At 39.2% G+C, this 144,179-nt stretch overlaps 2 protein-coding genes across 2 annotated transcripts; both read right to left on the bottom strand.

Moving 5' to 3' along the window:
* Positions 1-47,565: 47,565 nt before the first annotated feature.
* On the bottom strand, positions 47,566-109,964 carry LOC122025747 (bifunctional dethiobiotin synthetase/7,8-diamino-pelargonic acid aminotransferase, mitochondrial-like). Its single transcript, XM_042584618.1, has 12 exons — positions 109,823-109,964; positions 109,634-109,717; positions 99,695-99,825; positions 99,435-99,583; positions 88,635-88,729; positions 87,999-88,114; positions 87,770-87,916; positions 71,014-71,147; positions 70,812-70,943; positions 70,589-70,723; positions 48,212-48,324; positions 47,566-47,956 (listed from the first exon to the last, which is right to left on the bottom strand). Exons 2-12 carry the CDS (start codon positions 109,678-109,680, stop codon positions 47,770-47,772), a joined length of 1,386 nt encoding a protein of 461 aa, XP_042440552.1. The 5' UTR covers positions 109,681-109,717; positions 109,823-109,964; the 3' UTR covers positions 47,566-47,769.
* A 12,964-nt stretch (positions 109,965-122,928) lies between these two features.
* On the bottom strand, positions 122,929-137,669 carry LOC122025755 (bifunctional dethiobiotin synthetase/7,8-diamino-pelargonic acid aminotransferase, mitochondrial-like). Its single transcript, XM_042584631.1, has 5 exons — positions 136,773-137,669; positions 134,027-134,197; positions 133,049-133,310; positions 132,860-132,943; positions 122,929-123,065 (listed from the first exon to the last, which is right to left on the bottom strand). Exons 1-5 carry the CDS (start codon positions 137,513-137,515, stop codon positions 123,051-123,053), a joined length of 1,275 nt encoding a protein of 424 aa, XP_042440565.1. The 5' UTR covers positions 137,516-137,669; the 3' UTR covers positions 122,929-123,050.
* Between the last annotated feature and the right edge of the window lie 6,510 nt (positions 137,670-144,179).

Genomic DNA, 144,179 nt, shown 5'->3' with positions numbered 1-144,179 from the left:
TCAAATGACTACATCGCTTATTGAGTTTTATTGACTATACTAGTTATAGTTACATCTATCGAAAGGAGTTTTTTCAAGTTGAAGTTAATTAAAATTTATCTTAAATCAACTATGTCACAAGAAAGACTAAATGGGTTAGCTATATTATCTATTGAAAAAACAATCATTGAGAAAATTGATTATGCAAATTTAATCAATACTTTTAATTTAAAAAATGCGAGACGAATAATATTCAAGTACTAGTTCGGAACATGAATTTTATATCGTGTTTGGATTTTTTGTTTTTTTAGTATTTGCTTACAACATTATTTTTGATGATATATTTTGTCTATATTTTATTCTTAGATTTCATGTTTCAAATATTATTATATTTATATTGATAAAAAATATATGAATATTAAACTTTGAGGGCACTATATTTTGTGCTTGCCTCAGGCCTCAAAATCTCAGATCCAACATTGTGGGTTAGATAAGGTTATTGGTGCGATAGATTCTTGGTACTCGGTGGCCTTCCTCTTCACCATGGATTTTTGTGTTTCCATGAAGCGACTTGGAGAAGGAGGATCGGGATCCTTATCAAAAGCTAACCGAACAACCTCCTTAGAAGGAGAAGGGATAGGCATAGGATCTACTAAGACAAGAGGCACTAGCATGTTGATCCCTTCATCACAAGCTGCCAACTCTAGCAGAGCGGCTAACATGATGAAGGACATTGTATTCAAGAATAAAACACATTCAGAAGAAAGAACCCGTTTGGAAGGTTAAAAATGACAATGGAATGCAAACCTGACTTAGCTACTTGAACAAAACTCAGAAGAAGAGAATGGATAGAGCGGCTTACACAGGCGGAAGAATAAACCTCAAAGTAGGGAAGAACTGAACGTTATAACAATGCTGACCGAAGAATGAGAGGTAGTCTGCCCAACAGATGTGGACCTCTTTTATAATGGGAGTGAGGTGGTTTAGCGACAAGATGTCAATAGTCGAAATCCCTCCCCCTCCCCTTTTTATCCTCAAATTGGGCAACTATGATCACAATCACTGAAAAAAAAAAACACAAGTACATGTGTATGCCCCAAATCTAGCATAGAAACCAAGAATGGAGAGAAGAACAGGAATGCCTCATTGAGCAAGGGAAGATTGCTTTAATCAAATTCTCCTATGTTACCTTCATCGCCTCATATTAAGGGGATGAAGAGTCACGGAGATTTTGATAAGTAAACAGTGTTGGACATACCCGAGCTAGAGTTATCGAGGGAAGATGGAAGGAGAAGGGTTGACTAGAAACCTCAAAAAGATAAAGCAACACTCATATAGCTTCAAGTGATAGCAACATCAAAAATCTAGAAGCATGAGAAGGAAAAAATCTTTACAAAATACATCAATTTCAAGGTCGTGCAACCTTGCAAATATAGGCTTGATAGCCACACAAAAATCATCTTTCTCTCACAATAAAGGTAAGAGTTAAACAAGCTCTCCGCCCTCACACAAAGTACATATAACAACAACAACAACAACAATCAAGTTTTATCCCACTAGGTGGGGTCGGCTGTATGAATCTTTTTACGCCATTGAGCTCTATCTCCTACTATACCATCATCTATATTTAAATAAATTTTATCTTATTTTATTGTTACTAACAAAATCTTTTTTGGTTTTCCTCTTCCTTATTTGATATGTATGTTTATCATAGTTTCACATCACCTAACTAGAGCATTTATTGATCGTCTAAGTACATATTCATATCATCTTAAATGTTTCTCTCGGAATTTTTCCTCAATAGATGCAACTCCGACTTTCTCTTTAATGCTATCATTTCTTATTTTGTCCATCCTAGTATGTCTACACATCCACCTTAACATCCTCATACAAAATACATATGTTCAAATATCATATAGTACTGAGTTGAAATCCATAAAGAGGCTAGGAGGAGGTTTGTAGACAAACAGATCCGCAAGGGTTACGTTTGAGGACGTAGTCAAAACTCAAGAAGGATGAATCTCGCTCGAGTGGAGGATATCCAGCTTCCTCAAACTGAGATATACAATTGATCCTGTCCGAACCAGGAGTCAACGGACGCTGGGGATGTGGCGCTCTCTGCTGGATCCTCGAATGCTCCGGCGAACCTGCACAGAAGTCGGGTCGGGGAGATCCCGGCGACGACCCTCCGACGTTCAAGTCAGGCAAGGGAATAGGCGAAGAAGGTGGCTGCAGGATGAAGACTCGCGTACCTTCGGTTGAAGAAGTGGAGGCCTTATATAGACCTCTCGAAGGAGCCTGGGCACATCAATCGAAGCAATCACCTGCTTTCGACCATGCCCAGGTGTGGGCCTGTCAGAAGGGCATCCATAAGACCATACTGTTGATACAATCACCTGCTCTCGACCATGCCTAGGTGTGGGCCTGTCAGAAGGGCATCCATAAGGCCATACCACTACTGTATCAACCTTTCCGTGACGTGATGGTGGGGCCTTTAATAGTGCCATCTTGCGTACAGTCTAATCATCATGCCTTTGCTGACATACCATATCCCGAGCCGAGCGAATAGGCCGCTCGGCTTACCACTGTTCCCTTGCCACGATTCCGGCCGAGCGGACACCTCCGTTCGGCCATTCTGTCCTCGGCCGAGAGGACCCCTCCGCTCGGCCACTCGGCTCCGGTTCTTTGGCATCGGAAACCCAAACCTTTGGCTGGGTAATCTCGGGTTCCGCTCGGACGGGACCCCATCTGTGGGTCCCCCATTCTTACCGCAGGATCACTTGCCTCCCCTTCAAGTCTAGTCGAAGGAGGCAGTGAGTCCGACTGACTGGACTATGTGTCCGAGCGGGCGGTCGTCGCCTTATCGATGCTGCTGATATCCCGTGAGTCGTTCGGCCCTCATGCCAAATTTAGCCGCTCGGCTCTTCGCTTTATATGCCTTGGCACCCAATGTGGCTGTTTGCTTGTCTAAATCCTCTTGAAAATCGCGCCAATCTTTTTCATTAAGCCGAAGCATGCGCGGTATGGGCGCATTAATTGTGCTCGGTGACAGAGCGGCACGTGGCTCGTCTCTATTGGCGGTGACGTTCCGTACGATGGGACGCCCTTTGTTTTGAAATGAACGGCTAGATGATGAGCTCGTCTCTTGTGCCCTACATCCGACGGTGGAGGCCGATCGACTTCGGCCGTATAAAGCCTCAGTCCTCCTCTGCCGCACCTTTGCTTGTGCTTTGTCCTTCTAACTCTTCTATTGCTACGGCCTCCGGCGATCCAGTTCCTGTTTCTCGGCGGCTACCATCTCACCGGTGATCTCTTCCGCCCGTCTCCTTCTCAGTGAGCCTTCTTTCTTCGCTTACTAGGTCTTCCTTACTCATTTTGCCTCTCTTTCGTTCCCATTCCTCCGATTTCTTGCTGTCCTTTTGTCTCTTCGAGATGGCGAGCTCTTCCGAACCCGCTGCCCAGGCTCACGGTCCGTGGTATATGAGTATGGAGAGTAGGTTCGATTAGGAGCGCGCCCGGCGCGTTGTTAGGACCTACGGGATCCCTGATGACCATGAAATAGTTGTAGCCGGCCCGACCGATCGGCCTCATAACCCTCCGATCGGTACCATTTGTTTTTTTCTAGACCAATTCCAGGGCGGCCTTAGATTTCCTACCCATCCATTTATTTTGGAAGTTTGTAATTATTTCCGCATCCCGCTCGGCCAACTTGTGCCGAATTCCTTTAGGTTGCTGAGCGGGATGGTCGTCCTCTTTAGGCTGCACAGTATCCCACTTGACCCCAAAATATTCCACTACTTCTTCTATCCCAAACAATCCGAGTTGGGTACTTTTATTTTCCAAAGTAGAATAGGCTTTGAATTTTTTGAGAACATGCCGACCTCCAACAAGCACTGGAAGGAATTCTTCTTCTATATACAAATGGCAGACCGCTGTGCCGACCCAGTCGGAGCTCGGCAAATTCAGAAGCAATCCGGCCTACCTTCATGCGGCGAATTGCTTGTCCGGTCAGCGGTACAAGATCGACCAGTTGCTTCTCAAGGGGGTGTTGTATATTTTTGGATTATCTCCCGTTCGGGCCAATCTCCCCTACCGCATGGGTAAGGATTCTTTACTCCCTTCGCCATTTTTGTCTAAGCGATTTTAATTTCTTCCTGCGGTGAAGTCATGTGGCTCAAGGCTACCGATCATCTGAAATTAAAGGTCGTGGAGATTGAGCCGCTACCAAAAAGAACTCGAGCGGGTCTTATCCCCCCGGCGGATGTAGGAGAGGGGCGCGATCATACAAGCAGTTACCAATCCGCAACGGAGGTTGAGGCGGATCCTATTCCTCTGCTCCCCGAGTTGGGAGTCCCCAGGGATTCACCTGGAAGTTCGTGGAAGCGTCGAAGAGACCCGCCGACCCAAGAGGGCGAACCACGGGCGCCGATCGAGGTCGCCCCGACGCCGTCGCAGATCGGGTCCCCAGTGGCCTCGCCCACCGCACAGCCCTCTGGCTCTCCTCCATGGACTCGTCGTCGCTTACGACGGTTGGGCGAAACATCAACCATAGGGGAGTCCTCGGGCCAGGCGACGGCGGCTGAGGAAGTGCCGGCCGGCCACCCGACCATCAAGACTACCCTTCGATTCCCATCGAAGGAATATTTATTGTCTGCCGATCGGCCATTTAGCCCCGTTCATGAAATAACCTTGACGGGTCCGCTTGCCAAACTTTTCGAGGACGCCCAGATTCGGGTGGCCCTCATGACGCCTAAGCAGCTTGGCGATAACCACATGCAGCAGGCCACTCAGGTAAGTTCATTTTTCTTCCTGTGCCATGCTACTGTTCGGTTCCTGATTTTATTATTTCCCTTACAGCATTGGGCCGAGCAAATCGCCACTAGCCATCGGCTAGCCGAGCTGGAGGATCTCATGGAAAAACTCCGAGTCTCGGGGGGTCCATCGGCCGAGCGGGGGAAACAAGCCCTCGAGGCCGAACAGAAGAAGGCTGCCGACCTGGCTACAGAGGTGGCTCGACTTGAAGGCTTGGTGAAGAAGCGCGACGAAGACGTGAAGCGCGCTAGTAACCGGAAGAAGCGGGCGATCGCTGATCTGGACAAGATGAAAGTTGAAGTCCGAGCCCTAGATCAGCGATCCAAGGAGCTGGAAGCCCAACTAGCTACCGAACGGGATGAGCGCTCAGCTGAACGCACTAAAGCGGAGGTGGACCAGAAAGTTCTTCAAGATTCACTGATTGCCTCCCGTGCGACGCTCAGAAAGTACAAGGAGGGAGAACCGAGTCGCCTAGCAGCAGCGCGCCAAGAATACCTCCGCTCAGAGCGGTTCGGCGCAAAATTCGGTGGCAACGTCTCCTCAACTTTCGCCGAGGCGGTCAAGGTCACCATGGCGTACTTGAAGAAGGGTGGCCACCTTCCTGCGGGAATGCACATTCCCGCCCCCGATCTGGCGGCCATGATAGACGACATTCCGGACGGTTTCTTCAACTTCGAAGACCCCGAGTGAAGAGTGTTCCTCGTCTCTATCTTGCTTTTGCGTTTCTAACGCCCAGCGCAACTTTTTGTACTTGTCGTTCGGCATGCTTTCCCTTTAATGCAATTATGTCTTTGCTTGCGTCTTCCTGATCCTTATCCATAACATTCTTCTGTTTGCTTAACGTTAATTCTTAGAGTCAGTCATGCTCTAAGTGTTCTCCATCACGCGGCCGATCAGCTTAACCCATTAATCAAGATCCGATCGGGAGGGCCTACTCGCTCTGCACGTATCTAGCCTGTGTGAAGTCAAACGCCAAGTATCGAAGGACCAACGCCCGAGCGGGCCTAAATGTTTTAATACTTGTGGTTTCCGCGGTTTCTTATTCTCTGATAGAGCGTCGGCGCGGATATTTATAGCCGATCGGCGCGGCTCTCGATCTTTAACGACGGAGCTCGTCGGCGCGGATATTTATAACTGATCGGCGCGGCTCTCGATCTTTAACGACGGAGCTCGTCGGCGCGGATATTTATAGCCGATCGGCGCGGCTCTCGATCTTTAACGACGGAGCTCGTCGGCCTTCTGCTCGGGGATTTATAGACGTCGGCTCGTCTCTACGGTTTAACGTCTGGGCTAGACGGTCTTCCGCTCGGAGGTTTATAGACGCCGGCTCGTCTCTACGGTTTAACGTCTGGGCTAGACGGTCTTCCGCTCGGAGGGTTTATAGACGCCGGCTCGTCTCTACGGTTTAACGTCTGGGCTAGACGGTCTTCCGCTCGGAGGGTTTATAGACGCCGGCTCATCTCTACGGTTTAACGTCTGGGCTAGACGGCACGGATATTTATAGCCGGTCGGCGCGGCTCTCGATCTTTAACGACGGGACTCGTCGGCCTTCCGCTCGGACGTTTATAGACGCCGGCTCGTCTCTCGATATTTAACGTCGGAGCTCGACGGCGCGGATATTTATAGCCGGTCGGCGCGGCTCTCGATCTTTAACGACGGGACTCGTCGGCCTTTCAAGGCTAACTCCTTACCAGGTCGAGCGACCTTGGCCTTCGTATCATATCCCGCGCTAGAACAATATTTATGCCCGGCCGAACAGCACGGATCATTCGCTTACGAGTTTAAATATATAACCCTCCAGGCCGATCGGCTCGGGGGCCTTCGTTCTCGAGCTCCTAGCTCGGATATAAACCTCCCGGCCGATCGGCTCGGGGTCTTCACGCAGTAAGCCGTTTGGCAGGGAATGCTCAATGCGCTTTCATCTTTTTGCTTCCTGTATTACAAGTACATAGGCGACTAGCATATACACCAGAATAAATTACAATCGTGCACCTTTCATCCAGCTCGATAGGGCTGGAGATGATTTGCACTCCACGGTCGATCCAGCTGCCGCCCGTCCTCATCCTTCAAGTAGTAAGCGCCCGAGCGGAGTTTTTCAATAACCTTGAAGGGACCTGCCCAAAGAGCTTCTAGCTTGCCGACGTCGCCGACAGGCTTGACTTTCTTCCAGACGAGATCGCCGACCTGGAATGATCTGGGGATTACTCGGCGGTTGTAGTTCTGCTTCATGCGCTGCCGGTATGCCATCAATCGCACGGACGCCCTAGCTCGCTCCTCTTCGACCAAATCCAGCTCCATGTTCCTCCGCTCGGCGTTCCCCTCATCATAGCTCTGGATCCGGACGGACTCAACGCCGACTTCAACCGGAATGACTGCCTCACCGCCATACACCAAATGGAACGGTGTGGCGCCCGTCCCTTCCTTCGGCGTCGTTCGGATGGCCCATAAGACGCCCGGCACTTCATCCGGCCAACTCCCTCCTAAATGGTAGAGCCGAGCGCGCAGAATACAAAGAATTTCCCGATTGGCTACTTCGGCTTGACCATTGCTCTGGGGATAGGCCACGGACGTGAAATGTTGCTCGATGCCGTAACTTTTGCACCAGTTCTCTAGCACCTTGCCTGTGAATTGCCGCCCATTGTCGGAAACCAATCGGCGAGGGATGCCGAACCGACAGATGATGTGTTGCCAGATGAATTTTTTAACCATTTGCTCGGTGATCTTCGCCAGCGGTTCGGCTTCCACCCACTTGGAAAAATAGTCGACGACCACTAGCAAAAATTTCCTCTGCCCGGTCGCTATCGGAAATGGACCGACAATATCCATTCCCCATTGATCGAACGGGCATGAAATGGTGGATGCCTTCATTTCTTCGGCCGGTCGGTGGGAGACGTTGTGATATTTCTGGCACGAAAGGCATGTAGATACTGTCCGAGCGGCGTCTGCTTGCAAAGTTGGCCAAAAATACCCGGCCAGGAGGATCTTCTTGGCTAACGAGCGTCCGCCCGGATGCCCCCCACATGATCCTTGATGCACTTCCTGGAGGATGTAAACCGAGTCCTCTGAGCTCACGCATTTCAACAACGGGCGCGAGAAAGCTTTCTTGTAAAGCTGATCGCCGATGAGTGTGAACCGACCGACCCTCCTTCTTAGCAACCGGGCTTCATACGCATTGGATGGTGCGGCGCCCGAGCGGAGGAATTCTATGATGGGTGTCCACCAATCGCTTGGAAATGTAAGGCCCTCCATTCGGTCGACGTGCGCTACCAGCAGTACTTTTTCAATTGGTTGCTGAATGGCGACCGGCGTTATAGAACTTGCTAGTTTGGCCAACTCATCGGCGGCCTGGTTCTCCGTTCGGGGGATCTTCTGAATAAGAACCTCTCGGAAAGTAGCTTTGAGTTTTTCAAAGGCCTCAGCGTAGAGTTTAAGCCGAATGCTGTTGATTTCAAAGGTGCCAGAAAGTTGCTGAGCGGCCAACTGTGAATCCGAATAAAGTGTCACCCGACCGGCTCCCACATGTCGTGTTGCCTGCAATCCGGCTATGAGGGCCTCATACTCTGCTTCATTGTTGGTAGCTTTGTAATCCATCCGGACGGATAGGTGCATTTTTTCTTCTTGAGGTGAGAGTAGCAATATTCCAATCCCACTTCCGAGCCGAGTGGAAGACCCATCCACATATATTCTCCACATAGCTTCCGGCTCAGGTCTTTGCACTTCGGTCACAAAATCAGCCAAGGATTGCGCTTTGATCGCCGAGCGGGGCTGGTATTGGATGTCAAATTCACTTAGTTCTGTCGTCCACTTGATGAGTCGTCCGGACGCTTCTGGATTCAACAGTACTCTTCCTAGTGGACTATTCGTCCGGACAATGATGGTGTGAGCCAAAAAATATGGTCGAAGGCACCGAGCGGCTAGGACCAAAGCAAAGGCCAACTTCTCGAGCCCAGTGTAACGAGATTCGACATCTTTTAAAATGTGGCTCAGAAAATACACCGGTTGCTCCTCGCCGCTGGACCTTACAAGTGCCGAGCCTACAGCATGCTCGGTTGAAGACAGATAAATATAAAGTGACTCACCCCCGATCGGCTTGGCTAGTATAGGCAGAGAATTAAGATATGTCTTCAATTCTTCGAATGCTCGGTCGCATTCCTCGTCCCAGTGAAATTTAGTGGCCTTGCGCAAAATTTTGAAGAAAGGGAGGCTCCGGTCGGTAGTTTTGGAGATGAACCGGGACAATGCGGTTATCCGACCGGTCAAACGCTGCACTTCCCTTGTATTTCTTGGAGGCGACATGTCTTGTAGAGCTTTCACCTTGCTAGGATTGGCTTCGATTCCCCGCTCGGTCACTATGTACCCCAAGAAACGCCCTCCTTTTGCTCCGAACAGGCACTTCTGGGGATTTAGCTTGACTCCATATTTGCATAGCGTTCGGAAGGTTTCTTCCATGTCCTTGAAGAGATCGGCCGCTCGGGTAGATTTGATAAGAATGTCGTCCACATAGACTTCCAGATTCCGCCCGATCTGCTCCCTGAACACTTTATTCATCAAGCGTTGATAGGTGGCCCCGGCATTCTTCAATCCGAACGGCATCACATTATAGCAATAAGTGCCGTCGGCTGTCATGAAGCTGACTTTTTCTTGATCTTCACAGGCGAGCGGCACTTGATGATAGCCTTGGTAGGCGTCGAGCATACAAATTAATTCGCAGCCGGCCGTAGAGTCCACCAGCTGATCTATCCGGGGCAGAGGATAAAAGTCCTTGGGGCATGCTTTGTTTAAGTCCCGAAAATCAATGCAGACTCTCCACTTGCCGCCCGGCTTAGAGACTAATACTACGTTAGCCAGCCAGCTCGGGAATTGCACCTCGCGTATATGGTCGGCCTCCAGAAGTTTCTCTACTTCCGCCCGGATGATAGCATTCTGCTCGGCACTGAAATCCCTTTTTCTCTGCTTCACTGGCCGAGCGTCCGGTCGGACATGCAACTCATGCTGCGCTATGCTCGGTGAAATTCCGAGCAACTCATGTGTCGACCAGACGAAGACATCATGATTTCGCCGGAGGCATTGGATCAGCTCCTCCTTCTGCTTCTCCTCCAGATCAGAGGCAATAAAAGTCGTGGCCTCCGATCGGGTCGGATGAATCTGCACTTCCTCTTTTTCTTCATAAATTAAAGAGGATGGCTTTTCAGTGATGGCATTTACCTCGATTCGAGGCGCCTTCCGAGCGGAGTTGGATTCTACTCGGACCATCTCAATGTAGCATCGCCGAGCTGCTAACTGATCTCCCCGTACTTCTCCCACCTTGTCTTCCACGGGGAACTTGATCTTCTGGTGGAAGGTTGAGACGACCGCTCGGAATTCGCTGAGCGCCGGTCGTCCCAAAATGACATTGTAGGACGAGGGAGAGTCGACCACCACGAAGTTTATTGTCCTGGTGCTCCTGAGCGGCTCCTCTCCCAGCGAGGTAGCCAGCCGGATCTGTCCGACTGGCTGAACTTCATTACCCGTAAACCCGTAGAGCGGGGTTGTCATGGGCAGCAGCTCGGCTCGATCAATTTGCAGCTTATCAAACGCCTTCTTGAATATGATGTTGACCGAACTCCCTGTGTCAACAAATATGCGGTAAATAGTGTAATTTGCTATTACCGCTTTAATGAGCAGAGCATCGTCGTGGGGCACTTCAACTCCTTCTAAGTCCCCGGGCCCGAAAGTGATTTCCGGTCCACTTGCCCGCTCTTGGCTGCAACCGACTGCGTGGATCTGGAGCTGCCGGACGCCCGCCTTCCTGGCTCGGTTGGAGTCTCCTCCTGTCGGCCCACCAGCAATAACGTTGATCTCGCCCCAGGAAGTATTGCTCCTATTTTCCTCTTCCCGAGTGGACGGTCGGGATCGTTCTCTGGACACTCGGCGATTCTCCTGTCTTGGAGATCGGTGCCGATCGGGCCTCTGTTGATGTCGCCTCTCGGTGCGGGTCCGGTCGGCTTCATGAGTCCTTTGTCTCCTGTCGATGGAAGGAGACCGTCGTTCGGCATTCCTGGGAACGGGATTAGCCACGAAGGGAAGACTTCGACAATCCTTCGTGTTGTGTGTATCCGTCCGGTGGAAGGAGCAGAACATAGGGGTCCATCTCTTCTTTGGCTTGGGCCGAGCGGCGGATACCTCTTGTACGTGTGATCTGGCGTGGGGGGATCGGATTGCTTCGGCCCTCGGTCCTCTGGGCGGCTGATGAGCGGCGTGCTGTTTCCGTTCGGCATGAGTAGGTGCCCGCTCGATTGGAGTTTCCTTTTTCCGGGCGGCTTGCGCTTCTTCCACGTTGATGTATTCGTTGGCCCGGTGTAGCATGTGATCATAATCTCGGGGCGGCTTTCGGATGAGCGACCGAAAGAAGTCCCCATCCACTAGGCCTTGTGTGAAGGCATTCATCATGGTCTCCGATGTGGCCGTTGGAATATCCATCGCCACTTTGTTGAATCGCTGGATGTAAGCTCGGAGCGATTCACGGGCTTCTTGCTTGATGGCGAACAGACTAACGCTGGTTTTTTGATATCGCCGACTGCTTGCAAAGTGGTGGAGGAAGGCCGTTCGGAAGTCTTTGAAGCTGGTGATAGATCCGTCCGGCAACCTCCGAAACCACCGTTGAGCCGATCCCGAGAGGGTGGTAAGAAAAACTCGGCATTTTACTCCATCTGTGTATTGATGGAGCGTAGCCGTGTTATCAAACTTACCCAGATGATCATCCGGGTCTGTTGTTCCATTGTACTCGCCGATCGTCGGAGGCACGTAGTGCTTGGGCAGAGGGTCTTGTAGAATAGCCTCCGAAAATTGGCGATTGATCCGCTCGGGAGATGAGTCTGTTCGGGGGGCTTTCCCCTTTCTGTCATCTCGCCTAGGCATCTCGTCTGAAGAAGATCCTCTATCTTTTGGAATGCGACGGTGGCTGGAGGTGCTTCCGCTCGACCACCTGACGCAGACGTTGCTTGTTGCTCCGGCCGTTCGGCTGCTGCTTTCTGTTTTTGCTCCACAAGTTTGGAGGCCCTTATCTCGACCAGAGCGTCGAGTTCTTCTGTCGAAAGCGTCACCGTGTGTTGTCGTCCAGCCTCGTCTATTGTTCCCGTTCGGATGCAGGTGCGTTCCCACAGACGGCGCCAATTTGATCCTGTCCGAACCAGGAGTCAACGGATGCTGGGGATGTGGCGCTCTCTGCTGGATCCTCGAATGCTCCGGCGAACCTGCACAGAAGTCGGGCCGGGGAGATCCCGACGACGACCCTCCGACGTTCAAGTCAGGCAAGGGAATAGGCGAAGAAGGTGGCTGCAGGATGAAGACTCGCGTACCTTCGGTTGAAGAAGTGGAGACCTTATATAGACCTCTCGAAGGAGCATGGGCACATCAATCGAAGCAATCACCTGCTTTCGACCATGCCCAGGTGTGGGCCTGTCAGAAGGGCATCCACAAGACCATACTGTTGATACAATCACCTGCTCTCGACCATGCCTAGGTGTGGGCCTATCAGAAGGGCATCCATAAGGCCATACCACTACTGTATCAACCTTTCCGTGACGTGATGGTGGGGCCTTTAATAGTGTCATCTTGCGTACAGTCTAATCATCATGCCTTTGCTGACATACCATATCCCGAGCCGAGCGAATAGGCCGCTCGGCTTACCACTGTTCCCTTGCCACGATTCCGGCCGAGCAGACACCTCCGTTCGGCCATTCTGTCCTCGGTCGAGCGGACCCCTCCGCTCGGCCACTCGGCTCCGGTTCTTTGGCGTCGGAAACTCAAACCTTTGATTGGGTAATCTCGGGTTCCGCTCGGACGGGACCTCATCTGTGGGTCCCCCATTCTTACCGCAGGATCAACAATCATCAAAGCCCTCCTGTAAATAGCTAAGTATGTAGTCCATTAGTGAGTCAGTAAGTTTTGGGTTCGAGCAAAATTCCACCTCTCCCTTGGTCACTTGGGCAGCTAGTATTTCATCCTTGTTAGCTAGTTCGGCCTTTAGATCCCAAACTATATGCTTAAAGAAGTCTATTCAGGATTGGGTTAAATACAACTTCTTGATATCTAGTGGTCTAGCCTCTTTCGCCTTTTGGGTGCAACGGTCAATATCCTTCACCCGCCCTTCCAACTCAGATATTATGTGTCACAGTATATTTACTTCCCTAGCAGAGGCCTGCTCTTGCGTCGAGTGGCAGAAAGTTCATCCATCTTGTGTGTCCTAGTTTCATTCCGACCTTCATCCCAAGCCTTAGTAGATGCTAGGTACAAGAGAAAAGAAGAAGAATGTTAGTCAACCTAGGGAGCAGGGCTACTCGCAATAGTTGGGGAAATTGATCCATCACCTAGACAAGTCACTTTAGCCCATATACATAAAGAAAGAAGGAAAAATCTTAAGAGTTAAGCAAATAGTAGGAATATAGGGGGCCATAGAATTTCAAAGTACCTGTGACATTCCCTGCAACATAATATCACACATTTTCCTCCAACTCAGATAAGATAAAGGACCAGATGTTGAGGGAACAACTATCTCATTTACGGAAGGCATAATTTCGCTGGTAGGAAAAGCTAGAGTAGCAAAGCTAGGTGGATTAGAGGCAGCAGGGTTTAATCTCTCTTCCAAAAGATGCAAGATCTCCTTTTCTGGAGGAACCTCATTAGGTATTCTTGGGAGGCCTGCGTCATAAGAACAAACAAGAAACATGGATCGACTTGCTTAAGCGGTCTCATTGGATATGCCCGAAATACCGATTGAGGAAGAAGGAGACATAGTTTCATGCAAAGGGGATGAGGCGGGAGATTAATCCTCGGATAGAAGAATAGGAGGGGAAGGGATAGCAGAGGAAGCTTCGCTAGGGCATACTTGATCCGAGTCGAGTGACGATGTGTCCCGACAGGAATGATCTTTAAAATAGGTCTAACTCAAGACCAGGATGAAGGGGCTATAGCTAAAGTAGGTTTAAATTGGGACAGAAGCGAATTCCTAACTGGTAGGGTCAAAATTATGGAACCTAGAGGAGTAAATACTAGATGGTGTGGGGGCTTGACTTGGTCCCGCCACAATAAAGGGCATCATCGTAAGTTCGTTGGGAATCAGATCTACCGCTTCAGGTGCATGGCTATGCTTCTCGGCTCGCTTCTTCGAAATAGTCTGCATATTGACAGCAAAGTTGGTATCCGCATGGGTATGGTTGAAGAAAGAAGAAATAATCAACAAGGAACGACTGGGCAACTTAACTATGTAAAAAGGTCAAGTTGGAATACTTACTTGTAAAAGTTAAACAACTCGACAAAAGTAGGGAGGTAAACAAAGAATATCATGCATCCAAATAGGAAGCAGAATGACAAGGATTTTTATGGTGGGATATGCCCCCACCTTTTATAGTGGGGCTCCTTGTAATTAGGGGAACCCTTGGATGATGGGGATCTCTCAGGTCTTTTCATTCGGCAATTTATCAAAAGACATACTAGGTTTAATATATTTATCAAAAAGTACATCATGATTTTGTATTTATCAAAAGGCGAAGTTTACCAAAATCAATTCCCAGATTACCCCTCTAGCTAACCTGGAAATCGCCTTTTTCAAACATATTTTTCCAAGCATCCAAGCCGAAATTAGAATAGAAAAATAATTTGTGGTTCGGATGCACGTCTTCTCACCGTCTCTCTCCCTCCATCCCTCTATGTGGTGTTATAAACTTGAAAGAAAAAAGAAATATGACCCCTGCGCTTGCCTTTATTACTCGTGGTGGTTGGCGGGATTGCAATAGACCATTTAGGTTTATGGCATAATTGCGTAAGAGTTGCTAGAGGAGACCAAGGACAAATTAAGTTAAAAAGGTCAGCCGAGAAAGACGAACTTCTTGCAAGAGGGAAATTAGTAGAAGCACACATTTAAAGATTTAGACATGTATGTATGAATTTTTTTACTGTAAAATAGGGTAGTGAAGGTAAATAAAAATTACACTAATTGTGTGTGAAGGGTGTAACGACCCAATTTTCCCTATTTTAAGTTCTAAAAGTCCATAAAAATATTTGGAAATACTTTTAAAATATTCTAGAAATTTTTAGAAATTTTTAAAGTATTTTTATGTAATTTTTGGAGGTCGTTTAGTAGGGTTACAAAAAGAAAGAAGTTTTGATAAAAAAACATTGAAAGTGAGACTCGAACCCGAGACCTTGACCCAAGCCGAATCTCAGCCAAACCCAGCCCAACCAACCGGTCTGTAGTTGTTTTATTAATTATATATGGAATAAAATGTATATAAGGTAGAAGTTAGTAATAGAGAATACTCGGAAAAAAAGGGATTGCAGCGAGTTTTGAACCTGCGATCTGTGGCCCAAACAAAACCAACCCAACCAGCTGAGCTACACGGTTTTATTAACCTAGTATGGAGAGAAATAGATTTAAGCTATAGTTGGAACGTTTAAAATAAATTGGAATAAAAGTGCGCGACGGAGGAATCGAAGCCCAAACCATTGATTTGGTTAAAAGCTGGCTGACCAACTGGGCTGTGGGTGATTTGTTAACCAAATATGTAGCGAGATGTATTTAAGTTATTGTAAAGGGCAAAGATAAAACCTAGGTTATAAAGGGTTAAGTATTTTCCCGAACCCTAAAATCCTTTCTCCCTCTCGTGTGCTCGCGACGGTGCTGTCCTTCTTCTCGGGCGGAATAGTGGCAGCGAGTGAACTCGTCTCCGGCGGCCAGCGAGGTTGTTCTCCAAGGGGTTTTCTTCACTTCTCGTCAAGGAGAAGCTTTGTGCACGAAGAAGAGCCGTGATTTGAAGCTTTACCCGAACCCTAGATCTCTCCTTCTCCGGTTGTAAATCCAAGAACAGCGAGGTGAGTTGCTTCTCACCTGCAGTAGGAGTAGTTCCGCGAGCTTTGATTCTTCTTTGTTTGCTTTCGGGATTTGTAGTTTGATTTTGGTAGATTCATTCAGACTGGGTGATTTTGTTTCACTGAGTTGTTGTAGGAGTGGTTTCGGATTTATGTTAGTTCTTGTGTTGATTTCGAAGCATGTTTCATGGAGCTTTTGTTGTTTTTGCTTGCTGCCGTGATCCTTAAAGAAAGAAAGGGAAGGGTTAGTTCAGTTCAAGCGGGTGGATTAGAATTCCTTCCAAGCCTTGTAATTAGTATTGTATATTCAGAACTCTGAAGCTAATGCAAAATTTTATATCCATGTGGATAGGCTAGTTGGAACTCTTGACCATGACAGGGATGCCTTTCTAATATACTAACCTTCCATCATCTTGATATCATTGACCTTCTGATCTTATTGTAGAACTGATATTATTGATCATGATGAGGAATTAACTATAATTTCTATAACAAATAAAAGAAGTATTGAAAATATTACATTGTTTGATTGATATATACTAAACTTGGTCACTGATTGTACCAATAACTAGTTTAGTTGATTCTTGATTTGTTCTTCCTAAACTATGAATTAAGCTGACTGATAAGTTAGATGTAATTTCCTTGCTGCCATACCAAGCTTTGCATAGGTTTAAAACTTCAGCAGATTCTAGTTTCGGTCTTTTGTTGTTTTAGGCAGTAAGCATGAAGAACAGGTTTGAATCTAGGTTATTAATGATAATTCTCTTTTGTTGGTTAATTTCCTTTTTGCTGCCTAGCTTGGTTAATCTACCTTTGCTGCCATGAGTTTGTTAAAGAAGAGGAGAAGGAATTTGAATGGGTTTGGCATGTTGTTTAGATTTTTCCTATGCTGTTTAGATTATTCCCTTGCTGTTTAGTTTTCGTTTGTTGTTAGTAAAGCATGAGAAATTTTCCATTTGCTAATAATTAAGCATGATTTATTTCCCTTTGCCATTAGATGTGCACGGTGATACTTTCTAGTCTCTTTTGCTATTAGAATATCTTGAGCATGCAATTATTAGTTTCTTTGCTATTGCATAAGCATGAGTTTCTGTCTTTAAGAACTATAAGCAAGAAAGACTAAGGTCTAGACTTGATTTCAATTCCAGAAGATTGAATATCAAAAGCGCACACAAGGTGTTTGCTTAAATGCCAAGTAAGGGCAAGTATAAAGAAGTATAGTTAAAAAGAAAGTATTTTATTTTTTAATGGCATGTACCGGACACAAGGTCCAGGACACAAGGTCCAAAGGGTGGGCTCCTAGAACGCCCCTAGGCACAAGATCGCCTAGAAGAACCTTAGTAGTTTCGGGATTAGCTACCTCGACTCTTATTAAGGATGCGCGCAAATTGGTACAATGTCGGGCCCAAAATAAGTTTATTATTATTTTGAAGTATTAAAGTATAAGTTTTGAAACAAATGAAACAAGCTTCAAATATGTTTAGAATTAGAAAGTTTAGTTTCTTGTTGTTTGAAGCATTCAGTAGTAGTTTTATTTGTTTCTTGCTATTAGATTATTCAGCATGTTTAGTTTTATTTGCTTTTAGCATGCTGTTATAGTTTTATTCTTATGAGCATGTTAAGCTTTACATGTTTAGTAGTTTTACATGTTTAGTAGCTTTACATGTTTAGTATGCTTCTCTTATTGGTTTATGAGCATATTTAGCTATACAATGATTAGCATTTCAGTTAGCATGATTTTCTTTGCTATATATGAGCATGAGTAGTTTTATATGTTAGCATTCAGTTTTAGCATGTTTTTATTTATATACATGCATATCGAGTTTTTGTGAGTAGATAGCGCTCACTAAGCTTTATGCTTATAGACTGCATTTCCTTCTACTGCAGATAAAGGGAAAGAAAAGATACAGTGAAGGAAGGTGACAAGGAGATGCAAGAGGAATGTGTGATGTGTGGACTATGGAGGTCCTTGGGACTTAGCTAAGGAATTCATTTAGTTTAAGAATGTGATTAGTTTGATTTCTTATTAAGTTGATAAGGAAAGGATGTAGTAAGAAGTATGTTTTAGGTTTTTCATTATCTGCATGATTTGAATTATTAAACTGCATAGTTGTGGTTAGTTTTCATTTCTTATTAAACTGCGTGGTTGATTGAAATATATTTCCAGCCGCCTGTGGCTGAGTATATTATGCTTGTATTATGGAAAATGGTCACCGGTACAGGGGAGACTCTGCTGAAATTTTTCGGTAGGGTTTTCCTAGAGATTTTTAATAAACCGGTTAAGTAGAGTTAGTAGATAAGTAACGGTCGCCCTTAGAGAGTAGTAAGAAGGGTGGGTCGTTACAGTTGGTATCAGAGCAGGTCCCATTCTCCAGCATCACACACACATCAGCATCATCCTTGCCGTCTCCAAGTAAGAAAGTATTTAAAATTTTTTCTTTATTCTACTTTCCTTATTATTAACTGCAGTATAGAGCATTTGTTTTTAAGTGCTTAAGTAAGATAGAAGATTTTGTTTCTCTTTTCTTTATTCATATATATATATATATATGATTAGAAAGGGTTAGAGGAGCTATTTGGTCTTTTTTTTTCCTCTGCATAATTGGATGTCAAGAAGAGGACATCCCCGTACCGTTTATACTGAGAACCAAGATCAGGAGAACGAAGAGCCCAGAACCACTGAGCCTATTCTCTCTGAAGTTGTTACTCAATTTCAGAGACAAGTAGCGAGCAGCAGCAAGTGATTGCCAATCTAATGACCAATCAGAAGCCAGCTCCTCCCACTCCCCCAACCATTAAGGTGGAGACCCCAGTGGTGACTGAAGACCCATCAGTTGCCCTGGAAGTCGCCACAACACCTAGAAGACAAGAAGCATACCTCATCCAGTGGCTGAAGCTGAAACCAGAAAGCTTCTCGGGCACGACTGAGCCCTGGGATGCCCAGGCTTGGTTCAAGACACTTGAGAGCACAATGGAGCTTCTTTACTGACCAGAAGTCGAGAATGGTAAGTGTGCCTCTTTCTGCCTATCTGGAGATGCTTGTATGTGGTGGGAGCGAGTTAAGAGTAAGAGAGCAGTCAACCAGATGAGCTGGGTTGACTTCGAGACAGAGTTTTACGAAGAAGTCTTCCATCAACGGATCACCAATAAACAGTATGAGAAGCTTATGGAATTCAGACAAGGTGACCAACCAGTAGAAGAAGCGGTTAAAAGATTTAACAGGCTAACTCATCTTTGCCTACAATTAGTAAGTACAGTGAAAGAACGAGTCAGACTGATGCTCCTAATGCTGAGACCAGAAATAACACCTAATGTGAGTAGTGAAACTCACCGACCATAGAATGGTGAAGAGCTGGTCAGTAGGGCATTAGTGAGCACTATCTGAACGATATTAAGGCATAACAAACGCAACACAAGCCAGTCAAGATAGAAGACAAGACAGTGGGGGGAACAGAGACCCCAGTCAAGTAATCAAAACTGGAAGGACAAAGATAACAAGAAAGACCCAAGCAGGAAGGTATTCAGGTAGTCTGCGAGTATCCAAAGGTATTTCCAGAAGGGCTACCTGGACTGCCTCCCAATAGAGAAGTGGAGTTGAGATTGAATTGGTCTCTAGTACCAGTCCAATTTCAAAAGCTCCATACCGCATGTCTCCAGCAGAGCTGAAAGAACTACAAGAACAACTTCAGGAGCTGCTTGACAAAGGCTTCATCCGCCCTAGTCATTCACCATGGGGAGCTCCCGTGTTGTTCGTCAAGAAGAAGGACGGATCTATGCGGATGTGCATAGATTATAGAGCTCTAAATCAAGTGACAATCAAGAACAAGTACCCCCTTCCCAAGATCGACGACTTATTTGATCAGTTGAGAGGGGCGACAGTATTCTCAAAGATAGACCTGCACTCTGGGTACCATCAGCTAAAAGTGAAAGAAAGAGACATACCCAGAACAGCTTTCAGGACCAGATACGGACACTATGAGTTCGTAGTCATGCCTTTTGGTGTGACTAATGCACCTGCAGTTTTCATGGACCTGATGAACAGAGTGTTCAGAGAATACCTTGATAAATTTGTCATTGTGTTCATCGACGACATTCTAATCTATTCCAGAACCCCAGAGGAGCATGACACGCACTTGAGAATAGTATTGCAAACCCTTCAGCAAAAGCAGCTGTATGCTAAATTCTCAAAGTGCGAATTCTGGTTAGATCAGGTGGCATTTCTAGGTCACATAATTTCTAAAGAAGGTATTCAAGTGGACCCAGCCAAAATAGAAGCAGTCAACAACTGGAGCAGACCTAAGAACGCCAGGGAGATCAGAAGCTTCCTTGGTTTAGCTGGGTACTACAGGAAATTTGTGGAAGACTTTTCCAGAATAGTCTCTCCACTTATAGCCCTCACCAGAAAGAACAAGAAGTTTGAATGGTCAGATAAATGTGAGCAGAGTTTCCAAGAGTTGAAGAAGAGACTGACCAGTGCTCTCATTCTGACAGTTCCAGAGAGTGACAAGAGTTTTGACATCTACAGTGATGCTTCCAAGATGGGCCTAGGAGCTGTACTCATGCAAGAAGGAAAAGTTATAGCTTATGCTTCCAGGCAACTCAAAGACTATGAGAAGAACTACCCCACTCATGATCTTGAGCTGGCAGCTGTGGTCTTTGCACTGAAACTCTGGCGACACTACCTGTATGGAGTCCAGTGCAGAATCTTCACAGACCATCAGAGTCTTAAGTACTTCTTCACTCAGAAGGACTTAAATATGAGACAGCGAAGGTGGCTAGAGTTGGTCAAAGATTATGACTGTGAAATCCTCTACCATCCAGGCAAAACTAATAAAGTGGCAGATGTACTAAGCAGAAAATCCAATGCATCCCTGATGTCTTTGTCATCATTAGCCCTACCACTGCAGAAGGAGTTGTCAGATTTTGGTATGGAAATTATTTATGGGCAACTCTCTGCATTGACCTTAGAGTCAACCCTGCTTGAGGATATACATAGAAAGCAAAGTAAAGATCCTGATATCCAAAAGATCAAGCAAGGGATACAAGAAGAAGGAAATTCGGAGTTTCGAGTATCAGACAGTGGAATTCTTTATCAGGGGAGCCGCCTTTGTGTCCCTAATGATGAAGAGCTGAGAAAGAAAATTTTAGAGGAACCTCATAGTACACCTTATTCCATGCATCCTGGTTCTACCAAGATGTATCAAGACGTGAAACAGAGATTCTGGTGGTCTGGACTCAAAAGAGATGTAGCTAAATATGTCAGTACCTGCCTGACATGTCAGAGGGTAAAAGCAGAACACCAGAGACCAGGAGGAGTTCTACAGCCTCTTCCTATACCAGAGTGGAAGTGGGAAGACATATCCATGGACTTCATAACAGGTCTCCCAAGAACCACAAATGGATATGATGCGATATGGGTGATAGTGGACAGATTGACCAAGTCTGCTCATTTTCTAGCCATCAAGGTGTCCCACTCTATAGAGCAGTTGGCACAGCTGTATGTTAAAGAGGTGATCAGACTTCACGGAGTTCCTAAATCTATTGTTTCTGATAGAGATGGGCGCTTCACCTCTCACTTTTGGGAGTGTGTTCAGATTGCACTAGGCACCAAACTCAAGTTCAACACAGTCTTCCATCCTCAGACTGATGGACAGACAGAGCGAGTAAATCAGATTCTAGAAGATATGCTCAGAGCTTGTGCACTAGATTTCAAGGGAAGTTGGTGCAAGTATCCGTGCTTAGCTGAGTTTGCCTACAACAATAGCTATCAGGCCACCATCAAAATAACACCATATGAAGCATTGTATGGCAGGAAGTGCAGATCACCCATTTGCTGGCAAGAAGCAGGTGAGACAAAAGAAATGGAAGTGGAACTGGCATTCAGACAGAGCTGATAGATGAGACTACTCAGGCTATTCAGAAGATCAGACAGAGAATTGAGACTGCCCAGAGTAGACAGAAGAGTTATGCTGACACACGCCGTAGGCCACTTGAATTCCAAGTAGGGGATTCAGTCTTTCTCAAGGTCGCTCCTATGAGGGGAGTGATGAGATTTGGCAAGAAGGGCAAATTAAGTCCTCGTTATGTAGGACCTTACCTGATCACAGAAAGGATTGGGAAAGTAGCTTACAAGCTGGATTTACCACAGGACATGTCAGTAATACACAATGTATTTCATGTCTCCATACTAAAGAAGTGTCTCCATGACCCGAGCCAAGTAATTCAGCCTCAGTCAGTGCAGATCCAAGAGGATCTTAGTTATGAGAGTAGACCTACACAGATAGTGGACAGAGCAGTCAAGAGACTAAGAAATAAAGAAGTGCCACTAGTGAAGGTTATCTGGCAGAACCAGAAGCACGAGGAAGTCACTTGGGAGCGGGAGGACAGTATGAGACAGAAGTATCCAGAGCTATTCTAAGTTCGAGGACGAACTTTTTATAAGGTATGGGGAATTGTAACGACTCAATTTTCCCTATTTTAAGTTCTAAAAGTCCATAAAAATATTTGGAAATACTTTTAAAATATTCTAGAGATTTTTAGGAATTTTTAGAGTAATTTTATGTAATTTTTGGAGGTCGTTTAGTAGGGTTACAAAAAGAAAGAAGTTTTGATAAAAAAAACATTGAAGGTGAGACTCGAACCCGAGACCTTGACCCGAGTCGAATCTCAGCCGAACCCAACCCAACCAACCGATCTGTAGTTGTTTTGTTAATTATATATGGAATAAAATGTATATAAGGTAGAAGTTAGTAATAGAGAATACTCGGAAAAAAAGGGGTTGCAGCGAGTTTTGAACCTGCGATCTGTGGCCCAAACAAAACCAGCCCAACCAGCTGAGCTACACGGTTTTATTAACCTAGTATGGAGAGAAATAGATTTAAGCTATAGTTGGAATGTTTAAAATAAATTGGAATAAAAGTGCGCGGCGGAGGAATCGAAGCCCAAACCTTTGATTTGGTTAAAAGCTGGCAGAGCAACTGGGCTGTGTGTGATTTGTTAACCAAATATGTAGCGAGATGTATTTAAGTTATTGTAAAGGGCAGAGATAAAACCTAGGTTATAAAGGGTTAAGTATTTTCCCGAACCCTAAAATCCTTTCTCCCTCTCGTGTGCTCACGACGGCGCTGTTCTTCTTCTCGGGCGAAATTGTGGCAGCAAGTGAACTCGTCTCCGGCGGCCAGCGAGGTTGTTCTCCAAGGGGTTTTCTTCACTTCTCGTCAAGGAGAAGCTTTGAGCACGAAGAAGAGCCGTGATTTGAAGCTTTACCCGAACCCTAGATCTCTCCTTCTCCGGTTGTAAGTCCAAGAACAGCGAGGTGAGTTGCTTCTCGCCTACAGTAGGAGTAGTTCCGCGAGCTTTGATTCTTCTTTGTTTGCTTTCGGGATTTGTAGTTTGATTTTGGTAGATTCATTCAGACTGGGTGATTTTGTTTCACTGAGTTGTTGTAGTAGTGGTTTCGGATTTATGTTAGTTCTTGTGTTAATTTCGGAGCATGTTTCATGGAGCTTTTGTTGTTTTTGCTTGTTGCCGTGATCCTTAAAGAAAGAAAGGGAAGGGTTAGTTCAGTTCAAGCGGGTGGATTAGAATTCCTTCCAAGCCTTGTAATTAGTATTGTATATTCAGAACTCTGAAGCTAATGCAAAATTTTATATCCATGTGGATAGGCTAGTTGGAACTCTTGACCATGACAGGGATGCCTTTCTAATATACTAACCTTCCATCATCTTGATATCATTGACCTTCTAATCTTATTGTAGAACTGATATTATTGATCATGATGAGGAATTAATTACAATTTCTATAACAAATAAAAGAAGTATTGAAAATATTACATTGTTTGATTGATATATACTAAACTTGGTCACTGATTGTACCAATAACTAATTTGGTTGATTCTTGATTTGTTCTTCCTAAACTATGAATTAAGCTGACTAATAAGTTAGATGTAATTTCCTTGCTGCCATACCAAGCTTTGCATAGGTTTAAAACTTCAACAGATTCTAGTTTCGGTCTTTTGTTGTTTTAGGCAGTAAGCATGAAGAACAGGTTTAAATCTAGGTTATTAATGATAATTCTCTTTTGTTGGTTAATTTCCTTTTTGCTGCCTAGCTTGGTTAATCTACCTTTGCTGCCATGAGTTTGTTAAAGAAGAGGAGAAGGAATTTGAATGGGTTTGGCATGTTGTTTAGATTTTTCCTATGCTGTTTGGATTATTCCCTTGCTGTTTAGTTTCGTTTGTTGTTAGTAAAGCATGAGAAATTTTCCATTTGCTAATAATTAAGCATGATTTATTTCCCTTTGCCATTAGATGTGCACGGTGATACTTTCTAGTCTCTTTTGCTATTAGAATATCTTGAGCATGCAATTATTAGTTTCTTTGCTATTACATAAGCATGAGTTTCTGTCTTTAAGAACTATAAGCAAGAAAGACTAAGGTCTAGACTTGATTTCAATTCCAGAAGATTGAATATCAAAAGCGCACACAAGGTGTTTGCTTAAATGCCAAGTAAGGGCAAGTATAAAGAAGTTATAGTTAAAAAGAAAGTATTTTATTTTTTAATGGCATGTACCGGACACAAGATCCAGGACACAAGGTCCAAAGGGTGGGCTCCTAGAACGCCCCTAGGCACAAGATCGCCTAGAAGAACCTTAGTAGTTTCGGGATTAGCTACCTCGACTCTTATTAAGGATGCGCGTAAATTGGTACAATGCCGGGCCCAAAAGAAGTTTATTATTATTTTGAAGTATTAAAGTATAAGTTTTGAAACAAATGAAACAAGCTTCAAATATGTTTAGAATTAGAAAGTTTAGTTTCTTGTTGTTTGAAGCATTTAGTAGTAGTTTTATTTGTTTCTTGCTATTAGATTATTCAGTATGTTTAGTTTTATTTGCTTTTAGCATGCTGTTATAGTTTTATTCTTATGAGCATGTTTAGCTTTACATGTTTAGTAGTTTTACATGTTTAGTAGTTTTATATGTTTAGTAGCTTTACATGTTTAGTAGCTTTACATGTTTAGTATGCTTCTCTTATTGGTTTATGAGCATATTTAGCTATACAATGATTAGCATTTCAGTTAGCATGATTTTCTTTGCTATATATGAGCATGAGTAGTTTTATATGTTAGCATTCAGTTTTAGCATGTTTTTATTTATATACATGCATATCGAGTTTTTGTGAGTAGATAGCGCTCACTAAGCTTTATGCTTATAGACTGCATTTCCTCCTACTGCAGATAAAGGGAAAGAAAAGATACAGTGAAGGAAGGCGACAAGGAGATGCAAGAGGAGTGTGTGATGTGTGGACTATGGAGGTCCTTGGGACTTAGCTAAGGAATTCATTTAGTTTAAGAATGTGATTAGTTTGATTTCTTATTAAGTTGATAAGGAAAGGATGTAGTAAGAAGTATGTTTTCGGTTTTTCATTATCTGCATGATTTGAATTATTAAACTGCGTGGTTGTGGTTAGTTTTCATTTCTTATTAAACTGCATGGTTGATTGAAATATATTTCCAGCCGCCTGTGGCTAAGTATATTATGCTTGTATTATGGAAAATGGTCACCGGTACAGGGGAGACTCTGCCGAAATTTTTCGGTAGGGTTTTCCTAGAGATTTTTAATAAACCGGTTAAGTAGAGTTAGTAGATAAGTAACGGTCACCCTTAGAGAGTAGTAAGAAGGGTGGGTCGTTACAAAGGGTGGCAGCAAAAAGTGGTTTTATGGTTAATTTTGATTGTGTGGGGAATAATATTCAACAACACCTGAATTATGATGTAATAGAAGACACAAATAGAAATACAAGCAGTAATTTCACATTTGATCTAAATGAAGAAGCTAGTATTCAAGAAGATGAGGTTCTGAACCCGTGTGCAACACTTGTTGATTACTATGAGCCTAGTTAGAGTGAGGAGGAAAGGTATTATAACCGAAATGGAGAGGAAATGCAATGCAATACAGATGTACAAGAATTCTTTGCTGATGATATGCAGATTGAACAATATGAAATATCTCAAGAGCAGTACAGTGACTTAGAGGAGGAGTTCCCAATAGCTGATGATCCATATATTCTAAATTCTCGATTGCTCCAAAGGCCAATTGAAGAGGCAACAGATCAGCATGAATTTTTTGTAGGACAGATATTTCAGTCTCGACAAGAGTTCAAGAATGAACTTGTGAAGAATGCCATGGTTAAACATATGAGATATAACCCAGTTGACACTCGGAAAAATAAAGTAAAAGCTGTCTGCTTCAATCAACCGTGTAAGTGGAGAGTAGTTGCCAGGGGGTGTCGAGTTCATTGTTACGAAATATATAAAGGAACACCAATGTGACACCATTAGGGAAAGTGCTGATCATCAAGCATGCTCTTCATCCTTTGTAGCTTCTTTTGTTGAAGAGCAATTTCTTGCTAATGAACAATACAAGCCAAGTATGATTATAGCAGATATAAAAGCCAGGTTCGGAGTGACCATATCCTACAGAAAAGCTTACATAGCTCAAGAGAAAGCGATGAAGAAAGTTGTTGGAGATTATGATCAAGCATATAGAGATCTTCCACTATATCTACGTGAGTTAAGAGTCAGGGATCCTGAAACCTATGTTGCACTACACAGGAATGGGGATAATCAGTTCCAACACTGTTTTTGGGGTTTTGGAGCTTGTAGAAGAGTATTCAGGTCTTATCTGCGTAAATTAATTGGAATTGATGTCACACACCTAAGAGGCAAATATCCGGGTGTGTTGTTGATGGTTACATCAATAGATGCTAATGACAATGTCCTCCCAGTAGCCTTTGGAATCGCTGAAGTTGAATGTGGGTCTGCATGGGAGTGGTTTCTGGATCATACGAAGAGATTCTTTAATGTTGATCCAGAGTCAATGAGTATAGTATCAGATAGACATCGTGGCATTATAGCAGCAGTTAGGAAAGTCTACCCTACTGCCCATCATGTTTTTTGTTGCCACCACATGTCTTGCAATATGGTAACAGATACTGGCAGTAGGTCAGGTTTAGGGTTGTTTTGGGCAGCTGCTCGAGCAAACACAACACTACAATATGATCTCATAATGCAGTTCATGCTTGAAAAACATCCAGATGCTCATAAGTGGCTTCAGAACATTGACCCTAAAAGATGGGCTAATGCACACTTTAGTGGCATAAGGTACACAATGCTAACCACTAATTGTGTAGAGAGTTTAAATGCTTTGTTCAAGGAGACGCGTGAACTTCCGATAAACAGGTTAATTGATAATACCAGAAGAAAGGTAGCTCAATGGTTCTTTAACCGTAAGGAGGAAGCGTCGAAATGGTATATAGCGTTGACACCTCATGCTACCAAAGAAATGCAATCAAGGAGGGAGAAAGCTAGACAATATAAAGTCCACCCCTACTCTCAATCCGAAATGGAAGTAGAGACATGGGGTGCTTCATACATTGTTGATTTGGAGAGGAAATATTGTAACTGTGGGGAGTTTCAAATTTCAGGATTGCCTTGCTCACATGCAAATGTCGTCATAATTCACCGGAACATGGATACACTCCCATATTGTGAGCATTATTTTCATTCACATAATTGGAAAATGACATACATGGATCGTATTTACCCCTGTCGAAGCAAGGAATTTTGGCCTAGGGGAGTCAACAACATTATAGTGCTATGTCCCCGTAGCCTTGTGCAGCCTGGTAGGCGAAAGAAGGCAAGGATCGAGTCGAAACATAATGGGAAGGTAAAAATCAAATGCAGCAGGTGCAAACAACTGGGCTATAATCGAAGGACCTGTAGAATGCCGCTAGTCCCTGGATCTTGACTGAATTGTAAATTGGAGGAGTTGAGGCATATGTTTTGTATGAAGTACATAAATAGGTTTGTAAGAAAAATAGTTGTTAAAATTGATGTTTCTGTAATATACGTTTATGGAGTATTTAGTTTGTGTTACAATTTTATGGTAGGTATGAGAAGTGTAAACCATCACCTGCAAGGCAGAAATAATACTTCACACCATATCTCCATTGCGTCAAATAAAAATGCGATACATTTCAATTCAACAGGAAGGGGTTCGTAATTTCAAAGTCACGTAAATATGTATTGAAATATAGATGTGTTAAAACTCGCACAAAGGGATTGTAGTAATCCTTGCAAAATAAGATAGGACAGCAGTTCTCAATCATTGAAATGGGATATATATATGTTTTGACACCAGATATACCATCTTCCCAGGTAGACCTTCACAGGGGACTTGATTTCATGTAGATCCAAGTAGGGGAGGGCCATCAGTGGGTTTTGGTCAAAACCCACTGATGGACCTTGACACCTCTGATTGGACTCATTTCAGCTATAGTGGTATTCTGGAGTTGCAAGAACTCCAAATCTGCTGGCAAATCATTATTTATATATCTATAGGTGCTGGGAAAAAACAATATAAAATCAGCCTTCGTTGGGCCTGATATGCTTGGATATCAGGCCCAACGTGGGCCTGATATGAGTATCATTTAATAAAGCATTATTCTATCTCCCCCTAATATAATCTCCAAACATTCTAACAGGGGCCTGATCAAAAAAATAAAATAAGATCAATTTTAAAAGTCACCTTCCATAGGGTAGAAAAGAAAAGCTATGCACTGTTCCGTGCCAACTGGCACGGAGCCATACCTTCTAATCCATGGTGTATAAATTATGTTTGACACCATATATACCATCTCCCCACCAAGACCTTCACAGGGGACTTGATTTCATGTAAATCCAAGTAGGGGAGGACCATCAGTGGGTTTTGGTCAAAACCCACTGATGGACCTAGACACCTCTGATTGGACTCATTTCAGTTCTAGTGGTATTCTGGAGTTTCAAGGACTCCAAATATGGTGGCAAATCATTATTTAAATATCTATAGGTGCTGGGAGAAAATTAAAATACAATCAGCCTCTGTTGGGCCTGATATGCTTGGATATCAAGCCCAACGTGGGTCTGATATGAGTGGATATCAGGCCCAACGTGGGCCTGATATGAGTGCATATCAGGCCCAACGTGGGCCTGATATGAGTGCATATCAGGCACAACGTGGGCCTGATATGAGACCATATCAAGCCCTTTGGGCCTTGGTATGGTATCCTTTCTTATAAATTTATACTATCTCCCCCTTTCTATAAACTCAAAATGTGCTACCATTGCTCCTTATGAAAAAATAAAAAAATAAAATAAAATTAGAAGGTGCTATCATAGGGTTTATGTCTGTAGCATGGCCATAAGTGGAATAAGTGGCAACTGGCACGGAGCCATACTTCCTAATCAATGGTGTATAAATTATGTTTGACACCATATATACCATCTCCCCACCAAGACCTTCACAGGGGACTTGATTTCATGTAAATCAAAGTAGGGGAGGGCCATCAGTGGGTTTTGGTCAAAACCCACTGATAGACCTAGACACCTCTGATTGGACCCATTTCAGTTATAGTGGTATTATGGAGTTTCAAGGACTCCAAATCTAGTGGAAAATCATTATTTAAATATCTATAGGTGCTGGGAGAAAATTAAAATACAATCAGCCTCCGTTGGGCCTGATATGCTTGGATATCAGGCCCAACGTGGGCCTGATATGAGTATCATTTAATAAAGCATTATTCTATCTCCCCCTAATATAAACTCCAAGCATTCTAACAGGGGCCTGATCAAAAAAAATAAAATAAGATCAATTTTAAAAGTCACCTTCCATAGGGTAGAAAAGAAAAGCCAAGTAGCACTGTTCCGTGCCAACTGGCACGGAGCCATACCTTCTAATCCATCGTGTATAAATTATGTTTGACACCATATATACTATCTCCCCACCAATACCTTCACAGGGGACTTGATTTCATGTAAATCCAAGTAGGGGAGGGCCATCAATGGATTTTGGTCAAAACCCACTGATGGACCTAGACACCTCTGATTGGACCCATTTCAGTTCTAGTGGTATTCTGGAGTTTCATGGACTCCAAATCTGGTGGCAAATCATTATTTAAATATTTATATGTGCTAGAAAAAAATTAAAATACAATCAGCCTCCGTTGGGCCTGATATGCTTGGATATCAGGCCCAACGTGGGCCTGATTTGAGACCATAGCAGGCCCCAAGTGGCCTTGGTATGGTATCATTTCTTATAAATTTATATTATCTCCCCCTTTATATAAACTCAAAATGTGCTACCATGCTCCTTATGAAAAAATAAATGGCAACTGGTACGGAGCCATACATTATAACAGGGGCCTGATAAAAAAAATTAAAATAAGATCATTTTTAAAATTCACCTTCCATAGGGTTGAAAAGAAAAGCGGTGCACTGTTCCGTGCCAACTGCCACGGAGCAATACCTTATTAGAAAAGGGATTTAAAGAAGGTATTTATTAACCATAAATTTAATTTACAATTAATTGATTCACCATAAATTTAATTTACACAAACAGTAAATCATTACTAGAATACAATATTACAATTGTTCACTATTTCTATAGTTTAAAGTTTTTGTCAGACATGATTTTATGTCCAAGTCTAAATCTATAAGCTCTCATATCAGCTTGTACAAAGTCTGTAGATCTCCGGAACATCAAACTCTCTGCATAGCGCATTATAAAAAAAGCACAATCCAACTGTAAAATACCGGAAATAGGCGAATATTAATAAGGAAATTTTCCGAAATTTTTGGAAATTTTTCGAGAATTTTTCGGAGCTCGTACGGACGAGTTGACGGAGATAAAAACAGGGTCCGGAAAAGCCTGTTTAGGCTACCCTGTTTTAATGAGGAAAAGTTTTATTTCCTTTTCCTTTTTCTTTTATTTTCTTTTTCTTTTTCTCTTATTTTTTTTCCCGTGCTCGACGCCTTCTCCATGCGCGCTCGTTTCCTCGCCGCGACCTTCTTCTCCTCTGTGCCCTAACCGGTGCCGGGCCGGCGGTTCCTTCTTCCCCCTTCTCTTCATCTCATCGCCAAGGACCATGCCCTAAACCTCCCTCGCACCGACTTCCTCTCCTAATTCCTTCCTCTCTTTCTTCTCTTCCTCGAGCCGCACCAGGCGCCGCCACAACCGGAGGCCGAACCGAGCAGCGTCGATCCACTGCCAGCGCGCATGTGTCCTAGCACTCTCTGTCTCTCACGGCGATGAGCCCTTTTGCCCTAGCACCATCGCCGGCTACCCCTCCGAGGAGTGCCCTAGCGCCGGCGTTGAGCTCTTCTCAGACCAGCCGAGAGTTTCAAGGGAACACGCCGATCTTCTCTCTTCTTGCGTGATTCCGCCGAGGTTTTCTTCAACACCACTCTACCCTAGATCACTCGGAACCGAGAGATGCCGTTGTACAGAGTCGCGCCGACCATCAGATCCGACTTGGCTGCCTTCCCTGTGCCCTAGTCCTCCGACCGCTGGAGTGAACGGGATAGTAGGGCTCTGAGGATTTTTGTCTTCCACCTTCCTTGTGGCTAGGTCACGGATTGAAGGTGTTGGAGATCAGTAAGGTTAGTAGATGGATTATGGAAGTAGGTTATATTTGAATGCCTTGTTGAATTAATAATCTCCATTATTGATCTTCGTATGTGATCTGTTCAGTGAAGAATTTTCCCTATTGTGGATTAAAAATCACGGCTGTGAGGTAGAGTTTCTAGCCAAGCATTGTGCGTTGTGGGGAAAACTTTAGCAAGGAGGTCTCGGCTGAAGAATTTGGAATCTATTGAGATGAGTTTGGGAAGATGAATTGGATGATTTCGATGGTCTGAGTTATTGGTATTACATTTGTTATGTAAGCATAGGGTTAAATATATTAAATCCTGTGTAGACCTTATATGGTGACTTCCTTTGCAGATCTTGTTGGAGAGAGAGCACTAACCGCTGTGATCTACCTTTTGTTTGATCCAGAGGTAAGGCTTAATGAATACAATCAAATATGTTGGTTGATTTTGATTGATGGTGTAATTAGGGTTGATGAAACTAACCCTAGATGGTCGATGGATTAGGAATTTATTTAGCTATTTGTTATACTTAGCTAAATTGTAGGATTTATCACAGGACCTTGACGCGAGACGAGTTTCTCGACGTCCGGATTTGGACTGATTGGACCTTTCTTATTGGAGGCGGGTACTTTTGACTTATTGTCTTTGATATGCTTAGTAATGAAATTAACATGTTGCATTAATTGTGTTTCTTATTTGTTCGATTAATCACTGCCCAATACATGTTACCTGTTTGATTGGTTGTTTGTTTGCATCTCGTATTGATCTCGTACCTGATTTTTCATGCTCATGGGTAGTGATATAACCATGTTTTACCATGTCAGGACCTAGGTTTGATACCTTAATTGATCAGTATACCTTGATATGATTTATTTACTTTGGTGCACATTATCATATGTCCAGAGATTGATTTAGCATATTACCATGCTTAGTGACATGCACCATTCGCATGATTGCATGCTGTGTGAGAGATTGCTCCATTATTGTCGAGCACTTTGCCAGTTTTCATCACTGTTCGGTGCTCCGTTGTGACGCTCATGGGTAGCGTGACACGGTGTGGTAGCACGTCAGTTTGACTCTTCCGGTGCTCCGTTGATCCACTCATGGGTAGTGTGACGCAGCGTGTAGCACGTTAGAGATTCCTCCCCGTCATAGCGTACCGGGAGATGAGAGCATTGCGCTCCCCCATTTATGATTTGGGGTAGGAGTACGTGTGTACTCCGACAGCATCCCGTCCAATCGATCACTCATCAGGAGTAGTGTTGCAGAGTGCACGGTTGTCACAGCTCTACCCACTCGGTCCCACTTTTGTTATGAGTTGGCTGACTGGCGTCAGGGGTGACCATGACATTGGCATCATATGCATGATGCATGTATTTCTTGTGTTTGTGTTTGCTGCATTTATATGCTGCATATTGTTTGGATACCTATGTTTGACATGCATACAGGTCTTCTATACCTTTCAGACTGTTTGTCCTTATACCGGGTCCTGGTTAGTACAGATTCTCTCCTGTCTACTTCGGTTTGCATTTATCTTTATTTTTATCAGGAGACTGTACGCATGATTAGTGCTAGGTGTTATTTCTTTACTTTGCATATCAATTGTACCTGCTGAGTGTTGGAGTCACCCCGCCTCCATTGTTGATATTTTCAAGTTGATGCTGTCAGGAGAGAGTTCCAGTTGCTGGTCCCTGCAGACCTCGAGGATATGATTGGTTTTCTTTTGGTTTCTTTTCTGTTCTAGATTGTTTTGAACTTGTTATGTTTTGGATTATTTTACTTATGGACATTGTATGGATTTTATTATGTCGATGGATTTGGATTTGGATTTATTCTACTACATGCCTGCCTGGACGGCAGAAGAGGTGAGTTCATCGGATTTAAGCTTTACGAGTGTAGTTGAGTAGGGTGGATTTCAAGTCAGAGTACTATTGTTCGTGATTACTATTATTAACTGCGTGGTTGTGACAGCCAGAGGCTGAATATCTATATAAACTGCGTGGTGATTGATTTTATTTATTGTTATTATTTCAGCCGCCTGTGGCTGAGGTATATAAGGATGTAGAAAAGTTTCAGATTGTCCACCGTACAGGGGAGATGATGCCGAAATTTTCTCGGACAGGGACTCCTCTGGGGCGTGACACCAACCTACAAAACAAAAGCACAATCCATCATAAAAAAGCCAAATCAAATTATTATGGAACATACACAAATACTTACGATTTGCTTTGTGTGGGGTCAATAACTTGCATCGTTTTATACTCTCTCCCGGAGAATGGTTCTAAACCTTTATGTCATCTGTGATAGTATGACCAGTTTAGCTCCTTAAAAAACAACACCTACAAATATCAAACCATAGTAATTAATACATAAACAATGATTATTGGATATAAGAAGAAATTAAATTTGTTACTTACAGTTTGATTAAAAACAGAAGTGTAATTTTCTGTGGTGCCAAGAGAGTTATAATGAATTATTTGACGTTCCTCCAGGTCCATGACCATTAGATGCCAATGATCATCTTGGTTATGTAGAGGATAAAAAATATATCTAATGTCCTTATCGTCATCAATTTTTGCAGTTTGTTTCAATGCATCCACGTGCATCATTCAGAACAAGTCCTATGCAATTAATAGAGCTATTATGGTGACTACATCCAATATATATTGTAAACAATTTACAATGAGATAAGGGACATACTGGGAATCCAACCCCACAAAATATGGATGGGTGGTATGGTGAGTTAGAGTGTTTGGCTTCATTAGCAAGAATATTCCAATAAACATTTATGCAATCCCCATTGGTATATTGCGTCCAATCAAATATTGTCATAAAAGATTGCATATCTAAAGAGAAATTATCATTTGCCCATATTGGTTGCACCATCACCCAATCACAATATCCTTTTAAACTCCAGTAATAATCCTTCGTTGACATGTGGGTTAAGTATTTAGGTTGGCAACTACGTTACCTTAACTGACTGAGCTTCAATAATGCATCGGCTATCACATCATCTTGACTCTTTTTAAAAAATGTCTTCGCTTGCTGAGATAATTAAAATAATACTATGTCATTAAGGATTATAAAATAACAACTTACCTACTCTCGACCGTACCTTCAATATTTTGGTTTTGACCTTGTTAATTTCATGACATTGTGTTTCTAGCTGTGATGAACTTGTATTTTCTATCTTTGATGGTGCAGGAGCATCTGGTTCGACAGTAAGAACAAGCTGTTTGCCTTTTTTATTGGTGCATTGGGATATCAAACTTCTCTTGGTTCTCTTTCTTTTGGGGCCTACCCAAAAATTAGTTGGAATTATAGGTAGATTAGGGTCTATGCCTTCTGATGCAGGGTCTATGCCTTCTGATGCTCTTGGCTCCCCTGATATGCTTTGTATGACTTGTTGGAGCTCTTTAATCTTATTTTCGGCATCGACTATGATTTTGTCTTTTATAGTTAAAATTCTGTTATCCACGACAGAATTTATAGTGTCAGCCTTGTTGCCACTCGTATCCCGTTCTTTACGCAGTTCACTTATTTGTTGATCCTTTTCTTTAAGCATAGATTCCATATCGCAATCACAATATCCTTTGCTGCTACTAGACTATCCTTTTCTTCTATCACCGTTGCTAGGTTTTTATTAGCTTCCTCCAAACTTTGAGAAGCTTTATGTAATTCTTGCTTTAAACTCTCAATTTTGTTATCCTTTTCCTTGCACAAAATACAATCTACCGTATCATCACACTGCAGTAGACCTTCTTCGGCTTGATGTAAAGATCCTTGGCCAACCAACTCAAGATACTCAGATGGCTGAGGCTAGTTTGGTAGTAAATCCAACTCTGATTCTGTCGAAATTAAATCTACTAAAATTTTATCTGCAGTTACACGGTCTATCATTTTTTTTACTGTGTCAACATGATAGTTAGGCCACCTCCATCGTAGTATTCTTGGCAATTTTTCTGGATGGTCTGGATCAATAATGCTGATGTGCTCACACACCCATACCTACAATATGATTATAAAAATAATTCATAATCTTTACAAATATCTTGATATATATGTAATCGGACTTACAGCTAAAATATTTGGAAATCCCTTTAGCAAGGGGGCCTTGGGCGTTGCATCAGCAACCTGTGGTTTTGGTCTTAATGTAAGCTCCAATCCAATGGAGTCTAATTGTTGAGCCATGAAACTGTATACTGCATTGCACCAGTTAAACCTAGCTAAGTTGTCAAAATCATCTACACAGTCAATTAGGGAGAGCACAGGTATTCTGAGAACACTGCTACTCCCACAAAACAGAACAGTTGTAAAAAAATACAGGATATAAAGCTGACAGTACAGCTTGTCATTTGATCTCGACTTCCTAATCAGTTTCTCTAAATGTCTGGCAGAACAATCCGATTCTTGGAAAAACTCCATGTACAGTGCGCTTGAAGCCTCATTTAAATCGAGACGAACTATATCTCCATTGTCGGGTAGGCCAAGAATCAGTCCCACATCTACCTTTGTAAAATTGAGCTTCTTCCCATGGAAGATAAAGTTTTTTTCCTCATGATCCCAATTATTAAACATATTTTGTACCTGAGCTCTTACAAAAGAACTATCAGGGAGGTCGAGGATCCACGAAAAAGATGTGCCTCGAATCTTCTGTTCTTGTTCTGCAGTCGGGTTAACAGAAGAGATAAACTTTCTGAAGTGGCAAATGGTACTTTTCCAGTTCATTCTTTTAGTTCTTCCTCTGTTGACATAACTTTGATAATTTGGTCGATTAGCACTCACACTTGTGGAGACTTCTTTTGTTGCCATTGCGAACCTAGCTACTGTATAACCACACCCAGAAAAACAACTCTTAGTTCCAGTAATAACGACTACGCTCTTATTCTAACACACCCACACAAACCCTAGGTTAACCGGTTATAGAAAACATAACTAAATAAGCAACCGACCTACGTACGGAAATGATTCTTGAACGCCGGTGAAGGTAGAGTCACGCCTCGACCGGAGCTGCGTAGAATGGCTTCGAGAAGAAGATGACGACCGAAGCAGGAGAGTGTGCGCTTTTGCAGATTGAAACTTGGGCCTGATATCTCATTATTTTATTTTATTTAATCGACTCGATTTATGTGTAAGATTATTTATTAATATTTTGAAATAATACTCTTTAATATAAGGCCCCACGTTGGGCCTGATATGCACTCATATCAGGCCCACGTTGGGCCTAATATCCAAGCATATCAGGCCCAACGGAGGCTGATTGTATTTTAATTTTCTCCCAGTACCTATACATATTTAAATAATGATTTGCCACTAGATTTGAAGTCCTTGCAACTCCAGAATACCACTAGAACTGAAATGAGTCCAATCAGAGGTGTCTAGGTCCATCAGTGGGTTTTGACCAAAATCCACTGATGGCCCTCCCCTACTTGGATTTACATGAAATCAAGTCCCCTGTGAAGGTCTTGGTGGGGAGATGGTATATATGGTGTCAAACATAATTTATACCCCATTGATTAGGAAGTATGACTCTGTGCCAGTTGCCACTTATTCCACTTATGGTCATGCTATAGACTTAAACCCTATGGTAGCACCTTCTAATTTTATTTTATTTTTTTATTTTTTCATAAGGAGCAATGGTAGCACATTTTGAGTTTATAGAAAGGGGGAGATAGTAAAAATTTATAAGAAACAATACCATACCAAGGCCACTTGGGGACTGATATGGTCTCATATCAGGCCCACATTGGGCCTGATATGCACTCATATCAGGCCCACGTTGGGCCTAATATCCAAGCATATCAGGCCCAACGGAGGCTGATTGTATTTTAATTTTCTCCCAGCACCTATAGATATTTAAATAATGATTTACCACCAGATTTGGAGTCCTTGCAACTCCAGAATACCACTAGAACTGAAATGTGTCCAATCAGAGGTGTCTAGGTCCATCAGTGGGTTTTGACCAAAACCCACTGATGGCCCTCCCTTACTTGGATTTACATGAAATCAAGTCCCCTGTGAAGGTCTTGGTGGGGAGATGGTATATATGGTGTCAAACATAATTTATACACCATTGATTAGGAAGTATGGCTCCGTGCCAGTTGCCAATTATTCCACTTATGGCCATGCTATAGACTTAAACCCTATGGTAGCACCTTCTAATTTTATTTTATTTTTTTATTTTTTCATAAAGAGCATGGTAGCACATTTTGAGTTTATAAAAAGGGGGAGATAGTATATATTTACAAGAAATGATACCATACCAAGGCCACTTGGGGCCTGATATGGTCTCATATCAGGCCCACGTTGGGCCTAATATGCACTCATATCAGGCCCACGTTGGGCCTGATATCCAAGCATATCAAGCCCAACGGAGGCTGATTGTATTTTAATTTTCTCCCAGCACCTATAGATATTTAAATAATGATTTGCCACCAGATTTGGAGTCCTTGCAACTCCAGAATACCACTAGAACTGAAATGGGTCCAATCAGAGGTGTCTAGGTCCATCAATGGGTTCTGACCAAAACCCACTGATGGCCCTTCCCTACTTGGATTTACATGAAATCAAGTCCCCTGTGAAGGTCTTGGTGGGGAGATGGTATATATGGTATCAAACATAATTTATACACCATGGATTAGGAAGTATGACTCCGTGCCAGTTGCCATTTATTTTTTCATAAGGAGCATGGTAACACATTTTGAGTTTATAGAAAGGGGGAGATAGTATAAATTTATAAGAAAGGATATCATACCAAGGCCACTTGGGGCCTGATATGGTCTCATATCGGGCCCACGTTGGGCCTGATATGCACTCATATCAGGCCCACGTTGGGCCTGATAAGCATATCAGGCCCAACGGAGGCTGATTGTATTTTATTTTTCTTCCAGCACCTATAGATATATAAATAATGATTTGCCAGCAGATTTGGAGTCCTTGCAACTCCAAAATACCATTAGAACTGAAATGGGTCCAATCAGAGGTGTCTAGGTCCATCAGTGGGTTTTGACCAAAACCCACTGATGGCCCTCCCCTACTTGGATTTACATGAAATCAAGTCCCCTGTGAAGGTCTTGGTGGGGAGATGGTATATATGGTGTCAAACATAATTTATACACCATTGATTATGAAGTATGGCTCCGTGCCAGTTGGCACGGAACAGTGGACAGCTTTTCTTTTCTACCCTATGGAAGGTGACTTTTAAAATTGATCTTATTTTATTTTTTTTTTTATCAGGCCTCTGTTAGAATGCTTGGAGTTTATATTAGGGGGAGATTGAATAATGCTTTATTAAATGTTACTCATATCAGGCCCACGTTGGGCCTGATATACCCTCATATCATGCCCACGTTGGGCCTGATATCCAAGCATATCATGCTCAACGGAGGCTGATTGTATTTTAATTTTCTCCCAGCACCTATAGATATTTAAATAATGATTTGCCACCATATTTGGAGTCCTTGAAACTCCAGAATACCACTATAGCTGAAATGGGTCCAATCAGAGGTGTCAAGGTCCATCAGTGGGTTTTGACCAAAACCCACTGATGGCCCTCCCCTACTTGGATCTACCTAAAATCACGTTCCCTGTGAAGTTCTAACTGGGAAGATGGTATATCTGGTGTCAAAACCTATTTATACCCCATTTCTTATAAGGTATTGCTCCGTGGCAGTTGGCACGGAACCTAGTGACGTTGTGCTCTTGAAACTGACTGTTGGTCCGAGCCTATTTGATTTTTTAAACAATCCCAACCGTTACCATGTTTTCAGTTTTGAGAAGATAGAAATGGTGTGCATTATAACTTATATACATTGTGTCTTTCCACTGATAAGCACCAGCATCGCATTTTGTATATTGTGACTTATATTTGACTAATCACTATGCAATATTATTAATATTCCAGTGACAGTTTATAATCTTCTCATATACTACATACCACCATATTATACAACAAAGACTACATACAAAGATATTAAAAGTCCTACACTACGTAATAAGTGCATTTACATTCTATACAAGTTTTTTCCTTACAAGACTGGATATTTAATCCAATGTTTTAAAATATTTATCCCTCAAAATTGATACTATTACATCAATTCTAATCTTTTTCATGTCTCCTTGTTTGTAGTCCATCTTCATATCATATAAGAGACATCGAATGTATTGCATCACAAAGAAGCCACAGTCAACGTTGTAAAGAACAACAACATTTTTAGGGTCAATATTTTTTTATCAATTATTTATATTCACACGTTGTGCTCGATTTACCTTGCTTGTTGTTGTGGACATTCAATTGTGCGAGGGACCCATCTATCAAACGGATAATGCCTTTCCAAGTTTGGATGAATAGCAGCAACGTGCTCACGACTATATAATTTAAAATCTGATACCTGAAGATTGAAGAGGAAATTTCCATTTTCCATCAACTAGCATTTATATTAAAATACAAACATACACATTATTATTAGATGTTCACCGCTGCTTCAAATTCATATTTGTATTTACTTCCACTTGCTAGAGAATTGTACTGATTGAACGTCATTGATTTGGTGTCCACCAGCAGCAAGTGGAAGTGTGCATTATCACTGCACAAAGGTATAAATATATACCTTACCTCTTCATCTCGTCTATCCGTCTTTATCATGTGTTGGAAAGCAAACTTACTTGACGATTTCATTAATGACTACAAATATGCAAAGTCATACATACATAACCAAATAATAAAAAGAATTCTATTTTTTACTATAATCAAATCAATTCCTTACTGTGAAGAATGTTGAACAATATATTGACTTGTTGTATGTGCTTCCAGACGGTAATGCCCCCCTAAATAAAATTTTACAATACGTGTCAATTACATCCCCTCTTGTCAACATTTCTCCATTCACACCAAATAAAAGGGAATATAAATTTAAACAAAAGGGTGGTTCCTCCCAAACTATATCATTTGTAAACCTACAAAGTAAACAAATCACAGATTATTTTTACAAATTTATTTTTGATAACCTCAGCCCAACTATGTAATCAGATAAGCATATAATATACTTTACTATTCAACTATTTAATTTACATACTTTATTTCCTCCAAGGCTTTTAACAAGTACGCCACCTCTTCGTCTTGTTTTTTTTTTATTGGAAGACTTAAATTGCTTCTTCACATACTATGCATACAAACAAAAAAGGCAATTAGATAATCCATTATATCTAACAAATTACAATAAAATTTGCAGATATCGTCTTACAGCAATTGCTTGTTTCCTCATTTTGTCATATTTGGAAAACATATCTATATCCTTGTCTGCCTCTTCATCAGATTTGTCTTCCATCAATTGTACAATATTAATTTCTTCTTCCATTTCATCCAAACCAATTTTTCCTTTCCCCTTGCCCACAACAACATATTCTTTGACAACTTTTTTTCCTTCTCCTATACTTGTAACTTTCTCCGCAGGCTCACTTATATGTATATTTCTACGCTGCCTCTTAGGTAAAGTTTTGAGCCACAATGGACTATCAATTGGAGTATCCCTGTAATCATAGCGACTTCTGTCACGTCCTCTCCTATTTCTTGTTGTAACACCTACAGGTTCAATTTGAGGATCGTCTACAGGCTCACTATATTGAGATTCCATGCCTTTTTTTTTCAACTATTTTAAGTAACTCTTTCATCCTCTCCTTCAATTGCATATTCTCCATTGTTAGCTCTTTAATTATGTTTGCTTGAATAATGCAATTACAACAATCCTTATTAATCTGCCTTCCTCCTACAGTGACTTCAATTTGTGATGCCTCCATTGCATGTGGACTGTCATCAACGCCAACAAGGTTCTCAACCAATGATCTTTCATCTTGGTTAGGGATTAGGTCAATCACAACCTGTAAGAATATTAAACCACATGTTAAAACAATACTTTTTAACCAAACTATAGTCAAAGTATTCTAAATTTACCTCTTCAGATGAAACTTGGTTAATCAATTCTCTCACCTTACTAATATGTGAAGGAATATTCCTCCACTTATTTATTCTGGCTCCTTTTATTTTGTATGGTTTTTGGATTGGAACATGCTCCAAAAACCATGCCTGATTCACCATGACAAGGGTTAACTATTTTAAAATTGTTCGCAAAATATTAAAAAATTTCACACAAATTATATACTTACTGCCAAAAGACCAGCAAATCCCTTTAGGTAAGGGAGGTTGGTGTTAGCATGTTTTGTCTCAGTTGATGAAAATATGTCCCCAATCTTAGGTAATTGTGGAGCCATAAATTCATGGATTGCTTCAACCCAGTTGAATCTATCAAGATTCTCAAAATCATCTACTATATCTATAAGACTTAATGGGACTTTATATGTACTAGAAGAAAATAAGACACAAACAAATATATACAAAATATAGAATTTGCAAAATAATAAAACATCATCTTTGACTTCAACGCGATTGCCATAAAATTTAAGCAACTCCTCAATTCTTGATTTAGTAACTTCTTTTTTGTTTGAGAAGTAAGTTAGAAAGAGGTCACTAGATGCTTTAGCTGAATTCATCAGAATTGAAGCTCCTCGGTCTGCAATACCAAGCAGCAATGTAACGTCTCCTCTTGTGAAGCAAATCGGAACACCTGACCAAGTTAAATTATTATTAGACTTCTACCAACACATACAAAAGTATTAGGAACACCGTGGACATGATACGATGTCATATCAAGCACTGATACAGCATCGTATCAGGCCCACGTTTAGCAAAAGATTAAATTTTACAATACAACTACTTTGTAATTAAAATACAAAATTATAAATTGTACCTGAGAATCTAAAGGTTTGACTACTTGAATCCCAATTTTGAAATATATTTACCAAAATCCCACGGATGTGCTGCATATCTTCTATATCCAAAAAAATACGAAAGGATGACTGTTTGATCAGCACTATGTGTCGGTCATGTAAAATAACAGAGCCTTCATGCGTTCCTTTCTTCGTGGATGGTTGAAAAAAACTTTTAAAGTGACCGAGGACACTGTTCCAATGCAGTTTCTGTGCAACATCAACTGAACCCTATACTTTATAAAAATAAAAAAATTTAAATCATACTAGTTCAGCTTCTCAATATCACAGAGTTTGTAAAATGATAACCTTTACAGGTAATTGATGTGGAGAGGATGATGATACACTCGATCAACGTCTTTGCGCCATTATGATACTAGCTGATTAATGTAAACCCTAGAATCCTTCATTGATGGCTCACGAATACTCCTGGTTTTTAATTGAACTGAAATGCTAGATGTCGCTTGAGAAAAACTCGAACTGATGGCTCACGAACACTAAACTAGGGTTTCACAAGACGGAGCTGTGTCACGAAGGAGGGAGGTACCCTAATGATCGATTTTATTTTTTTAAAATCAAAGTTATTTAAAAATGTGGTTCGGATGCCTGGGAAATGATGACTGATCAGAGGAGTTGGCGGGAGGGTTATATTCAGTAATACACATCACTTACCTGCGCATTTTGGTAAATACAAAATCGTGATGCACTTTTTGGTAAATACATTAAACCTAGTACGCCTTTTGGTAAATTGCCGCTTTTCATTTCCCTCTATCTAAAGGCAGGGATTATGACCACCTGGAAGTGGTCCTTTCCATTTGGCGAAACCTAAAGCCCCGGAAGGTGAAGCGACAGAGTGAGCGCTCAAGTGGGTATTGTGTAAGCGCATTATGGGATGAAGACCTTGAATTTTGAGCTAGCCAATGTCATCACCATCAATGTTTTAGATGGACAGATTGACAGATGTGGCAGTAGATGAGATCGAGACATAAGTCATAGATAGGAAGAAAACTAGGCCTAAACGGGTAAAGTTGAATGGATACCTCCAATTTACCCTCTATGCTTAGTCTATAGTTGCAGGCTTGATACCATCTTCACAAGGGTTGGACTCATATGATACCCAAATGGGAGGAAAGCATCTCATGCTCAATGTCGTCTTCATCAATTATCAGAACAAGTATGATTCCTGCTCAAGAAGAGATATATCTTATGGTTCTCACGACTTCAGGTCATTCTTAATCCTTAACTAGACTAAGGAGGCAATGTTTCTTATTACTGATCGTGAGATCAAGCACCTCTCTCCCGTCTAGACACAAAAGACATTCTTATTACTGGTTGTAATATAAGATATGGCAATCAAATAATTGATGTTATTGGAGAAATAACCTTAATATATTTTTTAGGAATATTTAGAAATTTTTCAAGATTTAAACGGAGTCTGTATGGGGATGAACCTATTAGGTTTAAGGAAAGTCTATTTAGGACACCCAATTAAAATAGGAGATTCTGTTATATATATATACACACCTCCCGATATCACGCAATCGCCGCCGACTGGCCTTTCGATCGCCGACGTCAGCTACTCCTCTTACGATCCAGTCGTCGGCCATGGGAGAGCAGGGTTGCCCACTCTCTTCCTCCGTCTCATGTGGTCACCACCAACTCGCCTTCTGATCGCCAAGTCTAACTCACTATCACCATCCTCTCTGAGTCGTCTACCTCTGCACAGGCTAGTTTTCAGCTAGGAGCAAGGAGGCACGACCGCCCTCTCTCATCGCTCTGACGCCAACACTCTTGGAGAGAGAAAGCTACTGATCTCCTCATCCCATCTCCATTGCATGCCCTAGCATACTCTCATTTGACATACCTCACGATCGATGTCTTGCTTGATGCCCAGCTTGGCGATCCCACTATCATGCAGTGAAATAGGGCACCCAATCAAATTTAAGACTTGGAAAAGAGGATGACGATCAGGGAAACCATCTTCTCTACGGATTCAAAGAGGAGAGTTCTCCCCAACCCATAGCCTACGACATTGGGTTATTTCTATCTATGTTGAATTGTGATATTCCTTTTCTCTCACTCCTACATCAGGAATTCTTCACCAAGTAGTGATAGTCAGCTAAGGTATCCGATTCACGTAGAAATTTGATTAATCTGAATTATTGTTTGATTTTCGGATTAATTAGGATTTTGGTTGTTGAATTGGGTGGAATAATCTTGATTCAAACAGTGAACTGTTTAAAAAAGAGAGTGCAAAGGAGAGGAATAACAAAAGGTTGGTTAGGTTTCGATGACGATCGGTAAGTTAGAGTTGCCCTTAATTGATTAGGAATGGAGTGAGTTATTTGATTTATGTAGAGCGATATAATAACTCGTGTTGTATGCTACAGGACTTAAGCTTGTGGTAAATACTTGATCGACATTAAGGCGGTACTTCTTGTCTTATTTTTGTAGTACTTTGACCTTAGTGCATGAGTTATGTTTAGATAGGTTGTTGTATTTATCTTGACTCCATTCATATTATTTCATGAGCTTGACACTTGGTTGCTTGATCTTCGAGATGATCGATTCTATATCTATACAGTCTCTCGTTACTATCTATGATATTTAATAAATACTGAATATCTTGTTTATTTGCATTGATTGCTTTATATACATGTACTTAGTTGGATATGTTGGTTATACTATGACATAGTTATTTGTTATATCTGTGGTGATAATTATTTGCATCTTTCTTATCATAATATTACATGTATGTCGGTGACTATATCTCCCTTGTGGTTGAGTCGTTGGTCATTGTTGCTCACTCGGCCGCTCAGGGTAGTGTGCTTGGAGTGAGTGCATCTTGTCCTGATGTGCCCAACTCGCTTTACTCAGGGGTAGTATTAGCTGGAGTTGCGAGCAACAGGGACCCCATTGATATGTAGCTAGATAGTTACTCAACGAACTATCGACTCGCACCACTCAAGAGTTGATTGTTGGTAGTGTGTACAGTTGTCATTATCCCGGCCTCTCAACCATACAAGGGTCATAATAGCTGAGGAGTAGGCAGGAGTAACCATGCCGTGTATATGCATATGTTATGTGATTGCATATGCTTGTTATTGATTATATCTATATATTTGTGATATGTTTGCATATGGTTGAGATATGTCAGTTGCATGTACTTGACTTTGGTCTGCTTATTAGTAGCTGGATAGACCATATATGATGTTTTAGTATATACAAGTAGTTATGTTGTAGATTCACTCTTACACTTGCAGTTTTTAGGTGCTTGGGACATCGTTCAGGTATGGACACTTATTATGGCATTACTATTATACTTGTTGATCGTTTCCCTATGAGACTATATACTTTTGAATATCTGGAAATATTATATTCATGCACTATCTATCTATTACCCATAGAGTTATTAGCACTCACCACCCCTTGTACTGGTTTTTCTTTCGCCAAAGAGCATGTAGAGGATTTATGGAGTTACTTGGAGATCCTGTCCGCTAGTCCCATATCACATCGAGTGACTTCTTCCGTTATTGCTATCATTTGCATTATTGGTTTTGGACTTGTACATGTATATGTATCTTTTGTAAGAAGTTTAGTCTTGTGGCTTCCCGTAATTATTTTGATGTTGTTGTACAAGACGGGTCGGCTCACAATTAGTTGTTTTATGATTTTGCATTCGTTATTTTGTGACTTCCATTGTATTTTGTTTCAGCCGTACGGGTTGCTTATTAACTGCGTGGTTGTGTTTACTTCCAGCTGTGCAGGCTGATTATAAACTGCGTGATTGTGTTTACATCCAACCATATGGGTTGTTGATAGCTTATGAGTAGTCTTGTGGCATTGTATACATATTTCATTTGTTACTGCTACAAGGGAGGTGCTATCCGATTTTTATTTTTGTTGGACAATATTACCCTTAGGGTGTGACATGCAGGATCAAGCACCTCTCCCGATCCAGACATAAAGGTTATTCTTTTTACTAGTCGCGGCATCGAGTACCTCTCCCCAACCCGATCTAGACACAAAGGTCATCCTTATTACTGCCCACGGGATCGAGCATCTCTCCTCAATCTTAATACGAGGGGTGTTCTTATTTCTGGCTACAAGGACACATCCTTTATATTAAGTCTTAGGCAAGAATTTGGATACTTCTTCCCCGAGCAAATCTATAGGAGATGGCATTCAAAGGATATCAGCTATCAATTTGTTCCATCTTCAAAATCCCCATAGTGAGAGCGTGCATTGTTGGATCTAATTCTGTATGAGCCTCTCCTAATTGACTTTCTAATTTATAGAACTTCATTCGACTTCACTCTTCACTCCGATTTAAAAGGGGGGCATGTGATGTCACCCAAGTCAACCCGCCCCCGTTAAGGGCCTCTCCAAACCTATTTCAATCCAAAGAAGCCCAAGTGGCTCAAAGCCAAATGGCCATGTCATAGGCTTGTTAGGAAGGAGCCTGGCTGAGTTGGCTTTTATGAGGATTCACCTCTCACCATTTCTGACAGAGTTAATATCCATTAGTGGCCTCCTGGATAGGGATGGTATACTGAAATTATATAAAAAAAAAAATTATATACCATATACCATATAAAAATATTCGGTATATACAAAAAAATATATCGATATCGTACTAAATTTTTGGTATATCAAATTTTTGATATGGTTAAATTTCATATTTTTTTAGTGTAAAATTTTGATATCAGTACAATATACTAAAAATTTTGATATAAATGTTATATTGATATCGATACCAAAAATTTTAGTAATGTCCATACTAAAATTTTTGGTATACCATTAAATTGATAAGGTCAGATATATTTTGATATATTATGTGTGGTATATCAAAATTTTAACTTTTTCCCCATCTCTACTCCCGAAGAAAATGATACAAGACTAACAATCGAATAAAATTGGCAATACATACCAACAACTGTCGTCGTAGGAGAGAAGGCTCACTCATGTGATCGGTCAATGGGTGTCCTCAAGCATTCAATCGTCCACATAACCCATCCCGAGCTGGTGTGGTAACTAACGTGGGTCCGCTTCAGTCTTGGATCAAGTCCCTGCATGCAGAGAATCCCTCACCACCACCGCTAAAGAGGAGAAAAGCAGAAACCCGAGAAGATGAAAAGAGACACCATTCACCCTATAAATGGGACCTGCTACAATAACAGGAGTCCTAACCTTTAACATGCTATGCCTACGGCAAGCATTAGCAGCCTCAAGGGGCATATAAAAACAAGGTAGTTCATTTTAATGTCTCATCCATGGCCCGACCTCACCCACCTTAGCTTAAACCCAACTCACCTCAGGTCATACCAGGTACCTCAAATGGTTAGGATTCACCTCAACTGATCTAAACAGCTCTCCTTGACACCTCAATCGAAGTGCCTTCAACTCGGATGATTATGTTGTAGAATCCTCTATATTGTTGATCAATGACACCGTCAACATTATTACGCAACACCATTCCCCATTGGTTCTCAGTCAAGTTGCATTTGCAACCTCCAATCCAGCCTCATCTCATATTGCATCCATCCAACCCAACTCACTAGATCCATGTCAGATCTGACTTTGTGGTCATTTGCTAAGCCAACCACATCATACCTAACGTAGATGAAAAACTTACCACGACAAATGCATCAAAATTCTGGTTGAAAACAAATCAGTTATTATATAGTTGTGTCCTCCAACATCTACGCTAGCATCCGTATTTTCTCATTCAGTATTTTAGATATATCACTTTTTAGTGACATGACTACCAGCACAAAGAGGTTCCTCATGAAGGTAGGGTTATTCGAACAATGAGAATGCTTGCTCCGGTACCCCTTTTTTCACAACTTCATTCTTCAATATGAGGTTTGCTGAATTCACAAATTCTACGATGTACTTTGTGAAGTTGTTCGGTACAGAAATGTGGCGATGTGCATGGGCCACACATGAGGTAAATGACATTCCCAAGAGGCCTTATGTAAAGACCATCTGCACGAAGCTGTTGGACCAGGGAACTCGCAAACAATGAAGCATATCTGCATGAGCAATGGACCATCAATAGGCTAAAGAAAATAATATAAGTTGTGGAGTTACAATTGTCAATCAACTTATTCAAGCGATAGGCATGGTGAAATAAGAGCAATAGCAAGACCTACTGAGTCTTAACATAAACCATGAGTTATTTTCATGACTGGACTTTGATAAGCTACATAAGCTCAATGCATTTGAGTAGCTTTTTAGTTTTACCTAAAGGGAACTTTATTATTAGCTGAATTGGAATAGAAACATACCCTGCATCAGAGCCATCAGATTTGAGTTGAAAAGCAAATAGAGTCCCAATAACTACTACTCTTTCTACTCCAGGAAGAGCAGATATAGTCTGAACAAGTTTCATGTCCCACAACTGCAGTAGTACCACATAAACACATTAAAAAAGATCAAACATATTACCCCGTTGGATTATTTAAGGTTGAACTAAAAAACAAAACACCTATATCTTAGTTCTGGAAGGAAATTCAGCTCTAGCTGATACATTGGATAAATTTGTCAATGGAAAGAAAACACAAATGATCACTCATATCAATGTGAAAAAACCAGCAAAGTGAACATGGCAAATTTATATTGTTCCTGCATTTTACAAAATTATAAAGATCATGCAATTAGGATCAGCACCAAGCAATGCATATTGTAAATATAAGGGTTAATCCATTGATCGAGCACAACCTTAACCGTTTTCTGTTTTCAGTAATTAGGCTCAGCACCAAGCAATGCATATATAGTAAATAGAAGGGTACATACACTGATCTAGTATAACTTTAATGGTTTTTTCAAATCTAGTACAACCTTTCATTATCTAATCTAGCACAACCTACAACATTTTGTGTTAAAATTCAGTATCCATCAGATATCTATTCAATAAATTGTATATGGATTAATATTCCTTCCATAACAGCCTCCTCCTTTTCCCTCCAAGCACTCACCCCACCTCCCATCTCCTCTGCTGTTGTTCCCAACAGATCCACTCACCCCACTGGGCACTGCAGGTGGCTGACTGAGGGATCTCTCACTCCCACACAGGGCCACTACTAGTTGGAGGAAGAAGAGGTAAGAGGGGGAGGTGGTGGGAGGTGAGATCATGAGATAATGTGTATTATAAAATGTTGTAAATGTGCCAGGAATATCCTGTAAACTGCATAAAAATTGAGATGATTATGATGTCATAGTTGACCTATAAATCTAAAAGGCAATACACCTCTGATCTTGGATTAGGAATAAGGGTGTTCTTTCAATCCAACACAATTTTACCACTTAACCGCAGATCAAAGGGACAAAAATTGCAATTTAGATACAGAACCAGCATAATGCACATTAAAAAGCAACATCAAGATCTACAAAAACCAATATTTCCCCAAATCAACCCCGCAGATCCTAAAAATTGAAAAAGGGATCAAGCCACCACCTTGGAATGTGGAGTTGCTGTCTGCCTCGTTGATCATCTCCATCTATCTTTCACACTGCTGCCGCTGCACAGCACCTGATCATCCATGGCCGGCACCACTACATCCAATGGAGCCCTCTCAAGAAGCTAACGAACCTCAACATGAACGACCCCATCTTTTGTCACTTCTCTACTTCACCTATAAATCTCTCTCTTTTCCTCTCCAAAATAATTTCTAGAAATTGAAAGTGGAAGTCAAAGTAAATGTGGGAGTCAACCATGTCAATTTGGAGATTACAAGGAGAAATGGGCAGACTGAAAAGAAACCAGAGTAAAGGGAGCACTATGTTTGCTTCATGGATGTGCTGGGAACAGCAGGAGGTTGGAGGTGGGGTGAGTGATAGAAGACGAGGCGGATTTGGAAAGAGAGATTTGAATTTAATCCACATAAGCATTAAAATATACAATTTATTGAGTTGGCAAATAACACATGCATGTCATGTCATCTTTTTAATGAAAAGATGGATGGGCATCTATCGGATGCTAGATTTTAACACAAAATATACAGGTTGTGCTAGATTAGATAAAAATGAAAGATCATTTTAGATTTGATAAAACATTAAGGGGTGTTTGGTTGATGGGTTTGGGAATGAGGGAATGGAATGATAGTAAAAGATGGTGTTTGGATTGTGGGTTTGGGAATGACAATTTGAGAATGATTTCTAGATTTATAGGAATCAACCAAACCCGTATAACTAGGTGGGTTTCATTTTCATTCCCATTCCTATTACACTTTACTATCAAACTCATACTCATAGTCATTCCCATCATTTAACCAAACGTCACCTAAAGGTTAGATCAATGTATTATAATAAAATTATGAAAGAACACCTAAATCACCGGAAATGAATTTTAATCTATAGATGTGTTCTGCATAGAGAGGTAGATTCCTATGCTTGATTGGCTCATCAACTAAAACTAGCAAACTTTCTGAGTTTCTCTATTTAATTATAGGTTTCAAAGCAGGGAATATTACATGATCTTAAGAATCCCTTGTTAATCGAACAATAACAATGATCAAGTAAAAGGATCTCATGTTGAGACTTTTGGGAAGATGAACGCACAATTACTAGAAACACCAAGTAAACAAAATGCTTCTAATTTTAATTTTTTTATTTCTTTCAGCACCAACACTCATTCCACAACAAATGCTCCCTAACTAATTGATGCAGCAGGACTGATTATTAGTAAATTTGTGGAGTAGAAATCTGAAAGAAAGCTTGAATGTTTGAAGGTTTTGGTGGACTAGAAATCTGAAATTTAAGGTACATAAGTGAATAAAGGTTATAGAAAGTTAGGCATCACGACTAAGGAGTACTAGGCATCACACAATAGGGGATTGCATCACATAATCAGAAAAAAGTGTTAAAAACTCACTTTCTATATCTTATTCTAGCAATACAGAAACAAACTCAGCTTTTTACCAAACCGCGTAGGTAAGGTATCGATATTATCAAATCGCGTAAGGTAGTTTCAAAATGACCAAATCATGTACCCACTTTTCATTTTACCCATAATCAGTGGACTGATAAATCAGTCGAATCGATTTTCTATTTGAAAATCAGTCGACTAATTTTTTTACCAATTGAATTGATTTATCTTTATGCCGAAATTTCAAAATTTTGAGCAAATCAGTCAATTGATTTATTTTTTTTTAAATCAAAATCGATTTTGGGAAAAATCGGTTGATGACCAAACAACCTCGAATTGACATAAAATTAGTTCCTATATGTTCGGCTAGTTCTCCTGATTATATTGAGAACAGTAATTTTTTAAACACGAATTAAATTTTTCGAACACATTCATGTTCAAAAAAATCATTGCTCTTAATATATTAGGTTAAATTGATATTTGAAAGTATAGATATAGTTAGGAGAACTAGACCAATACATAGGAACTAGTTTCATGTCAATCCGAGGATGTTCGACTAATGGACCTAACATTCTTGGATTGACATGAAACTAATTCATATGTGTTCGCCTAGTTCTCTTGATTATATCCATATGCTCAAATATCAATTTGACCTAATATATTGAGAATAGTGATTTTTTAAACATGAATTATATTTTTCGAACACATTGGTGTTCAAAAAATCACCGCTCTGAATATATTAGCTCAAATTGAGTTTAAGGACATGTATATAATCAGGAGAACTAGACGAATACATAGGAATTAGTTTCATATCAATCCGAGAATGTTTGGTTCATCAGTCGATTTTGCCCAAAATGGACCAAATGACCTCAAATTGACATAAAACTGGCTTTTATGTGTTTGATTAGTTGTTTTGATTATATTCATGCCCTCAAACATCAATTTGACCCAATATATTAAGAGCAGTAATTTTTTATACACAAATTGAATTTTTCGAACACATTCATGTTTAAAAAATCACTGCTCTCAATATATTGAGTCAAAATGATATTTGAGGACATGGATATAATCAGGAGAATTAAATGCACACATAGGAGTTGGTTTCATGTCAATCCTAGGATGTTTGGTCAATCAAAAATGCAAAACTGACATATTGACAATGATTTTTTGAACACAAATGTATTCGAAAAATTTAATTCGTGTTCAAAAAATTACTGCCCTGGAATGTATTGAGTCAAATTGATATTTGAGAGTATAGATATAATTAGGAGAACTAACTGAACACATAGAAGTTTTTCATGTCATGTCGTTTGGTCCATCATCCGATTTTGGTTTGACCCAATATATTAAGGGCAGTGATTTTTTTTTAAGATGAATGTGTTCGAAAAATTTAATTCATATTAAAAAATCACTGCTCTCAATATATGCGGTCAAATTGATATTTGAGGGCATGGATATAATCAGGAGAACTAGCCCAACACATAAGGACTAATTTCATGTCAATCCGAGATCGTTTGGTCCATCAACCGATTTTATCCAAAATCAGTTGACCAAACGACCTCAGATTAACATGAAACTAGTGCTGATAAAAAAATAAATCAATCGACTAATTTGCATAAAATTTTGAAATTTCGACAGTGAGATAAATTAATTCGACTGGTAAAAAAATCAGTATTTTCAAATAGAAAATTAATTCAACTGATTTTTTTTATCAATCGACTAATTAAGGGTAAAATAGGAAATGGGTACTTGATTCGGTCATTTTGAAAATACGCTACGCGATTTGATAATTTTGATACTTTACCTACGCGGTTTAGTAAAATACACCTAGATGTACTCTTTAACATAGAAAATTTGAAAGACTCATAAAGACTCTTGATTGATGCTTCTATATTTCTCAAACATTGAAAATTAAAATACATTGAAATTGCTAGAAATTTATTACGATTGATGGGAATTCATGGTTGACTTTTTGACTTTCCAACTTTCAAATTGCTCCCAAATAGGCTCATCATTTTCTAAAGTATGTCAAATTAAAAGTTGGGCTTTGGAGTTTTCATTTTTGCATTTATAAACTTTTAAAGGGGATTGTCATTCATCTCCATTACTAATTTCTGTTGGATACACTTGTTAGTTTAACCATCCACCTGGTAGTTTTTTTATTATTAAATAAAAAAATCAATTCAAGCGATTGTTGCCTGCACCGACTTGCAAGGGAGCATGAGTTCTCTGATCATCAACACTGGATGTAAACAAAATGTTTCTAGCTTAAATTTGATTTCAGTGTCAATAATTGTTTAGTCCGCATCAAATGTTTCCCAAGCAATATTTTTTAGTTATTAATTATTTAACCCTGTATCTATTAGCCAAATAAAAAATCAATATTCTAGTGGTTGCTACCCACACCCACACACAACCTCTTGCCAAAGTCCACCATTGCACACCTTACAAATGGTCTCCTCTACACACCACCCCCTCACAAAGAGCTAACCACCACCTGCCACCCTCACGAAGAGCCCACCACCACCTAATGCTCTTATGAATAGTTGGCCTGCCTTGCCCCTCAAATTGAGTCCGAGATCATCAATGTCTTTGCCCCTCTCAAGAGCTAGCTTTTACCCCCTATAATTAACTCTTCCCCTCCAAGCATGCACGGTCACACTTCTCTCATGACAAATTCCACCCACTCTATAGATATCCTTCCCTCCTCCCTTAGACATGGGCAGCAAGGTACCAACTCCAGCATTCCTTTCTAGCCATTCTAACAATCCATCGATCCTTCTCTCATGCAAACAATAGCTCCTCTATCAATATCAAACATCTTTGTTTTGTGAGCAATTGAAAGAGATCGTCCATAGTGAGTTATGCAAGCAGCAAGGAATCTCTCCCTCCGCTTGATGTAGCACAATAAGAAATCAAAGTGAGTATCCTCATGAAGATAACTCTCATCCAAAAAAAAAAGCAAAGTATAAATTTTTATTAATTAAAAGATACTGGGACTACTTTATTGACTCAACCTTAATGAAAACTAATAAATAAATAATCAATCGAAAACAATGCTAGATCATAGTTAGGAACACAGCACCTCCTTTAATACTAAAAGCAAAAAACGTTTGTACCCTAAATTACTAGATAGTTCAAAATTTTATGAAACAATTATTATCAGTTCAAAATTCAGTTAGACTCCAATTATTCTCGAATTCGTTTTCATTTTTAAATCATCTCTTTCCCAAAAAGGAACTTGATTTCATCAAGTGGGGAGATGAGATTATCCAAATTAGTATATACTATTCTCTTATATTTTACTCAAATTTTTCGGACATGGATGATACATCAGATACACATACTTACGGCTTAGGAATTCATAAAACTTTCGTGCTCACCTGACTGGTAACGGCTCCGCTTGGAGACTTACGTACGCGGCAGTCTTTTGCATTCAGTTAATAAATTCGGTCGCCTTATCATATGCTTATCTGAATATACTTCTGATTCCTACCAAGAAGTATCCTCAATTAAGGCCTTCAGGCTTATCGTCTTACACACTTACTAGCCTTGCGGAACTCTGGACCAAGGATGTTTGTCGAGTCTCCACCTTTCAGCCTTGTGATTAACTTCTTGTAAATAAGGATTATTAATGAGCATATAACTGTGTGGTATAAAAAGCCCTTACCTTCACCTTGAACTAGAAATTTAGCCTTCCATGATCTATGATACCAAAATAGGATCGCTCTCTGAGAATTTAGAAGAAAACCTGAGACGATGCTCAAAGAATTTACTTCTCCTTCAGAAAGATTTACAAACTACAAACTACTTCTAGGAATAAATACCTTGGTATTGCTCAAGTGTGTCTAAACCTCTACACTCGTAGTCCATAAATAGCTTCGTCAAAGTTGTAATGATAAGAAGCGGGTGCCCTTCTTTAGCCCCATCATCCTTCTTACTCATCACCTTCGTCGGCCATTATGGACTTTACAGCACATACTGACTCAGCATACTTGGTTGCACCACACAGGTGTGAAGTGGGGATGGCTTTGTAGATGGATCAGGCGGCTACTGGTTCATTTCAAGTAGCTCAAAAGCAAGCCACGAATTTTGTCCTTAGTAATCCAGGTATCATGAATCTCCGGAAGTCCTTTTTGATGGACTGAATACCTTTGGGTGCTTCTATCAAGGAATATCATCGCTTGAGAATCTACAATATGCTAAATTAAAGGAGTGGTTTTAATCAAGGATGGGAGTTCAAGAGTCGATACTATTAGAACATGGACAAAGAGAATGACTTGAATGTCTCAAGGCAAGGCAATAAATCGTTAGCATTCAAAATTGAGCTAGTGTTCAAATTAGTAAGCAATTCAATACTACATGCATTAGATCCAATTCTTCTCACAATTTGGAAGGGAGCGAAGAAATGAGTATGAAATTTTTGAATGAGATTTTAGGAAAATATATAGGGCAAATGTGAGAATAGCCATTTAATCATATACATTACACTCCTTAAATTTTATAGGACTTATTTCCCAAATGTGAAGGGGAGACTTGGCGCAAAGATAAAGTTACTATAATGTAACCTAAAGGTCATGAGTTTGAGTCGAAAAAATAGTCTCTTGCAAACCAGGATAAGGCTGCGTATAATAGACCCTTCTTCGAGACCCGATATTGGCAAGAGCTTCATGTATCTGGTTGCCCTTTATTAGTATCAACATGAATTTCTCTAATATGCCAGCTAATATTCTCAATTGATTGGTAACAAGTCTGTTTTCTCTTCCTCTTTTGTTTCCTCATCTTTATCCTCTGTCCGTCTAGCCAATGATACCTATTCTCCAATTACGAGAATAGGTGTTGTCAGCCCAATGCAAATATCACTATTGATAATATTCTCATTGCACCTAAATTTCCTTATAGTTTACTGTCCATAAACCAAATAACAAAAACTCACAACTGTTATGTATCTTTTTATCCATCCTATTATATTTTTTAGGATCTGCAAACAAAGAGGATGATTGATGGACATGAGCGTGATGGCTATTTGGATTCGGTTACACCTGTGAGTTCCCGGGCACTCTTAGCAACTGTGTCTCCCTATGCATTATTGTCCAAGTCACCCATCTTTTTCTGCTCTTAAAACTATAGTTCTTGTTCAATCTACTGATTTCTGGTGTGAGTCCTATAAGTTTGACAAACACCATCGGACTTCTTTTCCTTCTAGAATTGATAAGCGTAGCTTTTTTGAATTTGAACTTTCATTGTGATGTCTGGGGACCTAGTAGAGTTGAGTCTAGGGGGGCCTTCAGTATTTTATAATTTTTGTTGATGATTATTCTTGCATGATGTGGTTATATTTACTCAAAAATATGAAGTTTCTAAGGTGTTAATATCATTTTATAATAAAATAAAAACCCAATATTATGTTGTTGCGCATTCTTCATACCGATAATGCACTTGAGTTCACTCAAAAGATTGTCTACATTCTATGATTCTCATGACATAATTCATCAACCTTTTGCTCATACACTTCCCAATAAAATGGTGTTCCTAAACGCAAATACCGTCATATTTTAAATGTGGCTCGTACTCTTCTATGTCACATGCATGTTCTTAAGTTTTTGTGGCACCATACTGTTCTCACAGCCTATTTTCTCATAAATAGGATGTCGTCTACTATGTTACATGGGGATACCCCTTCTCTTGTCTTCATCCTGACAAATCTCTTTTCTTGATGTCTCTTTGCGTATTTGATTGTGTTTGCTTTGTTCATAATTTTACTCCTGGCCTAGATAAATTATCTTCTCACTCTATTAAATGTATCCTGCATGGATATTCTCACACACAAAAAGAATATCGGTCTTGACCCACTCACAAAATACAATTATACCAATGCTGATGTTACATTTTTTTAGTCTCAACCATACTTTTCTCCACTTCTAGATCAAACACATAATACATTAGCATCTCCTCCCACCTATCCCACCATTCATATCTCCCACTACAAATACTCCGTCTACTAGACCATTGCAAGTGTACACACGGCGTGCTCGGCTAGAACCAAATTCATGTCCTTCACCTCCTCTTCCTGTAGCTCCTAATGTTCTCTCCCCCACTATTGATCCGTTTCCTAAACATTTTAGGTTTACAAGTCTTACTTTGACATAACAAATTCATATCGCTTCATCTGTGCTTTTGATGTTTCTTTATCATCCATAGAAGTTTCAACTTCCTACTTTAAGGCTTATCAACACTCAGCTTGGTGAACTGTAACGGAGGAGGATATGTTTGCCCTTATCCCTCGTGGTACATGGGAGCCAGTGGTTGCACCACCTTTTGTTAATATTGTTGTATGTTATTAGGTGTTTACTTTAAAATTTAAAGCAGACAGTATTATTGATCGATATAAAGCTCGTCTGGTGGCCAAATGATTTACACAAACTTATGGTGTTGACTACTTTGAGACGTTCTCTCCAACTCCCCGCTTGAATTTTATTAAAGTTTTGTTCTCTTGGCTGTCAATCAATCTATCTTGGTCAATGTATCAACTAGATGTGAAAAATACCTTCCTCTATGGTGATTTGCACGTGACCATTTTTTTGGAGCAACCTCTAGGGTATGTTCCTTAAGGGGAGAATGCTACTATGGTCTGTAAACTTAAAAAAGCTATGTATGATCTTAAACAAAGTCTCAGAGCCTAGTTTGATAAATTCAATAAAATAATCGGAGTTGTTGGCTTCAAACAGTGCAAATCTGATCATTTTGTGTTTGTATGATACAGCACGAATGAGATTATTATTCTTATTGTTTATGTTGATATGACATCCTAATATCCAGGAGTGATATATGTGAGATAGATGAAACTAAGAAGTATTTGCAACAACACTTTGTGACGAAAGATATGGGATGTCCTAAGTATTTCTTGAGAATTAAAATTGCTCAAAGTAAATTTGGAGTTTCATTAGGCCTACGGAAGTATGCTACAGATTTACTCAAAGAAATTGGATTGCTTAGAATAAAGTTATACGCCTATGAATATAAATTCAAGTGTTTGCGATGACACTAGAGAGTGAGGATAAGACAAAATATAGACGATTTGTTCTACTTAATAATAACGAAACTTGACATCTCTTTTGCAATCAGAATAGTCGGTCGTTTTATGGAAGCCAAAGCAAGTTCACTGGGATACCGCTATCAAGATTCGTAAGTATATTAAGAAATCTCCAAGAAAAGGGTTGTCATTTAAGAGAAATGAACACCTAAAGATCGAAGCTTATTGTGATGTCAACCAGTGTGTAAAATGCCGTTCCGTGCCGCCCGGCACGGGCGGTATTTACCGTTCCGCCGGGCGGCCGAAACCGGCACGGGAGGCGTCCCCGTCTCGCCGGCGCCGGAGGAGACGCGGGACGCCTCCGTCGGCGCCGGAGGAGACACGGGACGCGTCCGATGGCGTCACGCGACACCTTCGGCACCAAAGCGTCGCGCGCGACGCCTTTGGCGGCGCCGAAAGCGTCGCCGAAAGCTTCCGGCGACCCTGCTGGCGTCGCCGGACTCTTCCGGCGACCCTTCCGGCGTCGCCGGACACCGCTCGCTGGATCGCCCGCGATCATCGCGGGCGATCTCGCGTAAGCGCGATTTTTTTTCTTTTTTTTAATATTTATTTATTTTATTTAATTAATTAAATTAAACAATTCCTAAGGAGGACGTGGGTTATTTAGAAGAGGCTTTTATAAACCCTAATTAAATTATCCTAATAAAATATATAAAAAATATATTTAAAATTAAAATAAATTTAATAAATTTTATTAATTAATATTCTGAAAAAATTAATATTGTAAATTTAATTTAAAATTTTTAAAAAATATAATAATTCTTATTTATATTCTAATATTTTCTTTATTATTTTAAATTTCATTTAAATTTAAAAAAAAATTAAAAATTCTAAAAAAAATTAAAAATTCTAATTTTTTTTAAAAGAATTCTAATAAATTATATTTATATTCTGATATTTTTTAAAATTTTCTTACATGATATTTTTTTGCTATTTAAAATATATATTATTTAATTAATAATTAATTAAATGAATAAATAATTAATTTATATAATTATTATTAATATAAAGTAATATCTTGTATTAATTTATATATTTATTATTATTATTATTATTATTATTATTATTATTATAATAGATACTTCCATTTTAATTTAAATTATTGATATATCAATTCTATTTAAATAAAACTATTTTAAATTATTTTTTCTAACAATATTAAATTATTCAATAATTGAGAACTTATAATAAATCAATATACAATTTATTTTTATATACACCATAAATATATTTATCTTATAATTACTATAGATAAATAAAAAAATACTGAAACTATATCGGCACGGTACGATACGATACCGAAACCGTATCGTTCCGGTCTGAGACCGAAACCTCGGCACGGGTCGAAATTTTAAACCTTGATGTCAACTATGATGAAACTAAGACCGACAGATAGTCCACTTATAGGTATTGCACTTATGTAGGGGGCAATCTAGTAACTATTGCTTGACGAATTAGGGTTCACCTACAATGAACCTCTTCCAATGTACGATTATAACCAAGCAGCTATTCACTTTGCAAGTAACCTGATTTTCATGAAAGGACTAAGCATATTGAGGTTGACTGACACTTTATTCACGAGTGTGTAATGAGCCATAAAATTACTACTCCATTCACATCATCATCCAACCAAGTAACCAATTTCTTCACTAAAGCATTAGAAGGAAAATGATTCTTAAAACTTTGTGACAAGATGAATATGATTGACATATATGCTCAGCTTGAGGGTGAGTGTTGAATACTTCCAAAGATTCCCTTGATTGAAGGAATTATGATTGATTTAGATTCCCTTGATTGTAGGGATTGAGATTGATTTTTTTTCTCTCCTTGCGTACATAAATACCTACATGTAAGCAGATTAATAGATGTACAGAGAGATTTTTTCCTTCTTCTACACACTATATGATGGGTATTTCCGATTTGCAACATATTGATCTTAGACACTAATATTTATTTGTTGAACTGTATGATTTTTACAAATAGGATTTGTTATAGTGTATCAATTAAAGTAATGCTCCATTTAGGCACTCAATTAAGAAATATATTTATGACTAAGTGACCATTGAAACCAAGGGTTTCATGTTCGACTAAGTTGGTAGTATGCCTCATGTCTAAAGCCTATGTCGAGCATGAGTCTCCAAAAAGTAGTCTTCATCGAGAAGAGAATAATAACTAACAAATGATAGCGATCATAGAGCTAGATGAAATGTATGATCTACAATCTCAAAACTCTTATGTTTTACTAGCTTGTCAATTATGGCAGCGACATAATTGTTGGTAATATGTCTCATGTCTAAGTCTAAGTCCAGCATGAGTCACCAAAAAGTGGTCTTCATCGAGAACAGAATAATAGTCTTTGTTTACCAGCTTGTCAATTACATTAGCAACATAAGATCTTCAGTAACTCACACCTACTATCTACATCTTTGATGGTGGAGTTCCTTGTCATAATCGATGTGGAGGTTTGACAAGTAATGAAAATTATAAACTAACACAGTAAATTATGAAAATAGGTAGGAAACTAAACAAAATAAAATGTTGAAGTAGATAAGAATATAAATATTGTATACGAGAAAAATGGATAAATGCACCAAAATTAACTGATCTAACTAAGTTAGAATTGCAATAATTTTCAAAGAGAGGATCAGATTACTAATTTGATGCGAACCTCTTTGTTCTGAAATTTGTGCCATAAAATCCACACACAAACCGAATCTCCTTTGCGAGTCCAAGTAGCTCCCAGAATGAAATCCAAGGGAACGATTTTTTGGAGGGTTAACTAGTAACTTCAATAACAACATTTTTTTCTACAAGTGGGGACCACAAAAATTAATTAAAGTATAGATGAATTAGGATTTGGCTTATTCTTCTTTGTGAAAGGATGTTGATGAGTGCATTTCTTACGTGTTTTATAGCATTGTTTTGCATACATTCTGTCATTTCATAAGCATATGTTAAATACGTACAGAAAACTACTCTTTTCTTGGTTTTCATTGATAGGATGCGTTTTCAGAACTAAAACGGAGCAAATAAGTCTTAGAGAGTGTATTTCTTTCTAGGCACAGTCGTGCCTCTCTCATTGAGCCAAACACGGATCATACGGGAAGGAAAAAGCATTTCAAAATTGATCAAAATAAAGTTTTAGTTAATGAACACACTCAGGTTGTGTCCCATGACACGATCGCGTCCGGCAGACGAAATTTGGCACAAAACACAATAAAAATGGAGTCTACAGCCTCTGACACGCCCCGGCCATGCTTCCCAAGCACGGTCGTGCTTCTCTCACAAAATCGGACAAACGGCCCTGCTTCACGTGTCAGCCTCCGGCCTAAACTACAAACCAAACTTCAAACCAACATAACTTTTGGCTCGATTCAAGCCACGAGGCCTACGACCTATCAAATTGTAGATAATTTCAAGATCTACAAGCTCATTTCATGGTTGAACCCGTAACAACCGGGTCTAAGAGGAGAAAAACTCGTTTTGGCAGAGCTCAAAAAATCTGACAGATCTGGAAAGCTTGGGAAAGTTATAAAAGGATCAAGGGAACCATTGTTAGGTTATCTTGGATGAGAGTGTTCCAACCCCTTCCCTAGAGAAGGCTTTTCCCCCAAAGGGGAAACCCTAGGAGCACCGTCAAGGAGTTGTAGTGACAATCCTTCCAACGTCGAAGCTTGGAAACTCTTCCATCGACATTGAAAATTCCTAGATAAGCATTATCTTCTCTCTATTTCGTATTTCGAGTTATAGAATGTTATTTTCTATATCTTTTGATTGTATTTCCTTCTCCATGAAGTAGTTCTCCGGATTGAGTACGAAGTAGCTACGATGTAATTGTTGGTGTATGAACTGAGTATTTATTTCTTTCTCTATTGCATGACATGTTTATTCCTTGTTCCTAATTTATTGAGTATGCTTTGAATGCTATAGGACGGGGGAGTCGATCACCGTGAATAGGTGATAATCTAGATGAACCATAGAACCATAGTGACATGGGTAGTCTCGCAAAGTGGACTTCTAACATTATCACCTTGAATGAAACCAGCTTGCCAGTAGTTGACTTTATCATAAATCTTAATAGGTTTGCCCAATTTGATGTTGCAAAGTATAGGGGATCATCTAGGAGTATCATGGAGTCCTAGTGACATAGATAGTCCTGCAAATCGGACACTAGGTAGGTTTCCTTGCAAAAAGGCATCAGATTTGAGTAGGCATGCCAGTATAGTCCTCCTGATTCCATATTGGCAATTTGCGGTAGGTTCACCCTTATGAGTATAAACATAGAGGTAGCAAAGTGAATAATACTTGGGGCGTCAATAATCATCATAACGAAACTAAAATCCTAGAACCGTTCTCCCAATCCAATTTCCCTCTCAACAATTCAACTACTCTCAATCTCTCTCTCTCAACTCTCTCTCTCAGCTCATATCTCTCTCTTGTTCTCGTGACTACTCAGCTTTAATTGTCTAGATAACTAGTTTTACGAATTCAATTAGTGTTAATCATCAGTACTCGTGGGATCGATATTTTATTACTTAACGACAAACGTGCACTTGCGGTTACACGACATCAAATTTTAGGTGTCGTTGTCGGGGACTATTTATATTGATTGATTAGTGATTTAGTTGATCTAGATTTCTTTCTTTCTTACAATTATGTGCTCTCTTTCTTTTCTTCTTTACTATTGCATCTCTTTCCTTTTCTGACCTTTTCTTTTGAGTTGGAAATGTTTCCTTTATAAGCAAAATGGATGCTCAAACTCAATGGTTCAACCAATTTAATGCTGTGAATTTTTTTTACTATTATTATGAGCTTTGTGGTGCAACATGTCATATGATCAATCATTGTCCGATACTATAAGACCGAACATATGGAGTATATGGGGAAAAATGGGGTATCCTCCCCAACTACAATATGTGGCCGAAACAATATTATTGTGAAGTTTGTGAAACATGTCATACAATCGAAAACTACAGTAGATTACAAAATTTGGAAACATCATTAGATAATCTCATCAGAAGGTTTGATGAAATAGTCTCAACATATTCGCACACTTATAGCCTAGTTAGAGGAACTCTCAAATTTTTTTCATGTACAATCAACATCAAGTAGGGCAGAACAATTTTAGGCCATCAACAGGAGTTTAAATAACTTCTCAGCTTGATAGAATGTAGAAAATGTTGGAAGGCTTGATCACTTCACAAGACGAGATGAGCAAGGCAATCAAACAAACAGGAGCTAACATCGAAATAGCCTCGCATCAAGCCAGTTGTTCAACACTAATTTCAGCTTGGGAGGAGTGTATCTTGAGCGAGGATAATGAAGACGACACCAGAAACGAAGAGTTAGAAGCCACTCAGATACCACATGAAGAGGAGCTCAAGGAATATGAAATTAGGACTTTGACAAAAGAATACACTACTTTAATTCAATTACCTCTGAACCTCGAGGATCTAGAAGAACTTTTCCTATCCATATCTGAAATCATGTTCGATGTTATACTTCCTTTGGTGATTGGTGAAGAATTTTCAAAGCAAATACCCATAGAAGAATCACATGAACGACCTCATGACAACTCTTTGAAGATGAGCATATTTGATGAAGACCAATAACCTTTGGCAAGAGGGTTCAAAAGTATCTTACCCGGCCCAAGCAAGGTTAAAAAGATACTCTATTGATGCCCTTAATAAAAGAAAAAAGGAGCGCAACCACCTTAAATCATGCGCTCTCGATTAGGGGATAGAACTTATAACCATAAACAAGCGTTTTGTTGGGAGACAACCTAAATTTCTTTCTTTTCTTTCATTTAAGTTTTCTTTTGTTTCATAGTTTTAACTTTTTAGTTTGTTTGAAAGTTAGTGGGATCCAAGATCTGGTCATGGCAACCGCCACGAGCATGGAGAGCTTCGCAGTGATGTGCATGGGTAGGTCATGTCGAGAACCATAACCGTGACACTTTCTGGCTGCAAAAATGTCAAAAAAGCAAGCAACACAGGTTGATCGCACGATTGTGTCCGCCAAACAGATTTAAACACAGCCAGGTCGTGCTTCCCATGCATGGTTATGTCTCACTGCACACGATTTTTCAAACGGTCATAACTTTTGATCCAGGATAAATTACGGGATGTACAACCACTCAAATCGAAGCTCTTTAGAAGATCTACAATTTGGAACCAAATTCGATTTGTAATGGCGCAATTGCAAACCTGAAAAATATTGTTTGAAAGACCTTTTAGAAGTCCGGAAGACCTTTGTTTAAGACAAAAATGTTCAAACAACGTAGGATGGGATCAAGCTCACACAGATAGAATTCTATCCGTGACGCAACGTTTAAACACCACGTCAATATAGCTAAGAATCGGGTTCCGAGCACCCTACTCGGAAGGGTTCCAGGCGCCCGGAGTCCGGACACCCCGGACTGGTCCAAGAGCCCCTGTCTGGTTCGGGCGCCCCGGGGCCAAAAATCAACAGATTTTTGATCCCGGTCTCCTGCTCAGGTTCCGCTCGCATCGGTCCGAGCCTTCCATTCCGACTTCGCTTGCTTGGGTGATTTGGTCATCCGGAATAGGGCTCACACGAACCCAACTTCCGGCCTTCTCCTCGAGCAAGCTTTCATTTCGGCTTCTCGTCCTTCGAAATCGTAGTGTGCTTCCTTCTCGTCCGCAAACGTACTCTTCAATAGCTTTTCGTCCCTCGGGCAGCTGTGTCTTTTGCTCCTTGAGCAATCTTCCGCTCCCTTCTCGTCCGCCAGTGTACTATTCCGCAACACCTCGTCCCTCAGACGCACCAAGCCCGTCGACTCTCTCCCGTGCCATCCTTCTCGCTAGTTGCGTCTTTCACTCAACTTCCTGTGCTCCTAAGTTTCTGCAGACTTAAACGCAGGGTTAAATACAACAGGACCTAACTTAAGTTGTTTGATGTTTGATCACATCAAAACTCCCTTGGGGTATCAACATCCTTTATTTTGGAAGTTTTGATAAATGTATGCTATTAAGTTATATATATATATATACACGATATCGAAACTGTATCGTTCCGGTCTAGGACCGAAACCACGGCACGGGTCGAGATTTTAAACTTTGCTTCCAGGTGCCTAGACCACTCCCTAGCGCCTAGACCAGTTAGAGACTGACAGCTCATCTTGCCGCGAGCCAAGTGATCAAGGCGTCTAGATCCCTTCCAAAAGCCTAAATTAGCTTAGAGCGCCTATTACCATTCCTTGCGCCTGGATCAACATTTCCAGACTTTTTTATTTCTGCCGGAGTTAGCCTAGAAAACACAATAATAATATGAAATAAAATAGTTTGACAATCTTTAGACTATCCAGTCCGATCTTGACCTTCAGGACTTCTTGTTAGACATACGATCCTCGACCCGCCTAGACTTCTGCCTGATGTTCGTGACCCCGGGCTGCCCACCTAGTATCCTCGACCCTTAGGACTTATGTCCAATGTTCTCGATCTACCAAGACTTCTGCCCAGTCAACTCGATTAGAACTTTCTTACCCAATCTACTCAACCAAGACTTTTTTGCCCAGTCCACTTGACCCAACTTCTTTGTCTAGCCTCGGCTAGGACTTTCTTGCATACTTAATCAAGCTCATTAGATCACAAATAAGTCTTAATTTTGAACCTTTATCAACATCAAAAACAGGTTCGATTATCTAGTACTGCAACAATCTCTCCCTTTTTTATTTATGACAATCTGATTCAAAGTTAAGAAAAAAAATTTATAAAACATGTTAACAATTTTTAAAACAACAGATTTTATAAAAGCTCTCCTTAACTTAACCTCTCCCCGTGAAGTTAATGTCCTTGATGTTTTGTAAATACTTTGATCTTTTTCAAAAAAAAAATTAACCTATCCTCTCCTCCTTTGACATACATCAAAAAACCATCAGGGAGTTGAAATAAAATATTACAAAGTTGCTACAGATAAAAGCTTGTTTTAAAAAAACAATGAATTTTAACAACTGAGTTTTTCAAGTGAACTTTCCAAAATATGTGAAGTTATAAGATTAATTTTCCATATGAAAATTGTCAAATGTTTTGGAAAATTAAAAAAAAAAAAAAAAAAAAAAAAAAAAAAGAGTTTGACATGCTCCCCTTAATTAAAACTTTCCCCCTAATGATTTTGAAAGCATGCATATTTTGAAAATCAGCATATTGTGAAAAAAATATTTTACTTTAACTTTTAACATATCATTTCTCCCCCTTTGATATATATTCAAAAAAAAAAAAAACTGTTATATGAAAAAAAACAAGATAGGTAGTTTTCAAAATAATAAACTAGAAATAATTCAAAAACATTGGCATTTTTCTTTTTCAAAACATTTTAATAAAGGCAATTTTAAAAAAAAAACATTAGGCATGAAAAAAGCTTTTCAGTTAGATTTTAAATTAAATTTAGATTTCTTAAGTTAATTAATTAGTATAGCGTTAACTAGTTCGATTAATTAATTAAGTTTCATATTAATTAATTAAATGGGTGCTAACTAAATTTTAATTAAATTAATTAGGTTGAATAACTTAGATTAATTAATTAGGTTGAATAAATGAGATTACTTAAGTTGCGACTAATTAATTAAATTAATTAAGTTTGATTAACCATTTCAATTAAATTAGTTAAGTTTCATGAAGAGTTTCAATTCAATTAAAATTAATTTAGTTTGATTAAAAGTTTTAATTAGATTTGATTAGTTAATTAAGCTGTGTTAATTAATTTATTGAATTTGATTACTTAGTTTTAATTGATTTAAAATAATTAAGTTAAATTAATTGAATTTGATTAATTAAGTAGATTAATTAAATAAATTTGGTTAATTAAGTTTTAATTGAATTAATTAATTTAATTAGATTAATTAATTGTGTTTGAATTAATTAATTAAGTATTAATTAAGTTGGTTCAATCAAACTAAATTTATTGAATTTAACATCTCACTTATTTCTAGATTATCAATCAGGATGGCTTAGTGAAATATTTGTGAATTTTATCTTTATAAATTTAGTTTGAATTCTAATAATAGACATTTGGGTTATATTCAGGTTTAACAATTATTAAGTGCACATTTTAAAAATTAACTTTAAGACGAGGCACAGGGGTCTTCTTGGGTATTAGGGCAACGATTACTTCCAAATAAAGCTTTTAAAAAAAATTATACACTTAACTTTGTTATTGAGAAATCCTGGTCTAACTAGTGTATGATGTGACGAGGTAGCTTCGATTAGTTCAACTTAGCTAAATAGACCTACCCTACTTGACTTACTAGACCAAGCTTCCCTAACGTACTATCATCTAGCCTCACCATAATACTAAGTTAAGCAAGTGTCAAATAGGTCTAAGTTCATATCTAACCATTCTAAATTAAGCAAAAAAAAAAAAAAGCATGTAAATAGAAAACAATAAATCAATCAAACATGCATATCAAAAAAAAATTTATTTTTCTATTGCTCATCTTAAGTCATAACCTCGATAAGGTCTATCTAGGTAATGGATTTGACCCTTGGATTTCTAATATTGATTTGGTCCAACTTGATTAATCAAGCTTGTTTTAGGGACTCATGCTTGGACTTGGTTTCTAATGTTTTGATTCACTAAAGATAGATATGATCTAAATCGAGTCTTAGTCTTGTATCCAAGTCCGGATCGATTGTATACAGTACTTTGAGTTCCAAGTATTATATCAAGGTACTTGGAGCCCGAAGTAAACCGTTCCAATGATCTTTTAAGGTCTTCAACTTGATTTTCTACGGTGGAATTTTCATTCTCAAGTTGTCGAACTTATTTAGTTAAAGAACTTGAGCTACTCATTTTCTTAAGAACTTTTACCTCCTTTTGAAGTGACTTGACTGAACATTAGACTTAGCTAATTTACGAGTCACATAGGAAATCATGTTTTACAACTCTTCGACTAAAGCAGAACTTACGGCGGTATTGGAACCATCTGAACTGGATATGGATTCGTGGCTTGACTTGAACTCCACTTCGACTTCGGATTCGATCTTGGCAACGTGAGCTTATATTGGTAGTGCCAATAAGCTCGGCTGAGTTTGTTCTTTTTCGTTCGAGTTTTCTAACAACTCAGACCACGTTGCTTTCAGGAATTGGTGTCGGAGGTTCCTTTGTGTAGCACGATCAATTTGTTCTACAGTTCCTTGGCACTATTGAAGAATCTGACTCGGTTCAGCTCTTCTTTGGTTAGGCCGCACTCAGTGCTGCTCTAGCTTCGGCCTCGATTTTCTTCTTTATTAGTGCGTCCCATTTGTCATAGGTAATGGGTTTTCCATTTTCAGCAGGGATGGTGAATCCAATTTGGATTATAATCTACATTTCCACCTAGGTCTGTAGGTGGAACTCCATCCGGCCCTTCTAGTAGCCGAAGTCTTCGGCGGAGAAAAGCGGTGGTCGAGCACTTCTTAATGGGCTATTTAGAAAAATCCTCCCACACACAAAAAAAAAAACAAAGATTGTACCAAGACTTAGTCTTCGATTGTAGTGCGGGAGTAACGAAATAAGAGACACGAAAAACGGCTCAAGTGGTATTGCACTAATCTCAAGCAATTACGAAAAAAAAAATGAGAAATTTGTCAAAAGAGGTGATTACACTAATTCTGACTCAAGATAAAAAAACTGAAAACAAAAAATTGAAAAAAAAAAAAACGTAAGTAAAATTTCTGCTCAAACGATGGTTGCACTAATTCAGAGTGATCCCGCTCTAATACCAATTGTAGGATCGAAAGAAGTACTAGAGGAGGGTGAATAGAGTACGTCACTTTTTCACTTTTTCAAAAAACACAAATTAAAGCAGCAGAATAATAAGTAATAGAAACAATACTAACACACTATGCTTTACTTGGTTCACAGCTCATGCTGCTAGTTCAAAGCACGCACTTGTTAAGTAATTTGGGCAATTCACTAAGAGCTCGATCAGAATACAAAATACAAATGAGGAAATGAAGCTTTAATAAAATGGACAATTACACCGACAACCCGGAAAGAGTATAGACTTGGGAGGTTGTTATCGGAGTAGTGTTTCGGCGTTGAAGCAAAGTTTCAGATAAGCGCTTGTTTGACCGTAGAAGAATAGTGTTTAAAACTACTGGTCGAAGACTCTTTTATAAGTCATTTCAAGCACTTAGATCCCTTCTAGATGCCTCCACCAAGGCCTATCCACCTTCGTCGCCAACGTATCTACTTCAGGCGCTCGGACCATTTTCAGGCGCCTAAGACCGCTGATGTGGCAGCACCTCATCAAAGTATCTTGGTCGAGTCTATCTCGTCCCAAGTGCCTAGATCCCTTTTAGGCGACTAGTTGCTAGCGTGCACCGATCAATTAGAAGCTGACACCTCATCCTATCGCGAGCCGAGGTGATCAAGGTGCCTAGATCCCTTCCAAGAGCCTGAATTAACTTAAGGCACCTGGATCCATTCTAAACGCCCAGATCAACATTTCCAGGCTTTTTGATTTCTAGATCATTGAGATAGCACATAAAACAGAATAATAGTATGAAATAAAATAGTTTGACAGTCTCATGTCCTGACTTTCGGATTTCGCTGAAACCCTAGATCGGACCAACGCCTACTATTCCCTCAACCAGGAACACATCCTCACCTACTCCTCTCAAAAGAGTTTATATGTTGCCAAACTTCTGGTTCTCCAAATTTGTTTGGACTTTTACTCAACATCTGATCTTGACTTTCGAGACTTCCAATCCTCGACCCACCTAGACTTCTGTTTAGTGTTCGCAACCCCTAGGGCTTCTCGCCTAATGTCCTCGACCCCTAGAACTTCTGTCTGATGTCCTCGATCTGCCAAGACTTCTGCCCAGTCCACTCAACCAGGACTTCCTTGCCTAATCTACTCGACTAAGACTTATTTACTCAGTCCACTCGATCAGGACTCTTTTGCTTAGCCTCAACTAGGATTTTCCTGCAAACTTAGTCAAGCTCGTTAGATCACAAATAAGTCTTAACTTTAAACTTTTGCCAACATCAAAACCGGATTCGATTATCTAGTGCTCCCAGCACCAACAGTCATACAGTTCACACTCTAGGTGGCAAAGAGGCGTCTTCTCACAAGAGACGGACAAGATAACATGGAGGATCGACAGTGTACTTTTTGTAGACAAGTATTGGAGTAGTAGGAGCACTTATTCTTCAGGTGATCCCCTATTATAAAGTTATGAAAGAGGATCCAAGATTGGCTATACATGCAAATGGAGATGTCTACCCACCATTGGATATTAAGAGTCTTCGAGAGATACTATCGTGAGAGTCGAATGTTGACAAAAGTACGACATCTTGCCTTGTCCTCTTTGGTTCACTATGTGTGGAGAGCAAGAAATAATAGCGTCTTTGATAAGGTGCAGTTAGACAATAAGAATTTTGAAGTGTATAAATTCATGTATTCTAGTCTTTAGTAGTGTACTCTATTTGACAATTTGTCAATCATGAGCCTCTACTAAAGTATGCTTATTGTACACTTTGTCGGTGCTATATATAAAATTTCACTTATCAAAAAAAATGATGGATAGTAGAAACTAATGATCAAATTTGTGGTCAAGGTCTCAGGGTTGCCTTAATTTTGAGAAATATTTAATGAGCTTGCTCATCATTTCATCAATTCTATGTGGCTTGTTCTTTAAAAGGGAGTATGACCATTGTGTGAACAACGTGCAAAAAGCATTGACAAAAAATTAACCATACCTCTTTTAGTATTTTTCGTTCACTATCAATATTTGGATTTGTGGACGGATCTTTAAACCACGGGATAGCTTTTGCAGCTGATGCGCAACCCACAGCATGAGCAGAATAAGAGTGACCATGCAAAAGTGCCATAAGCTACAAACAAAAGAATAGAAATGCTTGGCTAAGTAGAATCTTCTCTCAGCCAACACAAAATCAATATAAGGAAGTTATTATCATGTACCTTTGAGTCACCTTCAAATGCTTCAAAAATAGATTCAGTAGTTAAAGTTGCAGCTAATGGAACAACTCCTCCAGTCATCAATTTAGCGAAACATGCCACATCAGGCCAACAGCCTAGTAATTCAGCAGCAGACTACAAAATAAACAGAGAAAGTGTCAAAACAATTTTAAAATCTATACGTTGGAATTCCATTTTGCTTTACCTCTCTTCCAAGTCGCCAAAACCCTGTGAATACTTCATCAAATATAACAGGAATTTTACGTGACTGGCATTCTTTAACAAGGATCCGCTGGAAAAGTGGATCCACCATGTGCATCCCACCAGCACCTTGTATAACTGCAAAAAATCCAATTTTTATAGCCACGCCATAGTTTTCAATTAGTGATGACAAGAAAGGTATTCACAACGAATAGGGGAAAAAAAGCATAATTTGCACTTCCATAGTGCGATCATGAGTTTCTAACTGAAAGAAAACACCAAGCTGGTTCATGATAGTTGCAATACAGCAAATGATCACTAAGAATTTCTCTGTCACATGCTAAGTGAGCTCTCCCCAGCAGCATGTCTTAATGAACAGAAATGACCATCATACAAGCACAATAGAAATGTGTCACAATATGCATGTGCCTCAGAAATATGATTCAAAAATAATCTATGAAAAAAGTTTAATAAGATACATCTCATAAAGACCAAAATGCAAATAGTAAAATGTGCAGGAAACAGAAATTCAGATGCAGATCTCCAACCCTTGCAGTATGTGCCAGAGAAACACCTAGAGAACACCTAATGATTCAACTCAACGTCTCTGTCACAGGATGATCAAGAGACCAATGTACATATCAAGGCATCGGCAGAAATGTTAGTAGGAGAACCTCTAACATGAAATCGAAGTATAGAAGTTGATAAAGAATAAATGTATCGAGTAATTACAATCAGCCAAACACTATGATCTTTCAAATCTACACAATCTCAATAAGCATGCAGTAATCTCTAACATAATAATTTCATTACTTATAATTTACAATCGTAATTTACTTATGAGACTGATGTTTTCTTATAATTTATACTGAATTTACTTTAATACCGAATAAATTAGAATTATAAAATTGAAGCATGACACATCCTAAGTCTCAAGACTGACAATGTGTTGGAGGCTAATGCCCAAATTGGCAACGGTGGCCTCTAGATCAGCGACAAATCGCAACTAAAACTACATAGATACTCACTTGAGTCCTTTGATCTCATATAATGGATTCCTAAGTAAGCTAACAAGACAAACCTTTTCCAATCGAAAAACTCTAATGTGTGGTTTACCCAGAAGGGCAAATTAGAGAAAGCGTGAATCACACGAGAGTCAAGACACTTTCCTCTGTTTATTTGACGTAAAATAAAGGAAAGGACGGATTCTAAATCCGTACACATCCCAATTTTTCCCTTTTTTCATCCACTTGAACCTGGATGGAACACATTTTCTTTCCTCCCCTTCCAAACCAACTTTTCTTTCCAGCAATCTATCGCAAGCCCAATAGCAAGCTTGCCATGAGCTCGCCCGCTAGTTGTAAACAAGCTCGTGACCATAAGCAAGCCGCAATGTTGTGGGTCAGCCACAATCTCATAGTTGCAGACTAGCTATGAGTTTGTGAGGTTGTGGGAGATCCCCTCCTCTTCTCCTTTCCTTCCTTTCCTATGATTTTCCCTCTTCTCCTTTCTTTTCCACAATGAAATTTTGAACCCTAGGATATCCCCTCTTTTTTCCTAAAGATCATATAGCCCTCCTGTATCCGTCCTCTGGGGTAAAGAGAGCGAGCAAGTATAAGGTATATTTACAAAACCACACTGTACTCTCAACATCCTTGCGACACATAGTAGCTTTTCTGTGTTGCCAAATGTTGTGTTTTGGTTATCACACATAATAGTAAATTCCCAGTCATGCCTAACTGCATGGTTCAAAATTTCAATTCATGGTATGTACTTTAAAACCATAATTAACACACTCTTGAGGTGAACCTTCATTGGGTCCTTGTCCTTATGGTCATTAAGAGTCACCAAAAATGATTGTCCACATGTTTTTCATCTCAATTATCGCAACTTGACCAATTACACTATGACGAGTTTGATGTTTGATTACAAATTTAAGTCAATTCGGATTGATGACCGTCTTGGAGTTACAATTTGATCTTTATTTTAGGTAATGTTAAGCTCAATAGTATACACTTAAAAGGATGACATTAAAGCAATTTGAAGCTTCTATCTAAGTGAAAGTGTGAAGGGGAGCCTTGGGGCAATGATAAATTTGTTGCTTGGTGACCTAAAGGTCACGGGTTCGAATCATAGAAACAAACTCTTACAAAAAGCAAGATAAAGCTGCGTAGAATAGATCCTTTCCCGAGACCCCGCATGACAGGAGCTTCGTGCACCAGACTACCCTTTTTATCTAAGTGAAAGTGTTAAACTTGAAGTCAGCCCAAACACCTATGTGAATTATATTTGGGGTTTATGGGTAGATTAATATAAGCATAGTGATAAGCATCTAGATTGAGTTAGCATTATCTAATATCATGACCTAATGACTTCCAACGCTATATAAGAGATAGCCTCCCTACATGACAATATGCATCACTGCATCATAAGCACAAGTAATACCCTCAAGGATGCACTAGGCTATAACAACATGAATCCTTAACAATTTATTTAATAATATAGAAAAATATTAACACACTATCCAACTCAAAATGATTCTACTAGACTCACGATAATTGACAAAACTGGACTCATGCTACAAATGAAAAGAATACGCCAAAGTACCTAAATACCAAAATGTATAAAAGTTATCCAGTTCTTCGAACCGAATAATCCTTGAGGTGACTAGCACGGCCTCACGGAAGTTTCTCACCGGCCATCAGGATAAATCAAGAAGCACTTATGAAAGCCCTTTAGAGCGGCCAAAGTTCTTTACGTTGTCATCTCATGGGAGGAAAATCCCTACCGCAACTGGGATTCGCCCCTTAAATGCCTAGTTAACCGCTTGGCGGGCTTTACTATTGCACCATTGCCTCCGAACTTTCCCACTGGCTGCTTGGAGGGCCTAATCGCTGCAATGTTCTTAAAGTTTTTGTTTTCATGTTCCTTGCATCATTGTATCATTACTTCTTCCTCGTTATTCTTCTTTCATTCCCTTTTTAATTAGTTTCATTAATTCTCCTTGTTTCCTCTTTTCTAATGTTTATATAAATAATCTTTACACGAAAAATGACAGCTTGGTACACGAAACTCCAGCCAGTGCAAAGTCCAAGGGAAGGATCAGACCACATTGAGTCTATTGTACACCGTCTTACCTTGCATTTTACAATAGGTTGCTTCCGTGACTCGAACTCGTGATCTTATGGTCATATGGAAGCAATTTTATTATCACACCGAGGCTCCCTTCATAAATTAGTCTTTACATGAGGATTAACATAATTTATTAATGGGGTGAACCACCTATAATCCACCCATCAAAAGAGGCGGGTAAAGGTGAACAATCCGCAATCCATTTAATACGAGAATACATTATACACGAGAACACTTAAACCATAAAACCTGATAAAGATGCATCGTATATAAGAGCAAACGACTTGCAATCCACTCGCAACAAAATGCATCATATATATAGGAATGATCCGCAATCCACCCAAAATGACCTCTCATAAGAATAAGATGAATGACCTGCAATTCACCCAATGAGTAAAACATCTTCAATAACATGGCCAAAGCGTATATGTAAAAAAGGCATTCTTTTAAGCCTGGTGCCAAAAGTTTATAACATAAGTGATTAAATTATTTTATTAATTCATTATACATAGTCACACAATTCCTTTAGAGCGTGAAGTAAATGCTCTACAATTTAATAATTTATTAGATTCATACTCTAGCATAGGTAATCTCGTAGCACTTATAAATTATAGAATCAAAGCTCTATGATACAAGGATTGCATTCATTTCCTTGTTAAGTTGATCGAGAAATCACATAAATTCTTATGAGTGTAGAGTCGAAGCTCTCTCATACTATTCATCTATATGTGATTCATTTAGCATAATTAATTAGGTTGTTTGATTACTTATGGTTCTCATGATAGTACATTGGAGGGACTAGCCAAGATTTCCTTACGTTTCTTTAAATTTAGAGTTCTATCTTAGTAATTTAATCAATAAATTTCAGACTATCAACAAATAGATAAACAACTAGAATGTAAAAAAGGCAAGCAAATTTAGAGACATTATCAAGCAACCTAAATATAAGTTTGCAACTAATTCAATTCTAATAAAGACATAATTAATTTCAAAGAATATTTTTTTTATCAAATCATGCATAAGGTAAACTTTTAGAAACAAAGAAGAACATCCACCTCATTGGTCCAAGGTCCAAGTCACTCCAAAACCTACACAATGAGAGAAGAGCGTTGGCAGGGGTGACGACAACATAAGGGTCCCTTGGTTGAGGTTCACTTTGCTAGAAAATTTTGTGCATAAAGTAACAACAGCAGCGTCGCATGGCTATTGCAAGAATAGCTACACCAATGACAGCATGCAGTAGGATGACGTGCAGCAATGGTGGAGACAACGTATAGTGACGACAGTAACATGTGGCGATGATGGCAATGATCATGGCATGCAACGATGGTGGCAGCGACATGTGAAAACGACAACATGAGGCAATGGTGGCAACGTGTAGCGGCGGCAGTGTGCAGCGATGACTTGCATGTTCGGTGATGGCAGCGGCGACAACAACAACATGTGTGCAGCAACAATGGCGTGCGATGTGCGGTAACAGCAGTGTGCAACGAAGGCGACGATGGAGTGCTATGGCGGCATGCGATGGCAACGTGTGCAATAGCAACATGGGGGAAGAAAGTTAGGGTTAGGAGGAAACAAGGAAGGCACAAGATAGGAGGGAGACTTCTAGAATCATAAGTATGCCCTATCAAAATTTGCAATAATATAACATTTAGAGAGTTCATTTGTAGATTCATTTAGCTTCGCAATGTATTTAAATCAAGTTTCTAGTTTTTTTATAAGAACTAATATTTGATTTAAGGAGTTTTAGATCATTGTTCGGGACGTAGACTAACACAATGCTAAGTCTTAGCATGTCATAGATTCATTTAAGAGGCTTAGAAAATGTCACTTCAAGTGTTTCATGTGTTTTGGTTAACCAATAGTTTGTTGTTAGTTGACAATATCTGAAACCTAACTCATATTTTTCAGGTGCATGCTAGGTTGGACAACTAAAAATATGTAGTCGACAACCAAGGCTTACCTTCTATTGAAATATTAGTCAATCAAACATAAATTAGACTCCAAGAAACCAAGTGACCAAACCAGACTCAATAAAAACCTCATTATTGAAATTTTGGGTAACTCATTGTTTTTGGAAATCAAGGTTTACCTCCAATCGAAATGTTGGGCGACTGAAAAAATATGAGTTCAGTTTTAGGGGTTGGAGAACCAAAATTTTATACCGTTGGTCAACCAAGTCATCACTTCAGCAACTAAGCATTTCTTTGGGTGACTAACATCTGAACATTAGTTTACAACAAAATTCCTAATCAGCTTACAACAGGATTCCTAATCAGCTTTGGTCGACCAAATATTTACAGTTAGGCAACCAAAATGCAACAGTAATTCTCTTGAAATCAGATTTATGGCCATGTTAGGATGACTTTTCCCATTAAATTTTTGAATTTTTTATCTACAGAAAGACACTCATTTATACCCCATACATGCCATTTGAGATCCAACATGGAACGACTCTAATCATTTCCAAGATTAAAAGCTTGAGATCAACCTCCCATTAGGTAACTCTAATCATATCCTTGTACAGATTTGTATTTGTTCTCCAGGACATGATTGATCTTGTTATCATTCAGTAGTCAGTACTCATTTACTTATTTCATATATTGAGTTGACTTCTACAGATCGCCTACAAGTTTTTGGTTGTGCTGAGCAAACCTAGGCATTGCTCTAGATAGTTGATTCGTTTAGGTTTTATCGTTATGAGGTCTCATCCTCAACCTGTTGAGGTTTACTCCATCGCCTCGGTTTAAAAAGTGGTAAACCGGTGTCATTCAATCCTACATTTTTTACAAACCATAAGCTTCAATTTGAACCCCACAGAGCAGATACACACCAAGGGAGGTGGATCCTACAGCATTGGTGCATCAGTTTAGAGAAGAACAGGAATATTTCACTATCAAAATGTAGAACAATATCACAATCCCACTTCTGCACAATCCTACGCGATACCTAACTTAAGTAACCCATCCATCAGCCGTCAGGATAAAAACCAATGAGGGAAAAGGGTTCAATGATGTAGGGAGATCAAGAGGGTTGCTTGCACATGGAGAAGGACAATTTTCATTGTCCCTATAGGCTTGCATGAAGCCACAAGACCTCTGGAATGCTTCCATCTCAAAGCAAAAGATGGGGGCAACAAATCGTTGCCATTGTGCTTACACAAAGAGGAAATAAAGGGGATGTCAACACGCGAAGGAAAGAAGCAACTCATGTGTATGGGGAGAAGAACTGTGAAACTTTAATGATAACCTCAGTACCAGTTAAATTAATCTAGTCTAATTCTGCTAAGTTAGCCAATTATGCAAAGTTTAATTAAGCCCAATTCGAACTCAATTAGAAGGCAAATTGCGGTCAAACCTTGATTCCGCTAAAACCATGAATCTTAACATAGTTCTAAAAGGCAACCTAGGCGACTGCCTATGCAATTGCGCGAAGGAGTTGCTTCACCAAGTGGCTAGGTAGTCCCTGTTAGGCAAAAAGTGGCTTGGCACACTGCCAAAGTAGCCAAAATGGTCCACCTAGGTGATTCATGCCAATCTAAAATAAAAAAAAACAATGTTTTAACAAGTTGTTGCCCTATTTAATGTTAGTTATTAATATTTGATTATTAGCATAACACTAATTATAAACAATTAGTTGTGCTTTCTTGTAATTTAGATCTATCACTATGAATGGTTGAATTTTATGTTTTGTTGTCATTTTTATTTCCTTGGTTACAATGTGCAATATGAAATATTTCATTATTTTATGTATTTAGCATTTACTTATTTATCTATCATTATAAACTTTGTTTTGATTAATTAAGAATATTGATGCGGTCTGAATCTCTCGTTATGCTTCCAGTCCTCCTTATCGGCCGCACCACTTAGTTCAGGTCTGGTAGAGCCTTCGATCTCTAGTAATCAAGCCTCCGACGAGCGTCCAATCCGCGGACTTGGGTTCTCCTCTGAGAGCCTCTAGCTTTGTCTGTTGCGCCCAATGTTATAAATGACAATAGGCGATGGCGAAGCGATCAGTGACTGCCTACCGCCTCAGCCACCTAAGCAGTGTCTAGGCAATGCCTAGGTAGTTGAATATTTTTTACTTTTTTTATACATAATATTATAAATAATTATTATTCTTAATAATATTTACTTTTAAGCAAATATATTAATTAAAAATGAAATATTTAATCTATATATATATATATATATATATATATATATATATATATATATATATATATACAACAACAACAACCAAGCCTTTTCCCACTAGGTGGGGTCGGCTGTATGAATCATTTTACGTCATTGAGCTCTATCTCCTATTATATGATCATCTATATTTAAATAAATTTTATCTTGTTTTATTGTTGCTAACCAAGTCTTTTTTGGTCTTCCTCTTTCTCGTTTGATATGCATGTTTATCATAGTTTCACATCGCCTAACTGGAGCATTTATTGGTCGTCTAAGTACATGTCCGTACAATCTTAAACGTGTCTCTTGGAGTTTGCCCTCAATAGATGTAACTCCGACTTTCTCTCTAATACTCTCATTCCTTATTTTGTCCATCTTCGTATGTCCACACATCCACCTTAACATCCTCATCTCTGCAACTCTCATCTTATGCTCATGTGCTCGAGTCATAGCCCAACATTCAACTCCATATACCATAGCAGGTCTAACAGCGATTTTTATAGAACTTACCTTTAAGTTTAAGAGGTACTTTACGGTCACATAAAACACCCGACACTCCCCTCCATTTCACCCATCCTGCTTGTATTCTATGTAAGACGTCTCTCTCAATCCCTCCATCATTTTGTAAAAATGATCCTAAATATTTAAATATCTTGATTCTGAGCAACTCGTCCTCTCCTATCTTAACAATTATTTCATTACTTCTAATATTGCTAAATTTAAATTCCATATGTTCTGTCTTTAATCTACTAAGTTTAAAACCTTTCCCTTCTAGTGTTTTCCTCCAAGATTCTAGCTTAGCATTTACTCCTTCACATGTCTCATCTACCAAAATAATATCATCTGCAAACAACATGCACCACGATACTATGTCTTGAATGTGCGCAGTGAGTTCGTCCATAATTAGTGTAAAAAGATAGGGACTTAGAGTTGATCCCTGATGTAACCCTATCTTTATTGGAAATGCTTCAGTTACTCCGCCTGAAGTCTTTACTCTGGTCGTTACATCCTCATACATATCCTTAATTAGTTCAATATATGTTACGCTAACAATCTCTTTTCTAAAATTCTCCATATAATTTCTCTTGGGACTCTATCATAAGCTTTTTCTAAGTCAATGAATATCATGTGTAGATCTTGTTTTTGCTCTGAGATGTATAGCTTCTATTGTCGACCTTCCAGGCATGAACGCAAATTGATTTTCTATCACTGCGGTCTCCTTCCTTAATCTTTTTTCTATTACTTTTTCTCAAAGTTTCATAGTATGACTCATTAGTTTAATATCCCTATAGTTTGCACAATTTTGTATGTCTCCCTTGTTTTTATATAAGGGAACTAGAGTACTTATCCGCCATTGAACAGGCATTCTTTTCGTTTTCAATATCATGTTAAATAATTTTGTAAGTCATTCAATACCTTATTTTCCTAAGCATTTCCATACCTCTATCGGAATATCATCTGGTCCAACGACTTTTCCATTGTGCATCTCATTTAAAGTTTGTTTTACTTCTAAAGTTTAAATTTTACGATAAAAATTAAAATTTCTATGCTCATTTGACCTAATTAAATTACCTAAGTTAAGTTGGTCACCTAAACCTTCATTAAAAAGTTGATGAAAATACATCTTCCACCGCTCTTTTATTTCTCCATCATTTACTAATACCCTATTACATTCATCTTTAATACATTTTATTTGGCTTAGATCTCTTGTTTTCCTTTCTCTCACTTTAGTTATTTTATAAATATCTCTTTCCCCTTCTTTTGTATCCAATTTTTGATATAACCGTTCAAAAGTTTCATTTTTTGTTTCACTCACTACTTTCTTAACTTCTTTCTTGGCTATTGTATATTTTTTTAAGTTTTCCTCGTTCTTACAAATATATAATTCCTTATAAGCTATTCGTTTTTTCTTCACTTTCTTTCTCATTCCACCACCAAGATTCTTTACTTAGTGGTGCGTGTCCTTCGACTCACGAGTACACTCTTAGCTCTTATTTTCAACTTTGATCTGATCTTATCCCATGTATTAGAGTCATCGATATATTTCACCTAACGTCAGATTTCTACCTTCTACTTAAATATATTTTGTTTCCCATCCTTTAACTTAATTCTAGGAATTGTATATATTTTCTTTCTATTGATATTATGTTTGAGGCGTATATCCAACACTACTATCCTATGTCGGGTAGTTAAGCTTTCCCTGGGATGACTTTGCAATTTTTATAAATCTTTCTATCCTTCTTCCTAACCATAAGAAAGTCAATTTATGATTTATTATTCCCACTTTTAAACGTGACTAAGTGTTCTTCTCTTTTCTTAAAAACGTATTAGCTAATATAAGGTCATATGCTATCGCAAAACCTAATATAGTTTTCCTTCCTCATTCCTCGTTCCAAACTCATAACTCCCATGTCCTCATTTTTCACTCGACATACCCATTTAGATTACCTCCTATTAAAATCATTTCATTTGGTGGAATATTTTGTAATATTTCATCTAAGTCCTCCCAAAACCTCGATTTGGTAGCTTCATCTTATCCTACTTGCGGTGCATATACGCTAATTATGTTCATAGTTTTTTCGCCACTATTATCTTAAGGACTATAATTCTATCCCTTTTCTAATTACTCCTACAACTTCATCCTTTAATAAGTTATCTACAATGATACCCACTACATTTCTTGCTTTACTCTTTCCATTAAAACCCGAGTTCTCTATCATCTTTGCCTTCTCGCCTATCCATTTTGTCTCTTGTACACACAAAATACTAATTTTTCTCTTAATCATCATATCTACTACTTCCATTGATTTACAGAGTTCCTATATTCCATGTTCCAAATCTTAGATTATTAGTTTTCCTATCATATTTGTTCTTATCTAACCTATGGTGTGAGAACTTTTGTCTATTAACACTACACTCAAGTTCTCATGGAGATGTAGTGGTCTTTACTGAAACGTTACAGTCGGACCCTGTAACGCGAACTCTTGCATATTTATCACTACACCCGAGTTCTGGAGATGTAGCGGTCCTTGTCGAGACGTTACAATCGGACCCTGCAACGCGTTCCTTCCGGGGAACAACCTAGCATTAGCACAATAGTTTAATGGATTCATTCATTGAATATTTGTCATAGTTTGACGCTGGCTGGCAACCTAACGCAACCCTCCTCCAGTGTACCAATATATATATAAATTAATAGGATAATTTTATTAGGTTTTAATTAAGTCTATTTAAATTATCCCAATCATAGTTAGGAGTTGATTGTCATGTGACCAAAAGATCACGGGTTCGAATCCTGGAAACAACCTCTTGCAAAAAGCAGGGTAAGGCTGCATATAATGGATCCCTCCCCGGGACCCCGCATGGTGGAAGCTTCGTGCACCGGGCTGCCTTTTTTTAATATAGTTAGGAGTTGATTAAAATTATTAACATAAAATAATTTAATTAAACCCTAACTTACAACTTACCCGCGTACTTTGTTTCAATCAGGTGACGAGTTTGACACATTACCGAGACCGCAAGATGAGTTTGGACACGTCACTGGGCCCGAGCAACGTGTCGAGGCCTATCGTCGGGTCCAAGTGATGCCTCTGGGACCGTCGCCAAGCTCAGGCGACACGTCCAGGCTTGCGCGACGCGTCCGATCATGTCACAGGCCAAACACCGCGTTCGAGCTCGCATGATGCATCTGAACTCATCGTCGGGCCCAAGCCATGCATTCGGGTGTGTCGCGGTGGTGAAACGGCAGTAGCGGTGACTCCAAGCGCGGCGGTAGCGGAAGGTGAGTTACTGACTAAAGCATGCTTTAGTCTGAGGTGGTACGATTGATGCCCCCCTCCAGCCTAGGCAGCACCTAGGCGGCCGCCTCGACCGCCATTTAGAACACTAGATGCGCCCAAGCTACCTATCTGATATACAATGTCAACACCGTTAAGCAGAGGCCGGCGTTGCCGACTTTGCCCCTCCCATGCTTAAGTTAACACAGTGCTGAAGAAAAAAGTCGCCTCACTCGAGAAGGGCATGAATCGGAAAAGAGTGTCTTCCAGGGGGGAAGGGTTGTGAACCAAAGTGACTTCTGCTAGGAAGGGCTTGAGCTAAGGTAGAAGAAAAATAGGAAGAAGAACCATGATTGAGTAGGTCAACCCACTACCTTGACCCTTGATTATTCATAGTGAGTGGTTTTGCCAAAACGGCCAAGAGAGAGTCCCGGAGGGAGAGAGACAAAGAGTCCCTTCAAGATGCATCTTTTGTCCTTATATAGATAAGAGACAAGCCCTCATACTGGTTACCATCTATGCCACATGTGTTGATCAAGTGATGCCCAACATGTCTTGTCCTATGCCAGAGGAATACTAGCTGCCTTGTCAAGGAGGGGACCTGCAAAGGAGATCTGTTGTCGCCTTGTAAGAACGGAGCTCTATTGTCGCCTTGTCGAAGAGGGGATCTGCACAGGAGATTTGTTGTTGTCTGGATGAGGTTGACTTCCCACCATCATGAGCTGCTACCTGTTGGACTGCTAGCACGAGCAGGGATGTTCTCACATATGACAACACCATCTATTGGACTACTAGCACTAGCAGAGATGTTCTCGCGGCTTAGATGACAGCACCACCTGTTGGACTACTAGCACGAGCAAGGATGTTCTAGCAGTTTGGATGACGGCGCTACATGGTAGACTGCCAGTTATGGAGATACAAGCAGGAACAATGGAATAGAATAACCGGAGGGGGCAGAGTCCTGGGGAGTTATTCCCACAGAGGATGTTCTCAAGGCCTAGATGACTACGCTGCCCGGTAGAATGCTAGTTAGAGAGATACTAACATGAATGATGAAGTAGAATAATGTTAGGGTGTATACTAAAAGCCTAACTTTTGGTATAAACATTTATCTAGTAATAACAATCACATTGGTCAAATGTCTACATTTATGATAAATGTAGTTGTTCAATTAATTTATATTGTAGATAACATGGTGTGTGGTGTCACACACAGAGGATCATGTTATCAGTACCTTATAAATTATAAACAGTAGCTCACGACCAAAATGGAAAGGAACAAACCATTAGAAGGTCGTAGTGTAATTAGGTATCAGTTTATCTTGACTGTATAATTACACTAGTACACTTAGAGTGTATTGAGTAGGACCATTTGAGGTCGTTTCTTTTATACTGATTTTATAAAGAAACAAAGACCTCGGTTATTATGGAAGTGTGTGCTCTTAATCCTAATATAATAACAAGCACATATATTTGATATTTATTTCTTTAATTTATCAATAGTGTGTAGTTCATATACAGAAGATTGTGTTATCGGTTCTTTATAAATTATAGAAGAGAATGTGTCCTAGAGATACTAGGTTGATAATGTCCTCAAGAGGAGCTCATAAGGATTGTCGTGTTAAACCCTGCAGGTGGACCTAGTCCGACATGGTGATAAGGTTGAGTGGTACTACTCTTGGACTAAGATATTAATTAAATGAGTTGTCAATAACTCACTTAATTAGTGGACATTCGATATCTTAAACACGGAGACTAACACACTCATGATAAGAAGGAGCCCAAAATGTAATTTGGGTTTGGTGCAGTAGTTCAATAATAGTTCTAGTGGAATGAATTATTATTGATAAAATTAAGTTGTGTGTTCGGGGCGAGCACGGGATGCTTAATTTTATCGGGAGACCAAAATCAATTCCTCCTCTCGGTCCCTATCGTAGCCTCTTGTATATAGAGATTTATACCCACCACATACCCACCTTCTTACCCAACCAATGGGGTCGGCCAAGCTAGCTTGGAACCCAAGCCGTTCCAAGGTAGGCCAATAGCTTGGAGCCCAAGCTTAGGTAACCGGCCACATCATATTAAAAAGGATTTTTATTAAAATTATTTCTTATGTGGATATCATAGTTTTAAAAGAGAGTTTAAAATTAAATCTTTCCTTTTAAAAGCTTTCTACAAAAGATTAAGAAAAGATTTGAAATCTTTCCTTATTTGTAGATTGAAAGGAGATTTTATTTTAAGAAAAACTTTCCTTTTTAACCATGATAATAATTTAAAAGAGAAGTTTAAAAATTAAATATTCTCTTTTATTAGTTTTTATAAAAGATTAAGAAAAGATTTGATATCTTTCCTTATTTGTAGATTGAAAAGAGATTTTAATTTTTAAGAGATAACTTTCCTTTTGGTTTTTTATCCACATGTTTAAAAGAAAGATTTTAATTTATTAAATTTCCTTTTTATAAACCAATCATGAAGGGATTAAATTATTGAAGAAATTTTATAAATTTCTGGAGACAAATTAGGAAGTTTTAATTAATTAAAACTCTCCTTGTTTGTAGCTTTGGGGTGGCCGGCCATGTAAATTGAGAAAAGGAAAATTATTTTAATTAAATAAAATTTTCCTTTTCATGACAAAAGAATTAAGGAAGTTTTTAATTAAATTTCCTTATTTGCCAAGACCAAGGATTATAAAAGAGGGGGTAGAGGTGCCTTCATGGGTGATCAACTCTATTATTCTTCTCCTCTCTTTTCCTCCTTGGTGGCCGGCCCTAGCTTCTTCCTCTTCTCTTCTTATGGCCGTGACAACCTCTCTTGGAGCTCTTGATGGTGGCGGTTCTAGCTAGGAGAAGAAGGAGAGAGGTGGTGTTTCTTGCGTCCCTTGGAGCTTGGTGGTGGTGGCGGACCTCTACTTCTCTTGGAGAATTGTGGTGGCGAAACTTGTAAGGAAGAAGAAGGTGCTTGGTGGTTCTCGTCTCGGAAGATCGTTACCACACAACGTCCGAGATTAGAAGAGGAATATGAAGATCAAGAGGTCTTTTAGAAGGTATAACTAGTAATTTTTCCTTTCCGCGTCGTCTAGTTATTTATGGAAATAATACTAAATACAAGAGGCATACGATTCTAGTTTTCAATTCGTTTCGATATAGTGTTCTTTTGTTTTTCTTTTCCTTGTGATTTGATTGTTCTTTTCGGTTAACCTAAAGTTATTTTAGGAAATTAAATATTAGCTTTCTATAAAAGGTTTTGTCTAGTCGGTGGTGGTTGCTCCCATATCCAAGAAGGTCATGTGCCTCGCCACGTCAGTACTGGGAACCGATTATGGAAATTAATATTTAATGGAATTAATAACTTAAGGTGACTTGGGTTGAACGTGTTAAGTTCTGCAGGAGACCCAAGTCAAAACCTAAAAGAACGAATAGATTAAGTTTTGGATCAAACGTGTTAAGTTCCGCAGGCGATCCAAAATTTAATTTAAAAGAACACATGGTAGCTAGGTAAAGGTTCAGACCTTTGTACAAAATTTTTGTACAGTGGAACCTCTAGGTTTTCCGAGTAGCAACCAACAAATAATTGGTAGGGGCGAAGTACAAGGGAGATTCCCACGGCGAATGTTCACACAACATGGATGACGACACTGCTCTCGCATCCTGGATGATGGAGTCGGAGTCCAGGGAAGATACCATTGTGTGAGGACATTCTCACAGCCTAGATGTCTGCGCCACCTATTTGATTGCCAGCTAAAGAAGTATTTAGCTGGAATGACAAAGTAGAATAACCTGAGGGGTCAGAGTTCAAGGAAGATATTCCCAAGGGGTTTTGTTCTCAAGTCATGCACTTCCGAGTCCCCGGACTTTCGAATACTTCTGAGTCCACGCACTTTCGAGTCCACGCACTTCCGAATCCACCAACTTCCAAGTCCACACACTTCCGAGTCCACGAACTTCCGAAGCTATGAAGACTTAGGCAGTGTTTGGTATGCGCATTTTTCATTTCATTTTTTGAGAAAAGAGAAAATATTGTTTGGTTGGCAATTTCCACATCCATTTTCTAGAAAAGGATATGTCATTTCATGGGAAAATAGAGAATGTCTAAAAGACATTTTCTAAGAAAATAGAAAACACGCATTTTTCAGAAAATGAAAATGAAACCAAACGCTCCCTTAGTTTTTCCGAGGATGTACCCAAAGAGGTTGTTCCCAAGCATTGGCGCGTCTTGGGCCATTTGGCAAGCATTGGCGCGTCTACAATATTTGCTAAGGCTTGCGAGGCATATCAAATATAATTGTTATATAAGTATCAATATTAATCATCTTTAATTTAATTAACTTCTCTTTCCCATTCTCATATTACGTTAGTATTCTTAATTTAAGTTACTTATTTTTTCTATTTTAACATTATTTTAATGTTAATTGCCAAAGTGCTAAACAGTGTGACAACTCCCTAGACCTGGAACCGCCTTTTAATACCTTGGATCTTAAAGCCAAGTATAACATTCTTCCTTTCAAAATTTGACATGATTTTCAAACAACACCTATAAACATAATTTCCATCATTTGAGGAATCAAAAAGAATAATAAACCTTGTTTTCCATGAGTGCATTAGTGAAAGTTGGAAGTGGAATCTAGTCAAACATGCTACACCCTAGAAAGTGATACTTTCTAATTTGCAAATATTATCAAGAACTACAAGTAACTTCTATATGGAGACAACTTAAATTAGGTGCTCAAGAATTTAAGAAAAAAAACACAATTGTTCTATTAGAAAATAGAATAGTTACCATGCACAACTAGTTTATAATTAGTGTTATGCTTGCAAAGAATGAAAAATCACCCGATGAGACAATAAGACCTATCTTAGTGTGTTCCAATCAGAATATTCTCATTTTTATCTTTGATGAGAGAATATGTTTCACATAAGCACCAAAGCTCAAGTCCTAAACAAAAACGTCAATATTGGTAACGTGTTAAAGTACTGAACACCCTCATTATTCTTGGCAATTGCTTTTCTCACTTTACACCAAGAATTATTTGTTTAAAATTTGGGAACAACAAATATCTATGACTGAAGGATATGCTACAAAAGATGATGATTAAAAATCATCTTCCACAACTGAGTTCTGCTAAAAAAAAACAGAATACTTTCCATGTTCACCATGAATAACTATATAGCCACTCCATGAGAATTAGTTGTCTCGTTAAGAAATACCTGAGGCAATGTCTTTTATTAATAAGGGTCCACATAATTCCAAACTTCAGATAGCACTACATGACTAGCACTTATACGTTAAAATGTATCTAAAGGCAAGTGCTTTTAAAAAAATTAAGAGAATCAACAGTGGAGAATGAGAACCAGGTGTTTGAAGATGCATTAACCAAATTTATGAAGAAAGTGAGACTATATGGAAATTCTTTCAAGGCTATAAAAAGGATAAATGAGATCCAACTTAGCCTTGTAACAGCTTCATTTAGTACAATCTGAAATCTGAACACCAGATATAATTTGTTTGTCTGACCAGCAGATATAATTTGTTTGTCTGACCAGCAGATATAATTTGTTTGTAAGCATCAACCAGAGCTATGCCGACTATTTTGGGTGGCTTAATAAATCTTACCCCTCTATTAAGCTATATGCAAGGCTACAAAAAACAAAGAAGGTTCAAATAAAAAGTACACTTGCCTGGCTCAATGATTAGTGATCCAATCTGTGAGGAGTGGTTAGATGCAGAAAAAGAAGACAATTGTTCTGATATATAATTGGAGTAAATATGAGCAATAGATGAAGAATCCCTGCTTGGGCAAAGCAATTCACTACACGAGTAAAATCCTGTAAGAGGTGAATGATAACTATGTCATAAAGATCAATGATTCTAGAAGTAGCAATGTGTCCATGAACCAAATTCTCTTACTCGTGGCTTCCAGCTTCACATGGACTGATTTTAGACAATCAGGTAGAGAAAGATGCCAGTTTCCTTTGGTAATAAAGCACTCAGGAGGATCCAAAAAAAGACCTCTTCCTGAATACCTGAAAGAAAAGAGAGGAGAAGCAGTGTAACAGCCAGAGTATGAAGATTAACATAACAAATCCTTTTCAATTCAATATCTCTTTGCGAAAAACATTGTTTAAACTCTGAATTTGTGAGTTCCAAATACATATTGCTAGTTTATTATAAGAATAATTTCTGAAGGTTTCATATATTCTAAATCTTTGAGCCAAATATCACTCAACAAAAAAAACACTAGAGGGTTTAATATAGAATCGTGCTATCTAAACATGGAAAGATTTGCATTTTTTTAGATGCCATAACAGTTGTTTTGTTACACAACTAAAACACTTTGTGCAAGAACCGACCATTGCTCTGCCTATATAATGATGCTACCTTGACAAAATTTGTACGGCTAACAAAAACCAGACCAAGAATACTCCTATTATCACTATGGTATCTCTTAATAAATAATTAGATATGCTATAAGAGTCCTTCAATCTCCTGTCAAACAAGTAATTCCATCATAGCAACATAGTAAACATGGCTTGAAAATGATACCATGGCTGCTGAATAAAACTTGTATATGATGATGGAGCTTGAGCTTCCATGGCACCCAAGGTATCCCCATGATAAGATCCAGTCAGAGCTAAGACCTGGATGAAGACGTTATTATGGACAAACTTTAGTTGCTTTTACTAATAGCAAATTTCTGTAGACTATCAGAGATGCGCCAAGTTTTTTTTGTTGTGCATTGGTGAGTTTGAGAGATTCACAATGCCAGGATGGTATTCTAAGTTAGCCTACTAACCAGCATGTAGCTGATACTAACAGCAATGAGCATTATAGAAAAAGCAGAATCATTCAGAGTATCAACATATTCATTTGTCTGGCTAATAAAATGGTAGAGTAGATCTGGCTTCCAATGATGCCATTGAAAAATCAATAACCGCTTTTATACATTTTTCCTCATAAATATATTCATATAGGCATCAATATAAGTTGTACTTATGTTTTTAAACATTGATTGACGCACATTTACTTGCATTTCTTGATTATAATTCACGCATCGCACTCCATTTTATCATTTTATCAGCATAATTACTCGTTTTGTTCGGAGATCTGCTTTTGTCTTGTTTTCATTAACAGGACGCAATATGGAGCGAAAATTGATAAAGAATTCATGATGCAGCCTCCTTCAGAAATCAGCATGGGCAGGTCATGCCCTAAGTCACGGTCGTGCCTCTCCCTACAACGCTGCACACAGGCAGGTCGTGCCCCTCCCTTCAGAGCTCCACACGATCATGTCGTGCCCAGAGGCATGGTCGTATCACGGTCGTGCCATACTTTCTGAGCCGCTGCATGCCAAGCACGGTCGTGTGCAGGGACAAGCAGGAGGGTTGTGCCCCCGGCCTATAAAAGGGTTCCTCCTGCCCTTTTCTTGAGGAGGAAGTTTCTCCTTTGAGGAAGACGAACTTAGGTCATTCCACTCCATCTTTCGACATCTTCTTGACGATCCGTCACGGTCTCCATCATCTGTCCACCTCCAAAGTGAAGGATTGGTTCTCGAAGACATCGTTTTCATCTAAGCTAAGCTTTCTTCTCTCTTCTTTGTGTTTTGAGTTGTTTCTTGCCTCTATTCATGTCTTCGAGCCCTATTTCTTTGCGCATGGAGTAGATTTTTCTTGTTCTAAGACATAGGGAGTAATTGTAATGTGTATTTGATGTAAACTCTATGGATATGCCTATTTCTTATTTCTATGATATGTTTATGCATTATTCTTGTTCGATTAAATGTGTGTGTGAGCTTTATGTGCTTATATGTATTGTTTGATTGAACAAATGTATAGATTGGTCATCACATAGAGGGAATACTCGACATTATATTATCAAGGGCCCTTAGTGATTGAAGGTATTCCTTTAACCAGACATCTCGAGCATTCCCTTGAAATGGAGACTAAATCTCTACAAGGAAGGTCCTAATTAGCACTTTATGGGTTTTTCCAAATTCCGTACTAGGAAATGACCTGTGTAATTTAGATTATATGACCGAAAGACCCTTGGTGACAGAGGGTATCCCTTTAACCGGACTTTTTATGTTACCTTATCTATTTAATAGCACTAAGTGCCAAAAGGGTAAACACTCCAATGTGACCGTCGCAGGGTAACTCCGGTACTTAGTTAGACTTCCTACGAAGAATAAACATAGAGGAAAGGAGATTAGTTATTCATATTACATCAATGAGCATTACAATGAAATTGAAATCCTAGAACAACCTTCCCAAGTTAAACTTCCTCACACAACTTTCCTCACTCTCTAGCTCTTCTCTCTCCGACTTTCTCTCTCAGTCCTTCTAGTTCACAACACCAACCAACACTTCGACCATCTAGATAATTTGCTATGCAAAGTCTCTAGTGGTTGCTCATCAATCCCTGTGGATCGATATCTTCTTATTACTTAACGATATTTCCGTGTACTTGCAGAATTAACAAGCTTTTGACGCCGTTGTCCGGGATTGTTGTAGAGCAACATTATTTGATCAGCATTTGAGTTAATCTAGACACATCTTTTTGTGAATATTTCGTATCTTGCAACTTCTCTCTTTTAATTCTACACTTTAAATTTCTACATTTCAATTCTGCATTTTGTTCTTGAAAACAAAAACTGAGTTCGCTTTTGCTCTTTTATGCGAAGATTGATAATGTAGGGAATTTATTGTCTATTGTTGCTGAGATCAATAGGACATTCAATAGAAGAAGAAATCCACAGAGACAAATAGAAGAAGAGCAAGCACAAGCACAAAGGACTAAGGCAAACAAACCATCTGTTGAGTTCTCAGGTCTAGCTTCACCACACCATCTGTTGAGGCAAATAATTTTGAAATCAAGCTAGCATTCATTTATATGGTTCAGCAGCACCAATTTGGGGGTGAACCCACAAAAGACCCAAACCAACTCTTGGAGACGTTTTATAAAATCTGTAGCACCATGAAGATGAACAGTGTCCCATTTGAAGCTATCAGACTACTCTTATTTGGATTTTGTTTTTTAGAGAAACAGGGCAAAGGCTTGGCTTAATTCTTTGTCCGCAAATAGCATTTCCTCTTAGGAGCAGTGTGAACAAATCTTCTTGAAGAAATTCTTCCCTCCAAGCAAAATGGGCAACATCCCTATACAGAGCCTGGGACAGATTCAAGGGAATGCTCACGATATGCCCACATCACGGATTAGAGAAATGACTAGTCATCCACACCTAGGGACAGCAATAGGGCGGGTTTAAACCCGGCCCCGTATTAAACGGTCAAACGGGATACGAGGCGGGTCTAAACTCGTTGATCGGGTTTAGAAGCAGGTTCAGGGCAGGTTATGAATTTCAATAAACCCACCTCGTATATATATATATATATATATATATATATATATATATATATAGAGAGAGAGAGAGAGAGAGAGAGAGAGAGAGAGAGAGTAATGATATGCTCAAGGAAAAAAACTCAAGAAAAAGCTCAAGGATAGACGCATAAAGTCATGGCCCACCATTTCACTTTTTGTGGGCTCCATCCCTTTATGTGTCTATCCTTAAACTTTTCCTTAAGTTTTTTTTCCTTGAGCATATCATTTTTCATATATATATATATATATATATATACACATAATAATAATAATTTATTATTGAATTGTATTTTTTTTTAAGTTTCCAGGTTGCGGGTCCACTATGGACCTGTCGGGTTTTGAGTGGGGTCGAGGCAAAGCGGATTGAAAAAATAGGCAGGGCATGTCCAAGTTTGGGTCCATTTTTTCGGGCGGGGCGGGATCTGGTATTAGCCAAACCCGGCCCAAACCTGCCTCGTTGCTATCCATATCCACACCTACAATGGAATCAACTATCAAACCAAAGTCTTCTTAAACTCCGCAACTGGTGGAGCCTTGATGAACAAGGGATTTGATGAAGCTAAAGAAATCATAGAAAGTGTGGCAATGAATCATCACCAATGGGCATCTAAACAAAGTGGCAACCCCGTTAAAACCACTAGGAAGTATGATGTTAATGTCTTAAGCTTAATTTCTACAAAGATGGACGCCTTAACAAAGAAGTTCGAGTTAATGAACACGAGTCCGGTAAATGTTATTGTCTCAACTTGTGAAGTGTGTGGAGTGGAACATGCAAAAGAAGTCTGCCCTCTTGGAGCCATTACAGCACAGTTGGCTCAGCTTAAACAAGTGGATGTTATAGGCAACTTCAACACAAGACAGAACAATTCGTACTCCAATACATACAACCCCGGATGGAAGAATCATCCGAAGTTCTCATATAGAAACAATCAGACCAAGGGCAGCAGAATCATCAACCCTCAAAAACGGATAAACTTATTGAAGTAATTCTAGCCAACCAAGTTGAGATGAAGAATGACCTTAAGCAACTTAATTCAAGGATGGACAACGTTGAGAAACACCTGAAGATGCTTAACAGTAAAATAGCACAAGTGGCTAGCTCTTCTTCAATAACACAAGGATCCTTTCCAAGAAAGATAGAGCCCAATCCTATAAAGCATTGCAATCTTATTGAGTTAAGGAGTAGACGGACGTTAGGAAAGCCCCAAGAGACTGCTTAAAAAGGAATTGAAAAAAATTAGTCTTCTCCTCTAACATTGATCCTGCTCAAGAGGAGGTGAAGGTTGAAGAGCCTCTATCACAAAGAAATATTCTACCAATCTCTTTCCCTCAACGAATTGCAAAAGCCAAAAAGGATAAAGAATTTGAGAAATTTCTCGAGAAGATTAAAGAACTCTGCATTGAGATTCCTCTCATATATGTCTTACATCAAATGCTAAAGTTTGCTAAATTCATGAAGGGCATCATCTCCAACAAGCGAAAGAACGATTATAAGACTATAGCTTTAACTGAAGAGTGTAATACTCTTTTGCTCAACACACTACCACCGAAGCTCAAAGATCTAGGAAGTTTCTCCATCCCATGCAAAATTGGTACCACCGAGTTTTTTGCAATTTAGGAGCTAGTATTAGTCTCATTCCTTATTCTATGTAAAAAACATGGTTTTAATGACTTGAGATTGACCACCATAGCACTACAACTAGTAGACAACTCATTGTCCCTACGGATTTTATGGTCTTGGGCATGGATGAAGACCTAAAAATCCCTAGTATTCTTGGATGACCTTTCCTTGCTACAACAGGAGCCGTGATCAACGTGAAAAACCATAGATTAGTTTTGGTAGTCGGAGAGGACAGGCTTGAATTTGTTTTATCCAAGTCATCTAATCCATTGTCTGTTGCTAAGAGTTGTTGAGATCCAACCTAAAGAACACCACCACCCCTAGGAAGACCGTCGGATGAAGCACCGAGTTCGACGGATAAGGAAAGACACCCCTGAACCCATAACGATAACTATATCATCCCAGCACGTGCCCGGATGAAGGAGGGGCCGCAAACAACTTGCCACGTTGGAGGAGAGCATCTCCACTTTAAGGCAAAGGCTCTAAGTTGAGCCAAGGGGTAGAGCTCGTGACCTTAAACGAGCACTTCTTGGGATCCCACCCAAGGATTTCCTTAGTTTGTTTCCTTTTCTTTTCTTGTTATGTTTATTTTTAGAGTGTAATTTCAGTTCAATTTCCATTTTTCAGGATTGTCGACCTCCGTAGCTGGCCATGAACTCATTCATGAGTGTGGAGGCATTAGGGAGAAGTGAAAAAAAGAAACTAGTGTCAAATAGGAGCAGGGGCAGTAGTCCGCATGACCCAGCCGTGCACGGCCGTGTGGGAGCATCGGCAGAAGAAGACGAAATCCACGCCTTGGTCGTGTTGTGCCCCTCAGCTCAAAGAGACGCACGCCGAGGTCGTGTCATGCGGCACAGTCATGCCCCCACGCACAGGAGGGCACACGGCAAGGTCATGCGACACAGTCGTGTTATGCCAAGGAAAAAAAAACGTCCGTGTACTTAGAGAGATACACGGCACGGCCGTATCTTTGTCTTCTCAGAGAAACACACAGCACAGCCGTATATCCAAGCACGGTCATGTCGATTCGAAGACTCGGGGCTATTTAGCCCCAAAAACGACCATGCCACCTTGGGGCACAATCGTTTGAGCTCCACCTCCCCCCTTCTCCTTCATCTACTCCTTTAATTCTCCTCCCAAATCCCTCCCTTCTTCAACCTTGAGCAAGATCCACCTTCTAAAGCCAAGATCTACTGCTTCCAAGGTTAAATCTAAGTTGTCTTCCATCCCCATCCCAAGATCTACACATCTCCTCTCTTTTTTTCCCACCTCAATTTGTCACAGGAAGCAATCTTCCTTCTTTTTCGTTTTCAAAAATCTCTCTTCCTCTTCTCTCCTTCCTCCAAGAGCAACTTTCCCCTCTAAATCTAATTCGACATATCATGTCTAATATCTTGAAGAGGCTCCAAAGGAGTGGCGGATCAAACGGAGGAGGCGAGGACCCCGACAAGAACAAGGGAAAAAGAAAGGCCTTTGACAAAGGGAAGGCTAAGGCATCTGGAAAAAGAAAAAGGCAAACACGTGACGAAGGTAACGAGAATTCTTTGGGCATTACTTTTAGAAATGAAGAGCAAAAATCTAGATTTAATGTTCTTGTTACCCAAAAACTAGTTTGCACTAGATATCTTGATCCTTATACAATAAAAATTTTACGCTTTAAGGATATTGTCGATTGGTTGATTAGCAATCTCGATTGGAATGATTTGATGTATACACACCATCATACTTATCCCCGCCTATCCTAAAATTTTTAAGTTCGTTAAAGACTAATTTGCCTTGGAAGATAATCAAGATGGTAATATTAGCTTTCGAATAATGAATCATGATTACTGATGGTCTCTTTACGACTTTGATAACTGCTTTGGTTTGCCTTCGGGGTTTCGTAAATTTAATTTCCCTTTTAATATCAACTCATTTTGTACTGTATTGACGATCTTGATGGCCCCCACGACCCATCTCGCTCCAAAGACTCCTCCCTTCAAAACACTATTTTTTTTTACCTCCACCAAATTATGAGTAAAACCATTTTTGGTAGAGGTGAGAGTGACGGGATAGTTAGGAAGGTAGAGCTTTATTGTCTTTAGGCGATGTTAAACAAAGTCAATTTCAATTCAGGGTTCTATTTTCTCCAAACTTCTGTTAGAGACGGAAAAGCCTCATCGGGGATGATTGTTTTTTGGCGGATTGATAATCAATATTACCTTACACTTAAGATGTAATTTATATGGTCTAGATGTCTTACATGGTAAAATAAGATAGACCTAGAAACCTATTTGCCAATGAAAATGATATGTTGAGACGAAAATGGGCATGGTTTCTTGAGAAGGAATTGATTTCCTTTACCCCTGCCTAACCCCGACCGAACCTCAATTAAAAACCTGGCTAATTGGATCATTAAGGACTTAGCGCCCGAGCATGTCCCAACCCCCAAGGAGCACCATCAACCCTCGTTTGCTAGATACCCAAAACTAGTTGGACACTCCGAGCCAGCAAGATATTCATTTGCCTATGGTGATACAAGGTACTCTAGATTCGATTTTTATGACTTTCGTGCTTCTTTGGACCCTCTTCATGAGGGCACATGACCACTCGGCGCTTGCTGGAGGGGCATTGTACATTGACTCAAGAACAGTTTCAAGAAGTTCGCGATCATTTTCAATAGACGAGAAATCTTCAGGGGTGGATCTCTACATTTGTTAATGATTATTATGATGAACGAGATAGAATGCAGGATTTTAGAACTCCATGGGCGTTACTAGGCGGCAAGTTGCCACACTTTTTTAGTATCACGAACAAATTGGCAACCTACCACGAGTACCTAGACTCCCTCCTAGGAAATGCCCCTTGTGGCATACCCTCCTCCCTCGTTTCACCACCCGCGCCATCCCCCTCTACCACCTTATTGATTTTATTGGGACAATGAAATGTCCAAGTCTGGGCGATACATACTTGTTTCTTATTTCAGTTTAGTCTTGGTTTATTTCAACTTGTTTGCATTTTGATTCAACTTGCTTTCCAATATATGTTAGTTTCACTTTATGGCTTGTTGAGCTCATCTTTGATCATATTGTTGTTGACTTGTTCTCAAGTAGAAATTCTAGCACGCTTGTTCTTTATTTATTTTGTTAATGTTTAGTGCTAATATGTTTAGTGAATGATTTTTCCCCATCTTTAGTGAGCAATGTCTTTGAATGGTAAATAACTTTATAAATAGCCATGATTCATAAAAACTTGTTAGTACTTGTGTTCCGTGATCTTCAAACTACATTTTGGTTATTAGATGCATTTCGGATCATGTCCACTCGTTTGGAAAAATGTTTATCTTGACACTAGCATTTGTATATATGCATTTATGTTAGTGCTGCACTTTTAAAGCACCAAGAAAATATATTAAATTTGAATAAGAGATTAAAAATAGTTATCATGAGTAGAATGTAGCAACTTATCCATTTAAACCGAGTTAAGTTATTGGAAATAAATATTATACTTCTCTTGATTCCGAGCACTTCTTCGAGACCTTGGGTAGTTTGAGAAGAATGGACCAAGCGTATGGCGGTAAGTATCTATTCTTGGGAATATGAGGAAATTCAGTTAGATGACGATTTGACTAGGCATAAAGATTGAAACTAAGAACTTAGATCATTCATCGTACTGAGCACGGAGAACATCTTCTTAGGCCACACTCAAATTACTTTGGTATCATGAGCACCAATAAAACCATTTGATAGAGTTAGATTGATTCAATATGGATTATGATACATTATACTGACACATAGATTTAGATTGCAAGTTTTTGTTTGAGAGCAAGCAAAGATTTAAGTCTGAGGGTGTGATGCACGTAGATTATAGATGCTTTTAAACGTTGATTGACGCACATTCATTTGTATTTCTTTATTATAATTCACGACATCGCACTCTATTTTATCATTTTATCAGCATGATTACTCATTTTGTTCGAAGATCTATTTTTATCTAGTTTTCATTGATAGGATGCGATATGGAACTAAAATGAATAAAGAATGCATGATGTAGCCTCCTTCGGAAATGAGCATGGGCAGGTCGTGCCTTAAGGTACGGCCATACCTCTCCACACAGCACTACACAAGGATAGGTCGTGCCCTGAGTCACGGTCATGCCCTTCCCTTCAAAGCTCCACATGGTCGTGTCGTGCTCGGAAGGCAGGTCATATCACGATCGTGCCATACTTTCTGAGCCGCTGCATGCCAGGCACGGTCGTGTGCAGGACAAGCAGGTGGTTGTGCCCCTGGCTATAAAAGGGTTCCTCCTCCCCTTTTCTTGAGGAGGAAATTTCTCTTTTGAGGAAGATGAACTTAGGTCATTCCACTCCATCTTCCGGCATCTTCTCGACGATCTATCATGGTCTCCATCATTTGTCCACCTCCAAAGCGAAGGATTGGTTCTCGAAGACATCATTTTCATCTCGGCTAAGCTTTCTTCTCTCTTCTTTGTGTTTTGAGTTGTTTCTTGCCTCTATTCATGTCTTCGAGCCCTATTTCTTTGCGCATGGAGTAGATTTTTCTTGTTCTAAGACATAGGGAGTAATTGTAATGTGTATTTGATGTAAACTCTATGGATATGCCTATTTCTTATTTCTATGGCATGTTTATGCATTATTCCTATTCGATTAAATGTGTATGAACTTTATGTGCTTATATGTATTGTTTAATTGAACAGATGTATAGATCGGTCGTCACATAGAGGGAATACTCGACATTGTATTATTAGAGGCCCTTAGTGACTGAAGGTATCCCTTTAACCAGACATCTCGAGCATTCCCTTCAAATGGAGGCTAAATCTCTACAAGGAAGGTCCTAATTAGCACTTAATGGATTTTTCCCAATTTCATACTAGGAAGTGACGTGTAATTTAGATTGTATGACCGGAGGGCTCTTGGTGACAGAAGGTATCCCTTTAACCGGACTTTTTATGTTACTTTATCTACTTAATAGCACTGAGTATCAAAAGGGTAAACACTCTAGTGTGACCGTCACAAGGCAACTCCGATACTTAGTTAGACTTCCCACATAGCATAAACATAGAGGGTAGGAGATAAGCAATTTATATTACAATGAAACCAAAATCCTAGAACAACCTTCCCAAGTTAGACTTCCTCACATAACTTTCCTCGCTCCATAGCTCTTCTCTCTCCAGCTCTCTCTCAGTCCTTCTAGTTCACAACTAGAATCAACATTTTGACAGTCTAAATAATTCACTTTGCGAAATCTCTTGGATTAATATCTTTTTATTACTTGATGACTTTTTCGTGCGTTGCGGAATTGACAACATACTTTAGGCATCTAGTTATCCCTTTATAGTGCAGAGGCATGTTAATATTAATAATAGTAGATCAGAAAAATTAAAGCACTATTTTCATAGGTATACCAGCTCAAAGGATGTCAACTGAATTATGCTAATCAACTAGTAAAAAAAAAAAAAATGTAGCCCGTGCACGAAGCTCCTGCTATGCGGGGTCCCGGAGAATGATCCATTGTACACGGTCTTATCCTGCTTTTTTGCAGAAGGTTGTTTCCAGGATTCGAACCCATGATCTTTTGGTCACAAAGCAACAACTTTACCGTTGCGCCAGGACTCCCCTTCATGCTAATCAACTAGTATCTACATAAAATGCTTAATTATCATTGCATGAGCATAATCTTCTCCAACAAGAATGATAAGAGAGAGAGAGAGAGAGAGAGAGAGATTTCACCATAATTTCTAATAGAATCTAAAATTCTGTCCTGACTTAACTTTAAGCAGTTCTGGAAGAACAAAAGTATACCAGAATTCTAATCAATTATTTTTCAAACAGAAATAATCCCTTAATGAACATTTCCAGTATAAGAAAAATTCTCTTCATGAGAACTGGTTCAAATAAAATAAGATGAGAATTCTAATGGATTATTTTTCAGAAAGAATAATTCCTTAATGGACACTTCAAATAAGAAGATATCTCTTCATGCATATGATTAAGGTATAAAGGGCAGTCCGGTGCACGAAGTTCTGCTAGTACGGGATCCCAGGAAAGATTGAATCACATTGGGTTGTACACGACTCAAACCCGTGTTTATCTTTGAGACAACACATGCAACTAACTGCCAAAGTAATAATTTATTACAGCTAACAAAATTATGAAACTCTCAGAACAATAATGCACTGTGACAAAACAGTAGTATATACCATAAAATTTCACATCAAATATTTTTTTGAATAATATCAACTACATATTATCCATTACTATTCCCTTCCTAAGAAAAAGCATTCATCATTAATAAGATTAGCAAGAATGAAATGAACAAGGAGAATGGACACAAAACTGGGAAATCTACCTTGAGGTCTACACATCCTTCTAGTGAACTAATCTTGTGAAAATCTGCATTGATGCAATGGTCCAACATGTATTTGCGAAAAGCCATCTTCAGAGCAATTTCAACTGCTGTAGATCCATTGTCAGAAAAGTAAGTTCGAGATGCCCATCCTGTAAAATAAAAGACAAAATGGAAAGTGTGAATTATATCATTCTTGAACATCCATGCTTTCAATAATAAATTTATTTGGCAACTTAGGAAACTAAGAAGTAATATCAAACCTTTTCCAACCCCATCAAGTAAAAGCTCAGCACATTGCAACGCAGGTTCATACACATTCTCCGGAAACATTACATGCCCATACCTTGCAGCAGAATATCCAATGTCTTTGGCAAGTTCAATCTGAAACCACCTAGCCAACAAAAAATGCTTATCCAAAAGAAACAAGTGTTACAGTAGTTTTTATGACTAGGAGATTTGAAATTCACATATTTAGCAAATGGAGGAGCATGCACATTAAATCTAAACACCGAGCATTGCAATCAATTTTGAAAATGAAATGAACTGAGCAGTGTGGGTGTCCATCGGTAAAATGGACTATTGAATTAAAGCAATCAGATAATAATTCTGTATATTATCCAAATATTCATGTTTTTCATCTTGAAGCTTCACAATTATCTCTGGTGATTAAGATTTTGACAATCTAAATTTTGGGGGTATAAAATAGCAAGCTATCAGTGGTATCAAGATTGAAAGTTTCATCCTGAACCAGGGTTTCAATCTTCGGTTGGAATGTATCAGTAACAGTGCCATTGTACCAGCGCTGAGCCAGTCTGTCAATTTTCAATTAGAACAAATCACTAACAATGTCATTTTACCAGTGTTACCAATTGCCACAGATGAGGAAGGTTCAACTAGGAAGGAGTAGAGCAGCAGGCAAAGAAGGAGAAGCAGGAGAGAGAGAAGGGATCTGAAAAGGTGAGGAAGAGGGAGGGTGACCACGACAAGAGGTTTAGATATTCAAAATCCATCAGTGATCTTTCTTCCTAGCTATCTGCCCTGCCTCAGAAGCTTTCTGCCCAAGTCTCCATCTGCAACAGAAGCTTTCTACCCTAGCCTCCTCTCTTCTGTATCACAGCTCACAAAGCTCTAGAAGAATCCTCACCTTCTCCCTCGCCCTCATTTGCCCAAGCCTGCATTGGGTGAATCAAGTTGATCTGCATGTTAATCTGCAGATGAAACAATAAGTTTTGTTTGTGTGGATCGACATGAAATGAGATTTAAAATGTTGGGTGGGATATCTGGTTAAAAAAATACATGCACAACAATTTTGCAAGGCCATATTTGAATGGATTATTTTTAAACTTCTCCAGCTGTGAGAAGAACCAACAACTAAAAACATATTTCACATGGGAAAAGGAATATGGTAACTGTTGAATACTTTCTCTTGATTGTAGGGATTATGATTGATTTGGATTCCCTTGATTATTGGGATTGAGATTGATCTCGATTGTATTCCCTTGACTATAGGGATTGAGATTGATTTTTCTTCTCTCCTTGTATATATAAATACCTACATGTAAACATATTAATATAACATAGAGAGATTTTCTCTTCTCCACATGGTATCAGAGTGAGGTTGAAAGGCAACCCCTTTTTTTTTTTCTTTCTGCACCGCCGAGATCCTTTCGCCGCCTCTTCGCACCATATCGCAGTCCCTCTTTGACAACCGCCCGACGCTACCTCCCTCCTCTCCTCTTCGCGAACTGACGCTAGCATTTTCCTACATCGTGGCACACCGTCCTTCGTCCTCTCCTGCAGTCCGACGACAGAGAGAGGCTCGAGAGATCAGCAGTTTGGCGACGACAGGGATTATTCTTCCTACAGTTCCACCGTCCTCACCTATCTTCTTGCATCGCTTGAGTCTTTCTTCGCTGTGTGCCCTCTTTCACCGAGCTGATCAATGGCTTTCTCAGACACTCCAAAGCCGGATATTTCAATCTTTACCAACCACATCCTGCATCACTCTCTTCCGAGCAGTTAGATGGTAAGAACTACTCTTCTCGAACCTCTCGGACTGAGCTTTGGCTTATTGGACAGGATTATGAGACACATCTCACTCACACTGAAAAAGATGTCCAAGTCGCTGATTATCTTCTATGGAAAAAGGTTGTTCTGTTGCATTATCTGAGCCACCATCCATTCATCTCTTAGGGATGTCTTCCACACTCACAAAACTTGTAACTCTGTTTGGACACAGGCTCAACAACTCTTTACAATTTACAAACACCTCTCGGCGACTCTATCAGGTTTGAGATGATCTCATGACCATCCTCAGTGCCCATCAGGTTAAGGATTCAATGTCTACCTATTTAAGTTCAGTCTCTAGTTTTCTTTGTAACTTCAATGAATTACTTCCACCTACGGTCACTCCTGTTGCGGAGCTTAAAAATAGGAAGAAATTTTTTGTCTCTGACTTTATATGGTCTGCCCACATATTATTCTCATGTTCGCGATCAGATCCTGGACAGCCAAGCTATCATGGACAGTACCTGGACAACTCTCCTCCGTGTCCCTGCCAAAGTCTTGACGTTACCTCCTTCCGTTCCTGTTGACTCGTCAGCTTTGGTCTCTCGAAACAAAAACAGACCTCCACCTCGTAAGATTGGCAGAGGACCTCTAGGTTCAATCTCTAGTCTTTTTTGTAATTTCAATGAACTACTTCCACCTGCGGCGACTCCTATTGTGGAGCTTAAAAATAGGAAAAAAATTTTATGTCACTGGCTTTATATGGTCTGCCCACAGATTATTCTCATGTTCGCGATCAGATCCTGGGCAACCCCACAGACAATACCTAGACAACTCTCCTCCGTGTCCCTGCCAAAGTCTTGACGTTGCCTCCTTCCGCTCCTGTTGACTCGTCAGCTTTAGTCTCTCGAAACAAAAACAGACCTCCACCTCGTAAGATTGACAGAGGACATCCTTGGTGTGATCATTACCACCGACCAGGACACACGATTGATAAGTGTTGGAATCTCCATGGTCGATCTCCTCGCATTGCTCAGATCGCTTAGAGTTTTGTCACTTCTTCAGCTTCCACTACACAATTGCCATCGGATCTGATCCCACCGCCTTCCTATGATGACTTTCTGAAATGGTATGAGGATCGTCAGGCTTCAGATTCCACTACTGTCGTCGTACATGGTAATTCTTTTGCTGGTATATCTCGCTCTTCGGATCCTTGGGTTCTTAACTCTGGGGCCACCGAAAATATCACTAGTAATAAATCCTTTTTTTCTTTTCTCTCTACTTCCAATTATTTACCCATTTTACCATGGCCAATGATTCCCAAACTCAGTCCTAGGGTGTTGGTATTGTTCATCCTTCCCCGTCTCTTTCTATCCATAATGGTCTTTATGTCCTCAGAGCTCCCTTTAATTTATTATTCATAAGCCAACTTACTCGGGTCTTTGATTGTGTCATCTCTTTTACTAAAACTTTTGTTTCCTTACAGGGCCGGAATACGAGGAGGATGATTGGCTTCGGATGTGAGTCTCATGGCCTATACGGGCTTTAACAGCCCTCTCTTGTTGGTTCGGTGGCGACATCTCCACTTCTTATTCATGCTCAGTGGGGCATCCAGGTTTGGATAAGTTGAAACAATTACGTCTTACTTTTTCACTTAGAGTCTTTGTCTTGTGAGTCATGTCAATTAGGAACGCATGTTCGTAGTTCTTTTTCTCTTGGGCTACGTCCCCTTTTGCTTTGGTTCATTCTGATGTTTGGGGCCCGAATCATATTTCTTCTACATTGGGATCACGATATTTTGTTATTTTTATAGACGATTTTTCTCTTTATACTTGGTTATATCTGATGAAGGATCGTTCAGAATTATTTCCTAATTTTCAATCTTTTTTTCCATGAAATCAGAACTCAATTTAGTATTTCTTTTCGAACTTTACAAAGTAATAATGCATGTGAATATCTATCTACTTAGTTTCGTGCATTCTTGGCATCTCACTGTGTGTTGCATCGCACGTCTTGCCCTCATACCCCTCAACAGAATGGAGTTGCAGAACGTAAGAATCGTCATCTCCTCGAGACCACCCGGACTCTTCTTCTCCACTCTCACGTTCCTCATCAGTTTTGGAGTGATGATGTACTTACTGCATGTTATCTCATCAATCGCATGCCTTCCTCCACTCTCCAGGATAAAATACCTCATTATGTACTTTATCCTCATCAGCCTCTTCATCCTTTACCACCTAGGGTCTTTGGTTCTATATGTTTTGCTCATGCTCTTGATCCTGGCATTGATAAACTCTCTCTCTGGTCTCATAAGTGTGTCTTCCTTGGGTATCCACGGTTTTAGCAAGGGTACAAGTGTTATTCTCTTACTCTTTGTCGGTACTTTATCGTGTGTTGATGTCACGCTCTTTGATTAAGTTCCCTTTTTGGGCCTCACGATCTCCATCCGAGTTCTCTCCTCTCCCTGCAGTGATTGTCTTTATCCTCCGGGGATCTCTATCACCTCCAGCCCCATCTCCTCCTTTGCAGGTTTATCGGCGTCGTCCTCACCGCTTTGTCGTCGCCCATCACCGACATTGCCATAGACACATCTTTGGAGTCGAGTCCTTAACCTCTTCCTCTGGTCCCATCCCTTAAGTCTGATATTCCCATTGACTTCAGAAAGGTATGTGTTCCACTCGGAATCCTTCTCCTCATTATATTTCCATGAGTTATCATCATCTTTCTCCTTCCTACTTTTCTTGTCTTTCTTCCTTGTCATCGGTCTCTCTTCCAAAGACTACAGGTGATGCCTTTGCCCATCTAGGATGGAAACGAGCTATGCTCGATGAAATGTGTGTCTTGTAGCGCAGTGGGACTTGAGACCTCATTCCTCTACCACCTGGGAAGTCAGTTATTGGTTGTCGATGGGTGTATACTGTGAAAGTTAGTCTAGATGACATGGTTGACCGACTTAAGGCTCGCATCATCGCTAAAGGCTATACTCAAATCTTCGGATCGATTATAGGGACACTTTTTCTCCTGTAGAACTTGAGACCTCATTCCTCTACCACCTGGGAAGTCAGTTATTGGTTGTCGATGGGTGTATACTGTGAAAGTTAGTCTAGATGACATGGTTGACCGACTTAAGGCTCGCATCATCGCTAAAGGCTATACTCAAATCTTCGGATTAGATTATGGGGACATTTTTTCTCCCATTACCTGGATGTCTTCTATGCACCCTTTCCTGTCCATTACTGCGATTCAACATTGGCCTCTTTATCAGTTGGACATCAAAAATATATTCTTACATGGTGACCTACTCGAGGAGGTTTACATGGAGCAATCTTCGTATTTTATTGCCCAAGGGGAGTCTTCTGGTCTTGTATGTCACCTACGGAAATCTTTATATGGCCTCAAACAGTCACCCAGGCCATAGTTAGATAGATTTAGTATTATAATTCAACAGTTTAACATGACTTGGAGTGAGGTTAACCATTCTGTCTTTTATCACCACTCATATACTGGTTGCATCTACTTAGTAGTTTATGTTGATGATATCATCATCACAAATAGTGATCATCTCGGGATTTCACAAGTGAAATAGCATCTTTTCAAACATTTCTAAACAAAGGATCTCAGCAAACTCAAATATTTCTTGGGAATAGAAGTAGCACAATCTAAAGATGGGATCATCATATCCCAAAGGAAGTATGCAATGGATATTCTGTTAGAAACAGGAATGTTAAACTCAAAGACAGTTGACAACCGCATGGATCCTAATGTCAAGCTCCTGCCAAATCAGGGGGAGCCTCTTCTACATCGTGAACGGTACAGACGACTAGTAGAGAAACACCGATATCTCGCTTACAGTAAGTCGCTTAAACTCTCTTTAAGACGCGGTAACTCGCATTATTCGATATATCGAGGCGGCCAGAAAGGATCTTTGTATGAAGACAAAGAACATACTCGAGTTGTAAGATATTCTCAAGCAGATTGGGCAGGATCTCCCACTGATAGAAGATCCACTTCTGGATTTTGTATATTTGTTTGAGATAACCTTGTTTCTTGGAAAAGCAAAAAGCATAACGCTGTGGCAAGATCCAATATATAGGCAGAATATCGAACTATGGATAGTCAATCAAGAGTTTATATGGCTAAAACAATTGCTTCAAGAACTAAGGTTCGGAGAATTTACACAAGTATCACTTATATGTGACAACCAGGCCGCCATGCATATCGCCTCAACCAAATTTTTCATAAGAGGACAAAGCATATTGAGGTTGACGGTCACTTTGTCAGAGAGAAAGTCATATCTGGAAAAATATCTACTAGCTCTGTCAATTCACATGATCAACTAGCAGATATATTTACTAAGTACAGAAAGGTCTCCGAATTGACTACATATGTAACAAGCTTGGTGCATATGTTCTATATTCTCCAGCTTGAGGGAGAGTGTTGAATACTTCCGAAGATTCCCTTAATTGTAGGGATTATAATTGATTTGGATTCCCTTGATTATTAGAATTAAGATTGATCTTGATTGTATTACTATAGGGATTGAGATTGATTTTTCTTTTCTCTCTTTGTGTATATAAATACCTACATGTAAACATATTAATATAACATAGAGAGATTTTCTCTTCTCCACAGTAACTTTCTTTGCTTACACAACTAGGACAGGTAGAGGAAAAAAGAGAGAAAAGAATGTTTATTTGAGTCCTAATTTTTACTTTTCTTGCTTGTGACTTCAAGTAGCGGTGGAAATTTTTGTTATCTCCTTTTAATCGTGTTATAAGCAGATTATTTCATTGATGCTAATATAACTATATGAAATTGCATAAAACTAATAAAAAGTTTTTAATATAAATTATTTTAATAATTAAATATTTTTAAGAAACAATTTTTATGGTCTAAGATTAATTAGATTGTATAAAGAATTAACTTATATGTTATAAAAAGAAAGTTATTAAAAATTAATTTACAACTGGTTAATTCATGTCCATGGTGACTTTTGAATTTCCTCACTATTAATTGTGTTTGGGGTTGAATCCCACCATTATCTAAATGATTACGCGTATGCTAAATCAGGAATGATAATCCTTCCTAACCTTATTTCTACACGGCAGAACTCCTTTAGAAGTGCATGAACTTAATTAAATTGATCCAGTAGACATAGAAGACCAGTGTTGTAGAATCTCCAAAAATTAGAATAGATCACTGAGTAGTGATAAAATGCTTCTTTAATAAGGCTGATGTTAGACATGGCTGGTGTCAATCAAAGGTTTCATTTCGGGGATGTGCGAATTAAACTTTCCTGAAGATGAACGGATTCCATCATAAACCTTGTCATATTGGCCATACATAACCTGATGGGATAGAACTTCAGAAAGAAAAGTTGTTATTGTGGTGATCAATAATTCTCCAAAACAAGCATATTAATCTTTCTTTTTTACTATTTTAGTGAATAGAGAAAACTCACAGCAACTTATATACTTGAGGTGCACCAAAGAGCTCATGAGGTGTTAGATTTTTCCTCCTACCCTTCATTATTCATAGTTGACATAATTTTAACCAAAATTGAGTGTTTTATCTGAAAGAGAAGAGTACCAAACCCACAATACATAACTAACAATTTCAATTAACTGATAACTCTAACAACCAAAACCAAATGCTAACATCCTTTCTCGAGCTATAGTATTAAAATATTACATTACCCAGCCTGTTACGTAGATTAGAAACAAAAAAACTCACAAAAAGAGAAAGATAAAAATGACAAAGACACAGGACATAAACAAAAACATGATACTAGTCTAGAGACATGAAGATACAAGGGGGGGTTTTGGAAAAAAAAAATTAATCTAATTAGGAATATGCAAGGGGGTGGAAAGGTACTTTTTTAATCTAGAGTTATTGATGTATAAGAAATCCTCATACTCATTAATTTTCTCATACACTTTGATTCTTGGTCCTGCACCTGCATCCCAAATTTGAACCTCTTTCTATCACACACATGTTCAATACTCATACTTGCTTGTGTCCGAGTGATGTAGACTAAAACATCCAATGTGGAGGTAAACTTAAAACACATATAACTAACAACTCCAATAAATCAATAATAATAGAGTTAATTTGGAACTAAGAGTCAGTTTGGAGTTCATATTCTGCTCTAAAACTAGTATCTATAAGTGATGTCCACCCATAGGTAGATGACCATTTGAGATATTTGACAATTTTTTTCTTTCAAATAAGTGATTAACAACTCCCATGTGGAGTGAAGTAAATTATCTATATTATATATACCTATCCATGTTTAGCTTCCTTAATGTTTACTATCTTTATTTTAACCACTTAGATGTAATGCCTTTACCTATAATTTGTTATCAGATTCCAAATAAGTGTACATGAGTAACCTAAATCTCAGTTTCATGATGGAATCTTGATACGTATCTTTGTTATATTTTCCTGAACATCGTTCAGGTTCACGCAGGTATCCTCAGCAAGCGTAAATACTAAAGGGACAATGACAGAAGGCACTCCAACAAAAATAAAGAAGGAAGAGAACGATCTCCAAGGTAAGAGAAAAGAAATGTCAGCTTTCCAAGCTGAGAGGGAAGGGGAAGGATAGCAGGAAGACCATCTCCAAGATAAGAGCAAGAACAATAGAACTTCGAACCAAGAGAAAAGATGAAGACCTTACTTTCAAGGTAACAACAAAATTAAATGCCGTAGCCTCTGAGCTAAAGAAGAAGAGGAAGAATATCCTTGGTAAGAAAAAGACCTTCTGAGATAAGACTTTTCCACAAGTAAAACCTATTGAGATGAGAGCACTTGGAAAGCACATTCTAGATCCCAAAGTTTTAAAATTTTATATCTGAGGTTGATTGAGCATTGAAGCTACCTGCGTTGGCAATTCCAAGCACCATTTTGTTTTGCAGGACAGAAATTTTTTACTCCAACCATAATGACTCTGATATTAATCAACTCCATCTAATCCACATTAAAAGGCAAAACCTCAAACCACCGGACAGAAATCTTGGCATCATGAATAGTGTTGTAGAATTTATAGTTTAGTTTTATAAGTTGTGGTGTTATTCTTGGCCAAAAATCAAAAGAGTGCCTTAGTTTTGTTATTGTCAAAAGAGTGCCCCGGTTTGAAAAATTATTAAAACAACAAAGTTATATCAAAATATCCTTTCAAAAAGTGCGCCCCAAAAAATACCATTTGTTTTAGCATTGTTATAGTAGCCTTGGCCAAAACTGTTATAACGTAAAGCACTATTATATAAAAGTATCCCTTTTGAACTTGGTCAAAATTGCTCCAATTTTGTCAGAATTACTCTAACTTAGTCAAATTCACTTCAATAATATTATAGCACTTTTGGCTAAAGCTGCAATTTTGGTCAAATTGCTTTATGTTGTAACAGTCTACTACACGTTAAATAGTTTTGAACAAAGCCACCAAAATAATGCTAGAATAAGAATACTTTCATAATGAAAATATAATGGGATGTTTACACTGACCCAAGCACCTTTTACAGTCATCCCCAAGTTATGTGTTGGGAGATAAATCACAAGGTTAGCTTATAACTAATCGCCAAGTGGCTAGAGAGTAGGAGGGTTTTTTTTCCGAGGACATGTGCCCGTCAGGAATTGATCTCTTGTCCCATTAAAGCAAGAGATATAATGGGATGTTGTTTTCAAACTGGGGTGCCCTTTTGATGTTAATGAAAATAAAGGGCACCCTTTTGATTTTTGCCCATTATTCTTTCACCCATGCTAGTAGATTTAGCTCCAAACAAGACATAGGAGACATATTGTATAGCCACTAAAAGTTTTCAGCAATTTAGTTTTGACATTCAGTGAAATAATTATCTATATTCTGCTTGTTCTAAGCTAAGAATATCTACAAATCAGCTTCATACACTAACTGACCTCAGAGATATAGATAAAAATAACAACATAATAAAATTTGAAGATCTTCCAAAACAAATGAACAAAATTTGGAATTACTTCAGATGTTTAACTCGAAAGGAGTCTTAAATAATCAATAAAATCATAATTAAGAAGCAGTTCAAGTTCAAGGAACATATTACTTCATTGCCTTTCTGCATGTAACTAAATCATGAAAAGAGTATAATAGGCCAGAAAAATATTAGTAGGTCAACTTTTACAGTGTCGCATGAGGAGCAAGAAAATGTTGTATTACTGACTTGCAAATTAGAATCAGGCCCTTGAGTCCACCAACTTGCACATGCATCAAACTGTGGAATGATCATCTCTTGATCATTCCAAACCTAGACAAGCAACAGAGAAAAGTGCAACGTCGATCATAAAACATGCATCATTTAGATGTTTGAAAAAAGAAGTATTAGTCTATCATAACAGAGAAGTAGACAGACCTTGTGTATAGCAAAATTCTCACCACAGCGTGAGTCAATGACAGTAATAGTCTCTTCAGGAACCAGTTTGTGTTGTGTGAATGGCCACCAGAAAAGGTTGCCTGCCTTTCTTGGCATATCATGCAATCTTTGAATTCTTTTTAAATGAGCAGACACCAAGACTTCCTGAAGGGAACTGAAAACCTTTCCAGATTCATAAAACCAATCCAGCAAGTCGTTTATTGGATCTTGAGGAATTGGTGGCAGCATAAGCACAGGTAGCCTTCATTAAGACAGAAGGGCATATTACATTGATCTATAAAATATACGTGTAGGAATATAAGTGAACAAAGAACAACAAAAAAGATTCTACATATGTGGTAATCATATGTAGAAAGCACTTGATAGTAGAGAAGTTTGATACTAGTTCATCCTAATATGTTAATTTCCAATTCATGAGCGAATGTCCATGTTAATTTCCTAGATTATATGCTGTTGATAAAGATAACATTTTATAGAGTTGACTTCTTGCATCCCAAGAGGTAGAATAATCCAGGATTCATGCAGAAGAATTACTGAGTTATGAATTGACATTGCAAGTCAAAACAAAAATTTTAACATAGATTTATCCAACCCTTTTAGATTTGTGTTACAGAATGATGGTTAGGATTATTGTTATTTCGAAGCTTGATGAATTGAATTTTCCTTTTCTAAATTTTTTTGTTTTCAATATTCCGTTTCCAGAAAGAAAAAAAAATTGAAAATTGAAAATTGAAAATTGAAATTAAAGTTTAAAACACACATTTGTCATCGACTTTCATTTTGACAATTTTACACAAAAGATGATTGATATTTCCAATATATGAGAAAAAAAATATGAAAAATGTTGGGACTTGGGAGATCTAAAAAAACAAAATTGAAAACAGAAGAGACTGGATGTTCCATAATGAAACAAAGTCTAAAAGTTCACTACATATATTATGTATAGCATATCATTACCTATTTCGTAGGTATGACTGTAGGCACACTTCATTAGAAAAGCCATGATCCACCAAAATAATAGCTGCAACATCATATCCTCTAAGAGTCAGACACTCATATGCAGCTATAGTTCCAGAAATTCCACCCAAACGACCATCTCCAACCAGAATGGAAGGAAATCTGAAAGGCCTGATCCACGTTCCAGGTATCAGAAAAAAATGAGCTCATGTAATCATCACAAAAGTGTTAGAACTATGACAAATTATTTACAAGAAGCAACATCAACACAATCACTCCAAAATTATAGCACAAACTATGTCATAGGACAACTGATGACCAAATTCATAAAGGGTTCAAAGAATGTTCAACGGAGGGTTATAAAGAATTAGTTTTAACTATCAGCAACATTGCTCTCTGCAAGAAAACAGGACTTTTAAGTTCAAAATAGAAATAAATGACAACTTCCTCTTTTCCATTTTGCCAAATTATTGCTTCCTTCAGGTAGGAGCACAGTTTCTAAATCACATATTTAGCAACCTTTTAGCAGATAAAATGCTACCATTGATAGCACTAAGTCAACTGAAACCCTGAAAATTCCAACATTAGATACCAATGCAAATTGGAACCTACTCAATATAATACCATCTTCTTCACTTATAATTTACAAACAAATCTATTCTAGTAGACAAGAACATTGTCCATTGAACATTTCCTTAAACATATTGCTAAAGGTATTGGATTTATTAGAAACTAAGTGTAATCCATTAAGTGCCACATAAATAATTCTAGGTTTAGGGTTACAATTAAGAGTCCATATGTACCCATGATGTCATGGTTATCTCAAAATAATGCAATACAATCTTCTTCTATTCCCAAATTTTATATGGTACTAGAGTCCCCTTTCTGAATTTAGAGCTCCAAAAAATATTCCCTCTAGTTGCCTCTCTCCTCATCCACCTATTCACCTCTCTTCTTCAAATTTCTTTTCTCCTCAATAGTTATTTCCACAATCTACATGCCTCCCTAACTGTTGTGATCCAACAGCCACCAGTGCCTTCACAACTCAACCACTGTTATCAGCAGAGTAAATGGTCAACAGCAGCACAAGCGAAACAAAGAACCAGTTTTCCATTGATGACCAACTCGAGTTTTCAATCAAGGAGCATAGGGTCATATGACACTGCTACCAAGAATTTAATTTGCAAGGGTCTATTTAATAACTTGATGGTTTCAATGATGATTGCTGTCAGGCGGAGTAAAAGGTCAATGGTAGTGCAAGTGAAATGAAGTGTTGAAGCTAAATGATGCTAATTTTTCTAGTGATTCTCTCACACCAAATAGCGACATACTTGGGGTTCCAAGGATATGTAGCAGATTTCAAGTATCTTTGATGAGCATGCCTTCTCCAATGAAGAAATCCCCAAAACTCTGATAATCTTGAGCATTAATGCAAGCTTTAACTAACAATTGTATCTCACCTCCATCTAATACCCCTACCCTTGGCAAAGCATGTAGCAAGCACCTTGCAATTTCGCCCAAGAGAATAATGCCCACCCACCAACTAGATACTGGGGTGAAAACTCATTCCTCCATCACTATCATATCTCTGTCATATTTCAACTAGGCCACTTCAAGCACCACAATCATTATTGCTCATGCAACCTCCACTTTAGATTGTTGCTCCTTCATCGTTGGTCATTGCATGTCCCGAAATAGTTGCATGTGGCCTTCTACGAGCCAAGAATAACCCTATGTCTTTCTTCTCTTCTCTAATTTGTTGGCTCTCCCTTTCCAACTCACAGTTTATATGTGTGAAAGACTCTCAATGTTGGTGAATTTGATTGTCTCTTTTGTTTTAGCAATGTAATCTCCTCCTCACTCATCTTCTTTAGGTTGCATTGCAAAAGGAAGTTCTCAGAGATTGTCTTCTTTAAATTCCTCCTCGTGCTTTAGCACACAAACCCATTCTACCTTAACCTCCACAAGCTACTTACAACACCTTTAGACATTGTATTCACTCCCTTTTCTTCCTTTTTCCCCTACTGTGCATTGAAGACCATAATAAATAAATTGTCATGTTCTCATTTTCTACATCCAACAAAGGATCAAGCTATGTTACTCGTCTCCAATGAAGATCTAAGTAGAGAGAATATCTTCTTCTCAATTTTCTATGTCAATTAAAAAGCTTTGCTATCCATCCTCTAAAGACTGTTGAGTTATTTCCTAACTCTCAGTTTATTATGTGTTACTATATGCACCACTTCATGGAGAAGCTGACTTGAGAGATCAATTTCTAAGATTTCTCTTCAACCTTTCCTTTGTATATGTTTCTCTCTTTGTTGATTTGTTGAATTTAGTCAAACACATTGTTGGTTGTATGCTAACCCAAACTTTAACAGAGACCATCTACATGGTCCACTAACACCTTAAATTTTGTCTTACTTGCATGCAAGTAGTATGTTTTTCAGTTTCATCATTGTCGTGTCTAGCTAATTTTTACTTACAAGAGTTTCTCTAGTTTATATAAAAATTGGACTTAGATACTATTTATGTTCCAACTTGAGAATGAGTGTTGAGGGTAGTAGACTTATTAGGTATAAGGTGTAGTAGGTTTGGTCCCACATTAGTATTTAGGATTTATGGCGAATCTATAAATATATCTCATAATAATGAAATACAATATTCTCCTATTCCCAATTCTAAACATATTGTTCTTTTCATACGACCGAAAGACCCTTGGTGACAGAGGGTATCCCTTTAACCGGACTTTTTATGTTACCTTATCTATTTAATAGCACTAAGTGCCAAAAGGGTAAACACTCCAATGTGACCGTCGCAGGGTAACTCCGGTACTTAGTTAGACTTCCTACGAAGAATAAACATAGAGGAAAGGAGATTAGTTATTCATATTACATCAATGAGCATTACAATGAAATTGAAATCCTAGAACAACCTTCCCAAGTTAAACTTCCTCACACAACTTTCCTCACTCTCTAGCTCTTCTCTCTCCGACTTTCTCTCTCAGTCCTTCTAGTTCACAACACCAACCAACACTTCGACCATCTAGATAATTTGCTATGCAAAGTCTCTAGTGGTTGCTCATCAATCCCTGTGGATCGATATCTTCTTATTACTTAACGATATTTCCGTGTACTTGCAGAATTAACAAGCTTTTGACGCCGTTGTCCGGGATTGTTGTAGAGCAACATTATTTGATCAGCATTTGAGTTAATCTAGACACATCTTTTTGTGAATATTTCGTATCTTGCAACTTCTCTCTTTTAATTCTACACTTTAAATTTCTACATTTCAATTCTGCATTTTGTTCTTGAAAACAAAAACTGAGTTCGCTTTTGCTCTTTTATGCGAAGATTGATAATGTAGGGAATTTATTGTCTATTGTTGCTGAGATCAATAGGACATTCAATAGAAGAAGAAATCCACAGAGACAAATAGAAGAAGAGCAAGCACAAGCACAAAGGACTAAGGCAAACAAACCATCTGTTGAGTTCTCAGGTCTAGCTTCACCACACCATCTGTTGAGGCAAATAATTTTGAAATCAAGCTAGCATTCATTTATATGGTTCAGCAGCACCAATTTGGGGGTGAACCCACAAAAGACCCAAACCAACTCTTGGAGACGTTTTATAAAATCTGTAGCACCATGAAGATGAACAGTGTCCCATTTGAAGCTATCAGACTACTCTTATTTGGATTTTGTTTTTTAGAGAAACAGGGCAAAGGCTTGGCTTAATTCTTTGTCCGCAAATAGCATTTCCTCTTAGGAGCAGTGTGAACAAATCTTCTTGAAGAAATTCTTCCCTCCACAAAATGGGCAACATCCCCATATGGGACAGATTCAAGGGATACTCGATATGCCCACATCACGGATAACTAAAGAAGTTTCTAGAAAATAATTCTCACCAAATTTACCAAGTTATCATACTTATGTGTCATCTTCTGTTAAACATGTTTCCGTCGGTTATTCAAGTCGATCGTATATATATATATATATATATATATATATATATATATAGAGAGAGAGAGAGAGAGAGGGAGATCGATGTGAAATGATAGGCGGGACAGGTAAAGTCCTTAATTTTTTTTATTTTCTCGATCACATTTTTCATATATATATATATATATATATACTGGCAATAATAATAATTTATTATTGAATTGCTTTTTTTTTTTCGGGGTCCACTATGGACTGTCGGGTTTTGAGTGGGGTCGAGGCAAAGCGGATTGAAAAAATAGGCAGGGCATGTCCAAGTTTGGGTCCATTTTTTCGGGCGGGGCGGGATCTGGTATTAGCCAAACCCGGCCCAAACCTGCCTCGTTGCTATCCATATCCACACCTACAATGGAATCAACTATCAAACCAAAGTCTTCTTAAACTCCGCAACTGGTGGAGCCTTGATGAACAAGGGATTTGATGAAGCTAAAGAAATCATAGAAAGTGTGGCAATGAATCATCACCAATGGGCATCTAAACAAAGTGGCAACCCCGTTAAAACCACTAGGAAGTATGATGTTAATGTCTTAAGCTTAATTTCTACAAAGATGGACGCCTTAACAAAGAAGTTCGAGTTAATGAACACGAGTCCGGTAAATGTTATTGTCTCAACTTGTGAAGTGTGTGGAGTGGAACATGCAAAAGAAGTCTGCCCTCTTGGAGCCATTACAGCACAGTTGGCTCAGCTTAAACAAGTGGATGTTATAGGCAACTTCAACACAAGACAGAACAATTCGTACTCCAATACATACAACCCCGGATGGAAGAATCATCCGAAGTTCTCATATAGAAACAATCAGACCAAGGGCAGCAGAATCATCAACCCTCAAAAACGGATAAACTTATTGAAGTAATTCTAGCCAACCAAGTTGAGATGAAGAATGACCTTAAGCAACTTAATTCAAGGATGGACAACGTTGAGAAACACCTGAAGATGCTTAACAGTAAAATAGCACAAGTGGCTAGCTCTTCTTCAATAACACAAGGATCCTTTCCAAGAAAGATAGAGCCCAATCCTATAAAGCATTGCAATCTTATTGAGTTAAGGAGTAGACGGACGTTAGGAAAGCCCCAAGAGACTGCTTAAAAAGGAATTGAAAAAAATTAGTCTTCTCCTCTAACATTGATCCTGCTCAAGAGGAGGTGAAGGTTGAAGAGCCTCTATCACAAAGAAATATTCTACCAATCTCTTTCCCTCAACGAATTGCAAAAGCCAAAAAGGATAAAGAATTTGAGAAATTTCTCGAGAAGATTAAAGAACTCTGCATTGAGATTCCTCTCATATATGTCTTACATCAAATGCTAAAGTTTGCTAAATTCATGAAGGGCATCATCTCCAACAAGCGAAAGAACGATTATAAGACTATAGCTTTAACTGAAGAGTGTAATACTCTTTTGCTCAACACACTACCACCGAAGCTCAAAGATCTAGGAAGTTTCTCCATCCCATGCAAAATTGGTACCACCGAGTTTTTTGCAATTTAGGAGCTAGTATTAGTCTCATTCCTTATTCTATGTAAAAAACATGGTTTTAATGACTTGAGATTGACCACCATAGCACTACAACTAGTAGACAACTCATTGTCCCTACGGATTTTATGGTCTTGGGCATGGATGAAGACCTAAAAATCCCTAGTATTCTTGGATGACCTTTCCTTGCTACAACAGGAGCCGTGATCAACGTGAAAAACCATAGATTAGTTTTGGTAGTCGGAGAGGACAGGCTTGAATTTGTTTTATCCAAGTCATCTAATCCATTGTCTGTTGCTAAGAGTTGTTGAGATCCAACCTAAAGAACACCACCACCCCTAGGAAGACCGTCGGATGAAGCACCGAGTTCGACGGATAAGGAAAGACACCCCTGAACCCATAACGATAACTATATCATCCCAGCACGTGCCCGGATGAAGGAGGGGCCGCAAACAACTTGCCACGTTGGAGGAGAGCATCTCCACTTTAAGGCAAAGGCTCTAAGTTGAGCCAAGGGGTAGAGCTCGTGACCTTAAACGAGCACTTCTTGGGATCCCACCCAAGGATTTCCTTAGTTTGTTTCCTTTTCTTTTCTTGTTATGTTTATTTTTAGAGTGTAATTTCAGTTCAATTTCCATTTTTCAGGATTGTCGACCTCCGTAGCTGGCCATGAACTCATTCATGAGTGTGGAGGCATTAGGGAGAAGTGAAAAAAAGAAACTAGTGTCAAATAGGAGCAGGGGCAGTAGTCCGCATGACCCAGCCGTGCACGGCCGTGTGGGAGCATCGGCAGAAGAAGACGAAATCCACGCCTTGGTCGTGTTGTGCCCCTCAGCTCAAAGAGACGCACGCCGAGGTCGTGTCATGCGGCACAGTCATGCCCCCACGCACAGGAGGGCACACGGCAAGGTCATGCGACACAGTCGTGTTATGCCAAGGAAAAAAAAACGTCCGTGTACTTAGAGAGATACACGGCACGGCCGTATCTTTGTCTTCTCAGAGAAACACACAGCACAGCCGTATATCCAAGCACGGTCATGTCGATTCGAAGACTCGGGGCTATTTAGCCCCAAAAACGACCATGCCACCTTGGGGCACAATCGTTTGAGCTCCACCTCCCCCCTTCTCCTTCATCTACTCCTTTAATTCTCCTCCCAAATCCCTCCCTTCTTCAACCTTGAGCAAGATCCACCTTCTAAAGCCAAGATCTACTGCTTCCAAGGTTAAATCTAAGTTGTCTTCCATCCCCATCCCAAGATCTACACATCTCCTCTCTTTTTTTCCCACCTCAATTTGTCACAGGAAGCAATCTTCCTTCTTTTTCGTTTTCAAAAATCTCTCTTCCTCTTCTCTCCTTCCTCCAAGAGCAACTTTCCCCTCTAAATCTAATTCGACATATCATGTCTAATATCTTGAAGAGGCTCCAAAGGAGTGGCGGATCAAACGGAGGAGGCGAGGACCCCGACAAGAACAAGGGAAAAAGAAAGGCCTTTGACAAAGGGAAGGCTAAGGCATCTGGAAAAAGAAAAAGGCAAACACGTGACGAAGGTAACGAGAATTCTTTGGGCATTACTTTTAGAAATGAAGAGCAAAAATCTAGATTTAATGTTCTTGTTACCCAAAAACTAGTTTGCACTAGATATCTTGATCCTTATACAATAAAAATTTTACGCTTTAAGGATATTGTCGATTGGTTGATTAGCAATCTCGATTGGAATGATTTGATGTATACACACCATCATACTTATCCCCGCCTATCCTAAAATTTTTAAGTTCGTTAAAGACTAATTTGCCTTGGAAGATAATCAAGATGGTAATATTAGCTTTCGAATAATGAATCATGATTACTGATGGTCTCTTTACGACTTTGATAACTGCTTTGGTTTGCCTTCGGGGTTTCGTAAATTTAATTTCCCTTTTAATATCAACTCATTTTGTACTGTATTGACGATCTTGATGGCCCCCACGACCCATCTCGCTCCAAAGACTCCTCCCTTCAAAACACTATTTTTTTTTACCTCCACCAAATTATGAGTAAAACCATTTTTGGTAGAGGTGAGAGTGACGGGATAGTTAGGAAGGTAGAGCTTTATTGTCTTTAGGCGATGTTAAACAAAGTCAATTTCAATTCAGGGTTCTATTTTCTCCAAACTTCTGTTAGAGACGGAAAAGCCTCATCGGGGATGATTGTTTTTTGGCGGATTGATAATCAATATTACCTTACACTTAAGATGTAATTTATATGGTCTAGATGTCTTACATGGTAAAATAAGATAGACCTAGAAACCTATTTGCCAATGAAAATGATATGTTGAGACGAAAATGGGCATGGTTTCTTGAGAAGGAATTGATTTCCTTTACCCCTGCCTAACCCCGACCGAACCTCAATTAAAAACCTGGCTAATTGGATCATTAAGGACTTAGCGCCCGAGCATGTCCCAACCCCCAAGGAGCACCATCAACCCTCGTTTGCTAGATACCCAAAACTAGTTGGACACTCCGAGCCAGCAAGATATTCATTTGCCTATGGTGATACAAGGTACTCTAGATTCGATTTTTATGACTTTCGTGCTTCTTTGGACCCTCTTCATGAGGGCACATGACCACTCGGCGCTTGCTGGAGGGGCATTGTACATTGACTCAAGAACAGTTTCAAGAAGTTCGCGATCATTTTCAATAGACGAGAAATCTTCAGGGGTGGATCTCTACATTTGTTAATGATTATTATGATGAACGAGATAGAATGCAGGATTTTAGAACTCCATGGGCGTTACTAGGCGGCAAGTTGCCACACTTTTTTAGTATCACGAACAAATTGGCAACCTACCACGAGTACCTAGACTCCCTCCTAGGAAATGCCCCTTGTGGCATACCCTCCTCCCTCGTTTCACCACCCGCGCCATCCCCCTCTACCACCTTATTGATTTTATTGGGACAATGAAATGTCCAAGTCTGGGCGATACATACTTGTTTCTTATTTCAGTTTAGTCTTGGTTTATTTCAACTTGTTTGCATTTTGATTCAACTTGCTTTCCAATATATGTTAGTTTCACTTTATGGCTTGTTGAGCTCATCTTTGATCATATTGTTGTTGACTTGTTCTCAAGTAGAAATTCTAGCACGCTTGTTCTTTATTTATTTTGTTAATGTTTAGTGCTAATATGTTTAGTGAATGATTTTTCCCCATCTTTAGTGAGCAATGTCTTTGAATGGTAAATAACTTTATAAATAGCCATGATTCATAAAAACTTGTTAGTACTTGTGTTCCGTGATCTTTCAAACTACATTTTGGTTATTAGATGCAGCTCAGATCATGTCCACTCGTTTGGAAAAATGTTTATGCTGACACTAGCATTTGTATATATGCATTTATGTTAGTGCTGCACTTTTAAAGCACCAAGAAAATATATTAAATTTGAATAAGAGATTAAAAAATAGTTATCGCGAGTAGAATGTAGCAACTTATCCATTTAAACCGAGTTAAGTTATTGGGGAAATAAATATTATACTTCTCTTGATTCTGAGCACTTCTTCGAGACCTTGGGTAGTTTGAGAAGAATGGACCAAGCGTATGGCAGGTAAGTATCTATTGCTGGGAATATGAGGAAATTCTGTTAGATGACGATTTGACTAGGCATAAAGATTGAAACTAAGAACTTAGATCATTCATCGTACTGAGCACGGAGAACATCTTCTTAGGCCACACTCAAATTACTTTGGTATCATGAGCACCAATAAAACCATTTGATAGAGTTAGATTGATTCAATATGGATTATGATACATTATACTGACACATAGATTTAGATTGCAAGTTTTTGTTTGAGAGCAAGCAAAGATTTAAGTCTGAGGGTGTGATGCACGTAGATTATAGATGCTTTTAAACGTTGATTGACGCACATTCATTTGTATTTCTTTATTATAATTCACGACATCGCACTCTATTTTATCATTTTATCAGCATGATTACTCATTTTGTTCGAAGATCTATTTTTATCTAGTTTTCATTGATAGGATGCGATATGGAACTAAAATGAATAAAGAATGCATGATGTAGCCTCCTTCGGAAATGAGCATGGGCAGGTCGTGCCTTAAGGTACGGCCATACCTCTCCACACAGCACTACACAAGGATAGGTCGTGCCCTGAGTCACGGTCATGCCCTTCCCTTCAAAGCTCCACATGGTCGTGTCGTGCTCAGAAGGCAGAGAGTCACACGGCCCGGTCGTGCCTCAAGGCATGATCGTGCCATACTTTCTGAGCCGCTGCATGCCATGGTCGTGCCTTAAGGCATGGTCATGTGCGCGGACAAGCAGGGTGGTCGTGCCCCCTGCTTATAAAAGGGGTCCTCCCCTTTTTTTGAGGAGGAAATTTCCCTTTTGGCGAAGATGAACTTAGGTCATTCCACTCCATCTTCCGGCATCTTCTCGACGATCTATCATGGTCTCCATCATTTGTCCACCTCCAAAGCGAAGGATTGGTTCTCGAAGACATCATTTTCATCTCGGCTAAGCTTTCTTCTCTCTTCTTTGTGTTTTGAGTTGTTTCTTGCCTCTATTCATGTCTTCGAGCCCTATTTCTTTGCGCATGGAGTAGATTTTTCTTGTTCTAAGACATAGGGAGTAATTGTAATGTGTATTTGATGTAAACTCTATGGATATGCCTATTTCTTATTTCTATGGCATGTTTATGCATTATTCCTATTCGATTAAATGTGTATGAACTTTATGTGCTTATATGTATTGTTTAATTGAACAGATGTATAGATCGGTCGTCACATAGAGGGAATACTCGACATTGTATTATTAGAGGCCCTTAGTGACTGAAGGTATCCCTTTAACCAGACATCTCGAGCATTCCCTTCAAATGGAGGCTAAATCTCTACAAGGAAGGTCCTAATTAGCACTTAATGGATTTTTCCCAATTTCATACTAGGAAGTGACGTGTAATTTAGATTGTATGACCGGAGGGCTCTTGGTGACAGAAGGTATCCCTTTAACCGGACTTTTTATGTTACTTTATCTACTTAATAGCACTGAGTATCAAAAGGGTAAACACTCTAGTGTGACCGTCACAAGGCAACTCCGATACTTAGTTAGACTTCCCACATAGCATAAACATAGAGGGTAGGAGATAAGCAATTTATATTACAATGAAACCAAAATCCTAGAACAACCTTCCCAAGTTAGACTTCCTCACATAACTTTCCTCGCTCCATAGCTCTTCTCTCTCCAGCTCTCTCTCAGTCCTTCTAGTTCACAACTAGAATCAACATTTTGACAGTCTAAATAATTCACTTTGCGAAATCTCTTGGATTAATATCTTTTTATTACTTGATGACTTTTTCGTGCGTTGCGGAATTGACAACATACTTTAGGCATCTAGTTATCCCTTTATAGTGCAGAGGCATGTTAATATTAATAATAGTAGATCAGAAAAATTAAAGCACTATTTTCATAGGTATACCAGCTCAAAGGATGTCAACTGAATTATGCTAATCAACTAGTAAAAAAAAAAAAAATGTAGCCCGTGCACGAAGCTCCTGCTATGCGGGGTCCCGGAGAATGATCCATTGTACACGGTCTTATCCTGCTTTTTTGCAGAAGGTTGTTTCCAGGATTCGAACCCATGATCTTTTGGTCACAAAGCAACAACTTTACCGTTGCGCCAGGACTCCCCTTCATGCTAATCAACTAGTATCTACATAAAATGCTTAATTATCATTGCATGAGCATAATCTTCTCCAACAAGAATGATAAGAGAGAGAGAGAGAGAGAGAGAGAGATTTCACCATAATTTCTAATAGAATCTAAAATTCTGTCCTGACTTAACTTTAAGCAGTTCTGGAAGAACAAAAGTATACCAGAATTCTAATCAATTATTTTTCAAACAGAAATAATCCCTTAATGAACATTTCCAGTATAAGAAAAATTCTCTTCATGAGAACTGGTTCAAATAAAATAAGATGAGAATTCTAATGGATTATTTTTCAGAAAGAATAATTCCTTAATGGACACTTCAAATAAGAAGATATCTCTTCATGCATATGATTAAGGTATAAAGGGCAGTCCGGTGCACGAAGTTCTGCTAGTACGGGATCCCAGGAAAGATTGAATCACATTGGGTTGTACACGACTCAAACCCGTGTTTATCTTTGAGACAACACATGCAACTAACTGCCAAAGTAATAATTTATTACAGCTAACAAAATTATGAAACTCTCAGAACAATAATGCACTGTGACAAAACAGTAGTATATACCATAAAATTTCACATCAAATATTTTTTTGAATAATATCAACTACATATTATCCATTACTATTCCCTTCCTAAGAAAAAGCATTCATCATTAATAAGATTAGCAAGAATGAAATGAACAAGGAGAATGGACACAAAACTGGGAAATCTACCTTGAGGTCTACACATCCTTCTAGTGAACTAATCTTGTGAAAATCTGCATTGATGCAATGGTCCAACATGTATTTGCGAAAAGCCATCTTCAGAGCAATTTCAACTGCTGTAGATCCATTGTCAGAAAAGTAAGTTCGAGATGCCCATCCTGTAAAATAAAAGACAAAATGGAAAGTGTGAATTATATCATTCTTGAACATCCATGCTTTCAATAATAAATTTATTTGGCAACTTAGGAAACTAAGAAGTAATATCAAACCTTTTCCAACCCCATCAAGTAAAAGCTCAGCACATTGCAACGCAGGTTCATACACATTCTCCGGAAACATTACATGCCCATACCTTGCAGCAGAATATCCAATGTCTTTGGCAAGTTCAATCTGAAACCACCTAGCCAACAAAAAATGCTTATCCAAAAGAAACAAGTGTTACAGTAGTTTTTATGACTAGGAGATTTGAAATTCACATATTTAGCAAATGGAGGAGCATGCACATTAAATCTAAACACCGAGCATTGCAATCAATTTTGAAAATGAAATGAACTGAGCAGTGTGGGTGTCCATCGGTAAAATGGACTATTGAATTAAAGCAATCAGATAATAATTCTGTATATTATCCAAATATTCATGTTTTTCATCTTGAAGCTTCACAATTATCTCTGGTGATTAAGATTTTGACAATCTAAATTTTGGGGGTATAAAATAGCAAGCTATCAGTGGTATCAAGATTGAAAGTTTCATCCTGAACCAGGGTTTCAATCTTCGGTTGGAATGTATCAGTAACAGTGCCATTGTACCAGCGCTGAGCCAGTCTGTCAATTTTCAATTAGAACAAATCACTAACAATGTCATTTTACCAGTGTTACCAATTGCCACAGATGAGGAAGGTTCAACTAGGAAGGAGTAGAGCAGCAGGCAAAGAAGGAGAAGCAGGAGAGAGAGAAGGGATCTGAAAAGGTGAGGAAGAGGGAGGGTGACCACGACAAGAGGTTTAGATATTCAAAATCCATCAGTGATCTTTCTTCCTAGCTATCTGCCCTGCCTCAGAAGCTTTCTGCCCAAGTCTCCATCTGCAACAGAAGCTTTCTACCCTAGCCTCCTCTCTTCTGTATCACAGCTCACAAAGCTCTAGAAGAATCCTCACCTTCTCCCTCGCCCTCATTTGCCCAAGCCTGCATTGGGTGAATCAAGTTGATCTGCATGTTAATCTGCAGATGAAACAATAAGTTTTGTTTGTGTGGATCGACATGAAATGAGATTTAAAATGTTGGGTGGGATATCTGGTTAAAAAAATACATGCACAACAATTTTGCAAGGCCATATTTGAATGGATTATTTTTAAACTTCTCCAGCTGTGAGAAGAACCAACAACTAAAAACATATTTCACATGGGAAAAGGAATATGGTAACTGTTGAATACTTTCTCTTGATTGTAGGGATTATGATTGATTTGGATTCCCTTGATTATTGGGATTGAGATTGATCTCGATTGTATTCCCTTGACTATAGGGATTGAGATTGATTTTTCTTCTCTCCTTGTATATATAAATACCTACATGTAAACATATTAATATAACATAGAGAGATTTTCTCTTCTCCACATGGTATCAGAGTGAGGTTGAAAGGCAACCCCTTTTTTTTTTTCTTTCTGCACCGCCGAGATCCTTTCGCCGCCTCTTCGCACCATATCGCAGTCCCTCTTTGACAACCGCCCGACGCTACCTCCCTCCTCTCCTCTTCGCGAACTGACGCTAGCATTTTCCTACATCGTGGCACACCGTCCTTCGTCCTCTCCTGCAGTCCGACGACAGAGAGAGGCTCGAGAGATCAGCAGTTTGGCGACGACAGGGATTATTCTTCCTACAGTTCCACCGTCCTCACCTATCTTCTTGCATCGCTTGAGTCTTTCTTCGCTGTGTGCCCTCTTTCACCGAGCTGATCAATGGCTTTCTCAGACACTCCAAAGCCGGATATTTCAATCTTTACCAACCACATCCTGCATCACTCTCTTCCGAGCAGTTAGATGGTAAGAACTACTCTTCTCGAACCTCTCGGACTGAGCTTTGGCTTATTGGACAGGATTATGAGACACATCTCACTCACACTGAAAAAGATGTCCAAGTCGCTGATTATCTTCTATGGAAAAAGGTTGTTCTGTTGCATTATCCGAGCCACCATCCATTCATCTCTTAGGGATGTCTTCCACACTCACAAAACTTGTAACTCTGTTTGGACACAGGCTCAACAACTCTTTACAAACACCTCTCGGCGACTCTATCAGGTTTGAGATGATCTCATGACCATCCTCGGTGCCCATCAGGTTAAGGATTCAATGTCTACCTATTTAAGTTCAGTCTCTAGTTTTCTTTGTAACTTCAATGAATTACTTCCACCTACGGTCACTCCTGTTGCGGAGCTTAAAAATAGGAAGAAATTTTTTGTCTCTGACTTTATATGGTCTGCCCACATATTATTCTCATGTTCGCGATCAGATCCTGGACAGCCAAGCTATCATGGACAGTACCTGGACAACTCTCCTCCGTGTCCCTGCCAAAGTCTTGACGTTACCTCCTTCCGTTCCTGTTGACTCGTCGGCTTTGGTCTCTCGAAACAAAAACAGACCTCCACCTCGTAAGATTGGCGAAGGACCTCCTAGGTTCAATCTCTAGTCAATGACAATGAACTCCACCTGCGGCGACTCCTATTGTGGAGCTTAAAATAGGAAAAAATTTTTTATGTCTCTGGCTTTATATGGTCTGCCCACAGATTATTCTCATGTTCGCGATCAGATCCTGGGCAACCCCACAGACAATACCTAGACAACTCTCCTCCGTGTCCCTGCCAAAGTCTTGACGTTGCCTCCTTCCGCTCCTGTTGACTCGTCAGCTTTAGTCTCTCGAAACAAAAACAGACCTCCACCTCGTAAGATTGACAGAGGACATCCTTGGTGTGATCATTACCACCGACCAGGACACACGATTGATAAGTGTTGGAATCTCCATGGTCGATCTCCTCGCATTGCTCAGATCGCTTAGAGTTTTGTCACTTCTTCAGCTTCCACTACACAATTGCCATCGGATCTGATCCCACCGCCTTCCTATGATGACTTTCTGAAATGGTATGAGGATCGTCATGCTTCAGATTCCAATGTTGTTATCGCACAGGCTGGTAATTCCTTTATTGGCATATCTCCCTCTTTGGGTCCTTGGTTCTTAACTTGGGGCCACCGAAAATATCACTAGTAATAAATCCCTTTTTTTCTTTTCTCTCTACTTCCAATTATTTACCCATTTTACCATGGCCAATGATTCCCAAACTCAGTCCTAGGGTGTTGGTATTGTTCATCCTTCCCCGTCTCTTTCTATCCATAATGGTCTTTATGTCCTCAGAGCTCCCTTTAATTTATTATTCATAAGCCAACTTACTCGGGTCTTTGATTGTGTCATCTCTTTTACTAAAACTTTTGTTTCCTTACAGGGCCGGAATACGAGGAGGATGATTGGCTTCGGATGTAAGTCTCATGGCCTATATCGGCTTCACCAGCCCTCTCTTGTTGGTTCAGCGGCGACATCTCCGCTTCATGCATAGTTGGGACATCCAGGTCTGGATAAGTTGAGACAATTACATCCTACTCTCTCATTTAGAGTTTTTGTCTTGTGAATCGTGTCAATTAAGAAAGCATATTCGTAGTTCTTTTTCTCCTCGCACTGTGAGTCGGGCTACGTCCCCTTTTGCTTTGGTTCATTCTGATATTTGGGGTCCGAGTCGTATTTATTCTACATTAGGGTCACGATATTTTGTTACTTTTATAGACGATTTTTCCCGTTATACTTGGTTGTATCTGATGAAGGATCGTTTAGAGTTATTTTCTATTTTCCAATCTTTTTTCCATGAAATCAAAACTCAGTTTAGTATTTCTTTTCGAACTTTACAAAGTAATAATGCATGTGAATATCTATCTACTTAGTTTCGTGCATTCTTGGCATCTCACTGTGTGTTGCATCGCACGTCTTGCCCTCATACCCCTCAACAGAATGGAGTTGCAGAACGTAAGAATCGTCATCTCCTCGAGACCACCCGGACTCTTCTTCTCCACTCTCACGTTCCTCATCAGTTTTGGAGTGATGATGTACTTACTGCGTATTATCTCATCAATCGCATGCCTTCTTCAACTCTCCAAGGTAAAATACCTCATAATGTAATTTATGCTTATCAATCTCTTCATCCTTTACCACCTAGGGTCTTTGGTTCTATATGTTTTGCTCATGCTCTTGAGTCTGGCATTGACAAACTCTCTCCTCGATCTCATAAGTGTGTCTTCCTTAGATACCCTCAGTCTCAGAAAGGGTATAAGTGTTATTCCCCTACTCTCCGTCAGTACTTTATCGTGTTGATGTCACGTTCTTTGATTAAGTTCCCTTTTTTGGGCCTCACGCATCTCCATCCGAGTTCTCTCCTCCGCCTGCACCAGTGATTGTCTTTTATCCTCCGGGGGAGTCTCTATCACCTCCAGCCCCATCTCCTCCTTTGCAGGTTTATCGGCGTCGTCCTCACCTGCTTTGTCGTCGCCCATCACTGACATTGCCATAGACACATCTTTGGAGTCGAGTCCTTAACCTCTTCCTCTGGTCCCATCCCTTAAGTCTGATATTCCCATTGCACTTCAGAAAGGTATGTGTTCCACTCGGAATCCTTCTCCTCATTATATTTCCTTGAGTTATTATCGTCTTTCTCCTTCCTACTTTTCTTGTCTTTCTTCCTTGTCATTTGTCTCTCTTCCAAATACTGCAGGTGATGTCTTTGCCCATTCAGGATGGAAACGGGCTATGCTAAATGAAATATGTGTCTTGCAGCTCAGTAAGACTTGGGACCTCGATCCTCTACCCCTTGGGAAGTCAGTTGTTGGTTGTCGATGGGTGTATACGGTGAAAATTGGTCCAGACAGCACAGTTGACCGGCTTAAGGCTCGCCTCGTCGCTAAAGGCTATACTCAGATCTTCGAATTGGATTATAGGGACACTTTTTCTCCTGTAGAACTTGGGACCTCGTTCCTCTACCACCTGGGAAGTCAGTTGTTGGTTGTCGATGGGTGTATATAGTGAAAGTTGGTCCAGACGGCACGGTTGACTGGCTTAATGCTCGCCTTATCTCTAAAAGCTATACTCAAATCTTCGGATTGGATTATAGGGACATTTTTTCTCCTGTTGCCAAGATGTCTTTTGTGCGCCTTTTCCTGTCCATTGCTGCGATTCAACATTGGCCTCTTTATCAGTTGGACACCAAAAATGCATTCTTACATGGTGACCTGCTCGAGGAGGTCTATATAGAGCAACCTCCGTATTTTGTTGCTCGGGAGGAGTTCTGGTCTTGTATGTTGCCTGCGAAAATCTTTATATGGCATCAAGTAGTCACTCAGGGCATGGTTCAGTAGATTTAGTACTGTAATTCAACAGTTTGGCATAACTCAGAGTGAGGCTGACCATTCTGTCTTTTATCGCCACTCATCTACTGGTTGCATCTACTTAGTGGTTTATGTTGATGATATCATCATCACATGTAGTGATCATCTCGGGATTTCACAAGTAAAACAGTATCTTTTCAAACATTTCCAAACAAAGGATCTCAGCACACTCAAATATTTCTTGGGGATAGAAGTAGCACAGTCTAAAGATGGGATCATCATATCTCAAAGGAAAAAATAAGAATGTTAAACTCAAAGATAGTCAACAATTTCATGGATCCTAATGTCAAGCTCCTGCCAAATCGAGGAAGCCTCTTCCAAATCCTGAACGGTACAAACGATTAATAGGGAAACACTGATATCTCGTTTACAGTAAGTCAGTTTCTAAACTCTCTTTAAGATGCGGTAACTCGCATTATTCGATATATCAGAGGCGCGCCAGGAAAGGATCTTTTGTATGAAGACAAAGAACATACTCGAGTTGTAAGATATTCTCAAGCAGATTGGGCAGGATCTCCCACTGATAGAAGATCCACTTCTGGATTTTGTATATTTGTCGGAGATAACCTTGTTTCTTGGAAAAGCAAAAAGCATAATGCTGTGGCAAGATCCAATATAGAGGCAGAATATCGAACTATGATCGTAGTCAATCAAGAGTTTATATGGCTAAAACAGTTGCTTCAAGAACTAAGGTTTGGAGAATTTACACAAGTATCACTTATATGTGACAACCAGGCCGCCATGCATATCGCCTCAACCAAATTTTTCATAAGAGGACAAAGCATATTGAGGTTGACGGTCACTTTGTCAGAGAGAAAGTCATATCTGGAAAAATATCTACTAGCTCTGTCAATTCACATGATCAACTAGCAGATATATTTACTAAGTACAGAAAGGTCTCCGAATTGACTACATATGTAACAAGCTTGGTGCATATGTTCTATATTCTCCAGCTTGAGGGAGAGTGTTGAATACTTCCGAAGATTCCCTTAATTGTAGGGATTATAATTGATTTGGATTCCCTTGATTATTAGAATTAAGATTGATCTTGATTGTATTACTATAGGGATTGAGATTGATTTTTCTTTTCTCTCTTTGTGTATATAAATACCTACATGTAAACATATTAATATAACATAGAGAGATTTTCTCTTCTCCACAGTAACTTTCTTTGCTTACACAACTAGGACAGGTAGAGGAAAAAAGAGAGAAAAGAATGTTTATTTGAGTCCTAATTTTTACTTTTCTTGCTTGTGACTTCAAGTAGCGGTGGAAATTTTTGTTATCTCCTTTTAATCGTGTTATAAGCAGATTATTTCATTGATGCTAATATAACTATATGAAATTGCATAAAACTAATAAAAAGTTTTTAATATAAATTATTTTAATAATTAAATATTTTTAAGAAACAATTTTTATGGTCTAAGATTAATTAGATTGTATAAAGAATTAACTTATATGTTATAAAAAGAAAGTTATTAAAAATTAATTTACAACTGGTTAATTCATGTCCATGGTGACTTTTGAATTTCCTCACTATTAATTGTGTTTGGGGTTGAATCCCACCATTATCTAAATGATTACGCGTATGCTAAATCAGGAATGATAATCCTTCCTAACCTTATTTCTACACGGCAGAACTCCTTTAGAAGTGCATGAACTTAATTAAATTGATCCAGTAGACATAGAAGACCAGTGTTGTAGAATCTCCAAAAATTAGAATAGATCACTGAGTAGTGATAAAATGCTTCTTTAATAAGGCTGATGTTAGACATGGCTGGTGTCAATCAAAGGTTTCATTTCGGGGATGTGCGAATTAAACTTTCCTGAAGATGAACGGATTCCATCATAAACCTTGTCATATTGGCCATACATAACCTGATGGGATAGAACTTCAGAAAGAAAAGTTGTTATTGTGGTGATCAATAATTCTCCAAAACAAGCATATTAATCTTTCTTTTTTACTATTTTAGTGAATAGAGAAAACTCACAGCAACTTATATACTTGAGGTGCACCAAAGAGCTCATGAGGTGTTAGATTTTTCCTCCTACCCTTCATTATTCATAGTTGACATAATTTTAACCAAAATTGAGTGTTTTATCTGAAAGAGAAGAGTACCAAACCCACAATACATAACTAACAATTTCAATTAACTGATAACTCTAACAACCAAAACCAAATGCTAACATCCTTTCTCGAGCTATAGTATTAAAATATTACATTACCCAGCCTGTTACGTAGATTAGAAACAAAAAAACTCACAAAAAGAGAAAGATAAAAATGACAAAGACACAGGACATAAACAAAAACATGATACTAGTCTAGAGACATGAAGATACAAGGGGGGGTTTTGGAAAAAAAAAATTAATCTAATTAGGAATATGCAAGGGGGTGGAAAGGTACTTTTTTAATCTAGAGTTATTGATGTATAAGAAATCCTCATACTCATTAATTTTCTCATACACTTTGATTCTTGGTCCTGCACCTGCATCCCAAATTTGAACCTCTTTCTATCACACACATGTTCAATACTCATACTTGCTTGTGTCCGAGTGATGTAGACTAAAACATCCAATGTGGAGGTAAACTTAAAACACATATAACTAACAACTCCAATAAATCAATAATAATAGAGTTAATTTGGAACTAAGAGTCAGTTTGGAGTTCATATTCTGCTCTAAAACTAGTATCTATAAGTGATGTCCACCCATAGGTAGATGACCATTTGAGATATTTGACAATTTTTTTCTTTCAAATAAGTGATTAACAACTCCCATGTGGAGTGAAGTAAATTATCTATATTATATATACCTATCCATGTTTAGCTTCCTTAATGTTTACTATCTTTATTTTAACCACTTAGATGTAATGCCTTTACCTATAATTTGTTATCAGATTCCAAATAAGTGTACATGAGTAACCTAAATCTCAGTTTCATGATGGAATCTTGATACGTATCTTTGTTATATTTTCCTGAACATCGTTCAGGTTCACGCAGGTATCCTCAGCAAGCGTAAATACTAAAGGGACAATGACAGAAGGCACTCCAACAAAAATAAAGAAGGAAGAGAACGATCTCCAAGGTAAGAGAAAAGAAATGTCAGCTTTCCAAGCTGAGAGGGAAGGGGAAGGATAGCAGGAAGACCATCTCCAAGATAAGAGCAAGAACAATAGAACTTCGAACCAAGAGAAAAGATGAAGACCTTACTTTCAAGGTAACAACAAAATTAAATGCCGTAGCCTCTGAGCTAAAGAAGAAGAGGAAGAATATCCTTGGTAAGAAAAAGACCTTCTGAGATAAGACTTTTCCACAAGTAAAACCTATTGAGATGAGAGCACTTGGAAAGCACATTCTAGATCCCAAAGTTTTAAAATTTTATATCTGAGGTTGATTGAGCATTGAAGCTACCTGCGTTGGCAATTCCAAGCACCATTTTGTTTTGCAGGACAGAAATTTTTTACTCCAACCATAATGACTCTGATATTAATCAACTCCATCTAATCCACATTAAAAGGCAAAACCTCAAACCACCGGACAGAAATCTTGGCATCATGAATAGTGTTGTAGAATTTATAGTTTAGTTTTATAAGTTGTGGTGTTATTCTTGGCCAAAAATCAAAAGAGTGCCCCTTAGTTTTGTTATTGTCAAAAGAGTGCCCCGGTTTGAAAAATTATTAAAACAACAAAGTTATATCAAAATATCCTTTCAAAAAGTGCGCCCCAAAAAATACCATTTGTTTTAGCATTGTTATAGTAGCCTTGGCCAAAACTGTTATAACGTAAAGCACTATTATATAAAAGTATCCCTTTTGAACTTGGTCAAAATTGCTCCAATTTTGTCAGAATTACTCTAACTTAGTCAAATTCACTTCAATAATATTATAGCACTTTTGGCTAAAGCTGCAATTTTGGTCAAATTGCTTTATGTTGTAACAGTCTACTACACGTTAAATAGTTTTGAACAAAGCCACCAAAATAATGCTAGAATAAGAATACTTTCATAATGAAAATATAATGGGATGTTTACACTGACCCAAGCACCTTTTACAGTCATCCCCAAGTTATGTGTTGGGAGATAAATCACAAGGTTAGCTTATAACTAATCGCCAAGTGGCTAGAGAGTAGGAGGGTTTTTTTTCCGAGGACATGTGCCCGTCAGGAATTGATCTCTTGTCCCATTAAAGCAAGAGATATAATGGGATGTTGTTTTCAAACTGGGGTGCCCTTTTGATGTTAATGAAAATAAAGGGCACCCTTTTGATTTTTGCCCATTATTCTTTCACCCATGCTAGTAGATTTAGCTCCAAACAAGACATAGGAGACATATTGTATAGCCACTAAAAGTTTTCAGCAATTTAGTTTTGACATTCAGTGAAATAATTATCTATATTCTGCTTGTTCTAAGCTAAGAATATCTACAAATCAGCTTCATACACTAACTGACCTCAGAGATATAGATAAAAATAACAACATAATAAAATTTGAAGATCTTCCAAAACAAATGAACAAAATTTGGAATTACTTCAGATGTTTAACTCGAAAGGAGTCTTAAATAATCAATAAAATCATAATTAAGAAGCAGTTCAAGTTCAAGGAACATATTACTTCATTGCCTTTCTGCATGTAACTAAATCATGAAAAGAGTATAATAGGCCAGAAAAATATTAGTAGGTCAACTTTTACAGTGTCGCATGAGGAGCAAGAAAATGTTGTATTACTGACTTGCAAATTAGAATCAGGCCCTTGAGTCCACCAACTTGCACATGCATCAAACTGTGGAATGATCATCTCTTGATCATTCCAAACCTAGACAAGCAACAGAGAAAAGTGCAACGTCGATCATAAAACATGCATCATTTAGATGTTTGAAAAAAGAAGTATTAGTCTATCATAACAGAGAAGTAGACAGACCTTGTGTATAGCAAAATTCTCACCACAGCGTGAGTCAATGACAGTAATAGTCTCTTCAGGAACCAGTTTGTGTTGTGTGAATGGCCACCAGAAAAGGTTGCCTGCCTTTCTTGGCATATCATGCAATCTTTGAATTCTTTTTAAATGAGCAGACACCAAGACTTCCTGAAGGGAACTGAAAACCTTTCCAGATTCATAAAACCAATCCAGCAAGTCGTTTATTGGATCTTGAGGAATTGGTGGCAGCATAAGCACAGGTAGCCTTCATTAAGACAGAAGGGCATATTACATTGATCTATAAAATATACGTGTAGGAATATAAGTGAACAAAGAACAACAAAAAAGATTCTACATATGTGGTAATCATATGTAGAAAGCACTTGATAGTAGAGAAGTTTGATACTAGTTCATCCTAATATGTTAATTTCCAATTCATGAGCGAATGTCCATGTTAATTTCCTAGATTATATGCTGTTGATAAAGATAACATTTTATAGAGTTGACTTCTTGCATCCCAAGAGGTAGAATAATCCAGGATTCATGCAGAAGAATTACTGAGTTATGAATTGACATTGCAAGTCAAAACAAAAATTTTAACATAGATTTATCCAACCCTTTTAGATTTGTGTTACAGAATGATGGTTAGGATTATTGTTATTTCGAAGCTTGATGAATTGAATTTTCCTTTTCTAAATTTTTTTGTTTTCAATATTCCGTTTCCAGAAAGAAAAAAAAATTGAAAATTGAAAATTGAAAATTGAAATTAAAGTTTAAAACACACATTTGTCATCGACTTTCATTTTGACAATTTTACACAAAAGATGATTGATATTTCCAATATATGAGAAAAAAAATATGAAAAATGTTGGGACTTGGGAGATCTAAAAAAACAAAATTGAAAACAGAAGAGACTGGATGTTCCATAATGAAACAAAGTCTAAAAGTTCACTACATATATTATGTATAGCATATCATTACCTATTTCGTAGGTATGACTGTAGGCACACTTCATTAGAAAAGCCATGATCCACCAAAATAATAGCTGCAACATCATATCCTCTAAGAGTCAGACACTCATATGCAGCTATAGTTCCAGAAATTCCACCCAAACGACCATCTCCAACCAGAATGGAAGGAAATCTGAAAGGCCTGATCCACGTTCCAGGTATCAGAAAAAAATGAGCTCATGTAATCATCACAAAAGTGTTAGAACTATGACAAATTATTTACAAGAAGCAACATCAACACAATCACTCCAAAATTATAGCACAAACTATGTCATAGGACAACTGATGACCAAATTCATAAAGGGTTCAAAGAATGTTCAACGGAGGGTTATAAAGAATTAGTTTTAACTATCAGCAACATTGCTCTCTGCAAGAAAACAGGACTTTTAAGTTCAAAATAGAAATAAATGACAACTTCCTCTTTTCCATTTTGCCAAATTATTGCTTCCTTCAGGTAGGAGCACAGTTTCTAAATCACATATTTAGCAACCTTTTAGCAGATAAAATGCTACCATTGATAGCACTAAGTCAACTGAAACCCTGAAAATTCCAACATTAGATACCAATGCAAATTGGAACCTACTCAATATAATACCATCTTCTTCACTTATAATTTACAAACAAATCTATTCTAGTAGACAAGAACATTGTCCATTGAACATTTCCTTAAACATATTGCTAAAGGTATTGGATTTATTAGAAACTAAGTGTAATCCATTAAGTGCCACATAAATAATTCTAGGTTTAGGGTTACAATTAAGAGTCCATATGTACCCATGATGTCATGGTTATCTCAAAATAATGCAATACAATCTTCTTCTATTCCCAAATTTTATATGGTACTAGAGTCCCCTTTCTGAATTTAGAGCTCCAAAAAATATTCCCTCTAGTTGCCTCTCTCCTCATCCACCTATTCACCTCTCTTCTTCAAATTTCTTTTCTCCTCAATAGTTATTTCCACAATCTACATGCCTCCCTAACTGTTGTGATCCAACAGCCACCAGTGCCTTCACAACTCAACCACTGTTATCAGCAGAGTAAATGGTCAACAGCAGCACAAGCGAAACAAAGAACCGGTTTTCCATTGATGACCAACTCGAGTTTTCAATCAAGGAGCATAGGGTCATATGACACTGCTACCAAGAATTTAATTTGCAAGGGTCTATTTAATAACTTGATGGTTTCAATGATGATTGCTGTCAGGCGGAGTAAAAGGTCAATGGTAGTGCAAGTGAAATGAAGTGTTGAAGCTAAATGATGCTAATTTTTCTAGTGATTCTCTCACACCAAATAGCGACATACTTGGGGTTCCAAGGATATGTAGCAGATTTCAAGTATCTTTGATGAGCATGCCTTCTCCAATGAAGAAATCCCCAAAACTCTGATAATCTTGAGCATTAATGCAAGCTTTAACTAACAATTGTATCTCACCTCCATCTAATACCCCTACCCTTGGCAAAGCATGTAGCAAGCACCTTGCAATTTCGCCCAAGAGAATAATGCCCACCCACCAACTAGATACTGGGGTGAAAACTCATTCCTCCATCACTATCATATCTCTGTCATATTTCAACTAGGCCACTTCAAGCACCACAATCATTATTGCTCATGCAACCTCCACTTTAGATTGTTGCTCCTTCATCGTTGGTCATTGCATGTCACCGAAATAGTTGCATGTGGCCTTCTACGAGCCAAGAATAACCCTATGTCTTTCTTCTCTTCTCTAATTTGTTGGCTCTCCCTTTCCAACTCACAGTTTATATGTGTGAAAGACTCTCAATGTTGGTGAATTTGATTGTCTCTTTTGTTTTAGCAATGTAATCTCCTCCTCACTCATCTTCTTTAGGTTGCATTGCAAAAGGAAGTTCTCAGAGATTGTCTTCTTTAAATTCCTCCTCGTGCTTTAGCACACAAACCCATTCTACCTTAACCTCCACAAGCTACTTACAACACCTTTAGACATTGTATTCACTCCCTTTTCTTCCTTTTTCCCCTACTGTGCATTGAAGACCATAATAAATAAATTGTCATGTTCTCATTTTCTACATCCAACAAAGGATCAAGCTATGTTACTCGTCTCCAATGAAGATCTAAGTAGAGAGAATATCTTCTTCTCAATTTTCTATGTCAATTAAAAAGCTTTGCTATCCATCCTCTAAAGACTGTTGAGTTATTTCCTAACTCTCAGTTTATTATGTGTTACTATATGCACCACTTCATGGAGAAGCTGACTTGAGAGATCAATTTCTAAGATTTCTCTTCAACCTTTCCTTTGTATATGTTTCTCTCTTTGTTGATTTGTTGAATTTAGTCAAACACATTGTTGGTTGTATGCTAACCCAAACTTTAACAGAGACCATCTACATGGTCCACTAACACCTTAAATTTTGTCTTACTTGCATGCAAGTAGTATGTTTTTCAGTTTCATCATTGTCGTGTCTAGCTAATTTTTACTTACAAGAGTTTCTCTAGTTTATATAAAAATTGGACTTAGATACTATTTATGTTCCAACTTGAGAATGAGTGTTGAGGGTAGTAGACTTATTAGGTATAAGGTGTAGTAGGTTTGGTCCCACATTAGTATTTAGGATTTATGGCGAATCTATAAATATATCTCATAATAATGAAATACAATATTCTCCTATTCCCAATTCTAAACATATTGTTCTTTTCATGTGGATACTTCACCAACGGTAATAGCAGGAATAATAGCGTACCTATATAAATCACATTGAAGAGTTCCAGAAGGTCCAGGGCTTGCAACACCTCCAGCGGTCTCAATCACTCGCCAAACTCTCTCCCTACTGTCATCACCTCCCCCTTGCAGTGAAAGCCTCAAACACTTTCCCAGTAGCTTTCTCAAAGAAGAGTCTTCAACCAGCATGCCCTCTCTCTGTACAGCTAGATGCGGCGAAATGGCCTCCTTCCATCCAAACAACGTCTTGCAAACCAACCTAAAATCTCCCTCTTCTAGTTCTTCTTTTCCAATACGCGTCTCCTCGTACGCACAGAGACCTCCTGATCCTGCCTCATCACGTCCCTCGGTCTCCTCCCGTTTATCAAGCCTACCTCCGAGCAACTCCGCAGCAGCAGCGCTCGAAGCGTTCAAAACGTGGTCAGATACGAGAAGGCCAGTTGGGAAGTTGCCGTGAAGTCTGCGGAAGAGGGCGGAGACCTTCCGGCTGACGAACCGGGAGTCGGAGTCCACGGGGAATCCGGTTTGGACGGGCTTCAGGTAGAGAAATGAGGAAGGACCATAGGATGATTGGGAAAGGACTGAGGCCGCAAGGCCGGCGGAGACGAGGGTTTTCCCCACGCCGGTGTTGGAACCCCAGACGACATAAGTAGGGTTCATCAGGTCGATCCCGCCTTCAGGAGAGACGGATCCGTAAAGTCGTGGAAGGAGGAGGTGAAAGGGCCGACGGAGGAGGAGGCCACGAGAGCGGAGAAGGGGCGCCATTGGCGTAGACGGCGGCGGAGAGGGAGGTCGTCACTGAATGGGCGCTTGCCTGCTGGTCTTCCGAATTTCGATGAGACTCCTCAGCAGCCGCTTCCCCTCTGTCTTGGATTCCTTTGTAAAATCTTCGGGAGAACAATTAATCATATTTGTTTGAACTGCTGACCTTTTATGGCATCGCCGATCATTCCGGTTCTTAAATGAACTTTTTTACCACATCAAAATATCATATAAACATTTACTATTTTCTTCCTTATTAAAAATTCCCCTAATAATTTTTTAAAATTCTACATTATCAATTTTTTAAAATTCTCCTAATCACACATTTTTTATTTTGAATGGTCACATCCATATTATTAATTTCAGAAAAAAATAGATTTAAAATTTCATTATTATTCTTAAAATGAAGATCTTAAACTTACCTGATTCGAATTTTTTTCATTTGATATTTTTATTTTACAAAACTCCTCGAAAACAGATGGCCCTTACTTCTTATATCTTAATGATCAAACTGTGATGTGTGGTAGAGAGCTCGTTAAATTTGACAAAAAAAATTGGTCAATGCTCTCAGATTTTGTTGTTTTTTTTAAAAGATGTTCTTTTTATGAAAAATCTTAATACTCACTAAATCATCTGCATCAACTCACCCACTTATCTGTCCATTCAAAAAAAACATAAAAAATGTGTTAGGTCATCGCTCAAACCTAGACGATAGCACCTATGCTTGAAAATTATCACCCCCACTTCACTGTCTCTTGCCCAACTTCTTGGCCTTTTGTCAATCTAATCACCATCTGGAGAAGTTTTCTCTCCAACTTTTAAGGGACTTATAGTTTAGGATTTTAGTGTTTTGCTTTGGCACGGTCATTTTTGAGTTGTCACGTGTAAAGCGGACTTGCTCATGGTGAGGTGGGTTGGTCAGTAAAGAATCCAACATCTGGCAAGTCAAGCTGGATGGGTTTGCCCGCCAGCCTGGCAAACTAGGAAATATATCATTTAACCCAACTCAAAGTGGATTATGAGTTATCTGGATCCACGAGTCTATTAAAAAATAAAAAATATATTGAAAAGATTGAAAAATTTTAAATTTAGGTTCGGATTAAATGAATCAACACACGAGTTTATTGAGTTTCCACTTTAATTTTCAGTTTTAGATTTTTTTTCTTCTCAACCCACCGGCCACCTGAGCACACCACGGGATGGCTTGCCTGGACCCGTAACTTAGGCTAGCTTTTAAACAGGTTGATAAAATTCAACTCAACCCTCTTAATTATTTGGCGAGGCAGGGTAGGCCACCTGATGGGCATAGCCACATGCTTTATGTTGGTCCCTTGGCGGCCTATTAGAGGAGGGTGAATAGTCTTGCAATTACAATCAAAATACTTTCTCTTTCTTTCAACGTTAACTTCGATAATAAAAAATAAATGAAATAACTGAAAGAAATATGAGATAAAAAGGTTACTTGGTTTGCAACCATGGAGGTTGCTAATCCAAGATAAATGAAGCTCTTTAAGTTGACTACTTCGACACAAGTTAGAGGCGGAGGAACATTATATAAGACGTTAACAGCTCATGAACAATAAAGAACAGGAAAGAATTCGAGTACAATTAAAGTGTTGTTAAACTAGGTGAACTAGGACTCTATTTATAGTCCGCTGGTCAAATCTATCCTTTACTGATGTGGTCGACTTTAACCGCCTGGATGGTAATCCGGATGCCTCCAGCGTGGCAAATTATATCTCTACACAATGGCTTTGCAACAACGCTGGAATAAGGCTTTATCCACTTCCGAGAAACTGGACTAATTTAGGCGCCTAGAACGTTGTTGACATTGACCCAAAAGTGATCCACGCTGTAACAGACCAAAATTGGCGCCTCATTGGCGCTAGGGGCGTTTGAGCGCCTAGACTAGATTGTCTAAGCGCCCGAACGATCTGGGCGTCCGAACTAGTTGGTCCAAGCACCCAGATGGTCCGAGCACATGGACTAGTTGGTTCGGGCACCCGGATCAATCAACCAACTGCTGACTCGTCCAACATCTTCTTCGGTTGCTAGCTTCTTCTCTGGTTGTTGGCTTCTTCTCTAGTCGCTTGGGTGATCCTTCGGCCTTCTAGAGTTAAGCTCACCCGAACCCAACTCCGGCCTTCTCCTCAAGCAGTCTTCCACTTCAACTTCTCGTTCCTCAGAAGAGTAGCGCATGTGTCCTTCTCGCTCCACTAGTGTACTCTTCTGTAGCTTCTTGTCCCTCGGATGCATCGAGCCTATCGACTCGATTCTTGTGATATCCTTCCTGTCCATCGTGTCTTCCGCTCAACTTCTTGCGTTCCTAAGTCCCTGCACACTCAAACACAATGCATAAAAATATGCAAAGTCTAACTTAACTTGGTTGACCATATCAAAACTAACACGAAATACTTACAATCTCTCTTTTTTTAATGTGAATCAACTCAAGTTAAGTTAGGGTTAAGCCAAAAGAGTAAACTAAATGAATATGCAATTTAGTACATTTAATTTGTAAATTAAAACAATTGATACAAAAAATTATGTCTCCTCCTAGACTTAATATTATTTCTCCCCATTTAATAACATTAAAAATAGGGGTAAGCACTAAAAAAAATTAGAAAAAAAAATTCTAAGGGTTACATAAACAGTGAATACATAACAACAACAAAGCCTTATCCCAGTAGGTGAGGTCGGCTATATAAATCCTTTCACGTCATTGAGCTCTATCTCCTACTATATCATCATCTATATTTAAATAAAGTCCTCTCGAGACGGTCTAGTGGCTAGCGCATGAGATGCTGCCACCATGAAGTCTGGGGTTTGAATCTCGGCAAAGCCGAGGTAAATGTCTCCATTATGTGTTAGTCACTATTCTAAAGGCTAGTAGTGGCCCATAATTTGTTGGTGCAACATCTCTCAGGTCAAGGTTGACCTGGTTGACCAAGCTTGAGTCTTGGTTTGGATTTCGATGTTTGACAATACAAGGTTGATTGAACAAGAGTCAAGTAGGTCAAGGATTGACCGGATACTTGACTGGGAAGTCCTAACTGGGATGTTAAGCGAAATGAAAGTCCTGGTGAGTGAAGCCAGGTAGCGGAGAAATCCTAGTGAGTGAAGCTAGGTGAAAGTCCTGGTGAGTGAAGCTAGGCAGAGGAAAATCCTAGTGAGTGAAGCTAGGGGAAAGACCTGGTGAGTGAAGCCAGGCAGAAGAAAAGTCCTAGTGAGTGAAGCTAGGCAAAATGGAAGTCCTGGTAAGTGAAGCCAGGCATGGGGAAAAATCCAGATGGGTCAAGGTTGATCAGACATCAGGTGAAAGTCCAAGTAGGTCAAGAGAGTGACCGGATACTTGGCATGATGAAGGAAAGTCCAAGTAGGTCAAAGGAATTGACAGGATACTTGGCAAGAGGAGAAAAGTCCAAGTGGGTCAAATGGATTGACCAGACACTTGATGAGGGAGTCATAGCAGGTCAAGGAAGTGACTAGATGACAGGCATGATGTACCAACAGGTTAAGGTTGACCGAATGTTGGTTTGGGAGGCTTGGGACTTGGTTTTTGGTAAAAACCAAGAGCTGGATCAATCAGTGGATCGATCAGTGGATCGATCCAGGCAGTTTTCCAGCGCACAGAAAGTCTCTGGATCGATCAGTGGATCGATCCAGAGGTCCCAATAAATCAGTGGATCGATTGGGACGCTGCTGCTTCGCGCGATAAGCGCTGGATCGATCCATGGATCGATCCAGGCGTTTTTCCATAGCACAGAGGAGCTCTGGATCGATCCATGGATCGATCCAAAGCCTCCCCGATCGATTGGGAGCATTCCAATCGATCGGGATTCGACCGTTAGCGTCGATTTAAGCCGCAGGCATTCATTTCCTTCGGAATTGCATCCACGACAAAGCTCAGATCTTCACCAGCGACTCCACAGAGCTCTCCACGCCAGTTCTTGAAGTTCTTGGAGGTTCTTCCAAGTCAAGAGGCGGATCTATTGCAAGAGGAAGAAAGCTAGGGTTAGGGTTTTCTTGTACTCATTGTAAGCTTTGTGCTTGTATTTTGTATCCTTTCCCCTTCCTCTTGTAGTGTGAACTTGTAGGGCTTCTCCGCCTTCGGTAGTTACCGAAAAGGAGGGTTTTATTAGTGGAGGGTGCGTGAGTAGGTGTGGATCCTTGGACTAGTCACCTCTTTGTGAGGTGGATACCAAGTAAACAACCTTGTTAGCGTTGTGTGGTTTGTTTCTTGTATTTCCGCTGCACATCTTTGAAGAAACAAACAACGACGAGCACCAAGCGAGCGACAAGCTATTCGCCCCCCCCCCTCTAGCTACTTTTCGGTCCCAACAAGTGGTATCAAAGCGAGGTCGCTCTTCACCGGAATCATTGTCAGAAGGGGCAAACAAAACAAGCAAAATTAGAGGGTGAAGAAGTTGGAACAAAATTCTACAAGTCGAAGACTTCATCAAGAAGCTCAACTTCAAGATGCAATTCCAAGATGGACTTGGATTTGACACAAGGGTAGCTCCACCGTACACATCTACAAGCTTCGATATTTGGAAATTAAGGATCGAAAACTTATTAATGGTGGAGATAGAGCAATGGTTTGCTCTTATGGAAGGCTTTGAAGATCCAAGGAACTCCAAGGGCAAAGTCCTCAAGAAAAGCAAATGGAATAAGGAGCAACTCCAAAGATGTGAGGCAAATGACAAAGTGACCAAGCTTTTGGTCAATTTATTGCCAAGCAACATCTTGAAGTAAATTGGAGATTTTGAAGATGCCAAAGAGCTATGGAGCAAATTGGCAAAAACTCAAGAGATCCCCTCCACTGTACCAATCCAAGAGGAATCCAAAGAGGGCGACTCATTGGAGCAAGACCAAGATGAAGACTCCGAAGTTGAGAGATGCTCAACTTCCGAAGAAGAAGTCCAAGAAGAAGCTTCATCCTCAAAGGAGTGCAATCAGAAGAGCAAGGAAGGAGTATATTCCTTGTTTCATGCACAAGAGGATGAAGAAGAAGGTGAAGACTCCACCTCTAGGATTGAGGGGGAGCAATCTTCATTGACACCGGATCAAGAGCAAGAAGGATCCTCCACATCCGGGTCAAGAGAAGAAGAGGATGAAGAAGCTTCCACCTCCACGAGTCAAGTCAAATCTATTGGAGGAGTATCATCTTCGGATCAAGAGGAAGCTTCTACCTCCGGATTCAAAGGAGAAAGTGCCATCCCCACTCAAAAAGGTATAAACATTTCAATTAATAATAAAAATCATATTATATGCTTTGAATGTAGGGAACATGGGCACTACAAGAGCAAGTGCCCCAACTTGGCCAAGAAAAAGGGCCAAGTGGCAAAAAAGGGCAAGGAGAAGCCCAAGGAGACCATTCCCGGAACAAAGAAGAGCAAGGAGCACATTATGTGCTTCTCTTGCAATCAAAAGGGGCATTACCGAAGTCAATGCCCTAATGGGAAGAAGATGGCCAAGGCTCATGAAGAAAGCTCAACTCAAGGGGGAGCTTCCAAGGTAAAAAAGAAGGTATCTTTTATTGAGCCTATTCCCTTGCAAAATGGTAAAAAGCATGCTAGGTCAAATTTATATCATTTTAATGCTATTTACCATGAAAATAGAAAACATGATAGCATTAAGGAAAATCATGTAGCTTATCATGCCAAAACCTCTCAATCTAGGGTTAGAAAGGTAGATAGAAACTTAGGTAAGAACCCTAAGGATTCTAGGTATGTACCTAAGAAGAAGAAAAATCATGATTTTAGTGAAAAATCTATGGTTGAGGGATTATGGAAGGAAAATCAAGTCTTGAGGTCAAGACTTGATAAATTAGAAAAGACCCTTAGAAAAATCACAAATATGACACAAGGGTCTAAGGGTAAAAATCTAGGTCTAGGAGTATCAAAGTCATCCAATGGCCATAGAGGTTTGGGATACAAACCTAAGGCTAAGAAGGATAAAATTTCATACCATAGGGTTCAATATAGTTATGGAACTAACCCTAGGTATAGTGGTCAAGTCAAGAATACTAGGGAAGTCATCCCTAAAAGTATTTTTGCAATAAATGTTACTAAGGCTTCTAAGAAGTCTAAGAAAGTCACAAACATGGTCACAAGGGAGGCTATCCCTAGAATTGACCTAGAAAAAGTGACCAAGGCTTCCAAGAAGCCAAACAAGGTCACTAGGAAGGTATCTAGGGAAGTTATCCCTAGTGAATACCTAGAGCATCCAAGGAGCATCAATAGGTGTTGGGTTCCTAGGAGCATCTTCTCTACCCCATAGATGGGTTAGAGAGTGTCAACTCTAAGAAGAAGGGTAGTTAACCCAACTTTGAAGAAATTGACACTCAAGGAGCATTTTCAAAGTTATTATTAATCTTTGAGAATGAAAAGGATTATTGTTTACTCTTCGAAAAGAGTAAAATGTGGCAAATTTGAGAAGTCTTGATCTTATTTTAAAATGGCACAGTTTAGGAAAGACATAAGAAATACCAAGTTGGATTTTGGTATTTGCTTAGTAATTTAAGGCAAATCTAAGCCTTAATTTAAAATGGTACTCTTGTGAAATATGCCAACATTTGAGGAATAAGCTCGATTTCAATTGGCATAAGTTAATCAAGAGAATTAGAAATGTCAATTTATGTTTTGGCATTTTCTTGAAGCATTTAGGG

The sequence above is a fragment of the Zingiber officinale genome, chromosome 1A (genome assembly GCF_018446385.1).
Source record: "Zingiber officinale cultivar Zhangliang chromosome 1A, Zo_v1.1, whole genome shotgun sequence".
Lineage (NCBI taxonomy): Eukaryota > Viridiplantae > Streptophyta > Magnoliopsida > Zingiberales > Zingiberaceae > Zingiber > Zingiber officinale.
The sequence above is the reverse complement of the archived record's forward strand: the minus strand, read 5'-3'. Positions and strand labels throughout refer to the sequence as shown.

Excerpts from the sequence above, each read along its gene's own strand:
- LOC122025755 (XM_042584631.1), bottom strand. The coding sequence starts at position 137,515 with ATGGCGCCCCTTCTCCGCTCTCGTGGCCTCCTCCTCCGTCGGCCCTTT. Across the intron at positions 134,198-136,772 it reads CTTCAATGTGATTTATATAG|GCCTTTCAGATTTCCTTCCA; the intron begins GTACGCTATTAT and ends AACGTGGATCAG. Across the intron at positions 132,944-133,048 it reads AGAATTTTGCTATACACAAG|GTTTGGAATGATCAAGAGAT; the intron begins GTCTGTCTACTT and ends TTGCTTGTCTAG.
- LOC122025747 (XM_042584618.1), bottom strand. The coding sequence starts at position 109,680 with ATGCATGTGCAAGTTGGTGGACTCAAGGGCCTGATTCTAATTTGCAA. Across the intron at positions 70,724-70,811 it reads CATTTGAAGGTGACTCAAAG|CTTATGGCACTTTTGCATGG; the intron begins GTACATGATAAT and ends TTTTGTTTGTAG. Across the intron at positions 47,957-48,211 it reads TCTGATGGCTCTGATGCAGG|ATATGCTTCATTGTTTGCGA; the intron begins GTATGTTTCTAT and ends TTGCTCATGCAG.